The sequence below is a fragment of the Pinus tabuliformis genome, chromosome 8 (genome assembly GCF_031772625.1).
Source record: "Pinus tabuliformis cultivar Carrire ecotype Pingquan chromosome 8, CPIR1, whole genome shotgun sequence".
Taxonomy (NCBI): Eukaryota; Viridiplantae; Streptophyta; class Pinopsida; order Pinales; family Pinaceae; genus Pinus; species Pinus tabuliformis.
This window is the reverse complement of record NC_142294.1, coordinates 1,488,282,957-1,488,427,135: the sequence shown is the minus strand read 5'-3', so window position 1 is coordinate 1,488,427,135 and position 144,179 is coordinate 1,488,282,957. Positions and strand designations below refer to the sequence as shown.

Below are 144,179 nucleotides of genomic sequence, written 5' to 3'. Positions count from 1 at the left end.
TAGGTGGATATTGGTGGCCACCCGCCTCTTCCACTTGGACCCCCAACATTATTTCCTTTCAATTTCCTAATTTCTAACATAGTTACTATTTTTGGCAATTTTTTGGGTCCTGAACTTCTAGAGCCATTTTGAGGCCCTAAACGATGTTTTTTTTTGGAAAACGAGAAAACCCATTACTTATAATAAGGTTTTCAGTCGAAAGTTATTGTCCTCGGATAGATATTTCTAATGAGGTATCGTATGCGCTAAATAGAGATTGTATTCCAAAGTTACGACCTTGACCAGAAGTTGATGTACCAACTAACCCCAATAGGGCCCACAAACTTTTGGTGCTTCATCTCCTAGGGTTAGGTTTTGGATGTTTAGGGTTTTCCATTTTTTCTCAATAATAAAAAGGCCTTTGAGCCTCATTGTAACATAGTTCAATAGGCATGTAGCCTTCACATCTCTTTTCAGAAGTAAGTTACCATCACTCAAGCTAGTTTGTTTCTCTAATGTATATAAACAATTTTCAGTAGTTTTATTTTATTAATTGAAATTGTGTTTCCGTGTATCTCTATGTTTTGGTTTGAATCTGTATTTCATTTTGTTCCTACATAAATTTGAATCAATGGTATCAGAGTGGTTTGCTCTTTTTCAATTTTTTTGTGCATGTCCCCAACGAGGTCAAGGTATAAGGATTTGGTACATGAATTGGTTGAACCCTTGCAAGGCTAGCCTTGTCAACACTGACAAACTCCCATAAGAAAGACAAGGAAGCAGGAGATCCTTTCAAAATATTGCTCGAAGAGACCCTTGAGCAGAAAAGGAACGAGATGATGGACATTTTTTCCCAAATGCTTTGACGGGTATTAGCGGGTGAAGAATCTTCATTAGGAGTCACTTCGGAGGTGACACCCCCTTTAAGGTACAAGTTAAATTTGACATCCATATATTTGAAGGCCAAATAGATGAAGATGCCTTGAATAGATGGTTAAATTTGTTGGAGGGATATTTTTCGGCCCATAATTTTTCCAATAGGGAAAAGATAACTTTTTCCCTCCTCAAAGTCACCCCCCATGTCAAGGACTAATGGGAAAATTAATGTGAGTAGAGGGACGAGGAGAGACCCACATTATTTTTAGCTCCACCCTTTTGGAACTCTTTCCAAGATGCCATCAAGGAACAATATTACCTTGTCGGAAGCTATGATGATAAGTACAAAAAGTGGATCTCACTACAATAGGGAAGGGACGAAGTGATCCAGGTGGATATTGGTGGCCACCTGCCTATTCCACCTGGACCTCTAGTCGGTTTCATCAGTTTCCTTGATTATAGCACAATTTACTATTTTAAGCAATTTTTCGGGTCCTGAACTTCTCGAGTTGTTTTGACCCCATAAACAACATTTTTCAGGTCTGCAACAAGCTCATTATCTTGTAGTACTCGGAGAGACATTTTTTAATGAGGTATCATATGCACCAAACAAAGATCATATGACCAAGTTACGACCCCGAGAAGTTGGTTTCCCAACTAACCCGAATGGGGCCCACAAAATCTTGGTGTTCCATCTCCTAGGGTTAGGGTTTTGGTTGTTTAGGGTTTGCCTTTATTGATCAATAAAAAAAATGCCCTTGAGCCTCATTGAAACATAGTTCAGAGGGATGTAGCTGCCACATCTCTTCTCTAAGATAAGCTACCATCGTCCGAGATAATTTATTTCCATTCTGTATGTAAGCATATTTAAGTTCTTTGATATTAATTAAATGAAGATTTATTTTCATCTATGTGTTTATGTTTATATCTGTATTCTGTTTTATTCCTGCATAAGTTCGAATCAATGGTATCAGAGTAGGTATGCACTTTTTTCTTTGTGTGTCCCCAATGAAGTCGGGGTATAAGGAGTTAAGGCTCGAACTTGTTGAACCTTCGCAAGAATGGCATCACAAACCCCGACAACCTCCCATTGTGAAAGAAATGAAAGACGAGGGAGCAAGAGATCATTTCAAAATATTGCTCGAAGAAGCCCTCAAGTGACAAAGGAACACGATGATAAAAAAAAAAAAATCCCAAATCCTTCGGTGAATGCCCACAGGCAACACATATTCATTCGACAACCACTCTAGAAGCACCACTCTGTTCATGGTACAAGTCAAATTTGACATTCCCATATTTGAAGGCCAGATAGATGTAAATGTCGTAGATAGATGGTTAAATTTGTTGGAGGGATATTTTTCAATTCATGATTTTTCCAATAGGGAAAATATTACTTTTACACTCCTCAAAGTCGCCCCCAATGTCAAGTATTGGTGGGAAACCTACTATGAATAAAGGGACGAGAGGGAATCCTCACTTTTTTAGTCGCAACCACTTGGAATTCTTTCTGATATACCATCAAGGAACAATATTACCCCGTGAGGAGCTATGAGGACAAGTATGTATAATGGAATACGTTGCACAAGCAAAGGGATCAAGATGTGCATGAGTTGACAAATATTTTCCATACTTTGTGAACAAAGTTGGGTATCAAAGATTCTAAGAAGCATCTGGTGCTCAAGTACCACAGTTGTTTGCACAAATACATTCATGAGGAAATGGAGTTCTTGTACATCTCCTCACTTGGTACAACATATTGATATGTTGCCGAGATTGAGCAGAAATTCAAGCAGAAGAAGCGAGACTTTAGATCTGCAAACCCAAAGTAGAGAAAAGGCACCCCCAAGGCATAGAGCAAAGGGCTAAGTCCAACCGCGATCACCCATGACAACTCCTTGAATTTGCAAGCCAATAATAATGGGAAGGGGAAGAAAGACACTGACAAGTGGTGTGAGTTCCATAAAACTCTCACTCACAACACGAACGAGTGTCGCGCGAAGCAGGCACTGATGGTTAAGCTCAAAGACTCAAAGACAAATGCATGCTTTGATTCTGAGCCAGAACCCTACAAGGGAACTGACAAGGGAAATAAGATCATTGACATCGAACCCACTATGATGGTAACCACCACCAAGCTCCAAAAGGCGGAACCTGAGGATCCAAAGTAGGGGGAGTGCCTCTTCCACTCACATATGTGGGTAAAGGGTTCACTGGTGCAGTTCAGCGTTGAAAGCAGGAGCCAAAAGAACTTGATCTCAGCCAAGGTCGTTAAGAGATTGAAGTTGCCAATGACGCCACACCCACAACCATACACCATGGAGTGGATCCACCAAGGGAGAGATCTCAATGTCAGCCAACAACATTTCTTGCCTTATAGCATCAAACCCTTTGCAGATGAGGTATTGTGTGATGTTGCCCCTCTGGAAGTTTGTGATGTTTTATTAGGTCATTGATACCTATGGAAGCGTCATGTTGTATATGAATCTATACCTCGTTTTGTTATTATTACTTTGGATCAAAAATTGTACAGGATACCAAAGGTAGAATTACCTACTGCCTTTTCTTTGATCTCTGCTAAACAATGCAGTAAGATCATTTCCCAGACCAGGAAATTTGTCTTCCTTATGATTCACCCTCAAAGCAAGAGGAATATTGTGTCCACATCCACAACCTCCAGAGAGTGCTCCTTCGCTCGAAAACAATAGATGGACAAGGTCATGGAGGAGTACAGGGACATCTTCACCTCACCCACAGGGGTACCCCTAAATTGTCAGGTCAAGCACTCCATCGATCTGACCCTCGGAGCACCGCTACCCAATCAACCAATCTACTGACACTCTATTATGGAGAAATATGAAATCAAGAGGTAGATTTGGGAGTTGTTGCATAAATGGCACATCAAGCCAGTTCATCACCCTATGGGAGCCCGATCATGTTGGTACAGAAGAAGGACAAAACTTGGAGGCTCTGTATTGACTATCAGGTGTTGAATAAGATCACTGTCCACAATAGGTGTCAATTTCCAAGGATTGGTGACCTTATGAACCAGCTCAAATGGGCCAAATATTTCAGCAAGATTGACTTGAAGTTGGGTTATCACCAGGTATTAATCGAACCCTCTGATGTGTGGAAGATCGGCTTCAAATCTAAGGAGGGTCTTTTCGAATCGTTGGTCATGCCTTTTGGATTGATGAATTCCCTTGGAACCTTCATACGACTGATGGACGAAATCTTGCTGCCCTACACCAACTCATTCATGGTAGTATATCTAGAAGACATCCTGATCTTTAGTTAGAGTTGGGAATAACACATACACCATATTTGACAGGTCCTCCAAGCCCTGTCATAACACAAATTGTGTGCCAATTTGGAGAAATGCACTTTTGGTATGCCCCAGGTTCAATATCTGGGGTACATAATTAATGAGAGGGGTGTGCATGTGGACCCAACCAAGATACAAGTTATTTGGGATTGGTCATCCCAAACCACTCTAACAAAGCTCCACATCTTTCTGGGTCTTGCCAATTTCTATCGCAGGTTCATGTTGGGATTATCTCATATCACTTCACCTTTGAGTCAAGTAACCAAGGGAAGAGTGAAAGAAAAGTTATTTTGTTCCAAATCCCAACATAAGGCGTTTATTGAGTTAAATCATTGCCTCTACTCTGCAACAATGCTCACATTAATAGACATGCAACAACCATTTGAAATTGAGATAGATGCCTCCAACTATGTTATTAGTGCAGTTCTTACCCAACAGGGGAATCTAGTGGCATATCAAAATGAGACACTTTCATATGCAACCTGAAAGTATCCCACTTATGACAAAGAGATGTGTTAGTGTCAGTCTTTGCAGCCTTCCTCCAATGATCAAACATGCTCTTACAAAGTGATTTTAAGGTGTCAAGGTCAAATTTTGTCATTTCAGTGAGTCTTCAAGCAAAATTTGGTCACTAGGTGTTAGGTATAGGATTTAGCGAATTCAGTCTTCAAAGTGTCCAAGAATGCCAACAGGCCAGAGGGAGTTTCTAAACAAGTTTTTATTTCAAAAATTTCATCGTCATAATGATGGACTATGACTTTTCTTCAAAACTTTGTTTTGAAGAAAATTCGACATTTCGTCTTTTGTAATAAATTGCCATGTAAATTTCAAAATTTTCAGTTCTTGGATATTTCAGATGTAGCCCTAGTCATCCTTTGCCGAAACTCAATGCCATCATCCCTGCAAAAAATGACAAAAGTTTCATCATTTCAGCCAAAAATCAAAGAGGAAACAAAAAGAACAGAGTGGTATTAAAATGAAAAAGTGCCAAAGCTAAAACATAAGAAAGTGGGTTTTTGAGAAACAAAAATCAAACCCATCACTGTATAAGATATTTTCATTGTTTGAAACACCGATTGGTATGCCAAGAAGTCGACTTAAGTTTTGGAGGAGCGAAATTTGTGTTGAAAGTTGGGACTATGCGTTGGAATGCTGCGCGGCGCATTGGGAGGCTGTCGCGGCGCACCGGGAAGTCGCAGCGTATAGAGCCGCTATTCGCTGTGTTAATTTGAACAGGCACGGCGCACTGGCGCACAGGGCCGACAAGTGAAATTTCATCACTGCTTCCGAATTTTTCCAAACAACTCAATCTTTTATGATCCAAGTAAGTGCGTGAGCCTTTGCCATTGTTATTAAACGGTGTTTGTTGTGATTTGGAGGGAAGATTTGAAAGTTTAAAGTTTGAAAATATAAACCCTATATTTGTATCAAAATCTGCTCCTTTGGGTTTTGAAATTGGTGTTTTGAAATTGTGATTTTGGTGCCAAGTCTCCTTTCCCACCTGTGATCCTTTCCCTTTCATAATTTTATCATTATAGTCAATCCCTATGCCCTAACCTCCCAAACTACTCATATCCCTGCTTCTCATTTTCCCTCTCCCATATCATTTGTAGCAAATTCCTAAACTCCACATCCCTAAACACAGTCAAGTGACTGTTAGCACATTTCAAATTTCACTTGATAAACTCCACCATCCACTTTTCCCGCTGTCCCTATTTATCACAGTCCCTCATTTCCCTTTGGCACATTTGGCATTAAAAACAAAACACCTATTTCTCATTTTCAAACCAAACCAAACACATGCTTGACATACACCTTTGCAGCGCCATGACAGACACTGATTCATCATATGAACAAGACAGTGATTCTACCACAGAGCTTCATGCATCGAGGAGGCCTCGTAAGGGTGGCAAACATGTTAGAGAAGAGCCCACCTCTTTGACTGAAATACAAGCCTGCCCACTTGCCATGACATGTTTTCAACAACAGTCATGCTTTCAGTATTGTGAAATGATTGCTCAGATTCAGCATCATCAGGAGTTGGCTCGGTTATTTGTTTTGCATTTGCATGATGGTCAAGTAACTCTTGCTGGTGTAAATTTCACCTTGACACCAGAGACCATTTCTCAAGCAATCGGAATACCGAATGTAGGTGAGGAGTGGAACAAAATAATTCAGGTGGAAAAAGTACATTATGAACCATATATCAGGCCTAGCTATGTGAGACAGCTCAGCAGGGTGTTCCCATTCCGGTTTTTGAAAGAATCCTATGCGCCGTTGATGAGACTCATTATCAGATATTTCAGTTGTGAAGGCCGCTTCTCACGCCTCTATGCATATCATATCATATTATTGATGCATTTCATGAGAGTGAAGATGATGAACATTCCATATTTCATGTGCCGAAACATCGAGAGGATGACTACTCTTGTGCAGAAGAAGACTCCTGAACAACAGTACAACAACATTTATCACTATGCGCTCATCAAGATCATTGTTGTGCATTAGCTTGGTTTGCAGGGTATCACATGGGAAGACTTCATTTCCCGTGAGTTCTTCACAGCTTCAACAGCTCATCAGGAGGTTGTCCATCATGCAAGTGAACCTTCACATCAGCATGGAGGTCGGGAGGCAAAGACTACTAGTGTGCCGACATATGTCACCTATCAGAGAGGCATAAGAGGATTGTTTGCAGCAACCCGACGAGTATTATCTCCACCTGGGGTGGAAGGGGTCTCGTTGCCGTCATCAGCAGCACATGTACAGGTATAGGACAGAGGCAAGAAGCCTATGCAGGATGAGGGCCCTTCAGGAGGCCAAGACACTGATTTCATCCTCATTGATGATGATGTGAGCTCTCCTAGCTCAAAGCTGAGGGAGATTATTCAGGAGCAGAAGGCCAAGATAGATGCTTTGACCGACAAGTTGCAGAGAGCTCAATGGGTCATAAACTATTTGGAGCAGCGAAACAAACAGTTGGAGGATCAGCATACAGTCATGGAGTTACAAAACATCCGTGAAGACCGGCAAGCTGCCCAAAGGAGGAGGATAGAGTTCACTCCATTGGAGCAGGAGATTGAGGCTGATCGAGAGACTTGGCTCGAGAGGGTCAACATTCATCTTGAGAAGCTGTTGGCGAAGGCAAACAAGGACAAGGACATGCTCAGGCACATGAAAACTCATTATTGGGCACGAACTCATGTTTGCAATGCAAGGATCAAAATCCTGAAGGCAAGGCTAAGGAGGGCACTAAAACGATGCAAAAGGCACGATAGGCTCCAAATATTAGCCGAAGCTTCTTTGGCTGAGCATGATACTCAACGATAGACATTTAGTACAAATTTCAGCAAATTTGGAGAAAATTTTGTCAATTTTGAATTTTTGGGCTTCAAAACATGTTTTTCCGCCCAACGCGTAGCGCCACTTGGTGCGCGCTTATAATTGGGAGATCTTCTGGAGGAAAACTTTACATTTTTGGATTTTTCATCAAAAGTTATGCATGCTCATGGATTACCTAAGGATTTCATCAAGTTCTGGGTTGCCTAAAGGGTCAAAAACACCCAAAAAATGACCTTTCTGCCACCTTTCGCACCCACAGGAAACAGTGTTGGGAGATTGGATTTTTTTTTTTGGGGGGGGGGGGGGGAAGTGGACACCAAATCTAGAAATTCCACTTGGGTTGGAAAGTAGACAGGTAGGGCTTTCAAACGAGCTATCATGATCTCAATTTGGACTTTGGGAAGGCCCTCAAAATCAGCCTCAAAGTTGTGCTACGCATACAGATTTTGGGCGCGATGCATAGAGAATTTTGGCCTATTTTTCACTCAGCAGCTCAGAATTTCGCCCAGTTTTGACTAGTTTCACTTTTTCATGTAACTCTTGATCTACCTTGATGTAATTTCATAAACATGATGTAATTTTGGAACATATTTACTTGTTTTAGTAGATTCATTCATTAAAAAGTGAAAAACAACTAAATGTATCAGTTTCCTAACATATAGAGGCAAGTTGTTTCATTGCCTATTTTTCAGTTCCTTGTTTAGATATGGTTGAAACAACTCCTAGAATGATGAGCTCTACCCCTAGAGGCATGTGAATGAGTTAATCTTGCCTATATCATGTAATTTCTCAGTCATTTTCAGGGTTGGACACTTGGGATTACTTGGCACTCCATTGTACATCTGATTTCTGCATTTTTGGCAAAGGAAAGACCAGGGTTTTGCAGCACTTGTTGGGATCCTTGTGGCTCTGTGTTTTGATGGTGTTTTTCTTCATGTAATTGTAAGTTCATTGATGTTTTATGTATGTCATTTCCCTTCTCTTTGCTTCTGAAATTAAACAAATTGAGTGACAAAGGTAGAATTCATGAGTTTGTTGTGCTTCGGCTTAAACTTTGTTTAGTTTTACATGTTTTCATCTGTTTTGAGAGGATTCTTGCAGCATCTTGCCCTCTTCAGCTCCTCAACGGTCTTTTCTATCCATTCATTTAATCTAAAGCCTCAAAACTACTTCCTACCTTGCCCCAACCGGAATTCTGCAAAAATTTGGCCTCATCCCCAGACCCAAATTTGCCTTTCCCTTTTTCCAACAAAAAGCCCCGAAAAAATCAAATCAAATCCTTGCACTTCATACCTAGCCTAACATTAGAAGATATTTCAGTCATCTCAAGCCCCATAGATCATCATTTGCTGAGATTGACCCGGAGAGAGCCCTCTCCTGTCCTCGTAGGGCTAGCTACGAGGCTGAGCATGGTTTGATGTTGGTCCTGGATCCTACCTTTTCAGCCTGAGGTAAATCTAGGCACTAACATAGTGGCGACCATACTGGGGAGAAAAGTTTATTTGTTTTTTAGTGTTCTTTGTTTTATAGACTACATACAGAGCCTGAAGTTAGCCAGGTAGCCTTCGAAACGCTTTTGCTTTGCATTAGCGCAAGTAGATAAAAGCCGCTTCAGTCAATCTTCGGTCTAGTCTTATAAACGGAACAGCTAACTTGCAAATTTCCCCAGTAACATGTATCATGTTCAGATTTGATTGTTGATGGTGGACAACGATCAGACACAACAATGCTGAAATCATTCACCTGGCAACTCCAGTGTCGAAGAATCCCAAGGTTCAGAATTTTTATGGCGACTCTACCCTTCAAGAATCAATACCCTGAAAAATTTCTTGGTCAATTCATTGTTATCAAAATGGATTTGCTTGCTCGACGGTATGCTCCCATGAGCCGAGATCACATTCCAGGTTTTCCAAATAAAATTCCGAAGGTAAATTGGCAAAGGAATTTGCCTATGTTTAAAGATGATAATATGAAGGATGATGCTTTACATGTGGTTAGATTTCACATACATATTCACAAGTTGAAGGTTGATCTTCCTGAAGATTGCTTGATGAAGATATTCATGGCCACTCTGGAAGGTGAAGCCCGATATTGGTATGAAAGTTTTCCACCTGCTTGTATTTACTGTTTAAAGGATTTTCATGCCATGTTCTTTGAAAGGTATAAAGAATCTTACCCATCATTAAATCTAGTTTAGAACTGTTGCAAACATGCTTATAGTTTTTTTTTGAAAATATTGAGAAAGTTTATGAAGATGATGACTTCATGGATGATGAGATCATGGAAGCGCTGTATGAAAATCCATTTCAACAACATAAAGAGAGCTTAGAGGATACCATCAAGATGCTCAGGAAAATTTGCAGCAGGATCAAGATCTTAGCATGGTGGAAGATGATGAAAGAGAAGGTTTTATTTTAGATCTATCCATAGAAGAAGACTACATGTAGGAAAGTCAAGTTTCAATTTCAGAATGTGATCAAGTCAAGTCGGCTATTTCAGATCTAGATTTAGATCGCGATGATGAAGACAACCTTGTTTTGAATCCCATGAAGGAGAGCTCTGCTGTTGAGATCATCTGGAATGAAGAAGATAGAGTTATTGAACAAAGCCTTCATGAGGAGGTAATCCAGTCATTTGATGAAAAACAAGATGAAACCTTTGTTCAAGTAAGTGAAAAATCTTCTTTTGATAACTCAGTGGTAAATGCTAATTTGGATAATTTGATTGCCATGTCATATGAAGATGATCAACAATGTTCCCAAATTTTAGAAGATCAGGATTGTCATTCAGGTTTGTCATGTTTTGAAATGTTATTTCAAGAAGATAGTAATCGCTTGAGCAAAACAAAACAAAAAGTATTATCTCCTCTGTCTGAAGATGAGATAGATCAGCTCCTGAAAGGTCATGTTACAGCCCAAGCTAACGCAGATCTGCAGTGTGCACATGGTCAAGAAGGTGATGGTGGAACTTCTTCCTCTTTTGAGAATGATGACAGTCTTGTAATTAGCTTTATTGATCAGCAAACAGATAATATTTTTTTTCATGAAGATGATAAGGTTGTCATGTTTGATAATCTTGAAGATTGTTTTCTGTTTAAGAATGACCTTGACCATGAAATTGAGGAATGTGAGTCTGAGAGACACAGTAAGCCAGAATTCAAGTCAGTTACTATCAATCAGCAACCCACTGTTCTTTCATATTAGAATGAAGGGAGTACTTATATTTTTGTTGCTAGATCTCAAGACAAAATAGTGCTTCAAGATTATCAAGATCCCTTTGGCATTCTTTTGCAAGCGTTAGAGAAGATAAATGTTGCGTGGTTCGTCATCATAAGCCTTGGTTTCAGTGGTTATTGTGAGTTTCCTACATGTACATCGTTCTGTCTACTCGGGGAAAGTGAGAACAGAATTTCATTGAGTAGCCATTTGTTGGATTGGTTACATTGGAAGGCTCATTACACATGATTGTACATATTTCATCAGTAGGCAGGTGGTTGTCATCAGGATTTGAAATTCTCAAATCTCGATGGTCTGCTGCCATTTAAAAGCTTTGTAAGTACTTGTTTCAGTTAAGTCAGTCTTGAGTCATTTTTTGTTTCAGTCAGTTTAAAGATAGTTTCAGCTGAGTGTCCAGTTTTAGCTTTTCAGAGTCTTGTTTCAGTTTTGCATTAGTCAGTTCAACTATGAGACTTGAGTCAAAGTTTCGTAGTAATTGGTTTTTGGGTGTTTTGAAGTTTTTGACTACATTGCCCAATGGATGAAGGCACTGTCTGCTTTCCAAAGATCTGTAGTTCTTGGCACCTCCAAGGAGCTACCATCCCCATTGGAGCCAATGTTAGTGTCAGTCTTTGCAGCCTTCCTCCAGTGATCAAACATGCTCTTACAAAGTGATTTTAAGGTGTCAAGGTCAAACTTTGTCATTTCAGTGAGTCTTCAAGAAAAATTTGGTCACTAGGTGTTAGGTATAGGATTTAGTGAATTCAGTCTTCAAAGTGTCCAATAATGCCAGTAGGCCAGAGGGAGGTTCTAAATAAGTTTTTATTTCAAAAATTTCATCGTCATATTGATGGACTATGACTTTTCTTCAAAACTCTGTTTTGAAGAAAATTCGACATTTCGTATTTTGTAATAAATTGCCATGTAAATTTCAAAATTTTTAGTTCTTGGATATTTCAGATGCAGCCCTGGTCATCCTTTTCCGAAACTCAATGCCATCATCCCTCCAAAAATTGACAAAAGTTTCATCATTTCAGCCAAAAATCAAAGAGGAAACAAAAAGAACAAAGTGGTATTAAAATGAAAAAGTGCCAAAGCTAAAACATAAGATAGTGGGTTTTTGAGAAACAAAAATCAAACCCATCATTGTATAAGATATTTTCATTGTTTGAAACACCCATTGGTATGCCAAGAAGTCGATTGAAGTTGACTTAAGTTTTGGAGGAGCGAAATTTGTGTTGAAAGCTGGGATTGTGCGTTGGAATGCTGCGCGGCGCATTGGGAGGCAGTCGCGGCGCACCAGGAAGTCGCGATGCATAGAGCCACTGTTCACTGTGTTAATTTGAACGGGCGCGGCGCATACAGCCTGCACGGCGCACTGGGTTGTGCGCGCGGCGCACAAGGCCGACAAGTGAAATTTCATCACTGCTTTCGAAATTTTCCAAACAACTCAATCTTTTATGATCCAAGTAAGTGTGTGAGCCTTTGCCATTGTTATTAAACAGTGTTTGTTGTGATTTGGAGGGAAGATTTGAAAGTTTAAAGTTTGAAAATATAAACCCTATATTTGTATCAAAATCTGCTCCTTTGGGTTTTGAAATTGGTGTTTTGAAATTGTGATTTTGGTGCCAAGTCTCCTTTCCCACCTGTGATCCTTTCCCTTTCATAATTTTATCATTATAGTCAATCCCTATGCCCTAACCTCCCAAACTACTCATATCCCTGCTTCTCATTTTCCCTCTCCCATATCATTTGTAGCAAATTCCCAAACTCCACATCCCTAAACACTGTCAAGTGACTGTTAGCACATTTCAAATTTCACTTGATAAACTCCACCATCCACTTTTCCTGCTGTCCCTATTTATCACAGTCCCTCATTTCCCTTTGGCACATTTGGCATTGAAAACAAAACACCTATTTCTCATTTTCAAACCAAACCAAACACATACTTGACATACACCTTTGCAGCACCATGACAGACACTGATTCATCATATGAACAAGACAATGATTCTACCACAGAGCTTCATGCACCGAGGAGGCCTCGTAAGGGTGGCAGACATGTTAGAGAAGAGCCCACCTCTTTGACTGAACTGCAAGCCTGCCCACTTGCCATGACATGTTTTCAACAATAGTCATGCTTTCAGTATTGTGAAATGATTGCTCAGATTCAACATCATCAGGAGTTGGCTCGGTTATTTGTTTTGCATTTGCATGATGGTCAGGTAACTCTTGCTGGTGTAAATTTCACCTTGACACCAGAGACCATTTCTCAAGCAACAGGAATACCGAATGTAGGTGAGGAGTGGAACAAAAGAATGCAGGTGGAAAAAGTACATTATGAACCATATATCAGGCCTAGCTATGTGAGACAGCTCAGCAGGGTGTTCCCATTCCGGTTTTTGAAGGAATCCTATGCGCCGTTGATGAGACTCATTATCAGATATTTTAGTTGTGAAGGCCGCTTCTCACGCCTCTATGCATATCATATCAGATTATTGATGCATTTCACGAGAGTGAAGATGATGAACATTCCATATTTCATGTGCCGAAACATTGAGAGGATGACTACTCTTGTGCAGAAGAAGACTCCTGAACAACAATACAACAACATTTATCACTATGCGCTCATCAAGATCATTGTTGTGCATCAACTTGGTTTGCAGGGTATCACATGGGAAGACTTCATTTCCCGTGAGTTCTTCACAGCTTCAGCAACTCATCAGGAGGTTGTCCATCATGCAGGTGAACCTTCACATCAACATGGAGGTCGGGAGGCAGAGACTACTAGTGTGTCGACATATGTCACCTATCAGAGAGGCATAAGAGGATTGTTTGTAGCAGTCCGACGAGTATTATCTCCACTTGGGGTGGAAGGGGTCTGGTTGCCATCATCAACAGCACATGTACAGGTACAGGATAGAGGCAAGAAGCCTATGCTAGATGAGGGCCCTTTAGCAGGCCAAGACACTGATTTCATCCTCATTGATGATGATGTGAGCTCTCCTAGCTCAAAGCTGAGGGAGATTATTCAGGAGCAGAAGGCCGAGATAGATGCTTTGACCGACAAGTTGCAGAGAGCTCAATGGGTCATAAACTATTTGGAGTAGCGAAACAAACAGTTGGAGGATCAGCATACAGTCATGGAGTTACAAAACATCCATGAAGACCAGCAAGCTGCCCAAAGGAGGAGGATAGAGTTCACTCCATTGGAGCAGGAGATTGAGGTTGATCGAGAGAGTCAACATTTATATTGAGAAGCTGTTGGCGAAGGCAAACAAGGACAAGGACATGCTCAGGCACATGAAAACCCGTTATTGGGCACGAACTCATGTTTGCAACGCAAGGATCAAAATCCTGAAGGCAAGACTAAGGAGGGCACTAAAACGACGCAAAAGGCATGATAGGCTCCAAATCTTGGCCGAAGCTTCTTTGGCTGAGCATGATACTCAATGATAGACCTTCAGTCCAAATTTCAGCAAATTTGGAGAAACTTTTGTCAATTTTGAATTTTTGGGCTTCAAAACAGGTTTTTCCGCCCAACCCGTAGCTTCACTTGGCGCGCGCTTATAATTGGGAGATATTTTGGAAAAAAACTTTACGTTTTTGGATTTTTCATCAAAAGTTATGCATGCTCATGGATTACCTAAGGATTTCATCAAGTTCTGGGTTGCCTAAAGGGTCAAAAACAACCAAAAAATGACCTTTCTTCCACCTTTCGCACCCACAGGAAGCAGTGTTGGGAGATTGGATTTTTGGAGGGGTAAATGGACACCAAATCCAGAAATTCTACTTGGGTTGGAAAGTAAACAAGCAGGGATTTCCAACGAGCTATCATGAGCTCAATTTGGACTTTGGGAAGGCCCTCAAAATCATCCTCAAAGTTGTGTTACGCATACAGATTTTGGGCACGACGCATAGAGAATTTTGGCCTATTTTTCACTCAGCAGCTCAGAATTTCGCCCAGTTTTGACTAGTTTCACTTTTTCATGTAACTCTTGATCTACCTTGATGTAATTTCATAAACATGATGTAATTTTGGCACATATTTACTTGTTTTAGTAGATTCATTCATTAAAAAGTGAAAAACAACTGAATGAATCAGTTTCCTAACATATAGAGGCAAGTTGTTTCATTGCCTATTTTTCAGTTCCTTGTTTAGATATGGTTGAAACAGCTCCTAGAATGATGAGCTCGACCCCTAGAGGCATGGGAATGAGTTAAGCTTGCCTATATCATGTAATTTCTCAGTCATTTTCAGGGTTGGACACTTGGGATTGCTTGGCACTCCATTGTACATCTGATTTCTGCATTTTTGGCAAAGGAAAGACCAGGGTTTTGCAGCACTTGTTGGAATCCTTGTGGCTTTGTGTTTCGATGGTGTTTTTCTTCATGTAATTGTAAGTTCATTGATGTTTTATGTATGCCATTTCCCTTCTCTTTGCTTCTGAAATTAAACAAATTGAGTGACAAAAGTAGAATTCATGAGTTTGTTGTGCTCCGCCTTAAACTTTGTTTAGTTTTACATGTTTTCATCTGTTTGGAGAGGATTCTTGCAGCCTCTTGCCCTCTTCAGCTCCTTAGTGGTATTTTCTATCCATTCATTTAATCTAAAGCCTCAAAACTACTGCCTACCTTGCCCCAACCAGAATTCTGCAAAAATTTGGCCTCATCCCCGGACCCAAATTTGCCTTTCCCTTTTTCCAACAAAAACCCCCAAAAAAATCAAATCAAATCCTTGCACTTCATACCTAGCCTAACATTAGAAGATATTTCAGTCATCTCAAGCCCCATAGATCATCATTTGCTGAGATTGACCCGGAGAGAGCCCTCTCCTGTCCTCGTATGGCTAGCTACGAGGCTAAGCGTGGTTTGATGTTGGTCTTGGATCCTACCTTTTCAGCCTGAGGTAAATCTAGGCACTAACAAGATGTACTCCATTGTGTAGTCCTGCCAAGTCTTGACAATGGCAACATTACATCCCAGGGAAGGAAACGGTCATCCACACAAACCACCAACCCCTTATATTCATACAGACACAAGGAAAGTTACAGAATGATCACCATCGGTAATGGTCCACATATCTACAACAATCCCATTTGAACATTAAGTACAATAAGGGAAACAACAATAATGTTGCAGACTGCCTCAGCCGACCACCGGTTATGGTGGTTACCACTGTGCTAGACTCTCGTGGACACGAAACTTCGGGATAACCGCATCTTTACAAAAGTGATCCAAAATTTGACACCACATACCATAGGTAAGAAAGTTCCATACTTTCACCCCTAGGACGCACTGTTATGTCTCCTAGGAAACCTTTGTGTTCCTTCAAGCAAGCGTGCCAAGATGATTTGGGAGGCACTGTACAGTTGGGTTGCTGGACACTTTGGGGTAGAAAATATAGTGGCAGTGTTTCAAAAGTATTTTATTGGCCAAGCCTTCGACAGGATGTTGGGAAGTACATCAGATCTTGTGCCATTTCCAAACCTACAATCAAGAAGAAAGGTTTTTATACTCCTTGGACCTTCCTTCTACCAAGCATGGCAACGACTGTGTTTTCATGGTTGTTGATAGTTTCTCTGAGATGGTCATTCTGGCAGCCTGCAAGAAGAGCATCACAATAGAATCCATTGTCAAACTCTTCTTTGAACGAATGTGGGTACACTTTGGGATCCCACATTCCATTATCTCAGATAAGGACAGTAGGTTCTTAAGTACATTTTGGTAAAGCATCTGGTTGTTGTTGAATACCAAGCTCACCAAGTCCATGGCCTTCCACCCCCAAACTGTTGGCCAGACAGAGGTCCTCAATAGGATGATCGTTCACATCCTATGCATGTATAACTTGAAGCATCCATGCACGTGGGATGAAATCCTCCCCTATGTCTAGCAAAACTACAATAGAGCTCTCCATAGCTCAACTGGCCATAACCCCTTTCAGGTGGGATTGGGATTCCAACCATTATATTCCAATGATGTTGCCACACCACTTGCAACTCCTCAAACAGATTCATCTCATGTCTAGTGCGAAGCTGACATAGCTAACCAATTCATTGAGAAAATTCATCACATCAGCCAGCAAGTCCATGACATATTAGGCAGAGCAAATTCTAAGTACAAACAATGTCATGACTAGCACCGTGTGCCACACAAGTTTCAGGTGGGTGACAAAGTTTGGTTACATTGGAGGAAGAAGTGCCTCGTTGGGGCCCACCACAAGCTTCCCCTACTCTGATATGGGCCTTACACCATCACTAAGGTTGTAGGGTAAAATGTTGTCAAGCTCAACATTCCATCGTTCCTAGGCCTACACCCAATATTCAATGTGGACTGGTTGCAACCATAATTTTCCCCATTGTTGGACACATCTGATGTTGCTGACCAGCTAATACCTATAGAGCTCAAACCAAGTTGTATCAAACATGCCACAACTGATAGGATCATGGAAACCTATATCAAGAACACTCTCCAGTAGAGGATTCATCTATATCGACTTGTCAAAGCTGGCAAACTCAGTTACCAGGGAAAGTGGTTCACTAGGGAGCAGGTTCAACAAGAATTTCCTCACTTCATGGAGAATCTACATGCAATGCGGACCATTGCTTCCTAAGGGGAGAGGAATGATCTAGGTGGATATTGGTCGACACCCACCTATTCCACCTGGACCTCGAGTGGGTTTCATTAGTTTTCTTGATTATAACATAATTTAATACTTTTAGTAGTTTTTCAGGTCTTGAACCTCTGGAGCTGTTTTGACCCCCTAAACGACATTTTTTTGAGGTCTGCAACAGGATTGTAGCCATAAGCACAAGCTTATAACAAACATTGTAGTACTCAAAGAGACCTTTCTAACGAGGTATCATACATGCCAAACAAATATCATATGACCAAGTTACGACCTCAGGAAGTTGGCTGCCCAACTAACCCCAATAGGCCCACAAACTCTTGGCGTTCCTCTCCTAGGGTTAGGATTTTGGTTATTTAGGGTTTACCTTTGTTTTTCAATAATAAAAATTCCCTTAAGCCTCATTGTAACACAATTCAGAGGCATGTAGTTTCCACATCTCTTCTCAAAGATAAGCTACCATCGCCCGAACTAGTTTATTTCCATTTTGTATATAAGCATATTTCAGTTATTTGATATTAATGAAATGAAGATTTATTTCTATTGCATCTCTATGTTTTTGTTTATATATGTATTATGTTTTGTTCTTGCATAAGTTTGGCTCACCAAGATGTGTCAGAGCTCAGAACATTTTCCATACCCTACACACGAAGTTGGGTATTAAGGATTCTAAGCAATGTCTGATACTTAAGTGTCATGGATATCTGCACAAATACATCGAAGAAGAAATGGAGTCCCTGGACATATCCTCGCTTGGAGAAATGTACTGATGTGCTGTGAGGATCAAGCAAAATTTTAAACAGAAGAAGTGGGACTTTGAATCTATGAGTCCAAAGTAGGGAAAAGGCACCTCCAAACTGCAGAATAAAGGACAAAGCCAAGGTGGAGCAGCTCAGGACAACCCATCGAAGCCACAAGAAAATAATAGCACCATGAAGGCAAAGAAGGACATCGAAAAGTGGTGTGAGTTCCATAGGAGCCCCACCCACAACATAAATGAGTGTCGTGCCAAGAAGACAATGATGGATGAGCGAAGAGCTACAGAGTTAGATGCATGTTCCGACTTTGAGCTAGAAACTGACAAGGGGAAGCATATTATTGATGTAGAAACTAGTGTCTCCATTGCCACCACCAAGGTCAAGAAAATTGAGCCTGAATATCCAGAGGAGAGTGATCGTCTCTTCCCACTACAAGAAAAAAGGGCATTGGTGAGGGGCGAAAAATGTCACCATAAGCTCATTGGTGACTGTCAAAAGAGCATTCGTCGCCAAAAATTGAACGTCACCAAAAGTATAGGTGTTGTAGTGACATACAAAGTTTGTCACCAATAATGATTTATAATGACGGATAACAACCGTCACCATTTCATATGAGCAATGGTGATGGACCATAGCCTCTGTCACCAAAAACTGAACGTCACCAAAGGTGGCGTCGCAAAAAGTATAGGTGTTGTAGTGACATTCAAATTTAGTCACCAATAATGATTTATAATGATAGATAACAACCGTCACCATTGCATATGAGAAATGGTGATGGACCATAGCCTCGGTCACCAAAAATTGAACGTCACCAAAGGTGGCGTTGCCAAAAGTATAGGTGTTATGGTGACATTCAAGGTCCATCACGAATATTGATTATAATGACGGATAGTGACTGTCACCATTTCATATGAACAATAATGATTTATTGTGATGGATCTTTAATGGCCGTCACTATTGGTGCATATATATGGTGACGTTCATTGACCGTCACCAAAAGCCGCATTGCTAGAAGTATAGGTGTTGTGGTGACATTCAATGTCCATCACAAATAATGACTATAATGACAGACAACGATCGTCACCATTTCATATCAACAACAACGATTTATGGTTACGGACCTTTGAGGGTCGTCACTATTGATGCATATATATGGTGGCGTTCATTGACCGTCACCATTTCATATTTTTGGTGAGGGTCGAAAAATGTCACCAAAGCTCATTGGTGATGGTCAAAAGAGCCTCCGTCACCAAAAATTGATCGTCGCCATTCCATATGGATGTCAGGGCACGATGGAATCGAACCACCAACCTCCTGCTTGTAAAGCAGGTGCTCTTCCATTGAGCTAGCACCCTTTAAAGAATTATATTTTTTAAAATTAGACCTTGAAAATTCATAAATTGTAAATTCTACAACTTTCAATAAATTAAAGTCTCAACAATATTCTACTAAACAAGCAAAGCAACATTGAAGATGTAGGTCCCTACCTAATGGTTATTGAAGTTATAAAAATTGGGTGGAGGGAAAAATAGTTATGTATAAGAGAATCAATATGTTCAGTTGCATACTCAATTAGAAGTGAAACTCTAAAGACATTTATAACCTATAAATGACCTATAACTATCAAATGCACCAAATATTGCAAAGGAATGTCATAAGTGGATATCATATGGAAGAAGAGGAGGTAGGGACTTGGAACCCTTGTACATCTTGGCATGCCTTAGCACTTGGCACATATTAGCTTGTTTGACATGTCTTCGTACTGTCTATCACATCTTAGCATGCCCTAGCATTCCCTAACACACCTTGGCAGTCATGACCTCACAACTAGCATTGCATTTTTCCATGACTTGGCAACCTTACATTCACTAGAACACCTTGGCACTCCCTAGTTGTCATGCCTCTGTTATCCTCCATAATGTCCCAGGATGATGAAGAGATCGACGGAGGTAACCACAGACCAAGCTTTTAGTTTGGTAGCTAGCCCTACCAAACCAGGGAGGACTCTCTCTATGAAATCAAAGCCAAGAGATGACTGGAAAGTAAAGGATTTTAGACTAGATAGCTAGGGTCAGGTGGGTTTTTGGAAAATTTAGGGACTTGGAACTCTATCCACTGGTGTCTTGTCTAGCGGTGACTTTGTCAAGGAGGCAAGGACTTGGAACTCTGTCTAGGATAAAGCACCTAACATGCATGATAGAAGCTCCCTAGAATAGAGTACCTCCTACCTAGAAGAGTGTCCCCTGCTCAAAATATAGAACCCTTCTCTACTGTGCACTTTTCTTAAAGATAAATCTGTGCATAAAATAGTACTAAGAAAAACACCTAAATTAAGAAAAGTGAGCATCTAAGTCAAACTATAAAAGTATAATAAATATGGCTCTATATAAGTTTGGGAAACACTAGACAAGCATGCTTTCATACAACAATAATAAGATGCCTAAAATCGATGTGATTCTTTCATCATTGCTATACACTCACAACAAAACTAGAATCTATATCATGTACCCCAAGTCTATATGCATTTGCTGAAGGTGTAGATTGAAAGGATCTGCTGAGATGAAGTACTATTGAAGGAGAAAAACCTTCAAAACAATAGATAAATTCTATTGTGAATTCAACCCATTTGCACACAGACCAAGGATGCTACTGGGTACACTTCTTCGCTGAATGGAAACTACAATGTATTGTAGTGCTGCTGAAGGAAAAACACCTTTAGTGCAACATGGATAAAACTCTAACAGATATTGTCACTGTGGCCTCGGTTGTCGATGATCTCATCAATATAGGTAACAACTTCGATAATTGAAAAACCAAAAGGTGAGATGCATATATCATTTGAAATGACAGATTTGGGCATACTTTATTATTTTTTAGGAGTTTTAGTATAGAAAATGCAAGGTAGTCCGTTACATCTTTATGTCACAGACCAAGGATGTGAATAAATATATAAAAGATTAAATAGCATGGTACGAGTCGATTGCAGGTTCTTTCAAAACAAGAATGGAGTTCTCCTTGTGCAAATTCTAATCTATTGGGTATAGATTTAAATAAGAAATTTATAGTTATGGGGTTGGAATTGTCTCACGATTCATGGCAAGTCCCAAAGTTGTTCACTAGAAAGAAGTAGAACGAGTCATTAGGTTTATGAATGGGAACACCCTATTCACAGGTAGATAACTTCAAATTAGTCAGGCATATTATTTATCCTCTTCTTGTACGTGTGTGCTTTGAAAAGCTAACCACCTCTGAAGACTCAATAACAACTCTAGTAAAGTTTATAGGTGTGCAACACTTCTGAGAAAACCCATCACTTAATGACAATTGAGCGAGGAATATGTCAAAGGATTCAATCTTGCACTTAGTCATAAAAAGGAATTTGGGGTATCCAACATCTTTCCAACAAACCGACTCCAACCATAATGTGAAATCCAGGTTAACTGTGAAACCTCTTTCCCACTTTGTAGTATTGTTGCCTCTTGAATTCCAACAGGTATCTTGCTGCTTAGCTCCAAAAAACTTGTCCCAAGTAAACTTTGCATGATACAATTGTGATGTGCAAGCTTGACACGCACTCTATTTTCCCTCTAAAAAGAGGGTAAGTCAAAATATTATGACAGGCTTAACTGTAATTTGATCATACACTATTGAGGTATTGTATGGAATAAATAATATACTATCAATGCACTAATGAAGAACTCAAAATAAACGAATTTCTTGTTGCTACAATAGTGCCACTCTTGGGATTCTCCAAGGAGCCACTAATTTATACACATTTGGAATCTTTACTTGGTCTGCAGAAAGATTAAGCAATGGTAGTGATCACTATTTTCCCTCCCATGGAAGGTCTATATAGAGTCAACAATAAATTGATTTAAAAGTGAGGTATATGCCTGGAAAATAGGATTCCGACTCTTCAACTCTAATTTAGTGGCAAGGAAATATTCAACTGTAAATGCTTGATCCTCTACAGTGTAAATTTCTAGATAAATAGTTAGCGTAAATCTGTCCATTGTCCACATATCCCAAAAAACCATGTATGTCTGGACTCTGGTTGTGTGTAAGAGAGGGGAGATCACATAAATAATCCATTATCAAATGAAAAAGTTAAAGCACAAAATTCTATGGAGCATTTTTAAAAAAAATTATTACATACCTTAGAAAGTTTGAAAGGACATAACTGAAGCTTCCCTCTCCTTCCACATTTCATTAAATATGCCCCTTTTCCAATGCAGATGTGGCCTGCAAAATCACAATCAGCAAATAGAATATGAAAAGTAAGTTTAATGAATTAAAGTAGCTTTTTTATACCTCAAGCAAATGGACTATGATAAATTGGATTCATTCTCTACAAAAGATGATATAGCAAGATCTAATTACATTTTTAACTGAAACAAAGGTAAATTGAATTCATGCTCTGCAATAGACGATATAATGAGATCTAATGACATTTTCAACTCAAACAAAGGTAAGTTGAGTAAGCTCAAGCTCCAAAATGATGGCATCCAACTTCTGAGTGGCAGTTACTGTATATATCTAGCTAGAGGTTATAACATAAAGATATTTGTTATATGTGAAGATAAAAAAATGAAAGGAATGTGAAATTTTGACCATCAACTTTAAGTTCCTTTCAAGGACTAGATCAAACCATAACATTGTTATCAAGATAATAAACTCACCCATTCTAGTACGCTTCTAGTAGTTTCATGATAAAACTCAAACTCAATGAACTTCAAACAACATAAATTAACCAACAATATGTTTGAGGTTGGTTACCTAAGGATCATATCATACTAAATTACCTTTTGCATCTAACATTGAAAATGATTGTGAAAGAAATGAAGACAAATCAGTGATTATGATGGATGCATGTGATGAAAAAAAAAAAAAAAGACCTTTCTTCTTCCTATTGATGAGCCTTCTAGGGCATTCTTGGATGAAGTTGATCCTGATCTACTTTCTGAAATCAAAGAGACACTTTCTAGCTACTCTGATTTGACGGACAACAACCCTAATACATATAAAAATTAATATGGAAAGCAATAAGCATCGATGAACCTGGTCTTGAAGAAGGTGTCTCAAAGTCTAATATGGATAGTATTTTAAATTTCTACAACTAGCAGAGGGTTTTCCCAGTTGGGTTCCCTAGAAAATTTTGTTTTTTTTGCTATAGTGTGACTGTGTTTTATTTTTGTTCTATTCCACTACAAATTGGTAGAGATATTTTTTGTCTTCATGCAACAATTAGTTTCAGATTTATTCATTCAAGCAGAATTTCAAGGAAATTCTACACAAGGGACAATTAATCTATATTTTCACTTATATCTTTTGCAAGTAAAATTCACAACTAAATTTTCATCCAAAGTGTTTAGGTTACTAGCAAGTGGTATCACAACATATCTCAACATTGCAAGGCATAAATCATACTATTCAATAAGGTTGAGACTTGAGATACAAAAATCTTCCTAAGTTATGCAAGTAAGAAAACTGCTGATTTTTAGTTCTAAACCTATCTAACCAGAACAAAATTATGGCATTTTCAACGCCCTCTAGTCAAAGTTATTCCTGGCCTCATTCAACTCAATTAAGAATATGTCAATCTCGTTGACATTAATTCTTCATTTCATGCTTCTAAGTTATATATTTATGCAACCTAATATATCATTTATGTTAAGTGATTATTCATTAAAAATTATTTAGTCCGTCCAGCGCATCTACCTAATTTTCTGATCAGTTTCTGGGAAGACTCTATCAAACATTTCCAACAGAAAATAGAAGACTGTTTTAGTACCTATTGTTATAAAACTCTAATCTGGAAAAAAGTATTTTGGGTTGTTTCCCTAAAAATATTTACAAAATTTTCAATCCCAAAGCCATCTAAGGGAGAAATTTAGTATTATTTTTCGAAAATTTGAATGGAACTAAAGGAAATTCTTCCTGTTTGCTCAAAAGATTCTAGCACCAAATATGAGTGAATTCACAAAACTTAAGATTTGGAAATAATTAAATTTCACTTCGCTTTTCCAGGACCATATATGAGTGAATTCACAAAACCTGAGATTTGGATTCTGGAAACACTTAAATTTCACCTCATTTATTAGGATTGGAAGTTCCTTGAGATACAAACATTTAGCATTAAGGATCTACTTTGCTTGTTTAAGGACAATGTTCAATTTATAAATAGTGATACAAAAATCCTTGTATGCATGCCTGACACATTTCTTTGGTCACAACTAATGAAACTGAACTCCATCAATACATAATAGACAAGGTAGAATGTAAGAGAGCATCTACTTTTCAACATATACTCTGACAAAAATAAACATCTATACAATCATATAAAGTTGTCACCACACCAAAGAAGGAATTAAAAACCAAAATAAAAATAGGAACATGCTTGGATTGTTATGGTTACTCTAACAAAATGTTAAATAGGATCAATATGTTAATATGGAAAATAGTGTAGTTGATTATGATTTATTGAGCCCAAGGGGTTAGCCCAACCGAATGTCATTAATGTTACTAGGTATTTGGCTAGTTCTGTGCTGGCAGGTGCCCTGTTTGAAATCCCTTGGGTGAGGTGCACTAGTCAATGCCAATGGGTTTACCAGGGATGCCATCCATGAATGTGGGGAAACATCCATTGGGATTCCCCAGAGAGTTTTTCTTGGAAAGAATAAAAATAGGATTTCCTAAAGAGAAATTTTGAGATGCATACAGTGTACACCCAGTAAAATCAACTCTATAGAGACAAACCATAAAAGAAGGAAAAATACATATGCTTTTACCTATGCTCCCTTGTTTTCTCTCCCGCCCTATGAAAAGTGAAAATATGTTACTCTTAAACTTAAAAGAAAGGATGAAAAAAATAGTGAATTTTGAACCAGTCCTCCTTGTGTGGAAGAAGACTAAAAGTGGGGTGGAAATGCAGCGAGGTTAGAAATGAAACATACCTAGGCGCCATTAATGGATTGAAGAGGTAAAACCTTAACTCACAACACCCTTCAATATCGTTTTCCCTCCCGCCCTGTGAAAAGTGAAAATATGCTACTCGTAAACTTAAAAGCAAGGATGAAAAAAATAATGAATTTTGAACCAGAGATCTAAGGTGTGTGTACTCCTCCCTGTGTGGAAGAAGACTAAAAGTGGGGTGTAAATGCAGCGAGGTTAGAAATGAAACATACCTAGGTGCCATTAATGAATTGAAGATCCAATAGTGGGGGATCTGAGCTCTGTGTACTCCTCCCTATGTGGAATAAGACTAAAAGTGGGGTGGAAATGCAACGAGGTTAGAAATGAAACATACTTGGGCGCCATTAATGGATTGAAGATCCAATGGTGGGGTTCGATATCAGTCTTCTACTGGTAAAACCTTAATTCAAAACACTCTTCAATCTCGTTTTCCCTTCCACCTTGTGAAAAGTGAAAATATGCTACTCTTAAACTTAAAATAAAGGATGAAAAAAATAGTGAATTTTGAACTAATCCTCCTTGTGTGGAAGAAGACTAAAAGTGGGGTGGAAATGTAGCTAGGTTAGAAATGAAACATACCTGGGCGCCATTAATGGATTGAAGATCCAATGGTGGGGTTCGATATTAATCTGCTATTGGTAAAACCTTAATTCACAACTCTCTTCAATCTTGTTTTCCCTCCAGCCTTGTGAAAAGTGAAAATATGCTACTCGTAAACTTAAAAGCAAGGACGAAAAAAATTGTGAATTTTGAACCAGAGATCTGAGGTGTGTGTACTCCTCCCTGTGTGGAAGAAGACTAAAAGTGGGGTGTAAATGCAGCGAGGTTAGAAATGAAACATACCTGGGCGCCATTAATGGATTGAAGATCTAATGGTGGGGTTTGATATCAATCTGCTACTGGTAAAACCTTAATTCACAACTCTCTTCAATCTCGTTTTCCCTCCCGCCCTATGAAAAGTGAAAATATGCTACTATTTTTCCCTCCCTCTGCCTTATGAAAAGTGAAAATTTAATTCACAACTCTCTTCAATCTCGTTTTCCCTCTGCCCCGTGAAAAGTGAAAATATCTACTATTTTTCCCTCCGCCCTATGAAAAGTGAAAATATACTACTTGTTTTAGAAAGTAAATGAAGATTGGAATTAGGAGGGCTTTGTTACATCAAAATTAAGGCTGAATTTTTTCAAAAATGTTAAAATTTCCCTCCCTAAAAAACAATAAATGAAATATTTATAGAGTATAGAGTATATGTGTAGGTGTAATGTAAGTATGTAAACAATTCTAAATATGGGCTTAGTTAAAGAATAATAGTAATAATAATAATAATAAAAGTGAAAAGTATGGGGATGAGTGCAAAAATCTAGATGTTGGCTCAATTAATAATAAAAATAATAAAATTCAATTTGTTATATTTTGATTTTGTTATTAACTTGTGAATAGGTTTTGTTACAATACCATGAGCCAATACCATGGCTTATCAATACCTCAAGCCCAAAAACCATAACTTATTTCAGAACCAAAATATTTTATAGCAATATGACAAGATTCTTAACCATGGAGATTCACCCCCCACTTTACAAGGGATATTATTAACTTGTAAAAAATTGGTTTTGTTATAATACCATGGGCCAATACTATGGCTTATCAATACCACATGCTCTAAAAACATAACTTATTTTACAATCAAAATATTTTATAACAATATGAAAATATTCTTAACCATGGATATTCATTCTCAGTTGACCATGGATATTATTAACTTGGAAATAGACTTTGTTACAATACCATGGGCCAATACCATGGCTTATCAATATCACATGCCCAAAAAAACATAACTTATTTCAAAATCAAAATGTTTTATAAGAATATGATAGGATTCTTAATCATGGATATTCACCCCCACTTTGTCATTGATATTATGAACTTGTGAATAGGCTTTGTTACAATAGCATGAGCTAATACCATGGCTTATCAATACCACATGCCAAAAAATCATATCTTATTTCACAATCTAAATATTTTATAACAATATGACAAGATTCTTAACCATCGATATTCACCCCCACTTTACCATGGACATTATTAACTTGTAAATAGGCTTTGTTACTATACCATGGGCCAATATCATGCCTTATCAATACCACATGCCCAAAAACCATAACTTATTTCACAATAAAAATATTTTAATTTAATTTAATTTTATAACATTTTTTGTTTGAAGCTAATAGGAAAAGGGTTGTAATTAGTTTTGAGATATATATAAACCCTCTATCCTCACGACTATTAAAATTATTCCCATGTAAATTAAATTAAGGTTTTAATAAAATTAAAAATGAGAATACTTTTGTATTTAAAGATGTGAAATTTATATAATAAAAATATTAGTAAGAACCAACATAGATCTATCTTAACTAAGGATCCAAGTGATGATAGAAAGCAAAGTGAAGGGAAGAGAGGGGGAGGGAGATGGTGACAAAGATGGAGGGTGGAGAGAGAGAGAGAGAGAGAGTGAGAGAGTGATGGGGGGAGACAGAGAAAACGTAGGAAGAGAGAGGGGAGAGAGAGAGGGAGGAAAGAACTAAGGCATAGGGAGATAGAGGTGGAGAGAGAGAGGGAGTGACAAGGGATAGATGGATAGAGAGAGAGGGAGAGAAGAGAGGAGGGGAGAGAGAGAATAGGTGGGGATAAATATAGGAAGAGAAGGGAAAGAGAGAGAGAGGGAGGAACAAAGATGGAGCGTGAGAGAGAGAGAGAGTGATGGGGGGACAGAGGGAGGTGAGAGAGAAAGGGAGAGAGAGGACTAAGAGAGAGGAGAGAGATATGAAGTTAGAGGGGGAGAGAGAGGGAAGGAAGAAGAAAGACATAGAGGGAGAAAGGTAGAGAGAGAGAGGGAGTGACAAGGGAGTGGTGGAGAGAGGAGAGATAGAGGGAAGAGAGAGAGGTGGGGAGGAAGAGGGAGGGAGAGAGAGATAGATATGGAGAGAGAGTGTGTATGTTTGTGGAGTGAGATAGAGAGAGGGAATAAGAAAGAGACACATACATACAAATATAGATATTATATAGTATTATATAACCAGCCTAGATCCATATTAACCTGGATCTACCAAGTGCCAAAAAAGAGGTTTGCACATAGAGAGATTAGATCCCTCTCGGCGCTTGATAGATCCGGGTTAATATGGATCTAGGTTGGCTTAATAAGTTTGTAGTTGTATTTGATAAACTAACACTTTTTTTATGGTTGTGTTTGAAAACAATTTTTCCGTATTTGGTGTATTTATCATAATAATAATAGTCTAATTTTAATTTAATTTTAAGCTTACCTTTTTATGCAATGATTTTGTTGTTATTTTATAGAGATAGACATGTTATACTTTTGGAATTTGAAAAGGAAACACGTGCTCTTAACTTGGTTGTATTGAAAACATTAAGTGTAAGAAAGAAACATGCCCTCTTAACTTGGTTGTATTAAAAACATAAGTGTTCTTGTATACTAGGTGGGTGAAAACAAGAGAGAGTATATGGTAAGTGGATTAAATAGTTAAAAACAAATGTTAGTTAAGGAGAAAGTTACAAAAATCTAAAAAATAGGCTAGGGTTGGGATATTATTGTTTTGGGACATCTAAAGTTGAAGGTACATTTTATGGAGGTGTAGTCTAAGCCCTTGGGTGCAGAGCACGTATTATGGGTATCTTGGACTTTTGCTGTGTGTTAGTGGTGTCAACTAGTGGTGGAGTGTCCAACCAATGAGTAGGCAAAGTTTTTCATTTACAAGGTTGGCATCAATCAAGTATTCTCCCTCTCTACCCAACTCTAAGATGGGGAGTGTGCATAATGGACTTATTATTGTAACAAATTGAAAATATTTGATTATCTTTAAGTTCAAGGGCCTGAAGTGGCCCTTGAAATGGCTGCCTCAACCTACAAATCTTTAAAGGAACTATGTGTTTTTCAATTAAACCCTTGTGGTCAAGGAGCTACAAAAGAGGAAGGCCTTATGGCTATTTTTAAGGGGTTGTAATGACCCTTGTCTGATCTTAGTACATTCATGTATATAATGCAAATATTTTCCTATCACCTTGCATTGTGTAAATATGATAAATATTTTGTGGTTACCCTGATGTACATGTTGACGTTCCACTTGCATGATTATGGGAAACACTTCTCAGTTATCCTTGTGTACATGGGGAAGATCATAATTACTCTATGTAATAAAAACACCTAGTAATATTTTCACACTGAACACTATGCAATAAACTTAACCTTAATATCTTAGTGAAGAAAAGTAACTAGCTAGACTCTGGAAGGGTTTTTGGATTGACTGTTAGTGAAACTCATTGTAGTTAGGTGTGCCAATGTGTGGTGAGTGTTAGTGAGTGCTAGGGAAACACAAGGGAGCACTAGGTCAAAATGCATGGAAATGAATGAATAAGAGTGTGTGACAGGGAGTGTCAATGAGTTCCAGGTTTGGTAAGAGGGGAATGACATGGTATGCTAAGCAGCGCTATGTCATTCTAGCGTGCCAAAGCAACATGCAACCAATATGTTCTAGGTGCCAAGGTGTGCCAAACAGTGCTAGGAAGTGTTAGGGAGTGTTAGGGAAACACAAGGGAGCACTAGGTGAAAATAATGCATGCAAATGAATGATTAAGAGTTTGTGACAACAAGTGTTAGTGATTTCAGGGTGTGCTAAGGAGGGAGTGACAAGGTATGCTAGGCAGTGCTAAGCCATTATAGAGGCCAGGGAAACATGACAAGATGTGCTAGGTGCTAAGGTGTGCCAATGCATGCCAAGGAGAGTTATGGAGTGTCAGGGAAAAACAAGGGAGAACTAGTTTCAAATGCATGGAAATGAATGAATAAGAGTGCGTGACAGGGATTGTCAGCGAATTCTAGGTGTGCTAAGGAGGGAGTGACAAGGTATGCTAGGTAGTTCCAAGGAATTCTAGAGTGCCAGGGCGACATGCCAAGATGTGCCAAGTCCTAGGGTGTGCCAATGTGTGTCAAGGAGTGCCATGAGAACACAAGGGAGAACTAGTTCAAATTGCATGGAAATGAATAGATAAGAGTGTGTGATAGGGAGTGTCAGCAAGTTCCAATTGTGTTAAGGAGGGAGTGACAAGGGTATATACTAGGCAGTGCCAAGGCATGGTAGAGTGTCAAGGCATGTTAGGGAGTGGTAGGGTCTATTAGGGAGTGGAAAATCATGCCAAGGAATGCAGGGGATGATAATGTGTGCCATGTAGTGCCAATGGATTGTTATACGCGTCAGATGTTATGGCATGTGAAGATGTAAACTATGTTGCTTAGTTGTTTTATGGGAACTATTGGATGTGAGCCTTGACTTGGTAACTTGTTAAATGGGATGAGTTAATATTGGACATGAGAAGCCTAAGATGATTTATAGTCCATTAGGGAAACAAGGCATAGTCTAGTCGTAGTAAATGTAACTTGGTAAAGTTGTTGTAGTCGAGGCAAGACTTGGTTGGGTTCCTAAGTCTAAAAGAAAATAAGGGTAGTTATGAGGGACTGATAATTAAGGAGTGCCATGGCATGCCAAGGAATGAAAAGGCGTTCTGACATATGCCGATAGTGTCAATTCATGTCAAGGAGTGTTTGGGAGTGTCAGGGAATCATAAGGGAGAACTAGGTCAAAGTGCATGGAAATGAATGAATAAGAGATTATGCCAGGGAGTGTTAGTGAATTCTAGGTGTCCCATGGACGAAGTGTGTTAGGAGAATTTCATATTAGGACTTGTAGGAGGTGTTGTGACCAGCAACAACCCCCCTTTTTCATTTAAGTGTTGTCCAAAATACTAAATGAATGGGGACCCTTAGTTAAAATTTAGGAAAAGCAAGAGTTTCCTTTCTTCAAAATAAGGTTACCATCGTAAGCTTAGGAAGATCTTTTGAATACTTTAAAACCTAAGTTTATGATGAGAAAAAAAAAAAAAAATCTTTAAAAAGCTGCATCATAAAATAATAGATAAGCACCTCCATTTGGGTATAATCCCGGTATGTGCAAGATTCTCGTACTAAGCAATATATCGCATCGCAATAAGGTAATGCTAATGAGAAAGACTTCAAGATTTTCCGATTTGCGATAACCCCGATCGCAAGATCGCATATCGCAGGGAATGGGCTAACAAAATATGGCAAGCATAAAACTTCTGCGATCTGCGATGTTGCGATATCGCGATAAAGCGATGGTTGCGATATTAAGCCAAATCAACTCTGCGATGTTATATTTGTGAGTCGGTGCGAGAGCGCGATAGTGCAATAATGCGATGTCGCGATCTGCGACGATTGCGAACCAAATCGCAAAATCACTCCATCACGAATCTTTCGGGCACGCTATTCAAGAAAAGCCACTTACCATAATCTGACTCAAGATCATGCGCTTTTAATGATAATAAAGGAATTAGTTGTCATCTATTAAATGTAGACGCGTGCTTTTGCAAAGAATTACTTCACGTAAGGTGGCATATTTGATATATCTGCTACATTTAAGACTCTCCCATCACCTTTCTTGATCAGTCATTTCCATTTCGCTTGTGAGCTGCAGGAACGAAGAACGAAGGACGATACCAAGCCATACGCAGGAAGAAATGGGAAAGAAAAATAAGGCTCAGGGCTCTGAGGTGAAGGAAATGGCACCTTTATATACAGACACAACTTGTAGCAGAGACGCAGGGATATCGACGTGGGAAAGCATGTACAGACTGCTTGAAGAAGAAAACCCCAGAATAATGAAGGTTACTGCTGTCGCAGACTCACAGGGCTCTTCCGAAGCATCCTTAGAAGAACTAGCGTGCTCATTCCTTCATCGGATAGCAGCAAGGCCCAAAATTCTCCCATATACGGATATGATCAAGTGGATACTTGACAATGCAGAAATGAACGACAGACAGTTCAAGATTCAAGGACATGGGCTCATCGGGTCATTCGCTGCAAAAGACTTAAAGCTCATGTATCATCTTCCTGAACCGCATGCGACTTACAATGCACAATTCATTAAAAAAATTGTGGCGGAGAACCCAAACCTATCAGAGACCACCAAAGATTGGTCCAGAAAAGACACCGCTCAGTCAATGGAATTTACACGACAGCAGGTTATCGCCTCCCCGCCAAGAGATGTCCCCCCTCTCGTCATTGAAGCACCACCCGTCACAACAGAATTAGATAAGGAATGGGAAACCTTCAACGAACTGATCAATCTTGAAGGACAAGCCCCAAAAACACCTGTGAGCAATACACAGGTAGCACAAGAAGTGGGCTCAGCGTTGCTCTTCAACGAGTGGGACGATCAAATCAGGGAGGCAGAACAAGCAGAATGGAAGCAGAAGGCGCAAGAAAAGGGAAAAGCGGTCCAAGCACTAAACAGGTTAAATTGGGAGTGTTACTGGGCATACTTGGTGAAGCCGCATAGTCAGTGGATGACTGTGAAATGTATCATAAATGCGGCCGAAAAAGTGGTGCCAGCTCTCATAGATTCCGTTTTCTCAGCCCAGCTCAAAGCAGAAGTCAGCCAGCCGACTCTCCTTAAACCAATGATGAATGCATGCAGCTTTAAAGATCAGATTCAGAAGTAGCTTAATTTAGAATGTTGTTTTTACTTAAAAAATTAGATTAGAAAAAGGACGGTCATTTGAAAACCGCATCCTAAATTTTGTAAATAAACTATTATTAGAATTAGGAAGTAGTATTTAAACCCTTCTCATGCATTTAGAGAAGGGTCCAGAAATTTGTCAAAAACTTGTCCTCAGAACATGCACTTCTGCACCCTCAGAGGAGGTTTTGATGAATGAATGGATCAAGGTTTATTAATGTTTGCATTTGATATCTGCTACTGATGTTGCACTTCTGTACTCTTGGTAGATATTAGAACAAGTAGAGATAAATCATTGTTGCTTGAAGCTTATGAGTAGGACCAGTCATAAATGGTACTTTTATCTCTTGGCCATTTCTGCTTATAAAGTGATATACAGTTTTTAGTTGTTTATATGTTATTGCATGAATGTTTGAGTTACCATTTGGCACTTTTGTATGGTGGAGCCATTTATTTATGTTTGATATATGAATAACTTATTATGCGATATGCTGTTCACAACTGTTTTGCCTAACTTTTTATGCAAAGTGGTTCATCTTAATTGATTTCCATTCTTATGATAGTTGAATGATCTTTATTACGAGTTATTATTTGAAATCTCTTTAGATCGCATAATAGAAGAAATACATCCCGGGTTAGCATAGATTAGATGTGTTGTTTTCATTAGATTACAATAGCATAGAATTAGATTAAAGTAGCTTAGATTAGAACTCTTAGATCAGCATCATCCAACTCTGCACACACACACACCTTTAGATTGGGAAACTGGTCCCATTATCCCCAGTCGGACCCGCTACACCAAACGGATAAGGAGCTGCCAACCAAGGTCCGGACCGGGTGGTTATCCCCCTTGTTGTCGACCCGATTTTCGGGGCTTCAACAGGAGGAAAGCCTACGATTGTGATAAGAGGATGGAAAAAGCAGTTTGAGACAAAGGGAGACTTTGGTCTAGGCACAACACTATTTTTTCAATGACTTGGTTGGGTTCCCAAGTCACAAAAAAAGTAAGGTTATCTATGAGGGCATGAAAACTAGGGAGTGCCAAGGTGTGCAGGGAATTTCAGGAAGTGCTAACACATGTTATAAAGTTCCAAGGAATGTTAGGCATGTCAAGACATGCCAAGTGCTAAGGCATGCCAATGTGTGCTAGGTTCTAGGATGTGGCACCAACACATGCTAGGGATTGCCAAGGAAACACAAGGGAGGACTCGTTTCAATTACATGTAAATGAATGAATGTGTGTGTGTGTGATAGGGAGTGTTAACAAGTTATAGGTGTGCTAAGGAGGGAGTGACAATGTATGATAAGCAGTTCCAATAGACGATAGAGTGCTAGGAAATCCTACTAAGATGTGACAAGTGCCATGGTGTGTCAATGTGTGCCAAGGAGTGTTAGGGAGTGTTAGGGAAACACAAGGGAGAACTAGGTCATAATGCATGGAAATGAAGGAATAAGAGTGTGTGGCATGGAGTGTTAGTGAGTTCCAAGTGTGTTAAGGAGGAGTTACAAGGCATGCTTGGCAATTCTAAGGAATGCTAGAGTTTTAGGGCGACATGCAGCCAAGATGTTCCAACACGTGTAATGAAGTGTTAGCTGGGAGTGCCAGGGAAACACAAGGGAGAACTATGTCAAAATGAATGGAAATGAACAAATAAGAGTTTGTGATTAGAAGTTTCAGTGAGTTCTAGGTGTGCTAAGGACAAATTGACAAGGTATGCTAGGCAGTGTTAAGGCATGCTAGAGGCTAGGGCGACATGCCAAGATGTCATAGGTGCTAGGGTGTAACAAGACATGTCAAGGAGTGATAAGGAGTGTTAGGGAAACACAAGGAAGAACTAGGTAAAAATGCATGGAAATGAATGAATAAGAGTTTGTGACCAAGAGTGTCAACGATGTCTAGGTGTGCTAAGGAGAGAGTGACAAGGTATACTATGTAGTGCCAAGGAATGCTAGAGTGTTAAGGTGGTAGGCTAAGATGTGTCAGGTGCTAGGGTGAGATAGGGGGTGTTAGGGGGTGTTAAGGAAACATAAGGAAGCACTAGTTCAAAATGCATGGAAATTAACGAATAAGAGTGTGTGAGAGGGAGTTTCAATGAGTTCTAGTTGTGTTAAGAAGGGAGTGACAAGGTTATAGGCTAGGCAATGCCAAGGTATGATAAAATACCAAGGCATGTCAGGAAGTGCCACGGTGTGCTAGGGAGTGTCAAAGCATGCCAAGGAATGTAGGGGATGTTAACGCATGCCACATAGTGCCAAGGCATTCTAAGACATGTCAGGTGCTATGGCATGTCAAGATGTAAATTGTGTTGCTTAATTGTTTTAGACCAAGGTTGGATGTGATGAGCCTTGTCTTGGTAACTTGTTAAGTGGGATGAGTGAGATTGTACATGAGTACCCTAAGATGAGTTACAAGTAGTTCTTAGGTGAACAAGGCATATGTTGAATTTCCATGACACATGAGAATCCGAGTTTGGCCTTAGAATTTTTTATGCGAACACACTCAAGTGCCACAACACATCTACTATGCAGAACAAAATCTGCCATGAAAGAAAAAGTAATGGATTGAATGCACATAGTTTAGGTTCTGAACAACTTCATATGTTAATGCTTATTATTGTGATATACAATAGTCATTTATATGTCTAGTGTAAGACTCCTTTGGAGATTTCTATCCAAAAACAACATCCATGTGGTAAAAGGTGTACTGTGAGAGGTTGCTCCATCAAAAATAGCAACCAAAAGGGACGTTATTGTGCACACGGATGAAGAATTAAGAATATTGTTATCTATGAGTGCTGATGTGGAGGTATGGGACAAAATTACACAGGCAACGAACCTTTTTGTTCAACCAATCAAGATCTAAAAAGGAAAATGTGTGATTATATATACATGTGTGATAGTATTTGGAGAAATGCCAACCTAACCCACAAATTTGTTGACATTTTGTTGGAGCTGACCTATAATTGTTCCTAAATTTAATAAACATGTAAAATAGGACTGACTTTTCAATACAAAATATAAATTGATAGGAACATGGCCAAATTGTGAAAGTGTAAAAATTGGTATGGTTTAAAGGGACCGATCCCTTTGAAAAGTCTTAAATGTGGTAATGAAGGTTGAGCCTCGTTCTAGAACCCCTTTGGGCATCCATCTTAGGAATTGGTGTAGGATGCAACACTTCAAAATAATTTTTGTAGTAGTGATGTCAACACTTGTATAGTGACATGGGGTTGGAGTTGGCCTGTCAAAGCTCATTGGTCTACTTTGGAACTTCTCTAGGGTGATGCCTTATATGATTTGGAGTATGAGGGCATGATTTGATATTTAGTTTGCATTGAAGAAGCTTTGGAGGCTAGATATTGCAGAAAAACTCCTTGTTCTAAACAGGGAAGCACATGCCACTAAAGAAAGTAACAGCAAGTACACAGATTTGAAACTCAAATCACATCACTATTTATTACTCTTTGAAACAAGAAATAACTAAAAATTTCAAACACTACTATTCACTTTTCCTTTAGCCTAGAAGGTACAATGAATCTGGAAACATGTACAACAATGTCTCAACTTTCTTAACTCCTAATCCTAATGCACCTTCCTTGCATGGATAGATAATACAATTAAAGTTTGTCGCTAGTGAATATGATATGAGATATGCAAACATGCTTCCTTAGCTAAGGCTAAGAATTAATAACTAGGGAAGTTCTCCTTTTAATTGTGCATGCAAAAACTAAATAAAGCAAAGAGTTTCACTACTCTAGGTGCCAGAAACGAATCCACTGCCTAAGGTAAGTGCTTTGCCCAGAACAAGATATTAAGGACTCAAAAACTTTGTTGCTTCCTTCAAGAGAGGTGTATGCCAAACAGAACTAAGCTATCATGCACTATCCTCCAAATTCATTCACCTTTAACAGAAATCTTGTGCCCAGAAAAAGACAAGAGACTAATATCCAACAGAATTCGTTGACCAGCCAGAGACCCTTATGCTCAACAACGAGATAATAAGGGAATGTCAACTAGGGTGGAATATTTCACCACCGAAATTGACAAGAGATAGAAGGGGTCAAAAACTATCAGACCTAATGCTCAAGCACAAATGAATTAATCCGCACTTGGTGATCCAAAATGAAAGCAATCCTTCTTTATTTATAGATTTTCTAGAGGGGTTTCATATTCTTAAGTGATTGAGTAAAACTTACTCCAAACCCCAAATTTTGGTTTTTTAAGCCTAGTTTCCCCAAAACTTGCCCAACAATGGGTATTTTGGGGGTTTTTCCCCTTTATGGAGGACTATAGTCTACGGGGATGGATAGGATATTACATCCCATTCGTCCTCAATTTGTAGAGGACATTACATGGCACCTGATAAACAATGCTTTAGTTTAGGAGGTAATAACTAAATGCTTATTTCTTTCCACATAGGACATACATCTTGCAAAAATGATCATGGGGTGCAAATACTACAAAAGGCCTAAATCTTACTAGCATTGTCATAGTCCAAGAATAAAAACCCTTTCAGATGAAACAAGGCCAGTACCACATATTACAAGCACAAATGATAAATTCAAAAACAATATACTTATTCAATGAAAGAATGACGAATCATATTAGCGCACTTTAAATTTAATAGCTATTGAGTTGCAGTGTCATTCAAAATTTCTCAGGTTGGATCATAATTAAGTACTCAATATTGTTTTGGGTCCAATTTGGGGAAAAGGAGGAGCTCTTGGTGACAATGGGATGATCAGGCTTTTCAGAAGAGATCTCTGCTATACTTTTCAACATACAAGCCATTCATTCTAGTGTAGGAGATATAGAGAAGCCTTTAATAAGGACCTTTCCAAGATCAATTTGGAGGAAAATCCATTTTCAAAGCTTAAACATAGTTCTAGATTCAAACAAGAGTAGTCATTTTTCAAAACAATTATTAATTCCAAAGAAATTTGAGCCAAGCTGACATGTTGACCATTTATTCTTCTATTGGAAAAGGAAGCATTTATGAAAATTCCTTGGCCCTTTGATCCAGTATTTGAAGTAAATATCTTGATTAGAAATGTAATAAGAGATGCAGTTTATATTAAGGAAAAGGGAAAAGTAGAGGGCTAGTTAATAATTATCTCTAAAAAACTCTTAATAGAATCCTAACATATTTGAAAGGGAAAAGGATAACTCCATGGTTACTTTTTGCTTTAAAAACTTTGCCAATTTCCATGATTGAAGCATGTATTCATGCCTTGAAAGAAGCTCACAAATGCTTTTGATATTGGTTGAAGCAAAGAAAATGTGCAAAGTTACACTCACATAGAGGTATGGAAAAAAAATATGTGGAGCTTGTTGTCCCAGACTCCAAACAAAGAATGGACAAAAGGTGAAAAAACCAAGTCAAAAGGTATGTGTAGATTTTGTCATGCAGAGGTAGGTGTTAACTCCACACTCTACAATGAAGGCTTTGCGGTGCAAGTGACACAAAGGTTTGCATGCAGAACTTTGGATTAAAAGGAGTGGAGCTTGATGCTACATGTCCACTATTACCCCACTTTCTGTATGAGTTACAGGAGATAAAAATAATTAGATACGAGAGATACAAGTAGATACTATTGTTATTCAAATTTAATAAAAAATATTACTATGTCTTCCTCGACATAAAAGAAACATCTTCCATAAAATATTTTCTCCATGAACCTAATTTAAAATGAATCTCTTCCGTTGACACGCCTAGCTGCAAATAGAAACGATGTTGATGGGCCAATTTCAGTTTAGAAAATTCACAATTAGTTTCAATTGTAAGATCTCCTATTTTCAGTTCAGATTTCAGTTATAGGCAATGAAATAGGACTCGCTGATTAATCGCAATTAATCACAAGTCGGAATCTGCTCGCTCTCCAAACGATTTGATCTAAATATTTCTGAGTCAAACTCACGTTGACCAAATTTAACTCATGGTCAATGCAAGTTTGACTTGAGACTTGCTAATTAAAGCAAATTCCTGCGATTGATTCCAATTTATTCGATTTTCAGCCTTGACTCGATGAGCACGAGTTTTTCAAGTTTAGGTATGCCACATTGCTAAAAACTAAACGTCAGTCATTCCAAAATTTATTTCTCATTTCTCAGGCCCAAAACTCATACGTCGAGACCTTCAGTAATCAATCACTACTCACTATTACACAATCCAGATTCAATATTGGGGAACCGCCAATGTGAACCTAAGTTCGGACTCCATATTGGGCAGTCGCCAATGTGTTCTCTATCCATACTCCATATCAACCCTTGGGCAGTTGCGCGTCACCTTCAGCGTGTGTTACCTTTAGGCTTAGCCGCTTCACTATTCAACAATCGAGGTACATTGGCACTTGGCTTAAATAATAGGTATATTACTATATTGAAGTTTCAATGTCGTTTTCAATGGCAAGTTTCAAGTTTCACTGTTCAGCAATCGAATGTTCGGCATATTCCTTTGGTTATGACTTTTCAACCCTATAAATGGGGCTTAAATAGATTTTAAAAATGCACTAAGAAATGGTTTCATACCAACCATCGACCAAGTCATCAAGCATTCCTTCCTTGGTCGATGTCTTGCTGACTTCAAAGGCTTTAACCATGCATTCACAACTTTGGGTATTTTTGTTCTTCCAGAATCTGTTATTGATGTATTGGTTTAGTTGTCTAGCATGAACTTGCAAATTCAAGATTACAATGAAATATATGTTGATAATATTTACTTTAGGTAGCATTTCCTCATATATACCTAATTGTGTTTCAAGGTCATAATGATATATTAGGTCGAAATGTGCTTGTGTTGCTGGACAAAGTCCTCTTTGATGCTTAACAAAACCTCATATCCTTTAAAACCAACCCTCTTTTTTGCGAAGTTATATATGGCATTTCTAATTTTATTTTTTTATTGTATTTTACAGGAGCCAAATTAAATAGAAGGCATAACTCCAAATCTAAACAGAAGCCACAATTTAAACACAAGTCCAAAACAACAACATTGCCAAGGGAGAAGGACTTTGCTTAGACTTATTGTGACAAGATTCTTGGAGACCCTAAGTTCCTTTGTAAATTTTGCAAAGCGAAATGTAGTGGAGGAATCTATAGATTCAAGTACCACCTTGCACAAATACCCGGCCATGATATAGGTCTTTGCAAAAACGTTGACGAAAATGTCAAACACCAAGAAACCTTGGCCATTGATATGTTGAATCAGCACAATGCAAAGAAAGAAAAGCAAAAAAAAGAAATAGGAACTCCTAGAGTTGACAATTTTTCTTCCACTACCCCATTGTCATCTCCCTCTAGTGAATCCTCAATAGAGTTCCCATGTTTCCCGCACATGCCTCCAAGTCCAAGTCAAACTCAAGGCCAAATGAATCCTCCTGCATTCAACATTGGAGGTGGAAACATAAACACCTTTTTTTCTTCCCACACAAAACCCGATTCCCAACCTACCTTGGATACCACTGGTTGGAAAAAAAATATCCATAGGCAGGCAAGGAAGGTCATTGCTAACTTTTGGTACTATTCTGACATACCTTTCCACTATGCCATAAGTCTTTATTGGTAAGCTATGATTGATGCAGGTCCAAGGTTCAAAGCTCCTTCATTAGAGAGAATTAGGACAAATTTGCTATTAGAAAGTGTTGAAGATGTCATGATTGTGTTATCTGAGTTTTGTTCATCATGGGTAGAAACAGGGTGCACGATCATGAGTGATGGATGGACAGATCAGAGGAATAGAACTTTAATAAATCTCCTTGTATCTTGTCCAATAGGTGCAATGTTTCTCAAATCAATGGATGCCTCAGACAAGGTTAAGACTGCACAACTTATTTGTGAAATGATGGAGGAAGTCGTCCAAGAAGTGGGAGAAGAACATGTTGTACAAATTGTCACCGACAATGCAACTAATTATATGTCCGCTAGTAGACTTTTTGAGATTAGGAACCCCACTACTTTTTGGACCTATTGTGTTGCCCATTGTATAGATTTAATGCTTGAGGACATTGGTAAGCTTCATTGAATACATGAGGTTGTGAAGAAGGAAAAATCCATAATCAAATACCTATACAACCACATTATTGTCTTAAAGACCATGAGAAAATACACTGAAGGTAAAGAAATTGTTCGACCTGTAGTGACTAGATTTGCAACAAATTTCATATCTTTGCAATTTGTGGTTGAGCAAAAGATAAACCTGAAGAGGATGTCCTTGGGACCTGAGTGGATGGAATCTAAACGTTACAAGACCCTTGAAGGCATTGAAGTTGTTGCACTTGTGTTTAATGACGGTTTCTTAAAAGATGTCAAAGAGATTATTGTTGTGATGGAGTCCCTTGTTAGAGTTCTCAAGTACTTCAAGTCTTTTAACTTTTTCATGTTTTAAATTTCATTTCAAGCTTCTTTTTATTTTCAATGTTTCATATTAATTTAAAATTGAAAGATTGAACTTTCAGGATGGTTGATGGTGAGAAACCCGCTATGGGTTACATTTATGAGGCGATGGATCTCGCAAAGGAGGCCATCAAAAGAAGATATGGGGATGAGGAGGCAAAGTATATGCCTCTTTGGGACATTATTGATGCACATTGGGATAGGAAATTGCATTCCCCCTTACATGCTGCTAGGTACTTCTTAAACCCATAGTATTTTTATGATAAGAGCAAATTTAATGAGGATGGGGAGGTTCATAGAGGACTTATGACATGCATGGAAAGGTGCTTCCCTAATCCAAAATTTCAAAGTCGTGTCTTTTCCCAACTATAGGATTATAAAGCACCACCTAAATTATTTTCCTATACCAGTGTTATACGAGAAAGGTCTAAGGTGTTGCCAGGTACCCTTTGAGGCTTGAAGGCTTTATTAGTTCATTAAATTTGTTTAAACTTTATTTTGTATGTTAAATGTTTTATTAAATTTTGTTTTCTTTTTAAGTTTTTACTATTTAGTATTTAGTACGTCTACTCACGAACCCTTGCTACTTGCTAGGTATTTGGTGGCAAAACTTTTGTAGTGATACGCTAGGTTTGAAGAGATTTTTCATTCGAACCTTAAACCAAGCATGCAGTGCTTCAGGTTGTGAGTGCAATTGGAGCATGTTTGAGAAAATACATTCTAAGAAGAGCAATCGATTGACACAAAAGTGCTTAAATGACCTTGTATTTTTCCATTACAATCAACAACTTCACAACAAGAAAATACTAGGTGAGAGCTTGAATTTGAAGGTTTCTTAATCTGATTTGGAATTTAAAGTTTAAACTTTAAATTCCAAATCAAACTTAAATTCACATTTCAATATTTCATGATAATGATAGTGTTAGGCCCCTATACTACCAGTGTAACCCCTTATTGTTATTAGTACAACCCCCTTATTATATTGATTTACCCATGTAGTGCCCATATTGTCACTATTGTGCCCCATAGAAGCCCACTATTGTTATTATTGTGCCCTTACATTATTATTGTTATGTCGGCTCTAATTATATTATGACCCCTTAGACTCCTATATATAGAAAGGAGGTCTTTTCATTTGTATCATCCAAGAATTGTTCATTTGTGTAATGTAAAGGAGGTTACCCCTCGAAGAGGCTGAATTCTAAGGCGTTCAACTATCTTTTCTATCTTTTAGTGAGCTGGTTTCATAACATTTGGTATCAGAGCTGTGGATTCTAGGGTTTCGCTGCTCCAAATAGGTCATCGTGGAATTTTTGTTATAACTTTTTTTTCTGCGATGTTTTAGAAGCGAAAAAAAAAACCCATTTGAGATGAAATCACGCTGAACCTCAAGTCCTAATTTCAAAGCTTTTTGCGTAATGTTTGTGGAGATATGATTTGAGGAAGTTGGTCTTTTTGCAGACTCCTGAATTACATTCCAAACAGGTGACCTGGGGAAACTCATCATAACTTTCTCTCTGAGCATCAGATTGAAATTTCGTCAGAAGTTATAGAAAGAGGACAGAATTTAGTTTCTTGTGTACATTTTTCAGATCCAAAGGTCGAAACAGTGACACGTGGCACGTCGTACAAGTTTGCTCTACTGAACTAGTCTATAATCAGGTCACCGTGGGAGATTTGGCATAACTCTTCCTTGGAGAATCCAATTTGGATCAGACTGGTGGCATTGGAAAGAGGACACAGAGGGCTACTGTAGGTCGTGATTTCAGAACTGGAAGATCCGAAATTACAAAGTTACAATTGTTTCAAGATTGAGCTCCTAAAATCAAGAAAAAGCGAGATGAGGAAGTTTGATGGCAAGGATCCGATAAATTGGATACTACAGATGGAGAAATATTTTGATCTACATGGTGTACCACTGTTACAAAAGGTATGTATTGCATCTAATTATTTAGAACCGAATCAATTTTTATGGTATAAAGGGCTTTGTTCTTGTAAACCACTTGTCACGTGGTCAATTTTCACGGAGGAAATGATAGCACATTATGAGGATACAAAGAGAAACTCCTTCTTCAGACAATTGATAAATCTCAAACAAAAGGGTTCAATGGAAGAGCACATTGAGGACTTTCAAAAATTGAATAGAAGGGTAAATTATATTCCAAAGAAGCAAAGGATTGATGTCTTCACAGGGACTTTAAAGGATAATGTTCAACATGAGGTTCGTTTTTGGGAACCTGATTCATTGGAGGAGGCATTCGAGTTGGCAAGAAAAATTGAAAGCGAAATTATGGAAACAAGGAATCCCACCACTCATGACTATAATTATGGAAGTGTTTCTTCTCCTAGCCTTCCACAACCTACAAGGCTTACACCACAACAATTGGAAGAAAAAAGAGAAAAAGGGCTTTGTTACAATTGTGATAGAAAATGTACTAAAGGTCATAAGTGTGCTGAGAAGAAATTATTTTACATAGAGTATGAAGAGGAGGAAGAAAAGGATCAAGAAACATCAAAAGAAGAGGATATACGCCAGGACCCAACCCCAGAGAAAGAAGAAATGAATCTGACCATATCTTGTAAAGCATTGGCAAGAATTACCACTCAAACTCTCAAGATAGAAGGACATATCAAGAAGAAAAAGGTTCAAGAAGTGAAAGATCACATCGAGAAAGAAGAAATGAATCCAACCATATCTTGTAAACATATTCTGTAGTCTAACTAGCGTTTTTCCCTGAAAATCATGAAAGTTCGAGTAATATTTTGATAAATTCGGGAGGGATTTTTGTAAATCCACGTTAAAGTTGTTAAATTTCAAGATTTTGGATGCCCTGGAGGTTTTTGATGGTGCTGAATCCATTGTCACCTTCAAAAACATGATTTAAACACTGCTTCTGCAAGATTTGTTGATTTTTTTTTACTCGGATTCCGATCAAAAGTGGCCAGCCGAGCAATTCCTTTGCCTCTGTAAACTTGTCCCAAACATATACACAACAATATAATCTAGAAATGTGACATTGTTGCCCTCGATTGGAGCCAACCTAGATCCATCTAACTCTAGATCTATCATGCACCGAGAGTGATCAAATCCCTCGAGGTGCAAACCTTTCCTCAAATTTTACACTCCAAAAAGAAGGTTTGCACCTAGACAGATTTGATCTTCTAGGTGCATGATAGATGTGGAGTTACATGGATGTTCATTAATAATGAATCATTGTTAGAGTTATAATTTCTACTAACTTTCTAAGTAAAGGAGCTTGTTGCTAGTTTGTATGAGGGTTGTTAAATGTACTTAGATTAAGATATATTCTCCAATTAACTATTTTCCTAAAAATTGGTGTATTGTTGAGAAATGTAGTGGATAAAGGAGCTTGTTGCTAATTTGTATGAGGGTTGTTAAATGTACTTAGATTAAGATATATTTTCCAATTAACTATTTTCCTAAATTGGTGTATTATTGAGAAATGTGTTCCACTAGTTGCGATTAAGATAATTTCTCCATCTTAAAAAATATTCATATTAAAACATTATTCAATTAATATAGGTGTACCTATACAATTTTAAATTAGTATAAAAACACGCCTAAAATTGACTCCCTCCGGCTCAAGGACATCAGGAGAGTAGATATTTGTTGTAGAGTAAGTTTTTTGTCCATCATTTAAGCATTGACCACATTTGTTGCTAATGCACTGATGTTGTTACTAGATTCTAACAACGATCTACCAGCAAAAGGAAATTGATCTGTGTGAAAGATTTGAGTGTTAGTAATTCTCTAAATAGCCATTGTCACCATTTGAGTTTAACATGAGTAGTAGTCTTCGCAAAGGTGTTGCAAAGAGTTAGACGCGATTGGAGAGGAGGTTGTCATTCTAGTTAGTCAAGTTGACGAGCTACATTGTAAGACGCCGAGGAGCCACTTTCGATGTGCTTCAATGTTACCATTGTTATCTTCGATTTCCCCCGTGTAACAGAGAGCGTGATACTCTTGAAGAAGGAGCTTGCATGCAATGAAGAGAATTGTATCTGCGTGCTTGTGTTAAATTCTGAATTTGAATTAAAAGGCCATAGTCTATCGGTTATACATTTGGAAGATTTTTGCCTGAATTTTATATATATTTTGAAGGTTTTACTGGTGTTGGAATTATAATGTTTGAACTTTTTATAATCAAAATGTTCCCAAAAAAAAAAATGTCCAATACTAAATCTTTATATACATTTATAAACACATTTTAAACAACAAAATATTAATTTTAAACGACAAAATTTACCATATTCCAACCAATTACTCCATAACATATAGTTAGACAACCCCAGAAGGCCAAATAAAAGTGTTTCAGCATTAAGACGCACATGAGAAAGACAATTGTTTTCTAGCAACGTGGAGATAAGAGCAGTCATTGTATAAGAGAGCTACCTTGTTGCATGAAAGTTTCATCTAAGAATTCAAGGGTTGAGATCTCTTATCCTCTACCTATTGTTGATCGAAGAAAATAAAACGCCACAAAGGAACCTACTTGCACCCAGTGTGGAAAAGTAAAACGCCACAAAGCAACCTACTTGCAACCAGTGTGGAAAAGAAAAAATGTTGATAGTAAAAGTAGAAGTTGTTTGTAAAATTCGTCTTGTGTAATCTCGAGAAGGAGCTTGGTAGGTCTGTGAAGGAATCAACAACCCACAAAGTAATAGGAGAAACCTACATGGTGCCGGTAGACAAAATTGTGAAGGACCGTACCTAGAGGAGTTGGTGTGGGGTAGCCAATAAAGTAGTGATGGCACTGGTATTTTTTTTTTTTTTAATCGGTGCAATTAGATTTTCGTGTGTAAAAAAAAGTGTACTGTGTAATCACATATTCCGTGTTTGCAAAAAAATAATGACATCTCCTCAATGCTACAACATATATCAATAATAAAGAGTCTACTAACAACAAGCACAAGCATAAAAGTTAAGTGACGTGAGTTATGCCCTCCATAACCAAGAGACAAAGTTATATCTAATAAAAGCCAAACATTCGCTAAAGTCAAAAAATACGACGAGAGATGTAGTCAAGAGCCATAAACAAAGTCAAAAAATACGACGAACAATGTAAACTTTGAAACAGGAACTGATACTGTTACCCATTTCGTAGAGATAGCAAAAAAATGACCTGATTTTGAAAAGGGGTGATGCAGAACACACATGTTTTTTTTAGAGCATAGTTTTTGGAACTTTATTTTTTTTCATGTGCATTACATTTTAGAATGGTAGTGATTTTCATGCTGATTTAAAAAAGTGAGTATTCTGCATCACACCCTTTTTTTAAAAGACTTATTTTTTGACTTTAAATTTTCTAGTGTATGAACTGTAAATAATTATTTTCTAAATTTGATAGTTTTTGAAGTGGTTGTTTTCTTCATATTTTCTTGTTTTCTATTTTAATTTTAATTTTTTTTGTAGTGGGGTTTTTATTGTTTTGTATTTTTAAATTAAAAAGTCGATAGTTTGAATTTTACATAATCTACAAATTTATACATTCTTAATTAATTTTTCAATCCACGTGAAATAATTGTTTCTAAAAAACAATATTTTTTAACAATGGACATAAAAATAACAAAAAAACTACATGTTTTGATAATTTTTTGCTAGAAGTAACATGTCAAAATCACAATTTTTATACAAAAATTTTAACTAAAAATGGTCAAATAATAGTTTTTTTAATGAATTTCATGTCAAAAAAATAACAATAATCACTTTTTTTCAAAAAATAATAATTAACTTAAAAATCAATGCGAAAATCACAAATTACAAATATTGAACACATAACAACTTTAATTGATTGATTATTCTTTTCATAAAATGTCAGAGTCAAAACATCGCAAAACTTGATTTCCAAGAATAACTTAAATTTAATCAACAATGTCACGTAATCCAAACTCTTCGTCCTGTAGAGTTTCATCATTGTCTTCTTCCATAATATTTTCTGCTTCATTTTGCGCATTTTCCTCTTCTAATGGGTCTTTGATGTCTGCGAATCTCCCAATATATGTCTTTCCAAACATACCATGTAATGGTGGTTGGGGTTCCTTTGCCTTTTTTGCCACACGTGATTCACTAAAGTCCCCTTTCTTCAACCCAATTTCTTGCATTGCATCTGGAAGAAATTGAAGAGCATTAATTCTTTGCTGAATGAAATTGCATTGTAATGGATCTTTCTCAATTGCAATGCAATTTCTTCCTTTTTGAAGGCAGCATGCTAGTGTTGTACCTAATTATCAAGCACAAAAAAAATAATGAAGTAAATTAGTACAGTGACATATTAATTAAAAAAAGAACATATTGAAATTCAATTCCATATAGCAAAACCTACCTGAGCCAGAAAATAAATCCAGAACCCAATCTCCTTCATTTGAACATATGTCTATAAGATAGTTAATCAATAATTGTAGTTTTTGATAAATGTTAACTATTTCTCCTTTCGTTTCTTTGTCTTCATATGTTAGTTTTCTCACAATAGCATCATAAGTCAGTATTTGGCTATGACTCTTTCCGTCCACCCGATTAAAAATCATAGACATATGGCTATCATCTTTTGCCCAACTATCAATATGAATGAACTCACAGTCATTTATAAATTGTTGATCTCCATTGTTAAGAAGATTTGACTTTTGCCTGTAACATGAAATAGTAAAAGTTCAGTTAACTTGTACATAAATGAATTTTTCAACATTAATCAAATATATCTATTAAACGTCTTACCATGTAAGCTGCATCCTTGAATTTGTTTTCCCCTTGAAGCTTGACAATATCATTGCCAATTGTGTGTCTGAATGAAATGTCACAAATCTCCATAATGGTGATGACGTCACTTCTACAAATCCCGCAACCACTTTATTAAAAGCTTGATAAGTATAAGGGTCACTATCATAGTAAATGTTTGGAATATTGAAACCATGGGGAATATCTGCAATAACTAGGGCATAATCCCTTTTTGGTATGAGTTTAGCAATATCTTCACAGTCGCCTTGTATTACTTGATATTGAATAGTGTCTATCCCATTCCAAATGAAATGATTAAGGGTTGGATCAAGTTCAACATTTTTAATACGTTGCTTCCTCAGTCTTTCAATCTTTATTTTTTCAATAAAAGTCTTGAAACTGTCTGGCGCTCCATTATCTTCCTTCCTCATCTTTTATCAAATAAACAAATATGTGTAAGTTTAAATTAAAAATAGTACACAGATGAATAAAACTGAATGTATAAATCAAGATACCTTTTTAAATGCAAGATAAAAATCTTTTAATGTTGATGTAGAACTTGAATCTGGATAGTTGCGTACAACATCATCCCAACTATCTTCATTCAACAATCTAACCATTTGTTCCTGAATTTTCATGTAAACTTTGTGACTGCATAGATAAAGTAACAAAAAGTTAATATAATGATATGTATAACAAATAGTACCAAGAACAACATGTTTTATTTAAAAGATAACTATAATCCTAGAAATAAATAAAAATAATTAAGCAAACTTACTTTTGAAATTCTTCAGACATTTCTTCCAATGATAATTCCCCTGACCTCACACGAGATAATATTGTTTTGACAATTTTTTCATCTTTCACTCCTTGCATCGCCCTCCAAGGCGTGATGGTCATATCGTCTGGAAGTTGCTTCAGTTCAGGAGCTGATTTACTGTTGCTACATATCAATGGCTTAGATTTTTTGACCCTCTGGTTTTTAATGCCAATGTCTTCCCACATGGTAAAAATCTCATCAATCAACTTCCAAACATCTCCGGTTCTAAATGCCAATTGGAAAATGTTATCAACACCTCTGAATAAATCACTATGTCTGTTGTCTTTTCCACCTTTTGAATTGGTTTTCTCTTCAATTTGATAGCCTATTTCCATACAACATTCCTTTCGGAAATCTGCAGTAACATGTATCCTATCCCCACCACATTTTTCTTGAAATTCACTATGAATAAATCTAACCCTTTGGATGAAAGTCATAGACATCCTATATTCATTATCTGAATTATGGTCCCATGCTACTAACTTTGCTTCTGTTTCATTTAAACCAGCATAAATGATACATTTCATTGCTTCAAAACGTGGGTTATTAGGATATTCCTCCATCAATTGTCTTTGAGCTTCTACAAAACGGTTCCCCCCAAGCACATAATAATTATATTCAAAACATTTTGACTTATCAAATGCTTCTTTGTTGGGAACTTGAAGTGGATCAACAAGAAGCACATAACTAACCACATGAGCATATGGATTGTACCTCATCAATGTCTTCAAGTTGTGAACATGCAGATGATGTGGCTTTCTGACTTGATATTGGCATTGTCCTTCACTTGCCTTATAGGTTTGTCTGACATTTAGCTAAAATGTACGACCACCATCAATTAAGTTTCTTTTTGTCAAGTTCCGTCGAATGGCATTTTGTTTTGTTTTGATAATGCCATCATCTAAATCAGCTCCTGGTGTAATGATTTCTCTACTTTCTTTTGAAGTTTCACTAGGTTCTTGACTGCTAGTAATGACTACTTCAAGATCTTCAACTCTACTTTTCTTCGTCATAACATTCTCAACAAATTTATTCTTGGGCATTGTTACTTTTGGTCTTTTACGACTTTTCTCAGTTCCAATGTCATCTTCAGTAATGGCAACATATGCTTCACTGTCAATTTCAACTTCATCGTCCTCAAAAGTAACTTGTTTACCCTTGCTAGATTTGTCCACCAGAGACCTTGTTTTCTGATTCTTTGGATGTAGTTTTGTAGCATCATCAATTACTACATTTTCCATGTTTTCCATATCTTCTTCTGACACTGAGTAAAAATGGCTGACAACTTTCATGATATCATGCTCTATGAAATGAATGCCTCCCAACCTAATTGAACAACTTTCAACAAAATTCTGCCAAACAAAATATCATATGTCAATAAAAACAAAATTAAAAAAATATAGCGAGACACTTTCAAGAACGCAAAATAACAATACTTACGATGTTTTGTGTCATCTCGTTTACGATTTGTTTACACAACTTTGTAGATACCTCTCTCGTGTCATATAATGAATATGATAGTCGGTATTTAATCCTTTCATGTGACTTGGGAGCTTTTGCAAGTACGTAAACAACTTCAGTGTTCGGTACCGAACACATATCTATGACTCTTCCCATCACCTCCAAATTTTCATTATTATGGGGTGTATCAATATATAGATATATATTCACATTTGTGCTCTCTCTTTCTTTCACATACTAGGCCCTTGATGAAAATTTAAGCTCTTTTGAAGTTTTCCAGTCTGAAATTATCGTCTTATCACTTAAGGCACTTGAATGATTTGTAGCCATGAGCTCAGGTGGAGTTCGTTCACCAATGTTTTTGAAGATGCACCTCTAAGAGTCTTTGGTCCAGAAAGATTCACATAAATTTTCCTTGATGCCATTTTCCTAAAAAATAAAAACACATAAATTAGTAAATAAAAAAAAGCATATCAACTTAAATTAACAACGAAAATATACCATAAATTTGTTATTTGTATAATCAAAATGGCCCAGCCACCTCTAACGGTTGGGCGGGCGGGTCGATGGGCGGGCAGGAGCTCGGGTCAGGGACGACGAAGCTAAGTGGACTGCTGAGCAAGTGAGGGCGAGCCGCCTACCCCCTACCCATGCGCCCCCCACAACCCCCCTAACTCCCCGCCTCCCCCGACCCCCCCACCTAACTCCCCCCCCCTCCCCCCCTAACTCCCCCCCCCTCCCCCCCTAACTCCCCTACCCCCCCTTAACTCCCCTACACACCCCCCGGCCCCCCCTTAACCCCCCCTCCCACCCACCCCTCTAACCCCTACCCCGTGCCCCCCCTTAACCCACCCCCGCACCCCCCCACCGCTACCCCGTGCCCCCCCAGCCTAACTCCCCTACCGCCCCCCGACTCACCCACCCACCCACCGCTACCCCGTGCCCCCCCCAGCCTAACTCCCCTACCCCCACCCACCCACCCCCCTAACCCCTACCCCGTGCAAGCCGCCTACCCCCTACCCATGCGCCCCCCACAACCCCCCTAACTCCCCGCCTCCCCCGACCCCCCCACCCAACTCCTCTACACACCCCCCAACTCCCCCCCCCTCCCCCCCTGGCGCCCCCCCTAACTCCCCTACACACCCCCCGGCCCCCCCTTAACCCCCCCTCCTACCCACCCCTCTAACCCCTACCCCGTGCCCCCCCTTAACCCACCCCCCCACCGCTACCCCGTGCCCCCCCCAGCCTAACTCCCCTACCCCTCGCCCCACCCACCCCCCTAACCCCTACCTCGTGCCCCCCCTTAAACCCCCCCCCAACCCCCCAACCCCTACCCCCTTAACCCCCCAAACCCCCTACCCCGTGCAACCCCTACCCCCCCCCCCCCCGGTGCCCTCCCCCCACCCCCCTAACCCCTACCCGTGCCCCCCCTACCCCCCCATCCACCCCCTAACCCCTACCTGTGCCCCCGCCCCTACCCCTCCCCTCCCCCCCGACCCACGGCCCCCCCTCCCCACTCCCCGGCCCCCCCGCCCTCTCCCCGCCGCTCCCCATCTCCCTCGGCGCGACCCTCCGCCCCGCCCGACCGGCGGCCGGAATCGACCGCCCGCCGGTCGGGCGGGGCGGAGGGCCGCGCCAAGGGAGATGGGGAGCGGCGGGGAGAAGGCGGGGGGGCCGGGGAGTGGGGGGGGGGGGCGTGGGCCGGGGGGGGGGGGAAGGGGAGGGGAGGAGGGGGGCATGGGTAGGGGTTAGGGGGTGAGGGGGGATAGGGGTTAGGGGGGGCACGGGTAGGGGTTAGGGGGTGGGGGGGATAGGGGTTAGCGGGGGGGGGGTTAAGGGGGGGCACGGGGTAAGGGAGTTAGGTTAGGGGGGTTTAGGGGGTGGCGGGGTGCAGGCCCGGGGTAGGGGTTAGGGGGTAAGGTGAGGGGGGCGGGAGGACCCACGGGGGGGGAGGTTAGGGGGGAGGGGGAGGGGCGTTGGGGGGGTAGGCGGATGGAACCACGAGGCGGGGGGATGGGGTGTTAGGGGGGCGTGGGCCGGGGATTGGGTTGGGCGGGGCGCGTGGGAGTTAGGGGGTGGGGGAGGTGAGGGAGGAGAGTTGAGGAGGGGGGGCGCATGGGTTGGGTAAGAAGGTGAAGAGGGCATGGGTGAGGGGGAGAGGTCGGTAATGGGTTGGGGGGAGGCTGAGAGGTGGGGGGGACGGAGCATGGGTTGAGGGAGGGTGGCGTGGGACATGGGGGGCACGATGACGGCCTACCCACGGTTATTGGACGATTGAGTTTGATCGGGTCCACCATGCTCAAAAAAATTATTAATTAAAAAAAAAAAAAAAAAAAAAAAAAAAAAAAAAAAAAAATCTTCTTCATTAAATTAATTTAATATGAAAATTTTGAAGGAAAAAAATTGAACTTACCTTTCAATTGCGAGAATTATTTGTTCAATATGTTGTTGATAACAATGCAGCTGCTCCACAGATTCACGGGTCTTTCAACGAACCTCAGAAAACCTGGATGTGACGTGAGTAATAGTGATAATGAAATTTAATATATAAGTGAAATTACAAAGATGTTTTTCCGTACGAATAATGTGGGATAATTTGTTTTAAAATATTATAAAACGAATATTGTAGAATTGTTTTACAGCGGATTGAATGTGGGATTAATTTGTTTTAGAATATATTATAAAAATTAAAAAAAATTCAGTTGTTAGTAAATATTATATACTTTAACTATTACAATAATTAATGTACAGGTTATAGTTTACAATTTTAATTTTAGTGATTTATTTCATAAAAAAAATTAGTTTGCATTTTTCAATAAATTGTAGAATAAATTAATGAAGGTAAATAAATCTAACAAATTTTTGCAGGGAAATTATTTCGCGAAATTTTTTGGAGGGAAATATTTTCGCGAAACTTTTTGGAGGGAATATTTCATTCTTTAAGCTATATAATATCCTTAGGAGACTCCATTTGTATCATTCAACATCTCCTATTTCAAAGGGATGGATTGTTCTGATAGTGAAGTTTCGATTTATACACCATCAACATCTTCATCGCGTAACAATTCTATTCATATTGATGAGTATAGCGGGAATTCTTCCACTATGAATAGAAAGTCAATTCTTCCACTTAGTCCCCATTCTAAAGACTATGAGAGCAGCACTGATGAAAGAAGGGATGGAGAATTTCAAATTAATAAAGAGTCGCAGATTCCACTTAGTCCTAATTCTAAGGACTATGAAAGCAACGGTGATGAAGAGCATGATGGTGAAGTTTAAATGAATGGAGTGTCACGATGTCCACTTAGTCCTAATTTTGAGGATTATGAGAGTAGCAGTTTTGAAAAGCATGATGATGAAGTTCAAAAGGATGGAGTGTCACGGTGTCCACTTAGTCCTAATTCTGAGGACTATGAGAGCAACAGTTTTGAAGTGCATGATGGCGAATTTCAAAAGAATGGAGTGTCACGGTGTCCACTTAGTCCTAATTCTGAGGACTATGAGAGTAGCAGTGATGAAGAGCGTGGTGATGAATTTCAAAAGAATGGAGTGTCAAAGTGTCCACTTAGTCCTAATTCTGAGGACTATGAGAGCAGCAGTGATGAAGAGCGTGGTGATGAATTTCAAAAGAATGGAGTGTCAAAGCGTCCACTTAGTCCTAATTCTGAGGACTATGAGAGTAGCAGTGATGAAGAGCGTGGTGATGAATTTCAAAAGAATGGAGTGTCAAAGTGTCCACTTAGTCCTAATTCTAAGGACTATGAGAGCAGCAGTGATGAAGAGCGTGGTGATGAATTTCAAAAGAATGGAGTGTCAAAGTGTCCACTTAGTCCTAACTCTAAGGACTATGAGAGCAGCAGTGATGAAGAGCGTGGTGATGAATTTCAAAAGTATGGAGTGTCAAAGTGTCCACTTAGTCCTAATTCGAAGGACTATGAGAGCAGCAGTGATGAAGCGCGGGATGATGAATTTCAAAAGATTGGAGTGTCACAGTGTCCTCTTAGTCCTAATTCTAAGGACTATGAGAGCAGCAATGATGAAGGACAGGATCATGCAGTTAGTCCTAATTCTAATGATTATAAAGGTAGCAGTGACAAAGGACAGGATGTAGCATCTTCAATAAGTAAACAGTCTCATTTTCAACGTAGTCCTAATTCTATGGACTATGAGAGTAGCACGACAATGCACATGAGGAAGAATATCCATTAAACATTGAGTCAAATTTTCCATTCAGTCCGAATTCTAAAGACTATGACAGTGGCACTAAAGAAGGGGAAGATGAAGAGTATCCTCTAAGTCAATATCTGAAAAGCAGAGCTGATGATAGTGTGGATAACATTCCTCTTAATGATGATGAAAATCCTTATAAAAATGATGATCCAATGATGGAGATGTTGCCCAGAAATATTGTATTGAGGAGTAGGAGCAGACCTTTTCTTATAAATGCAAGCTGTTCTAGTTATACAAGGGGTAGAGTAGAATATCTGACGAGAAGAAGTTCTATCAGTGCTCTCATTTCAAGTGAATGTTGCCAAAAAAATTGCTTGAAACATATGGATTTCACATTTGCATTAGAAAGCAGGAAGAGCTATTTGTCAATGAATAAAAGCATGCAAAATTCATATTTAGTTGGATGCATGCAATCTACATTGTCAGGTTATGATTATCATATTAGGAATTTATTATTGTGTAGAAAAGCTTTCAAAATGTTTCATTCGATTGGGAATTTTCGTCTCTTGAGAATTCAAGAAAATTTGGAAAAGGATCCCACATTTTATTCAGAAGTACGTCATAAAAGACAGTTTGGGCCATTATCAAACACTGCAATGTCATGGATGAAAGATTTCTTTTCAAAGCATGGAGAGTGTATGCCAAATAGAGAGATAATACATATTCCAGATAATTTTTCAAGACGAGAAATCTACAACTTATACAAAGAATATGCAGAAGGTGCTGAGGGACATGGCCAATTTATTACATATCAATATTTTGTGAAGATATGGAAGAAAGAATTCAATAATGTCCGTATTCCTAAGAAGACAAGGATGGGGATTTGCAGTACATGTGCTTCTCTTAAATAAAAAAGGGACAAATGTGAAGGCTCAGAAAGAGGTAAGCGTTCATAACTTTAACTTTTAAAATTGTATAGTCATCAACTATGAAAACATATTTCTTAATGAATTTCTTTTATGTTGTGTAGATTTAATTGTCAAAGAACTTCAGGAGCATCGCGAACAACAAACAAATGAAAGGAAGAAGTTGTACAAGCATCGAAAGAAGTGTTATGATAATCCGAATAAATATTTGGGTTTGATAATTGATGGTATGGACCAGAAGAAAACACTTTTACCACATTTTGTTCGCACACCCAAAAATTTACAAGAGGAAAATTTTATTCAGTTTCACTTGGTCGGTTGTATGGTCTTCAATGGGAAAATGTTGCCAAGGGTGTACTTCACAGCTCCAAATATTCATAATGATGCAAATCTGACCATAACCATAATTCATGATGTGATTTCTCATTGGTCTGGTAATCTTCCTGAAGTTTTGTATCTACAATTGGACAACACTTGCCATGAAAACAAAAATCAGGTTGTTTTTGGATATCTAAACATGCTTGTTGAATTGAGAATTTTTCAAAAGGTAAAGGTTGGTTTCCTTCTTGTTGGGCACACTCATGACCATATTGATCAGATGTTCAGTCGTTTTTCAGTCACATTGAGGAGGAAGGAAGTTGGGAGCTTGCCATCACTAATTGAATGTATTAAGAAATCATACATGCCAGAGCCTACGTTTGATGTGTTGGAAGAAACTGTTGACATGCGAAGGTTTATTCTGGGATCATATGGTGAGGGGAAATGCATTGAACAACTTAATGACATTAGCTTCCAACATCAATTTCGTATCAAAAAAATTGATGGGAAAATACTAATATGGGGCAAGAAGTTTTCAACTACTACAGAATGGGCACTGTCATCAGGTTTGCAATTTTTGAAGTTCATTCCAGATCGTCCAATATTTGCATCAAAAATATTGTTATTACAATCAGTTGGTGAAGTTCAGAATGCACGCAGACAGAATAGACATATAAATTATTCTGATTGCCTGGAAGAAATTAAAAAATGTATTAGATATACATATGAGTACTTTGACATTGTTGATTCAGTTTGGTGGGAATCATTTTTCAATAATCAAAGTGATATCATTTCAACAACAACAAATGAAGATATACCTTTGAAAAATCCATTTAGTTGGCCACCAAATGTGTCGAATGAACATGAGGAAGTAAACATTGTTGAACAACAACAAAGTCAAGGTATTATTAATTCTTCACAGGCAATGGAAAGAGAGATGTATATTGGTTCTAGAAGATCTCGTGCACAACGTGAAGCCACGGATGACCTTTACAGGGGTTCAATACAGGATATTAAGGAGGGTTGCATGATTGCAGTGCTAACAGATGGAGATCCCAATGGCTATCCATTTTAGGTTGCTAAAGTTATAAAGGTCTTTACAGAAAATGAGGATGTTACAGGTGTTGAAGTACATTGGTATGCCACAAATACACACCCATTCAATGGTGTGTATAAGCCAGAGATGGTAGCTGACAAAAAAAATGGTGGAAAAAGAAAAAGAAAGGGTACAAATATAAATCGTCGCCGCACAGACATATTACAATTGGAGGATGTTGACATACTTGTTTATGACTTCAATTTAACAAAGAGAGGAACTCTTCGCTTCAAGACGATAGAGATTCTGAAAAGGTTGTTACCAAAAGGAACAGTGTTGACACGGGAGTCTGCTGAAACCAGCCGTAGATCTAGAAGAAATTTGAAACCTGGAATGTTCGGCATGCATGTGGACTCAGATGGGGCACTAGTTGATGAAAGAGAAGAATATGGAACATCTTCGTCAGCATCCAATCACTCATCTGAAGATGTGAATTCTGATGGTGTGCAAGAAAATATGAGTGATTTTGAATAATTGTTTAAGACAGTTTATATAACTGATGTATGCATCGTATCTTCAAATAAAATTAATGTTTTCCATATGGTGTTAAATGAGAAGTTATGAATCATTTTTATGTTGTTGGATTATATGTCTTAAGTATGATAAATTTTATTGTTTAAATATCTACAATGCAATATCAAATTAGAGATATAATGTATGTTTTATTTAGTATACAAATAAAGACTTTTGAATTCATTTAGTGATGTAATTTTTTCATAATGTCATGGTTTCTTAATTTTATAGTTGAAAAATTTTCAATTTCTTTTGTATCTAGCATGTTATGGTTGAAAACATGTTAAATTTATACTTAGGAAAGAAAAATGATATTCTACCAAAAACATTAATGTGTTTTTTCCTCATAAATAAATTTGTTTGAGACATAAAAATTTGGTTTTATTAGCATTTTTTAAAAATTTCGAAAATTGACCCTAAAAAAAAAAATCATTGTTCCAGTATCATTACTTTCATTTTGAAGCTATTATTTGCACATAAATTTCATAGTAAATTTCGTATTCACTGCCATTTTTAAAACATGTTCAAAATTTACGCCTAAAAAATAAAAACATCGTTCCAGTATACACACTTTTCGTTTTTAGCACTATTTTTGATGTTTTTTTGGGGTTTTTGGGCCAGAGTTCCCGTTTTGAGTTTATAGTTCCCGTTTCAAAGTTTACATTGTTGACGAGAGATGTAGTCAATAGGCATAATTTTTGCAATGCCAAAACCATCTCGAGGACCATGTTGCCACACTTGAAAACACCAGCAAGAGAAGTTGCCATGAACCAACTAGTTAGTCACTACTTCGATCATTCCAAACAAAAGAGAGAGCGATTTCATGTAGCAAATAGTCGTGAACCAACAAACCAAAGAGAGAATTGTAAGTGTATTCTATGATTTTAAGCTTTGTCAACCTGAAAAAGATGGTATAGATAACTACATTGAACCCAAAAACATTAACCAATATACAAGAAGGTGCACCACAACACCCAATTGCAGAGACCAATCGACACGAAGAGCAAACCAAGGCCCCAAAAATATCACCACCAACCTATGAATTCCATATATCTAAGTAGGGTCCCGTTGGAAATTAAATTAGAAGTCACTAAAGTAAAATAACTTTGAAAATACGACGTAGGAATTTTGGGAATTTGGGTACAAGAGTGTCGGAAACGGCTAGAGGTTTCCCCTAAAATTTACCGGAAAGGATTAATCGAGAGCGGTAATATCATATAATAAAAATATAAAATAAATTTTAAATTATATAATTTCTATAATAATAAAAATTAAGATCAAATCAAAATATTAAAATCAATTTAAATATATAAATAATAAATATATAATTTGTCTTATATATAAATATATTCTCTGGGTGTCTCTCTGTAAGTCTCTCCTTTTTATATATATAAAATGTTAAGTTCATTATCAGTTCTCTACACATGATCAATGTTTGAAACAAGTTGGCTCAAAAATACAAAGGAACAATTTTACATATGTTTCTCTAGTTATTCTTAAGAGAAAAAGCAAAGCAACTCTAATGTTTAAGCATTGATTGCCACATACAATATGCACACAAAATCCTCTTTGATATATAAACATAAACAACAAAAGAAATACTCATCAGCATGACATCACAGATATCGCCCTTACATCGAGGTGCCACGCACTTCTTTAACCCATCAAGGGATTGCTCCAATTCCTCAATTAAGGATATTGATGTTAAGGATGCCTTTGGCCTTTCTTCCTGTGAAGGTTTCAACATATGCTCATGTTTTGTGGGCAGTTCAACATATTCTCTATAGCCTTTGTATTGCCCAACCCCAAGAAACGTCGAACTCCAAAAAAAGCAGTTTTCAAAGCTCCCGGAACTTTCTAGAGCTCACGTTGCAGCTCCTACTGAAAATGTAACGTTCCCATACAGTTCCAAAGCTCCCGGGAGCGCAGAAACCATTGGAACGGGTTTCCCACCTCTCGGGAGCGGTTCCAGTGTAACAGAAATTATTTTCCATTGTGATTCTAGTATTTATAGAGTATCACTTCATGCTTCAACATTGAAAAATGTGAAATGTTTGGGATGTAAACTAGGCTAAATCGATGGTGCATTGTGATATTACTTGTCACTATGTTTCTTGATGAGCAGGGTCGCTTTGGAAATTAGATTAGAAGTCGTTGAAGCAAAAGAACCCTGAAAACATGGATTATTTTCCATTGTGATTCTAGTATTTATAGAATATTACTTCATATTTCAACATTGAAACATGTGAAATGTTTGGGATGTAAAGTAGGTTAAATCAGAGGTGCATTGTGATATTACTTGTCCATGATTACCTTATTGGCCGATGTATCAGAAAGATGATTTGCCATACGAAAGGCTTCAAAACTAGCCGATACATGTACTTAAAAGGACCTCTGCATGGCATTGTTGCAAGAGAAATAAATGGATTAGCCTTTGGGTTGTGTGGTGATCATAGTTGAAGTGAGGCATGTAATAAAGAAATGCTTCGAGACATGTGGTTGTGACCATGGAAGTACTCAACTTGTTATATACCTAGGGGGGATAATATGGGGTACCAAGGGAGGTACCCAAGGTAATGATGTAATAATGGGATGGGCCATAGTAATAAATAAGGTGGTTAACCCATGTCATGTAAGGGACCACAAGTAGTTAATAATAATGTAATGGGCCCATGGTATTAGTTTGATGGTATGAGAGAACCATGGTAATGATCCATGATATTGTATGTATGAGGCCTATATAGAGGCTAGAGACTCCACATGGGAGAGAGTCAAGGATTATTGTATCAACAAGCATATGGCTTGTGGAGTGTTCTCCTTCCTTAAGGAGTGAATGTATGGTGTTGCCCTACCTTAAGGGTTTGATCAATAAAGAGAATCATTTCTATCTATTTCAATCATATTAATTTTAGGTTTATTTTCATTGTCTTATATTTTTATATCAAATCTAAAATATTTATGGGTTAGATCTACAACAAGTGGTATCAGAGCACTTTCTTGGGCACAAAAGTGGAGAAATTTTTATTTATTTATTTATTTATTTTACAGGATTTCGGGGGCGGCGAGTTTGCAGATCAGATCTGTATGTTTTGGTGCAAGATCTGCAAAATCTAATTGCATATCTGTATTCTTTGTGAAAAAATAGCCGATTTCAAAAAAAAAATCGGTTGAATCGGAGTCCGGATGAAGGAGATATCGCTGATCTAAAAATCAGTGGGGTTGTAGACAATTTTTCAGGGCAGCGAGTTTGCGGCGCAGATCTGGACATCCTAGTGAAAGATCTGAAAAATCTAATTGCAGATCTAGATTCTTTGTGAAAAAATACCCAATTTCATAAAAAAAAATCAATCGAATTGGAGTCCAGATGAGGGAGATATCGTTGCTTTAAAATCGGCTCTTTTTCCAGAAATTTTGGGTGACGGCGGGAGAGTAGTAGCGCAGATCTGAAATTCCAGTGTCTGAATCAGGATTTCTATCACATGGGCAGATGCAGAATGGTTGTTCCATTTCCAAAAACAGGTTATAATAGGGATTCTGAGCAATATTGACGGAATTGTGACCATTTCAAATTTTCGCTAAATTTTTTGTGATGGCGGGCCCAAATCAGAATTTGAGGAACTTGTATAAATTTGATGGCTCTCATCCAGCTAGATGGCTAGCACAAATGGAGCAGTATTTCAATCTGAATAACATCTTAGATAATGAGACTCAGCTTATGGTGGCAAGCACGTACTTGGACAATGAAAGACGACAATGGTGGCAAGAGCATCAATGTTCCAATAGAAGGTTTTGGACTTGGGACATATTCACAAAAGCTATTATGGACCACTTTGGCCGAAAAACTATTCTTGTTGATAAGCTCACACAGACAGACACATTACCTAGCAAAGATTTTATTTTTACAGAAAAGAAGGAAACCATGGAACCTAAAGGGTTATTTTCTACTGATGTTTTCTTATTGCAGGTTCATGGATTGATTAAGAAAGAGAAGATCATTGTTTCTATAAATCCTAGTTGCAAGCATAATTTCATCAATGCTAATTTGGCAAAAACATTGCAAGTTCCTGCAAAACACATTGAAAACGCACAGGTGGATGATGAGGATGTTCAAGTGTATAAGGATTTGAAGATTTCTATGGATAAGTATGTGTTGCATGGTGATTTTTATACTTCAGAGATGGATAATATGGATGTTGTTTTGGGATATCCTTGGATGGAATCTGCGGGTACTATCAATATTAATGTGCAGAAGAAATTCCTGAAGCTCTGGTATAAAAAGAAGAAAATTACATTACATGATATTTCCATCAATAAACAGGTAGAGTACATGGAGGCGGAAGCAGAAGATGTTCCAGGGAATGACATATCAGATGATGAGCCTTTGATGATCGACAATCAAACACAAACAGAGGCTGAAGCAGAAAAGGTTACAGGTACATCAGATGAGAGCTCAGTGGTTGAAGTCATATTGGAAAAGAAGACACCACAACAGGCACCACAGCAGGGTGAATTAAAGAAAAAGTCATCGTGGGTTAAAACTTCAACATATCATCACCCACATCACCCCGCAAGACAACCATCAAGATGGCAACCAATTAGCCACATGGACAACAACCCCCGCAGGACAGATAGAGAGGAGCGAAGATCCACCTACTACACATCAACACTGCAGAGCTACCACAGTCAACTTCCATCTCAAGCGAGTGAGGCACCAGCGAGACCAAGGATTCACCTTTCTCTTGGATGGCTAGATGCACGTGCATGGTACCAGTGGACTACTCTTTTGAGTAGATCTTATTATTTGTGTTATTCCCATGTTTCGGGGACGAAACATGCAAAGGGGGGTGGAATGTTATATACCTAGGGGGGATAATATGGAGTACCAAGGGAGGTACCCAAGGTAATAATGTAATAATGAGATGGGCCATAGTAATAAATAAGGTGGTTAACCCATGTTATGTAAGGGACCACAAGTAGTTAATAATAATGTAATGGGCCCATGGTATTAGTTTGATGGTATGAGGGAACCATGGTAATGATCCATGGTATTGTATGTATGAGGCCTATATAGAGGCTAGAGACTCCACATGGGAGAGAGTCAAGGATTATTGTATGAACAAACATATGGCTTGTGGAGTGTTCTCCTTCCTTAAGGAGTGAATGTATGGTGTTGCCCTACCTTAAGGGTTTGATCAATAAATAGAATCATTTCTATCTATTTCAATCATATTAATTCTAGGTTTATTTCCATTGTCTTGTATTTTTATATCAGATCTATAATATTTATGGGTTAGATCTACAACACAACTTGTATGGATAAATATCAAAATGGGTAACTTTTTTAGATCATTTGATTATGCATGCTTTTTTGTTTAGTATATTTTAGGGTGAAAACGTTTGGGAGTTAATGAAGATATTGAGGCTAGTGACCTCAATATCAATATCAAGATAAAGTTGTTTTGGTAGAATTAGTTACTCTAACAAATGATAGGAAAAGTAAGGAGGTCCAAGACAATCATTGAATCGAGATATTAATGGTGAAGACAAAGATACCTATGACGTGAACAACTGCAGAGGAGGATGACAATCATATATCTCTTACTGATATGTTTATTTTTAAGTGTTGCAATTATTTTGTTATGTGAACGCCATTCTTGAGTTTGCAAAGCAAGAAGTGTTGTAGTCATAAATGAGTTATGGCTATGTATTTAGCTTTGTAATGGTTTGTCGAGTGGTACATCGTAATGCCAGAATGGAAAATGCAAAGAATGTAAGACTAAGATGGATATATTTTGTATCCATACCACTTACCTAGATAACTGGCGAATACAGTGGATGACACCCATGTATCTTGGTAGATGGAAGTAGGTCCATAGGCTGGTCAATTAATTGGTCTTCATGGTCAGATTGATCTTAGGCCCTACAATGTAACAACTTCTTAGTTAATTTGAGTGATCAGTGGTATGTTTGATTTCCAACTAGTATATGATGACAATTCTTCATGTGAAGGGAGGAGCATGGACACCTTTTGTGGTGTAAGAAAGTTGCATTATTCCTACTTGAGAAACCAAGATTGGTTGCAGGTTGAATTTTTGTAGTAGAATGATGAGTTTGTAACATGAAGGATAGAGAGGTCTTGCTAACAATGGAGAGTTCATTGGAGATTTGTCCAAGAAAATCAAGAGATAGTACTTGTAGCAAAGATAGTGCATTTGGAAACACTATGACAATAAAGAATAATGGTTGTGGTAGTAGCAAAGATTAATCGATGATGGACAATATTATGGGGTGTGTTCAATAATAACAGGCTCATGCCCATGTTGTTATGCGAGTCATACATTGTAATTGTAGCAAGTCCATGATGCCATGCTTTAATCATGTAATGGTCCTTAAAATGTTTGATGTACTTGTATCTCTATGAGTGGAGTTTGCCATTGAATGTACTCAAGGAAATTGTGATGTAATCCTGATGAGGCATGTGTACCCCTGTGTAATTTGTGGTAATATGAAAATCATTTTGTAAGTGTAGGTTTGTGGTTATTCGAAGACACTTGATGTGTTGTTTGTGGTAAGTAGAAATCAAATGAGGATGTGATGAAGTTTGTGAGAGAGATGGGGATTCCTATAGAATATTGTTGTTCCTTAGGAGTGTGACGCAAGGACATCGAGAGTATGATTGAGGGTAAGATGACAAAATCCAAAGCATGGTTGAGGGTAAGTTGACATAACCTAGAGCATGATTATGTTTGAGTCGAGAAAACTCAATATGATGATGATGGTGACGTAGGGGGAGTTAAATGTACAACTATGTAACCACACTTACACCCCCTGATCTCATCTCGGGTAGTGGAAGGTGTTACCTACTTTCTTTAACCTGACCCCCAAGGTCTCTCATGAAGATGGGGTTACAAAATGCTTCTTCTTTGGATTTTGCAGAATTAGATTTTGACCTCACCATCATACTCATCTCGTTAGGAGCTTTCTGATGATATAAATTTTATCACAATTTGACTTTGAAATTGTAAGTTATGGCCTTTAGAAGTCTAGCCATTCAAACTCTGCCATGTCTCCATACATTACCACGTGGCAACCACGTGTGCCATGATTTTGCCCTCATGGCACAACCATGCTGGCATTCCACCATGACACCAATGTATTTGGCCCTAACCAAATCCAAGCTTGCACCAATGCGTAATCTTTTGTCACCCCCCAGATTCCCAAACCTCCCAATACTGGAATCAACTAATATAACACAACAATGCAATGTGGATCCTATCATAACTTTATGTGTTGTGCCCCCCATCTGACAAATGAAAGACATACATATTTGGACCTTTGGACATCTGGGCTCTTGTGAGATGGACATCCTTTGCCACCCTCGAATGTCTCGATCCTTGAATATATAGTGAAATCTGGTTAAGGGAAAATTTGGCCCGTGCAAGGGTGTCGTCCTTGCCAAATTCCCTAGAATTATGGATCTCTTGATACTTATGCAACAAAAAGGGAAATATGTCCGTGAAGAGATTTGTGTTGTCTCCCAAAGTGATCACTCCTACCAACCCTATATTTTCTAATTCTTAGATTCTTTCAACACACAAAGAAGCAAGGAAAAAGGGAAAATTTTATGAGGTAAGGGGCGATAACCCATAAGCAAAAGTTCCTGAAAGGCGTAGCTTGAGGCTCAACCTTAACCTCCGACATATCTCACAAATCTACAACCCACTCTTAAGCAGTTTATCATTTATTTCTTAACATTATGAATGTCTGAGTGATTAAATGGAATTTCAATCCAAACAAAAGCATCACAAAATGTCTGTAGAACTCACATCTTACAACAACATTCTTAAGGTAAGCACCTGGCAACATAATCATGTATACACTTAAGTCAAAGCATATAAATAGTCTATAAATCATGAATATAGTAGCAACTCCATGGTGTTACAAGTCATTGAAACCATAATATCCCAAGTAGCTAGCAATAAGTGTAATAAAAATATCCAAGCATTCACACATGAACATACAAGATCAAATTCACAATCATCTTGTGATCCAAATATACACAACTTTATACTTATTTAAATATATTGAAATGATTGGCAACTGAAAGATAGATTTCAACTCTCCACTAAACCATAGGTTAGTTACATTGCAACCTTTCTTGCAGTTGACTACCCACAAGCCAGATCCATAGTTTGAATGAATGCTTGTTGAAGGGACTTCACACCAATGATTTAAATAGGCACCCGAAGATAGAGTTTACTAACTAAGTGGTTTGTCCATTGTCCTCTAATAGTAAGCACCACAATAACTCACTTACTCTCCCGAGTCCATTCATAGGGCTTCACCGAGGGTTGAGATGGGGTATTGTTCAGTCCAGGAGATTGAATCCACTGTATAGGTGGTTTATCAACTGTCTCAAGTATCTAGGTGATTAATAAATCTCTAGCAAGCACAACATGTCTAGGTGGTTTATCAACTATACAACGAGCACCACAGATTTGGTTATCCACTAGGCCTCCCATTGACCTCACAAGCATAGACACACAATCTAGTGGCCTCAAACATAAACACAGGGATTAACACCCAAGGTTCATAGAGCACAGGGCTCAACAATTATCTCCAAATGTGCCTTGGATTTCTCTTATCATGCTCCATAACTCCCACCTTATTTTCACCAATCTTGGACACTTCTCAGAACAATAACCAATCAAATAAGAAGGGGAATTCAATGTCCTAAAAGAATCTCACATACTTCTTTGCTATGTGTAATATATTTTCCTTTGCGTCCCTTCATTTTTAGAAAAGGCGTAGTCTCCCTCCGCTTCTTAGTCCGCTCCATGCTCTCAATGCAAACCTTGCTCTCCTTTTCCACGTTTGTGCACCATCTTCGACGATTCTCTCTTTTTCTTAAAGAGTCATCCTATGCCCTGCCATTCCTCGATCTTCGAGGGGAGATGAGCACCATCCTATGCCCTTCACTGCCCCTGTCTAGTCTCATAACTTTTGTCAGGCAATGATAGCCCTATTAGGTAAGAATCGACTATCGTCATAACTCCAAAGTAGTTTCATGGCTATTCAAACAAGCGAGTTCCCTCTTCCCTTAAAACTCATGGATTTGTGTCATCCTCTCCTCAGGCAACCATTTAAGGTTACATTTAATTCTTCAATTTATAGTTCAACTAGCTCAACCAACCATGGCTCTTACATTGACAACATACAACTGTGTATACAAAATGCAGGGGTAATGAAAAAGGTTTGTTACAAGATACATATATGAATATATGATGGTTGAATGAACCATGTAAACAAAGAACATCCTAATAGATTGGTAATTGCAGTTGCTAGTGACCCATGCGTTCTAGTGGATAATTGTTTCTTTATATGGACATCAATATTTTGGGAATGTTTGTAAACCCTAGATTGGACCATAGATAAACATTGTTGATCAAGATTAAGACAAATAATCGTTAAGGATGAGTGTTAGAGTTATAACTCTTACTTGTCTTGGGTGTGATGCTTTCTAAGTAAATGAGTTTGTTCCTAGCTTGTAGGAGGTTATTCAATCTAATTAGGTTGAGATATATTCTCCAATTAACTAGCTTTACTAGATTGTCATGTTGTTCAGATATTTGTTCAACTAATTGATTGTGTGATCATGATAGTTTCTCTATCTTAAAAAAACATTCATTTATTTACATTGTAACATTATTTGATAAATAAACACTAATACCATTTTAAATTTCATAACATAGATTTAAATCTTACCCAAGTTTTAATGGGAAATAACAATTGCAAAAGGGCATATGGGTTTCAGACCTAAGCACTTTATCATTGATCACTGTGTCACTCTTAGACATTTGATAGATAAAATTTAGGACAAACAAGGTGAAACAACCTATTGTTGTTTTGTGGACTTTGAAAAAGCCTTTAACACAGTACCCAAAGACAAACTATGGAACCGAATGGGATAGTTGGGTATCCCAGAAGGATATAGAGCGGCAATTCATCGATTTGATGAGAAGGTTAAAGCTAAAATCAGAACAAGTGAAGGAATGCCTGGATGTTTTGGTAGTGATATTGGTGTTAAACAAGGATGTCCTCTATCCACCACTTTGTTTGGTTTATACATTGATAGGCTGGAAGCTTCGTTAAGCAAAACAAATGGAGAGGGTGTCCGTTCAACAAGCTATGTGGTGAAACTACTTTTATATGTGGATGATCTTATTCTAATTTAAAAAACAGAGCATGGATTAAGAGAGCACTTGAAAGCCTTAAAGCACTTTTGTCAAGAGGTCAGGATGCAAGTGAACCCTGCCAAGACTAAACTCATGATCTTCTCTTTAAATAGAAAAGATAAACCAATCACCTTTCTTTTCGAAGGTAACCCATTGGAGATAGTAAAAGAATACAAATATCTTGGGATTGACTTCCAATACAAGCTTAGTTGGGAAACTTGTAGGGCACAAAGGATACATGGAGGACAAAAAGCCTCATACTTACTTCAAAACAAGTGCAAACAAGTTGAACTTTGGGGTTGGAAAACCCAAAAAACTCTTTTTGGTTTGCTGGTTACTTTGATTGTTCTCTATGGTTGTGAAGCATGGGGAAGCAACATGTCAACTTGCCGCTGGAGACAACTAGAAATAATCCAAAAGCAACTAATTACAAGCATTCTCAAAGTTAAAGCCACAATATTCTTTTAGCTAAAGCATGTACTTTTCCATTGGCATGGAGGTGGCAATGATAATAAGGTTGGTAAGCTATTTAAAGAAGGTTGAAAACATGGATAACCAATGCTGGCCCAAGATAGCGGTGGAGGAGGAATTATATGGTACGAAGAAAACATGGATGAAGTAAAACAAAAAGTGGTTGAGTAAGTGGAGTATCTAACTACATGAATGTCCTGACACCAAGGAAGAAATAACAAATTTTGTGTTTGAAATTTTTTGGACTGCCATGAGGACCAATCACACTGGGAGTAAAAAAGCATATTACATCAAAGAGTTTAGCCCAACTTGAAGAAATAACAAATTTTGTGTTTGAAAATTTTTGGACAGCCATGAGGACCAATCATACTAGGAGTAAAAAAGCATATTACATCAAAGAGTTTAGCCCAACTTGTGACCATGGTCAGAAAACATATTTAGGGGCAAATATTAAAAGAAAAACAAGGTTGTTAGTTGCACAACGGGGACATGACCACACCACCTTAGATGTGAGACAGGTAGGTGGAGGGTACTCAAGAAAGTTTGGGAAGAGAGAACTTGCATATTTTGCAATAAGGGTGTGGTGGAGATGGAATGACATTTTGTCATCGAATGTGCAACCTATGAGGATATCCACATTCAATATGAAAACAATTTAAAGATCAACAACATGTACCATCTGTTTGATGAATATAAGATCAATCAGATTACTAGCTTTCTAGTCAAGATCCAGAAAAGATCAATAAGATTACTAACTTTATAATCAAGCTATTATTCTCTCGATCCCTTACACTATTCAGCCTAAATGTCATTAAAATCAATCAATCAACCCATGGCAAATTTGAATGTTGCCCAACCAACTAGTACCCTTCACGATTTGAATGTGGCCCGACCAACTAGCATCCTTTATCTCTAATGGCCTATAAGGAGGAACTTGCGAGGAAGAATACTAAGGGTCAAGATGCTAATGCCGAATCTCCAGCCAAGATGGTGATTGCTCGGTTTTCATTGTACCCAACGCTATACCATCAAACATAACTTGCGCCGACCGACCAATAATATGTGTTCTCGAAAAACACAATGTCGGCGGGAACTTCGCACGACCAGTCATCTGTGTCCTGGAAAAGCACATAATATAGGCGGGAAAGTGGCGATTCACCTCCCAGCTTTCCTCCACGCAGCTCCTACTTCTGCGTGGGGTTCTGGAGTCAAGTCATGGTCTACCATAGGGTATTTCTCTCGGTAAGAGTCTGAGATAAATAACATTTAAATTGTCTTGTTTGATTAAATTTAGTTTTAAATCTGATTGGGCTTTGTATGAAAGAATCAAAAGTATGTTTTGTTTGAGTAAATTTGATTTTAAAGAGTTTCGAATATAAAACTTTATTTAGAGGTTTTTTACCAAGACAACCGAGAAAAACCTTGACTGACCCAAAACCACAAAACTCCCCCATGTGAGAATATGCTGAAGTGCTGGATGTTAAACGCGGTAATAGGGAGGCGATGATATCATGGTAATGACATGTGATTAGGGTAATATATTACAAGACTCTTTGTAAAACAATGACTTGTTGATTAAGGTATCTCTTTGAAATCTGCTTATAGCTCAGAAGTCTTCACCATCTGTACGAGTTGGGGGCAATGGATGAAAAAAATGTGAATGAAACAATCGTGCCCAAGCTCAACATGGTGATACCACAAATGGGTCCAGATCGTATGTTTGATGGAGCTTTTGATGAAGCTACTACTTGTAATTACAATGGCTTGGGTAAGTCTGATTTTGTAGTTGGATCGGAGGAAAATATTTTTAACTGGAAGAGAATTCTGCTCCGGAGAGCGGTGTCCGTGTTGTGGATGCAAGTATTGGGGGCTGATGGTAAAACAGTAATGGCAATGGTCCTCTGCAACGATCAAGAAATTGAAGGTATTTGGCGTTTTCATTTATTTAAATCATCCTGAATGTCCTGAAAATGCATTTGTTTTACTTGCGGTTGCCATTTATTCAAACCCATTTTTATTTCCTAATTGTTTTTCTCTTTATGAATTTGTCTATGTTAAGTTTATGGAATTTTCATCATAAGCAATTGTGCTTATGTATGTTAGGTGGTGCTTTTCTGCCTGTTGCGCTTATCTGGGCTACATTCGTTACCTATCATTCTTTTTGTAACATTTACAAGCGATTCAACAGTAGCGACGAAGAAGATGAGGCGGGCAGCGATATTTTCAGTGTTCCGACCAAGAAAACCCCATTGGACAGTCTCAGGAAAACGGAGGGTAAGTATTGTATATCCTTCAATTCGTTTCATGGGGTCTACATGAGCATTTTTGCCAAATTTACCATAATTACTGCTATCTGTCACTTAGTTTCACATTAGTTTTACTTGAAGAAGGGGTGTAGTCATGTTAAATCTGGGCTACAAGATCCATACACGATGCGTATTTGAAATTAAAGTGGTTTTTGATTAACATTTCTCCAGGCTTAGCAGGTTTGCACTAACATTATAAGAAGTTAGATCTACCATTCCTGATAAGAGAAAAGTTGCATCCTCCCTTCTAAATTACAATTTCCAGTTATGGGGAGTTATGATGGGCCCTTTGGTTAGAAGTAAGAAGCCATTTGGACGTGCAACCAACCACATTGAGTTGTAATAGCTACTGCTATCTGTAACTTCGTTTCACATTAGTTTTACTTGAAGAAAGGGTGTAACCATGTTAAATCTGGGAATAGCTTGTTACAAGATCCAGATCCATACACGATGCGTATTTCAAATTAAAATGGTTTTTGATTCCTTGAATCTCGAGGCTTAATAGTTCTCCCGGCCTAGCAGGTTTGTAGTAACATTATAAGAAGTCAGATCTACTATCTCTTATAAGAGAAAAGTTGCATCTTCCCTTCTAAATTACAATTTTCAGTTATGGGGAATTATGGTGAGCCCTTTGGTTAGAAGTAAGAAGCCATTTGGAGATGCAACCAACCACATTGAGTTGCCATAACTACTGCTATCAGTAACTTCGTTTCACATTTGTTTTACTTGAAGAAAGGGTGTAGCCATGTTAGATCTGGGCGTAGCTTATTACAAGATCCAGATCCACACACGATGAGTATTTGAAATTAAAATGGTTTTTGATTCCTTGAAGCTCAAGGCTTAACAGCTCCAGGCTTAGCTGGTTTGCACTAGCATGATAAGAAGTTAGATCCACCGTATCTGATAAGAGAAAAGTTGCATCATCCCTTCTAAATTTACAATTTTCAGTTATGTGGTGTTATGATGAGCCCTTTGGTTAGAAGTAAGAAGCCATTTAGAGGTTTAACCAACCACATTGAGTTGCTATAACTACTGCTGTCTGTAACTTCCTTTCACATTAGTTTTACTCGAAGACAGGGTGTAACCATGTTAAATCTGGTCATAGCTTATTGCAAGATCCAGATCCATACACAATGCATATTTGAAATTAAAATGGTTTTTGATTCCTTGAAGCTCAAGGCTTAATAGTTCTTCAGGCTTAGCAGGTTTGCACTAACATTATAAGGAGTTAGATCTACCATCTCTGTTAAGAGAAAAGTTGCATCTTCCCTTCTAAACTACAATTTTCAGTTATGGGGAGTTATGATGAGATCTTTGGTTAGAACTTAGAACTAAGCAGCCATTTGGAGGTGCAACCAACCAAATTGAGTTGCCATAACTATTGCCATCTGTAACTTCGTTTCACATTAGTTTTACTTGAAGAAAAGGTGTAACCATGTTAAATCTGGGCATAGCTTATTACAAGATCCAGATCCATACACGATGTGTGTTTGAAATTAAAACGGTTTTTGATTCCTTGAAGCTCAAGAAATAACAGTTCCTCAGGCTTAGCAGGTTTGCACTTACGTTATAAGAAGTCACATTTACCATCTCTGATAAGATAAAAGTTGCATCATCCCTTCTAAATTACAATTTTCTGTTATGGGGAATTATGATGAACCCTTTGGTTAGAAGTAAGAAGCCATTTGGAGGTGGAACCAACCACATTGAGTTGCCATAATTACTGCTATGATGCTATCTGTAACTTCGTTTCACATTAGTTTAACTTTAGAAAAGGTTGTAACCATGTTAAATCTGGGCATAGCTTATTACCAGATCTAGATCCAAATACGATGAGTATTTGAAATTAAAATGGTTTTTGATTCCTTGAAGCTCGAGGCTTAACAGTTCTTCTGGCTTAGCAGGTTTGCACTAACATTATAAGAAGTTAGATCTACCATCTCTGATAAGAGAAAAGTTGGATAATCCATTTGGAATTACAATTTTCAGTTATGGGGAGTTATGATGAGCCCTTTAGTTAGAAGTAAGAAGCCATTTGGAGGTGCAACCAACCACATTGACTTGCCATAACTACTGCTGTCTGTAACTTCGTTTCACATTAGTTTTACTTGAGAAAGGGTGTAGACATATTAAATCTGGGCATAGCGTTTTACAAGATCAAGATCCATGCACGATGCGTATATGAAATTAAAATGGTTTTTGATTCCTTGAAGCTCAAGGTTAAACAGTTCTCCAGGCTTAACAGGTTTGCAATAACATTATAAGAAGTTAGATCTACTATCTCTGACAAGATAAAAGTTGTATCTTCCCTTCTAAATTACATCTTTCAGTTATGGGGAGATATGATGAGCCCTTTGGTTAGAAGTAAGGAGCCATTTGGAGGTGCAACCAACCACATCGAGTCTCCATAGAACTGTTGCCAATGGTGTGCAAGTTTGACAAGGCATGTATCTTTTCCTTGAGTGTGAAGTTTTGCTCTCGAGCTTCTTATACCTTGGTGGTTCAGCCTAGCGTTTCACTTTCACATGCATAAGACTACCATCAACGAAATTCTAAAATATGGTAAAAAACCGTCAACGAAATTCTAAAATGTGGTCAAAAGTTGAGTTAAAATTTGTAAATTAGTTAATTCAAACCCGAGGTCAAATAACTATCGGTTATTTCACTCAAAATAATTTGGTGACACATGTTTCTCCTTTTTATTTTTATTTTTGATATATTTAGTAAGCTTAATGGATGTTGTAATTTTTATTCATGACTTGGAAAAAAGTAAGTAATATTTGTTGTAATAGGACAGAGACAGGGCCCTTATTTGTTGTAATAGGATAGAGACAGGGCTCTTAGACTTATGAGGTTGTTTTGCATATAATCAGACGAATTCATCAATTTTTTTGCCTTCTAGTCTATTTCGAGATCAGTTACGGGTTCAATAAATAACTTAATCAATTTAGTGTTTCAATACATAGATTCCTCAATTTTCTTTTTCCTCTGTTTTCTTTTCAGCTTGATCCTCTTTTGCCTCTGGTTTTTTCAGCTTGATCACAGGCTTAATGATGTGGATCTTTTTAATTTTGCCTTTTCATTTTCCAACTATAAAACTATACAGATCGTTTTCTTTTTAGCTTGATCACAGGCTTAATGATGTGGATTTTTTAGCTTTGCCTTTTCGTTTTTCACCCATATAGATCGTTTTCTTTTCAACTTGATCACAGGCTTAATTCTGTAGATCTTTTTAATTTTGCCTTTACATTTTTCAACTATATAGATCGTGGGACTTTGTTGTGCGGTTCTTATTGATATCGGTTATGGGGAAGGTACTTTGAAGAAAGAATTGGCCAGGAAAATTTGTTGGTTTGAAGTTTTGTGGGATATTTTTATTTATTTATTTTTAAATTAAAAATTAAAAATATATATCTTGGATTGATTTTTTTTGAATTTTTTCTTAAATAAAAAATTTTAAATGGTTGTTTAGTGTTTCAATCTGAAAGTCCATGAAAACAAAATTCTCTATACAAACACAAAACTCTATATAAACAAATTAGTTTACATAGGTAAGTTTGTCTCAATTTGTTATAACAAAGCTATTATTAAAGGATTAGCATTTCCTCGTCTATTCACACCATATCAAATTAAATGGAATTTCTTTTTTCAGAGAAAAAAGCAACATATGATTATATTAAGATGATATAATGATCAATATACATGGAGGTTACAGGAACCTCAGTCAAGATAAAAAGTTCAGATAGATAGGAAAAAAACACATAGTTCCTCAAATAAGCAGAATGAGATCAGATGTAACTGAAGATGATCTATAACATAAGACTGAGAATATCACAAGAGATGGACCAAGGAGGGCCGCAAAACATGCAATGGATCTTCATGATCAGATTGGTCTTATCAGTGAGACAAAGCTGCCAGATAAGAATCGAGCTAGTCGAAGGAAGGCATGGACCCCGAAATAGTGATCAAAATGGAATCAAGGGGCTGACAGATATTCTGGAAGATACGTCCATTCCTCCATTTCCAGATGTACCAGCAAGTGAGGATGAAAAGAGCGCGCCAGGAGGGGCGCTGGGCACTCCACCAGAAGAAACCATCCTGTACAGAAGGAAAAAACCGGTGAGAAAAACCATAAGTCAGAGAAAGCTCGTACCAGATTGAAGAGGAAGCAGCACACTCGAAGAACATATGAGTGTTTGATTCAGCTTCAGCTAAACACAGTTGACACCTGCCAGGGCCCTGCCATCCTTTTTTTTGGAGAACCTCCCAGGTGAGGTTCTTGTTAGAGAATAGTAGCCATGAGAAGAGGATGGATTTAAGAGGGCAGGGAGATTTCCAGAGCTTGGTGGGAAAGGTAGGGGAGGATAGCGGAAGGTCGGTTGAGAGGAGAGAGTAGAGGTTTCTGACGGTAACAGGTAGGGAGGGTTTCTCAAAAGACCAAATTAGTTCGTCCTTTGTACCAGATTGAACGATTCCTTTGTTTGAGAAACCATTTGTAGCAGAAAGCCATAGGGGGCAGAGGGGAGGAGGTAAAGCTAATTGCATTTCATTCTTCCAGATTGGCTGTTGTGAGGACCATGAATCTATAAGTTTATTCCAGGTGAAAAGGCCCTTTGAGTGGAAGAAGGTAAGTAAAGCTGGGGGAATCAAGGATTCTAGCTTGTGCTGTGTGGGGTCGATACCAATGAGAACACCCTCACCAGAAAAGATAGACCATCTTAAGTTCTCCATGAAAAAAGACTGTAACTTCCTGAAATTCAGCCAAATTGTGGAGCCTGTTCTGATGCCTAAAGTAGACCTCCTGTACCAGTATGATAAATTCCGACCTTTGAGATATTTCTGTTTGATGAAGGTGCTCCATGGATTGTTGCCAAATATGCCTCTGTGGAGAGATTTGCAAAGGAGCGCTTTACCGAAAAACTTCATGTGCAGAAGGCCCCAACCGCCAGTCTTCCTCGGTCTAGTGATGGAGTCCATCTTCACAAGGTGGATCTTGGATTGGTATGTGCGACCGCCCCACATGAAGTTTGCAGCCAAGGACTTCATTTTTTTGGAGACGGTTGCCGGCAGGAGAAAGAGGTGACTCCAATAAACCACGAGCTGGGAAAGCACTGCCTGAACCAATATAAATCTACCTGCCAGAGAAAGAAAACGCATTTCCCAGCATGAAATTTTGTTGTAGAAGCGGTCGATGAGCCAGTTCCAGTCTCGAATGCAGTACCCTTTTGCTTTTAAGCGGAACCCCAAATAAGTGAAGCCATCCTTTAACAGCGCGAGATTTATACCAAAACGATCAGCTATCCATTGTGCTATTGCAAGATTAGTTCCATTATGAAATAGCACAGATTTCGTTTTATTAATGGTCAAGCCCGTGGCCGATTGAAATTTCTGAAAAATCACATATAAACAGGCCCATGTAGATTTGCACAGCATTGCAAAAATTAAAATGTCATCTACAAAAAGATTATGTGATAGAGTAATGTCCTTGCACATCTTAATCGGTCTACACCTTCCTTCAGAGACAGCTAAATTAATCTGGGCACTGAGGGAATTCATCACCAGAATGAAAAGAAGAGGGGAAAGGGGGCATCCCTGGCGGAGCCCCCTCTCCGCTTTGAAGAAAGTTGATGGGGCGCCATTTATGATGACTGAGAAATTAACACTTTCAACGCACGCCATAATCCAACTTATACCTTGTGTCTTTAAACCTATTCTTGCAAGAAGGATTCTGAGAAAGCCCCAATCCACACAGTCGAAAGCCTTTTTTAGATCAATCTTGAGAGCAGCAGCATCAGTATTTTTGGAGCAGATTGAGAAGAGACATTCCTGAGCCATAGCTACTGCATCCAGGATTAGTCTGTCCTTTAGGAAAGCATGCTGTTCCTTGGTAATGAAAGAATTTAGAACTTTCTTCATTCTTTCCGCGATTATCTTAGAAATAATCTTGTAGAGAGTATTGCATAAGGCAATTGGCCTGAAATCCCCAAAAGATGTTGATTTGGCTTTTTTGGGAATAAGGGCAATGAAGGTGGCGGATAAAGCTCCATTTATGTTGCCCGAGATGCGGGAGGCATCTACCATGCCCAGCAAGCCATCTTTGAAGAGATCATAGAAATGAGAGAAGAATTCTATCGGCCAACCATCTGGCCCTGGGCTTTTATCTTTTTTAAAGCTCTTGATAGTGTCAGAAAGCTCCTCCTCCGTAATAGGCCTGAAAAACTCCTCATTTTTATTATCATCAAACATGACCGGTAATAGGTTAACAGCCCACAGCATGTCAGAAACTTCACTTCTTTGTCTTTTATATTGTTCTTTGAAGAACCTTGTGGCTTCAGCTGATATTTCCTGTTGGGAGTAGAGAAAACCTCCATTGCCGTCCTCTATCTTCCATATTGAGTTCTTTGCTCTGCGTGCGTTGGCGAAGTTGTGAAAAAACCTCGTATTTCGGTCACCCTCCTTCAGCCAAGTAGCTCTGCTTTTTAACCTCCAAGATGCTTCCTCCTTTTGCAGCAGATCTTGCTTTTTTCTTTCCAGGGATCTGATAAGAGATTTTTTGTCAAAAGATAGGCCGCTATATTGGACAGAGGAGGAAAGCATGCATATTTCCTTGTTTATATCATGAAGTTCCTGTTTATCTTTCTTCTTCTTTTTTATCTGCCAGTCTTTTGTAGCATCTCTCAGCATTTGTATTTTTTCCCGAAAAGTGAACCAGATTGCCTCATCGGATTGATGTAAATCTGTCCAGATTTTTTTTATGAACTCGTTGAAGGAATCATCCTGCAGATAGATTCTGTTGAACTTAAAAGCATAGCCCATCCTTCGCTCCATATGCCTCCATTCCAAAAGGATGGGCTTATGATCCGATGTAAGATCACTTCCAGTCTTTGCTATCGGCATTCCCCACTTTTCGATGATGCTGGAATTTAAGATGAATCTATCGATTCTTTTTGCAATGAAAGCAGAGCCAAGCCTACCATTTTCCCAGGTTGGAGTCATTTTCTCTGGAATGATGTCGACCAGGTCCCTTTTTAGAAGTTCCTGTCTCATTTTGTCAGCCATGCAGTCCTTTTTCCTACACTGTCCCCAGCATTCATCTGAGTTGAGAGTCAGATTTAGATCACCTGCAATTAATAGGGATTCAATATCTAGAATTTCAGAATCAAACAAAGTATTCCAAAAAGGAGCTCTGTTCCTGTAGGGCGCATAAATGTTTAAGATATTAAGAATCTGTGGTCTTCCTCTTATGGAGGCCGAGATGAGGATTCCAGCACAGCACTTGAAGGCCTTTGCTTTGACCCTGTGCGGATCCCACAGAGCCACCAGGCCACCAGACAAACCCTCAGCATCTGTGGCAGCCATATGCCATGTTGGAAACATTTTTCTGAAAAAAGCCAGGGACACAGAGCTGGAATGCATTGTTTCCTGTATAAAAATAATATGGGAATGAGCAGAAACGAGGGTCTCCTTCAGCGCCAGGAATTTAGGGGCGGCACCAAGACCCCTAATGTTGTAAGAGATTAAGAAGGTCATTTTGAGGGTTGACCAGCCGTGCATGCTCTAAGAGGCTGTGGAATGGGAGATTCAAGAATCGGGACATCAACCAGAGGCAGGTTTGTGATCTCCAAATCAGAGGCAATCGTTCGACCTCTGAAGTGGCGGCTCCCCCCTTTGTGCTTTTTTCTTACTGTGATATTTTTGGCAGAGTTGGGGCTGATAATGGGGAAGGAAGGCTTATGGATCGTCAGGGGTTCAAGAATCGATGGGTGCCGCTGTAGAAGATGGTCGATGTCGCTGTCATGTCTATTCACCGGCGAGCTTGTTGGAGAATTGAAAGGGGTCGGTGATATCAAAGGCTCTTTTCCTTTGGGATTGACAGAGGGCGACTTAGTGGGGGAGGGGGAGGATGATGTGATTTGAATTGGGTGCGTTCCCACAACGAAATCAGCTTTATTCATAGCCGGCGGGGAGGGTACTGCCGCCTCGTCATGCTGCTCCAGGATGGGAGGACTAATGAAGTCTGACATATTCATGAGCGGTGGGGAGAGGGCTGTAGATACGTTATACAGCTTCGGTGAGGGTGGACTCTTAAGATCCGCCATGTTTGGTGATCCTGGACGATTTTGAGTATTTACCTGTGAGCATCGGACATCAGAAGATTTGAAAGAGAAATGAGTCCTCGAGAGACTGACATCTGCAGATTGAGAATCAGAGTCCGATTGCCGCTCCTTTCGTGGAGGGAAATTGTGTGGCCTGTGGCGACGAAATCTGCGATTGTTGATGAGGTGACCCGTCCGATGACAAGAGGAGCATCGAAACGGGATTCCCCAAAAATCAAGGCGCTGGCAAATTTTTGACCCTTCCCAGGAGATTTCAATCTGATCAGGATAGCCACCCTTATATGGTTTATCAATAAGAATCCACGCGATTCTTTTATCCTTCTCGCCTCTGACCCATGGATCAACATAAATGAACTTTCCAATTGCGTTTCCAATCAAGGCGAGGATCTCTGTCGTCCAAAGCTCCAATGGCAAATTGGGGAGCTTGACCCAAATCATACTATGGGATGGAGTGTTTTTGAGAGGGTCAAAGCCCAGATACCATCTCGACAGGGAAAGGAAACTTCTGCCAGAGACCCAAGGTCTATTCAGAGCCAACTCCAGATCCGACTCCTTCTGAAAGTGGAAAGAGAACCAGTCTTTCATAAGACGGGAAATGATTGGAGTGTATCCAATGAGAGGGGACCAGGAGGATGATATCCATTTTCTCATATTCTCCTCATTCATTTCGGGGAAATACCATTTTCCCACCAGTGCATGCTTTTGAAGGCTTTCGATACGATCTGTCAAAGAAGAGCCAGAGACCGAAACGGCTTTTGGAGGAGGAACCGTTTTAACAGGAGCCTTTTGCTTGTAACGGTGCCGCCCATGGGCAAAGTGTTCCTTTGGAGGATGCGGGCCCTTCTTTTGAGAATGTGAGACAAGACTCCCCTGAAGAGGGGGATCTCTTAAATCAGATGGGAGCATGTCGGACACCGTGGCATGCCAGCCAGGATTCCGGGAGGCGAAATCACGTGATGATTCAGCCTTGATGGCAGCAGCAAATAAGGCCCGCGTGGCAGGAGAGTCACTGTCATCTGCCATCCTTGCCAGAAGGAGAAATCCCGAAAGATGGATCCACCCGTACCACAAGTACTTTGTGGGAATCCCAAAGGAGAAGACCGACGGAGAGAAATACCTGGAGAATAAAGACTTCTGCGGAAGTAGAGCTAGAAAAGGTACAGGGTTAGATCATTCTCAGAAGATCTTGTCAGGAGAAAGGACACACTCTGGAAATGGAATTAAAGAGAGACCAATTGAGGGGATGGGATCCCAAGAAAAAAGGGGGGGGGAATACTCTAGAATAGTACTTGGATGGATCAGATGACGAGAGCCTGCCGCCAAAAGAGCAGATGCCGAGAGGTCTAAGGTTCAGTGAATTTATGGAGGCATAAGACGATGGCAGGTAAACACTCAGAACGTTCAAATGGATCATTAAAGGCTCACAGGAGCACCGGAAAAAGAGATTGAAATCTATTTCCGGGGTGCATTGACCGGAAAAACAGAGAGCCTTAGTAGGATTCGAAGCCGAGTCTCTCCTGTAACCTTCTAAAGACCTACAATTGCTGTGTTGACAGATTGTTACAGTCGAAACAGCAGCAGTAGATCTGTAGGATACACCACCATTTCCCGACACGGAAGCGAATGTCTTGGCATGGACTATATACGTAAAAGGATGCTTTTATCCTATTTATGAAAGCTTTTAACATTTTTACCAGGCTGAGAGAAAATTCAATACCCCCCAATCCGGGAAAAACTGATAATGTTACAGACCACCCACAACTAGAAAAAATTCTTATCATGGCAGACCATCTACATATAATTATCAGCTTAAAGAAGACATGAAACTAAAACAGATAATTCGTTCCTGTGGATGGCGTAAACCTAATAGATTCACATTCCCAATTAAATGGAATTTCACCATATCAAACTAAATGGAATTTAAGTAACATATGTTTTGATATTTTTCCTCTCAATTTTGTTTGAAATTAGGCAGATATTTTTAAAGTTGGAAGTTTGAGTAATTTAGAATTTTAATACCTTGGTTTTTTAAGTGCCAAACAAATTTATATATTCAAAAACACATTTTAAACAATAAAAAATTATAATTTCATTTTTAGAATACTAAATTCATTTATATATGTAGAAACACATTTTAAATGACAATAAATTACAACCTTCAAAGTACTAAATCCATTTATATATCAAAAACATATTTTAAATAACAAAAAATCCATTTATATATTCAAAAATACATTTTAAACAATAATAAATTATAATTTCACCCCAACTTATTTGCACAAATTTAAAAAAAATTTACCATAACCAAAAAAAATCCAAAATTCAGACAGGTTATTTCTTAAACTAAAAAATTCCCTAACCAAAAAAGTTATTTCTTAAACAATACGCCAATATGCCATCTGTCTTGGTTCGCAACACATAAAAAAATATGCCATCTGTGCTTGTTTTTGCAGTGATTCTTATTACCAGCAGAGCACATTCATTAATTCATTTTCATATTTTATATATATATATATATTTTATTTATTTATATTTGGGCAATACCTGGAATTTATGTCTCAAGAGAATTGGCGAGAGGCGGGGTAACCATCGTGAACATTCTCCGTGCCCGACATAAATACCGCATCTGTTACGATACCTATTAACGTTGACCACGTGTCATTGCTAGCCTCATCTGAATTTTTACCTAAACCACCCAACAGGCGAGATGCCTGGGACTGAGGCGTCGGCCTATAGGCGGCTCTGCGCTTGCGAAATAAAATGGAATGCATTCACCAGTAGGATCTGCCGCGTAGGGGAATCCACATTAGGTTCCTCCCCCGGCCAAATCTCAGACGGCGAAGGCGAGACCTCTCTGACGTCGAAGAATCTAGAAAGCATGGACTCATTTAAAGGATATCCAGGCGTGTTCAGAAACACCATCCTGGATCAGCGCCGAGTAAAGGACTCGAATCTCGGCTGCTTACAATCTCCGGCGTGCAGCTTGGATGTTTGCAGCAAATGAGTCATTTGTATGTTTAATCAACCTGTACGGCATAATCCGTCTGGTCAGCCTAATGTTTATATTGTGAATAAGAATTTCATGAGATTTAACTATCGTGTACGTAAGATAAAGACTACAGAGTCACAATGGTCATGTTAAGATTCAGAAAGATCAAAAAAATTTAAAATAATGTTGAAGATCGGCGGTGTTCTTCCAGGTTCTCAAACCGCCTCTGTTTCAGGCCATGCCACTTTCAGTGAGCGATCTCTTCCTCTATTTCTTTACCTCAGTATTGGCCTTAAGATCGCTCACGATTACTTGATATGGTATTTCCGTGCATAGTTTTGCCTCAAGTTTTACAAAAAATATTTTCTTAACTGTCTGGGAAAGCCTTGGTAATTTTGTGGCGGCCTGTGAAAAGGTTGAAAAGTCTTAGTATATCTTGTAGCATATGAAAAGGCTTAGTATATCTTGGGTGCTAAATATCCTGCATTTCGTTTTCAATACATGACATATACGCCAGGATGCCATAATGACTTTATTCAGTAAGTGAGGCGCGATCTATATGCGGTTTGTTGTGTTACTATGGCTTGTCACTGCATGGTGAGATTGTATTTATTTACACAAAAAATATTGTTAGTGCACGGTTGATTAAGAAAAACATTCAATATAACATCAAGATTCCAATAACATGAGTGTAAATAGGTCAGCTATGATCAAAATCAATTTTGCATTTGCTATTTCGTTTAAGAATCTGGTATAAAATAGATTTGACTATAATTTTATGATACACATTATTCTCATACAAATTATTGTTATTAGGAAAGAATAAGATTGGTTTGTCCTAATTCACAACCGAGATTTTGGGACGGGGATGCACAAAAAGGGGATGTATATAAACAATTTCAAAATTTAAAGAAATTTCGGGGAAACAAAAGATATTAGAGTCATAAAAATTTTAAAAGTATAAATTAGTAAAAATTTAATATATAAAAATAAAAAATAAAATACCAATAATAGGTTAATAATTAAATAGAAAACCTTAATAATTATAGAATGTACATATAAAGATTGAATATAATTATCATTTTATATTAGACTATTATCATTTATGAATTATTATTTGATATTTCTGCAATGTAAATTTAAAAATAAATTACTAAATTGAATCCATCATTTGACATGATGCAAGGTACATCTAAATTAACTTCATCATTTGACAATTGAAATAATGTTCCATCAAGACTTCAGGATGGGGAGACACGGGGGAGAAGCACAAGGGGGACGTGTGGGAGTACCTTCAAATTTTAAGGAAATTTAGGGGGGATGTTGGGGTATATATATATATATATATATATATTTTTTTAATATATATATATATATATATATATATATATATATATCAAATTCATATTCAATAATGAAAACATAAATACAATGATACATACATAATTGAATTAAATAATGAAATGCATTGATCCATACTCATCACCCTTACTAATACATACATAATTCATCCATAGACCACGAGATTCAATGATGAAATACTCTGATCCATATTCATCATTCATTATTCACCATTTTAGAATCTACATTGATTTAAAACTTAAATTCATCATTCATCATTCTAGATTCTAAATTGATTTAAAATTAAAATTCATCTTTCATCATTCTAGAATCTAATTAGTACTAGGCAAAATAGACTATAATAGATACTGAAATCTGAACACTGGAATAGTAAATTGATATAACTAAAACTCAAAAGCAGTGGAGTGATGAGTCTAAAATTCACTCTAAAATACATAGAGGGCTTGGTGCTCTTGATTAAATACTAATTCCATACCCCCTTGTACATGACAAAATGCAGTGGAAACATTGCAATCCATCACATCTTGAATTCCTGAAAAATTGTTAAGTTTGTTGTATTTTAAGTGAGATCTAAAGAATTCTCCATATGAGATCCAATGAGGTCGGAACCACTCTTAAACTTCTTGAGTCATTTCATGGTAATGTTAAAAATTTAAGTAAAAGGATGAAAATGAAAGATAAAGGAGAATGTCACTTTTAGTTTAAGAATTTAACATTACCATGAATTGCATAGCATTAGTATGGCAATATGGTCAAATACTAGGTTTCTCCTGTCATAAATCATTGTTTACAAGCAAATTTAAGAGGGGACGCATAGCCCATTTCGCAGGGGTACGCCCAAGCGTCCCCCTTTTGGGGAGTCGCATCTCCACACTAGGGAAATGCCCCCCTGCGTCTCCCCACATCTCCCCAAAAGGAGGACGTGGGGAAACGTTTCCCCAGACGCCCCCCTTATCTCGAGTGCGTGGGGTGCGAGGAGTGCGTGCACCCAACCTTGGGGGATGCATCCCCGTGGAACACTGAATTGAAATTATACAATGCACATCGAAAATGATAAAATGTAAATTCATCATATGACAATGACAATAACATTATGTCGAAGTCTAAAATAGCCATAGAATACTAAACTAAAAGTAAACATAAAAAACAATGAAATACTAATTAATTTCTCAAAAAATACTAAATAATATTTATAAATACTAAAAGAGTCAAGGACTCAATCATCAATATCTAGAATCAAAAGTTCACAACTAAAACAATGAGCAACAAAAAGAAATGAACATCATGATCAAATAACTAATAATAACTAATAAGCATGTGCTGATGCTCAAATGACTAATAGTGATCATGGGTAGTAAGTAATGATCATGGATAATAATGAATTTTGATCATTGTACCTCATTTGCTTTATATAAATAGGGGTAGTGATCAAGTCAACCATTTTATCGATCTCTTACATCAAATCCGAAAGTATTAAGATTCAGAGGATGGAGCCTCGTTTGCTTTATATATGTATTAGTTTATGGTCAAATCTCCTTGATCATCTTTTTCATTGTTAGATGCTTCTCCTTTTCCATCAGAGGATTCATCCTCAATTCCTTGCTCACCACTTAGATTTGAAAGATTAGCCTTTCAATTGTTGTAATCGCATCAAAGGTACTTAAATTGATATACATCGAGCAGGGCTAAAAGAGAGTTACAAGATAGATGAGGTTGGCATTTCCAAGTCCATGTAGCGAGGGAGATCTTGTTTATCTTTTTTTCTTAAATTACAAGAAGTTTATATAAATATTTATGTCAAAATAGTCTCAAGAGTTAGCTCAAGTGGTTTAGAGTCAGATGTGAAGTTCTTTGATATTATTGCTAGTTGTTGCTAATCATGGGTGCGACTCTCTTCAATTTTCTTGGAGAGAGACCCTGTAATTAGGGTTGACAATTTACTTAGTTTACCATCGATAAAATATCGCTAAATACTCTGGGTTTCCATGCTTTCATTCTAAATAATAAAAAAAATGATGTCAAAATTATTAATTTTTCTCACGAGAGATTCTTGCAAGGCGTATTGGTTAACTTGTTTTAATTGTTGTGTGTTTTTGATTACTTATGGTATATTACTTTTCCCAATCTGACAACTTTGTATATCCTTTCTAATGGTTTCCCATTTCATATCACGGAGAAAGTTTTATATGTTTTTTGAAAGATGTCTATCATATATATATTTTAATCAATTTATAAGCTAGATTGAACTAGCCAATGGTTTGGAGGAGATTTATAATTTTTTTTTGGTCAAACCTAACAAACACACACAACTTAATATAATATTTCATTAGTGTAGCTTAGGGGTAGTGGTATTGCAAGTGTAATGCAAATAGCACTAATTGCTAGGGAAACTCTTAGAAATACAATTTGACTGTGATAAATAAAGTATATTTTCAAGTCATTTATGCATTTGTCATAAATTAATTTTGGATGCATGCACTTCAATGGTGCTTGCATCACTAACACTCCATAACCACCATTACTCACTCTTCCATTGTCCCTTCCACCATCACCAATACTCGATATGCATATTAGCGTAAATATCCAATTAATATTTTGGTATACATCACAAGGATATATAAATATGCGTAAATATCCTATTAATATTTTGGTAGACATCAGAGGGATATATATATATATATATATATATATATGACGACCCATGTGGAGTTTGGCCCTAGTTGCCAATTTTAACACTTTTCCATCTCCATTATTGTATGGTTATATTATTTGAACATCATTCTTTTGCCAATTGTTGGGTGTGCAAATCCAATTCAAATAATATAACCATAAAATGATGATCATGACAAAAGAATGATGTTCAAATAATATAACCATACAATGATGGAGATGGAAAAGTGTTGAAATTGGCAACTAGGGCCAAACTCCACATGGGTCGTCTTATTTACGACAACTGATATTTTTCTTGGATTCCTCTCTCCGAGAGGTGTAGGATTGATTTAAAGATCATCCGATTCTGACATGTAAAAATGAAGTTATGAATTTATTTTGATTATGGTGAAATTGTCAAGGTCGGCCAACAAACTTATGTAGGCTCAGAAGCCCAACAGTCATGTCTATTCATCATCAATGTTGCATATAAATGGAAGGTGACTTAGCCTCATTTGGACACACGCATCTTCACACTTCTCTCTCTCTTTCTCTTCATTGATTGGGTACGGATTTCTGGGCCTCTCCCTTGCCACATGTCTGAAAGTTCAGGAGAGCGAAATTTTAGGAGGCCGAAATTTCAAGAGAGCGCAATTTCAGGAGGCCAAAATTTTAGGAGAGCAAAATTTCAGGAGGCCGAAATTTCAGGAGAGCAAAATTTTAGGAATCGAATTTTTGGATAGTTTGACCAAGCGTTGACCAGCATGCGTTGACCTCCTTTGACTGTGTTTTTGTGAGGGCTATCTGTGTTTGGGCTGACTGCAGGTGGGCTGTTTGACCAAACTTTGATTGGGTTGAATTTGATTGTTTTGAGGGCTATTTTATCTTGGTATTTGGAGGCCAAAGTTGACCGATTTGTCGAGGGTCAAATCTGTCTGTTGACCAGTGTTGACTTTTTTGGTTAGGGCTCTTTTGTTGCTGTTATAAATTATCAGATTTGTAAATTGTACTATCTCTCTCTGTTGAACTATTGAAGACTAAAAGAATATTTGATCAAGGGTTTCCCCACATTGGGGTTTGTCCTTCGCTGGTGCCACATCTTGTGTCCTCTTGTCTTGGCTTGTCTTCTACTGTTTATGTTTATGTTTATGTTCTATCTGCATTTTACTATCATGTTGATGTGATTGCTAATCTGAATATTGATTCTGGGCTACTAAAGAAATTGAAGTAAAATTGCTCTAAAGCATAGAGCATACCATTTTTGCTTAAAATTGACATGGTATTAGAGCTAAGGTGAAGAGAAAGCCCAAGCAAGAGTGAAAGAGCAATCACCAAAGACAATTGGACAAGGACAAAAGGTTCAATGGGTTCCTCATCCTACTTCCCGGCTGAAGACAAGCTCCATGATAAATCCGACTATCATGGATGGAAGATGTCTCTTGATTTGACCTTGGAAGAAAAAGAAGTGATGGACTATGTGCAAGGTAAAATCCTTGAACCTCCTTCAAATGAGTCGGCTGTTGTGAAGACCAAGTACAATAGGTCTGAAGTCGAAGCAAAGAAGATTATTAGGGATTCCATTGACAAGTATCTGGTGGCCTACATCTCCGAATTGAAGACCTCCAAGGAGATCTACGATAGTTTGGTCAACATGTTCGAGGTTAGTAATACTAATCAAATTCTATTTCTCAAGAATAAGTTGAAGGATATTAAGAAGGGAAAGGATGAGGATATTCAATCCTATTTCTTGAGGATTACTGAGATCAAGAATGATCTACTCTCGATTGGAGAAGTCATTCCTGACAGGGAACTTACTCTCACCACCCTTGGAGGACTCCCACCTGAGTGGTATGTATTTAGAACCATCGTCCTCAACAATGATAGAATTCCAGGGTTTGAAGAATTGATGTCGAGATGCATTCAAGAAGAAACAAGAATGGTGGAGCAAGAAATGCCTTCTAATAGAAGCAACCCCACTGCATTCTCCGCTTGTGCCAAAAGGAGAAATAATGGAGGGTCTAAAGGTCATTTCCATGGAAAGCCTGGATCTAAGGGAGGAAGGAAGGCTAGGTGCTTTGTTTGCAATAAGTTTGGCCACTATGTAAGGGAGTGTCCAAATAGAAGGGACACATCGCATGATGATGATCACAATCGTTCTAGGGGCAGCTTCAACAACAACGATCAAAGGAAGGTGTAGATTACGATGATATATTTGCACCTGTTGCGTGATACACCACCATTCACTCGATCATAGCCCTTGTTGTCTCGCAAGGATGGAACCTACATCAGATGAATGTCAATACTGCTTTCTTGCATGGTTCAATCAAAGAGGAAGTCTGTGGAACAACCTGAGGGGTTTGAGGTTCATGTTCGGTAATCTCATGTATGTAGGTTGAAGAAATCTCTCTATGGATTGAAGCAAGCACCTCGGGCTTGGTATGAGAGGATCGATAGCTATTTGTTGACGTTGGGATTCACTAGAAGTGAAGCTGATCCGAACCTTTACTTTAAGGTTGAAAATGATAAGCCTCTCATTTTGGTACATTATGTGGACGACTTCTTTCTGCTAGGTGCAGATCCCCTCTCATTCACAAATGTAAGAGGGAGTTGGCTTCTGAATTTGAGATAAGGACCTAGGACCAATGCACTATTTCCTAGGGTTGGAGGTCTGGCAAAATCCAGGTGAAATTTTCCTCTCTCAAGGAAAATATGTTGTGAAGGTATTGGAAAGATTTGGGATGGTGGATTGCAAGCTTGTGACTACTCCGATGGAACTTAACTTTAAGAAGCTATGTGGTAGTGTTGCTGGACCTGAATTGGAAAATGCTTCTAAATATCATCAACTCATAAGAGCACTGATGTTCTTGGTGAACTCATGTCTGGACATGTGTTTTGCAGTTAACACATTGAGCCAATATATGGTTGAGCCTCATCATATACATTGGATTGGTGCCAAGAATCTTCTGAGATATCTTTGGGGCACAATCACTCATGGACTGAGGTACACTGTCGGAGATGTGAGGCTGCATGGTTATTCTGATGTTGATTGGGTTGGTAGTGTGGTGGATCGCAAGAGCACTTTTGGATGCTGTTTTTCTTTGGGTTTTGATTCGATATCTTGGATGAGTAGGAAGCAGAAATCAGTTGCCTTGAGCATCGCGGAGGTCAAATAGATAACTGCTAGTATGGCCTCTTGTGAAGCTGTCTGGTTGAGGAAGCTCTTCAGTGAGTTGTTTGGACATGTGTTGGATACCATCGTGATCCTTTGCGACAATGAGAGTGGGATCCGATTATCAGAGAATCTCATGTTTCATGATCGCTCCAAGCATATAGATATCACGTACCACTTTATCTGGGATATGGTACAACGAGGAGCAATAAGGCTCAATCACATTGGGATTGATGAGCAAGTCGCTGATATTTTGACAAAGCCCTAGGGAAGGTCTAGTTCTTGACCTTTCGAGAATGACTTGAAGTCGTGGAGAGACCCTCTTATGAGGGTCTTGTATGAGATGCACATTGAGCTCTAGGAGCTCTGGGGGACTTGGGGTACTTCTTGGAGCGATGGGCAACCATAGGGTGAGTGGTTTAGCCTTCCCCTAGTGGTTTGCTGTGTACAGGGTGAGTGGTTCAACCTTCCCCTAGTGGTTTGTTGTGTACAGGGTGAGTGGTTCAACCTTCCCCTAGTGGTTTGCTATGTACAGGGTGAGTGGTTCAGCCTTCCCCTGTGATACCCCTTGGCGACATGTAGGCAGGATGAGTGGTTCTTTTTTATCTTGCCCCTTGCAATCTGGGACTCATGGGAAGTACCTCTCGTTTGGCCAATGAGTAGGGAAATGAGGATAGGGACCATAGTATTACTGATGGACGCATTGTGTACTACTGTACTCACTATGCTAGGATGATTGATATTGATTTGGGATCAATTAGAACTGACTTTGAGTCAGTGAGAGTGGTATGATACACTCTCTTTTGATTGGAACTGACTTTAGGTCAGTAAGAGTGGTATGAAAAATTCTCCTTTGATTAGGACTGACTTTCGGTCAGTAGAGAATGGTATGATACATTCTTGATCACTTCTTCTTCTTCATAGTTCAGCAGAGGAGAGCAGTGCAAAGCAGTGCATTGATGCATAGATAGTACAAATTGGCAAATGGATTAGTAGATGGAGTTCTCCCTAATTGAGAGGGAGTGTTAAAATTGACCACTAGGGCCAAACTCCACATGGGTCATCTTATTTATGACAATTGATATTTTTCTTGGATTCCTCTCTCCGAGAGGTGTAGGATTGATCTAAAGATCATCCAATTCTGACATGTACAAATGAAGTTATGAATTTATTTTGATTATGGTCAAATTGTCAAGGTCGGCCAACAAACTTATGTAGGCTCAAAAGCTCAACAGTCACATCTATTCATTTTCAACGTTGCATATAAATAGAAGGTGACTTAGCCTCATTTGGACACACTCATCTTTACACTACTCTCTCTCTCTCTCTCCTCATTGATTGGGTACGAATTTCTGGGCCTCTCTCTCTCCACACGTTCGAAATTTCAGGAGGGCAAAATTTTAGGAGAACAAAATTTTAGGAGGTCGAAATTTCAAGAGAGCGAATTTTTGGACAGTTTGACCAAGCGTTGACCAACATGTGTTGATCTCCTTTGGCTGCATTTTTGTGAGGGCTATCTTTGTTTGGGTTGACTGTAGGTGGGTTGTTTGACCAGACTTTGACCGGGCTAAATTTGACAGTTTTGAGGGCTGTTTTATCTTGCTGTTTGGATGTCGAAGTTGAATGAAGTTGACCGATTTGCTAAGGGTTAAATCTGCTTTGCTGACCAACATTGACTTTTCTGGTTAGGGCTCTTTTGCTGCTATTATAAATTATCAGATTTGTAAATTGTACTATCTCTCTCTGCTGAACTATTGAAGACTAAAAGGATTTGATCAAGGGTTTCCCCACATTGGGGTTTGTCCTTGGCTGGTGCCACGTCTTGTGTCCTCTTGTCTTGGTGTGTCTTATATTGTTTATGTTTATGTTCTATCTGCATTTTACTATCACGTTGATGTGATTGCTAATTTGAATATTGATTTTGGGCTAGTAAAGAAATCGAAGTAAAATTGCTCTAAAGCATAGAACATACCATTGCTGCCTAAAATTAACAAAAAGGAATGTGTAGGTATGGCATGAATTCAACATGGTGTTTATTGTGTATGCATATTTCATTATCAATGTATTCTACCTAATAATGGAAATTTTTTCTCTCAAGGGGAAAAAGGAGAGTATGCATGGTGCTTAGTGCTTGTCATGCATTGCACTTATGAAAGGCATCACATGGGAGATTTAGGTTTCATGTCTTTGAAAGAATATTAATCTACTAAAGATCTTTTTAATATCTCATCTACCTACCATCTATTATTGTGATGTTAAAGTTGAAGCACCCTGTTGGCAATCTTGTTTTTGGCTTTGCTCCTCTTTGGATACATTAAGCCTTATCACATAAACATTGTTAACACCTAGACACCTTGAATTATTAGCAATCGCTTTGAGATGCTCTTCCCTCCTGGAAATGAATATCATGTTCATTCAACATACTAATAGAACCTTTCCAACAACCAACCATTGGCACAATGCCATCACTAAAAGATCGTTCCAACCATTGACAACCAAAATACCATTAGTTCTACAACAAAGTGTAGACTTTCCATGAAATTCTTATATGCTAGATGAACAATCTAAAAATAACATAGAAATTTCTCTACAAAATAACAACGGAATAGAACAAAAATAAAATGCACAATTTCACACAAAAACAACACAATTTTTCTAGGGAACCCAATAGGGAAAACCCTTGCTTACTTTAGAATTTTATTGAGGAAAAACTGAGCAATAGATCTTTTAGAAATAACCCTGCTTCAATAGAGAATACAACCTGATCTCTCAGCCTTAGTTTAGGCTTGAAACAATATGCAAGATGCTGATCTTCCTCCTCTTGCTATGCACACTAGATGCTCCTATTTCCTAGCGCAAATCCTTAGGAAATAGGCCCCTATTTCCTAGCGTTGGTTGAGCTCCTATTAAATAGGGATTTCCACTATTTCTATCCGCACTTTCAAGAAGAAATGCTATCCACAATAACTCGCACAAGAAACTCTTGGCTTGTTCCTCCACAAGTTCTCTTGCTCACAAAAGTAGTGCTCAAGAATGATGATAATGAGCGTGCCTTCGATCTCCTTATAAGCAATTCGATTTGGCTATTGTTAGTGAGTTTACTAAATTAGGAGTTAAACTGGAGCTTTTCTAGTTAACAAAAGTCAGCACACTTAGTTAACTGGATACTCTTAAAATTTAAGAGTCTAACTCCACTTGTTCTTTTAATTCCCAATTTAACTCACACTAGAGGAAAGATAACTCGGTCCTCCACAAATTCACACTAGTCAAACTACTTCTTAAACTTGTCCACATCACTAGAACTCATGAATGATTAAGAAGATCACTAAATCGATTCCTTGAATTAAGGCACAAATCAAGGCATCCATTTCTTTGCCACTTTTCAACACTCCCTCTTAGTGGAAGGGATTTTGTACAACTCCCAACTTATCTTTGTGATAAACAAAACTGCTTCTTGCCAATGCCTAACTCAAGATGTCTGTTGTCTGCTCCTTTGTTGGAATGTACTGTAGCTTCACCGACCCCTTTTGCACACAATCTCTAAGATGGTGATATTGCATGTCGATGCCTTTAAGCACTCATGAAACACTAGGTTCTTAGAGAGCTTAATGCAACTCTGATTATCACAATGTATCATGGTAGGTTCCATCTTCTATTTGAAAAGTCCCACAAGTAACTTCCTCATCCAAATAGCCTCGCAAGCTTCCTGACTAGCAACCATGTACTCAACCTCTCTTGAACTGAGTGCAATTGATCTATGCTTCCTACTTTATCAAGAAACTATTGCTAACTTAATGTTGAAGATGCCACCTAAAGTACTCTTCTTGTTTGTGGAGCTCCCTACCCAATTTGCGTTTGTGAAGCCCTCAAGCCTCATTGCAACTTGTCTGTACCATAATCCATAGTCCGTTGTGCCTCTAAGGTATCTCAACACATGCTTTGCAACAACCGAATGCACTTTGGTCGGTTCCACCATGAACTGACTTACTTGGTTGACTACAAAACAAATATCAGGTCGTGTGTTGACCAAGTACATCAACGACCCAATGAGCTACTTGTATACTATAGGATCCACTCGCTCTCCTTTTCCAACATCCACCTTCTTCTAGTTTGTGACTAGAGGTGTGGCCATTGGCTTGTAATCTTGTATATGAAATCTTTGGAGAATCTTTGTTGTGTAGTTGCCCTGTCCCATGAAGATCTCACCATCACCTTGCCAAACCTCTAAGCCAAGGAAATAGTGTATAATCCCCATATCCTTCATCTCAAACTCCCTTGCAAGGTCCTCCTTACAATCTTGGATCAAGCTCTCATCTCTAGTCAATATAAGATCGTCAACATAGAGAACTAGAAAGAGCAGAAGCCCTCAAACCATGATGTAGTACAGGTTGACATTCACCTCACTCTTAGTGAAGCTTAATCCTTGAAGGTAGCTGTCAATTCCAGTGTACCATGATCTTGGAGCCATCTTGAGCCCATAAAGAGCTCTCTTCGACCTGCACTCATGTGTGTCTCTATTGAATTGCTCAAATCCCTCTAGCTGTTCCATATAGATCTCCTCAACAACTCCATTGAGGAAGCCTGTCTTCATATCGATTTGGTGGATCTTCCACCCCAACTGTGTTGCAAGTTCCAGAATAGTCTTGATGGATGAATACTGTGTTAATGGGGCAAAATTCTCCTCATCGCCTATGCCCTCAATAGGTGAGAAGCCCTTGGCCACAAACTTGGCCTTGAACTTCTCCACACTCCCATATGCTCCATGCTTCAACTTGTACACCTACCTAGATCCAACTACTGATTTCCCCTTAGGTCATGGAACAACCTCCCAGACATCATTCTTCATGATAGAGGAATACTCCTCCACCATGGCATCCTGCCAAACCTGTTGAGAAGTTGCCTCCTCATAAGAAGAAGGCTCAGTGTCCACCAACTTTGTCATCAGTGCCATATAACTTGTGTACCTTTGTGGCTGTTTACTTTGCCTAAACATGGTGCTAGGAGCCTTGACCTGCTCTTGAGCCTCCTGGATCAACCTCTTGGCCCACTTGGCCTTCTTCCTCCCTATGGTGGGTGGCTCTGGCTAATCTATTTGCTCTCAGCCTGGCTTGTCCTCCTCATCTTGCTGCAAATCCTGTTGCCCTACCCTCTTGCCACTAGATTGTGGTTGTGCCTGAATTTGAGGTGTTGGCTGTGGCTCTTGTTTGGGAGCAAGTAGCTCCTCCTAAGGTACTGCAATCTTCTCACGGTCTAAAGGATTTCGTAGAGCCTGGTCCTTTTGGAATCTCACATCTCTCTTGAGAACTGTTTTCATGGATCTTAGAAGATACACCCTGTATGCTTGAGATGTTTCATTATACCCCACAAAGATACCCTTCTTTGTTGTGGCATCCAACTTCTTCCTGTTATCTTTGGACACATGATAGTATTCCTTTGTGCCAAAGATCCGGAAGTGTGAAACATCAGGCTTCTTCCCTGTGAAAGCCTCCTTTGGTGTGACTTGTCCAAGCACCATGCGTGGACTCCTGTTCTGTGGAAATATTGCAGTGTTGCATGCTTTTGCCCACACGAACCTAGGCAGATTTTGATCATGCAACATAGCTCAAGCTACTCCAACGATACTCCTGTTCTTCTTCCCCTTGAGGGTTATGAAGTGCTATCAACTCTCTCCTAATACCTTCCTTTGCACAAAACTCCTTGAAGGCATTGGAGATATATTCTCCACCATTGTCACTTCTCATTGCTTTGATTTTCTTCCCGGTTTGCTTCTCTACAAGGGCCTTAAACTCCATGAACCTGTCTAAGACCTCATCTTTGTTTTTCATAAAATAAATCCAAGTTTTTTGAGAAAAATCATCAATGAAAGTAACATAATACTTGTGCCTCATCAATGATGTAGAAGAGAAGGGCCCACACACATCTAAATGCACCAACTCCAAAATACCTTGGCTTTGCTGTACTAACCATGGAAGGAAGACTTGGCATACTTGCCAAGCGTGCATCCCTTGCACACTACACTCTTGTCAAGGCCTCTTGCTGGTAATCTTATGCAATCCACTAAAGAATCTTCAACGCCCCATGATGCAAGTGTCCTATGTGTTTGTGCCAAAGTTCATCTCCATCTGCACATCTTGCCTTGCTGCTCAAGGTTGCACTAGTCTCTACATGCAACTTGTAGACATTTTCACCCTCACACCTATTTGCTTCTTACATCCAGAAGCCAAGTGCTGGAAGTGTTGACCATTGAAGTTGCATCTGAAATGTTTTTTTGAAGACTCCATGCCCGAGGATATGTGAGAGGCTTCATGTACCATCAAAGTTCATATATCATCAGAGTTTTTTAAGTCTATTTTTTTCTTCTCATCTTCTTCTCATGTTGTACTCATATTCCACAAGCCTTGAAGGGATGATGTAAAGTGCAACTAGTGTGATGAGTTGGGTCATGTAATAGGCCTAGGTAACTTGAGACTTTGTCATCAAGTGAGTTTACTTTGGGAGGTTTTTTTTTTTTACTTGGTTAATTATTAGGTGCTTTTGAGGACTTAATAATTAATTTATTTTTTTCCTCAAAGCATAGCCCCAAAGCCAAAGTGTGCCTTGATGACGAGGCCTTGGGTGAGTCATAGTGTCTAGAGTCATTGTATATTACCATACTAGATCACTTGTAAAATTTAAATAGGTCTAGGGATCAGTTTTTTAATTTTTAAATTTCCCGCAGGGAGGAAATTTGAATAAAATCTAAATGTAAAATGTAATGAGTGATGTCTAGAGAAGTTGTATGGGGTATCTGTGCTCAAAATTACACTTTTTATCTTCAATTTTCTACTGTGACACACTTTGAGGGGTAAAAAATAAGTTCTAGACCCTCAAAACCCACTTTTCCTAAGTTTAGTGGAAAATGTGGGAATAAATTAGCCCAACAATTAAATAAATTGGAGAAAATAAATATCCACACATGCTAAATGATGTGGAAATGAGGTGGAAAATCATCAAGGAGTTAAAGAGTGATGTGGACTCCACCATGGACCAAGAATCAAGGAGAAACATGTGACAAAAAGGGAAATCAAATTTCTTGGAGAAAGACAATGAGTTTCAAGTGACAAGATCCACGATTTGAGGAGGTTAACTCGAGCTTCAAGGAGATATCATGAGTTGGCTTGAGATTGGGTTGGAGTTCACTTGAGTGAGGTGGAGAGTGGTCTCCTACCACTCCACTTCACTCTCCCACATGTCCCCTCATCTCAATGAAGTCTCCCTCATCAAGGATTGCATGGGCCTCTAAGGAAGAAATCGAGTTGCCACTTGGGAAATTCGAATTTGCATGGAGAAGCATTGGGATTGTCACCCATTTGCTTTGGGATTGTCACCATTTGCCTTGGGATTGGCTCCCAAGCTTCTATTTAAGTGAGCAATGGGCTCTCACTATGTATTCATGTTATGAGCTATTGGGCTTGAGGAAACTCTGCCATTTTGTACTTGCAATTTGCTAATATAATAAAAGACTTTGGGGCAATTTTGGTGGTGTTCTCTTGGCATTTTGAGGTGATATCCTTCCATAATCTTGTTATTATGCTTCAATTTTCTTGCATATTTAAATGTTGTTAGTTTATATTTGCCATACATTTTGGATCGATATATGCAAGCTATCTTGCACATATCTTTGTTCTAGAGTAACATTTTAGGAGCGAGCTTGCCAATTTATTTTTGGAGGAATATTTGGTCTATCTCATCCATTGTGTTGCTCTAATCCATTTGCAAGCTAATATTTGTTTCAAGTGTGTAGGGAGAAATCTATTTGAATTTGTGTGTAAGAATTCATTTGGGCGTGGGAGAAGTCTCACATAGATCAACTCACTCTCAGATTCAAAGTGGTTCAAGACTCATCAATTTTCACTCCAAGTCTTTCATCCAAAGAGGAGCAAGAGGGGAGTTTCCCTTTCTCATTATCTACTTGAATCATTCATTTATTTAAATTACATGTTTCTTTGATCTAGAGCTTTCAAGATTACATAAGCTACTTGAGCAATTCTCTTAAGCTAAACAAGTATGGGGGTTCACTCCCATGGTTTCTTGTATGTTAGTATGTACTATATTTTGTTTTTTTTTTTGCATTCTCTCTACAATGATACTCTCTTTTGTTTTGCAGCCCATAGTTGGAGCTTTTGGCAACTAGAGTCTTGAGGAAAAATCTTGGAAACCTCTAACTATTTTTTGGCAGGACCTCCCACACATTTGAAGACCAATTTCAAGGAGGTCGTGAGCATTAGAGGACAACTGCAAATTAGCTAGGCCATGGCCTTTTGGGGCTGATTTTAGTCCTTGTAATTTTCAGATTTTGAGAGGATTCCATTGGCCATTGTGGTTGCCAATTTTTGGAAGGAGACTCTAGTCCTTATAGTTCCTATTTTGTAAAAGTTCTCCTTCATCTTTTGGGCAGCCCTCTAAAAGGCCTTCTACTCATTGTAACAATTAATAAAAGATCAAAATTTGCTTGTGGGAGCTTGGGATTTTACCCATGGCATCCCTCTTCATTTAGAGGGAGGACTTTGTGGGTGGATTGACTTTGCATTTCATTTTCCTAGCGTTCATACTTAATTTCATTCGCATGCTTAATTGGGAATTAACACAACTTCACTTCACATTTCATTTGCTGATTTTGATATCTAATTGCTCGCATGCCTAAGTTTCAACAGTGACAACTTGCTTCCTGAGCAATTTCATTTATGTGCAAGCACTTCCATTTGCACTCAACTTGTTTAATTGTTTCAATAATATTTGGATATATGCTTATGCTACACATTTTGATAATTATTGGAGCATTACATTTCACTTGCAATAATTTTATGTTGAACACTATCTCATTGTTCTTATTTTGAAGCATTGCAATCAACATTTTTTTTGGGAAAAAACTTACATGCATCTCATTTAGGCAGATTAGCATGATTTGCATTTCTTAAGATTCATCTCCAAGCACAAGCTTGGTTGAATGGAAACCTTAGGACTAAGATTTTCTTGGAAATTTATTCCAATTGGTACAGAGTAAGGTAAAGTGTGACCCTGCAGTTATGAAGGCGACATTGTTCCCTTGTAGGAACGAAGACACACATGGCTTGTAAGGATTAGGGGAAGGGTATCGTTAATGATGACAAGTGCGTCCTCATCCCCTCTTCCTTGCAGTGACCACAATCTTTACCCTTTGGTAAGAGGTTGAAAAGATAATCTCTCACTTAGAATAGGCATTTAGTTTAAAACTTACCAAGATAATTGCATTTCACTTTAGTTAAGTGCATCTCATCCTAACTCATTTTATTTCTAAAGCTTTTTTAGTTGTAAGTTTATCTCATGTATTTGTTATGGTGACCATCTATTGATGTTATCATTTTCATTGTTGAAGTATTTTCTTTGAGCAAGTACCTAAGTTGCACGAAGCGCTGAAACGTTTCAGAGTTTCTGAAATGGGTACGTTTATTGAAAAGAGAATCTCTCACTTAGAATAGGCATTTAGTTTAAAACTTACCAAGATAATTGCATTTCACTTTAGTTAAGTGCATCTCATCCTAACTCATTTTATTTCTAAAGCTTTCTTACTTGCAAGTTTATCTCATGTATATGTTATGGTGAACATTTATTGAAGTTATCATTTTCATTGTTGAAGTATTTTCTTTGAGCAAGTACTTAAGTTGCACGAAGCGCTGAAATGTTTCAGAGTTTTTGAAACAAGTACGTTTAGAAACGTCACCTTTCAAAAATGGAAACGTTAGCCAAAATGTCGGCTGAAACGTCACACACACACATATTTATATAGTGAATAACACGTTATCTTGCAAGAAAAAAAGGAATAAGAGCCATAGATGACAATTTATAAGGAAAACCAAGTCTATATTAACTCTCATAGATGATTACATGATGGTCGAGTTTCGGTCGATTTTCGGGTACGGGTATGTCCTGAAACACCAGGTTCCTAGAAGTTTGTGCAACATAGGCAAGTACAATATCTTTTTTTTTTTGCAAGAAAAACTTTGGTTTATTTCATTTCAATTTGCAAGTCATTTAAATTGCTATTTTTACATGTTTTTAAATCATGAATGATACTGTCTTTGCTTAAAGCATTCTTTAAAGAGCATTTATATATCTTGCAAATTGATATCATTTTTATCTAACATTGATTTGTTTTGCAGGATTACTTGTTTTATTTCATTTGAGCAAGTGTTTATTATTTTGAAGCAATTATTAAGGCATTGGTTTTACATGTTTATCTTTTGAATGTGTTGATGATCATTGAGAATATCTTTCATTCCATATCTTGTATTGCTCATCATACTTGTTGAACTTGCTCATAATCTTGAAGTAGTCCAATTGACTTTAGGATCTCCTAGAAACTCATATCATTTTCATCTAACTTTTCATTAGGGACCACCCCCCTTAGCTTACCTAGGAGAGAGCTTTAACAAAGAGAGTTGGGAATAGGTGACAACCCCATCTCTTAATTTTGCCACCAAGCCACACTTTGTGAGGTTAAGGGCTTTTTTTCACTAACTTAGATGTGTGTGCTAGGTGGCAAATGCTTAACACTCCTAAGTTAGTGAGAAAAAGCCCTTAACCCCAAAAGGTGTGGCTTAGTGGCAAAAGGAGGTATGCCTTACCTCTGCTGAGGGTGAGATCATATCCTTTATCCTCAAGGATAACTACTGAAACCAAGTTCTTCTTCAATCCTAGAACATAGAGAACATCTTTGAGATGTAGAGTATTACTTGATTCCCTCTCAAAGCTGACAGTACCAACTCCCTCACCATCGCTACATATTTTTCCATTGATGGTGGGCTTGGCTTGTATCGTATCCTTGACTCTGTGTTTTTGATGTTCTCTATATGGCTCTCCTTGCCATGGCCTTAGTCAACTTTGATGGGTTCTAGGTGCTTTTGTAGATGGACAATATTGTGTTATCGTGGTCATTGCTTGTTATTTTTGCCTACCATGGCAGTTGTCGATGAGGGTTCACCTGCACCATTTCCCTTGGGGGCCTCTGCTATAGCTCCCGCTAGTAGTGACTCCTCTCCTCTTATCATGACCTTCACTCAGATCGAGGGGCCGAACTTTCACTATTGCTACTATATTACCCTCGGTGAAAATTGCATCCTCTAGATCCAACATGCAAGATCTGAATTCATACTAGCTTTGTGGGAGAACAACGTTCATCTTTAGATTGTTGCATTTGTGGCATTTCTTTTCTTGTAGATTGTGCCCCCCTCCTCTTGTGGTTGGGCACCTCTCTTGTGGGCTTTGTACCTTCAACACTTTGTTTTTGGTTTCTGGCTAGGCTTGTTATGCTCTCTTTCCCTTGCAGTGGTTACTTCAAGCACCACCTAGAAGTGTTGTTGTGTCTTAGAGCTCACTCGTGCTCAGATCCAAGCTTTGCTTGGATTACTCATGAATGTTTCCAGCGATAGCATGCTGATATTCTAGAATGGAGTGACAACTCAACTTTGCTTAGCCTTTTATGGTTGTTTGGAGTTCTCATTTGGATCTTTGATGGCACTACTAGCTGGGGGTTACTTTTGGCCCTCTTTACAGTTTTGGTCATACTTCTTGTTTGGAGTTTTCAGTTTTGCAGGCCTCACTGGTCTTTAGATGGTTGATGCAGTTTTCAGTTTGCAGGCCTCATTGGTCTTTAGATGGTTGATGGTATTTGCTTCTATTTTAAACCTTTTTTTTGATTCCTAGCCAACATGCAAATTTTTATTGAAGCATTAATGTGGTAGTTTTCAGTGTGTTCCATTCTTGTGCGTTTAGCACGAATCCTGTTTTGCTTAATAATTCAACCATGTTCTTTGAGATCACTTGGTTCTCTTTTTCAGAGTTTTGGTCATACTTCTTGATTGGAGCCTTCAACCTTTGTAGACCTCATGCTCTCGCCTTTCAATACATCTTTGTGGGATCTTCTTTAGTTTCATCTCCAAGTTGTTTTAGCACTGGTTTTACTCTCTTCTAAGAGCTTTGTTATGGTCCTCTGCCTTCATTCATCCTTAGAAGATTTTTTACATGGGTACTTATCATGGTCTTGTCATTAAAACCCATTTTTGAGATTTAACGTCTTTTACATACTTCCCTAAGTTGCACTTATGGTTGGTGTTGGTGCACACCATGTAGTTAGGTTCACTTAGGACCCATTTTTGAGATTTAACGTCTTTTGCGTACTTCCCTAAGTTGCACTTATGGTCCGTGTTGGTGCACACCATGTAGTTAGGTTCACTTAGGCTAGTGATCTAATCATTGTGCATACTTGACTTATTATTTTTGTAAAATAAAACAAGAGACAACAATATAATATTATCTTAACCTTCACACGGACAACCAATTTTAGAAAACATAATAGGGACTCAAAATGAAGGGAAGAAACAAGAAAATCACTGAATCCATTAAATCTGCTCTGTCTGGAATACCAGGAGAGGTCCTCTATTTATAGCAAATTGGAGTAGTCCAATGTTTAAGAAGGTGGTTCGCAAATATACCAACTTGGCATTTAATATCTCACCTAAGTGGACTTAAATTGAGTATGTACTCTAATGGCCTCCCTAAGTTTCTTACGGAAGTATAAAAAAGATGTTAAATCTCAAAAATGGGTCCTGGCTACAAGGCCATGATATGATAGATACCCATGTGCAAATTGTTTAAAACAAAATAGGAAGGACTGAGAATATCCCCTGCCATCAGGGACAACTTTCTTTACCCCAGGCAAGGTACAAAGTTGAATATACGGAGTCTCTGTGAAGGGTTTAGGAAGATGTTAGCAATTTGCAACTCATTGCGACAATACTAATAATCAATAATCCTATCATGAATCAACTGTCAGATGAAATGCATGTAGACTTCTAAATGTTTGGTGCATTGATGCTCTCCTGGTTGCCTGGAAATATCGATAGCACTATGATTATTGCACTAGACTACAGTAGGCTACTCTTGCTGAAAAATAAACTCACAGAAAATTTGTTGGATCCAAATAGACTCAGTGGCAGCACTAGCAACACCTCGGTACTCTTCCTCTGTAGAAGAAAGGACAATGGCGGCTTGCTTTTTACTAGACCAAACGGTAGGATCAGAGCTAAGATGAAAGACACAGCCAGAGGTGGACTTTGTGGTCATCGAGATCACCTGCCCAGTTGGAGTTAGTGCAACCCACTAAGTTTGTATTACCATCGGGAAAATACTGAATGCCACGTGTATGTTCCTTTAATGTAGCAAAGAAATCTCTTTGAAGCTTTTCAATGAAGCTCATGTGGTTCCTTCATGAGCCAAGAAGCCAACCCAACTGCATGGGAGATATCTGGACCACTATGAGTCAAGTGCAAAACGCTGCCAGCAAGTTGTTGATACAATGTAAGCTCAACCAAAGGAGTGGAACACTTGGTTGACAACTCGACACTTGACAAAAATGGCGTGGGTGTAGATTTGCAATCCAACATGTGAAATTTACTCAAGAGATCCAAGCATACTTGGGTTGTGAGACACCTATCCCGGATGTAGATAGAGTGATTTGTAATCCATGAAAATAGTGAGGAGCCCAAGTTTGCCATGTCGAATTGTTGATGAAGAGCGAACTTCACATGATCTATCAAGGTGAGAATATCATCTGCATAGAGAACAAGGAGAAGCAATTTATCATCTTGCTCTAAAATATAAACATTTGGGTCAGAGTAGCAATTAGAAAACCCCAGAGAGAAGAAAATGATCCATCATCTCATACCTAGCGCTAGGAGAGACCATACAAGGATTTTTCAAGTTTGGAGACAAGCAAAGAGTCTCCGATAAAACCAAGTCGCTGCAACTAGATATTGGTTAATTCATTTTCCAATATCCAGCCCAAGAGAGCCTCATTGAAAATTTTCCTTGGGCAGTTCAACAATCGTGATGACAAAGGTGGAATGCAGAACAATGTTTTCAATACCCATCCCCACTGCAGATTTTCTCTGAGGAGATTCAAAACAGATCTAGTAAGAATAAGCGCTCAGGTTTAATCTGTTGTGCTTTGTCTTTGTTTGCTAGATGTTTTGTGGATTATTCTTCATGTAAGATTTATGTGATTCAATGTAACATCCCCATCTTGACCCTCTGGTTAATTTGTAGTTAATTGTGATTAATTATATTAGTGACATTGTATACCTGTCTCGGCATGGATGTGTTGCTATTGCGACAAAGATGAATTGGATAAATCCAGGAGGATTGCATATGTAATCTCAATTAATCAACATATGTACATTAAAATGGGCTTACAGTACTATGAGTGGGTAATGGTGAGGGGATTGTGAAAATTGTCTTGCCAAAGCCTTTCCATAAAATTCGAATTCAAATGTAAACTTTTTCCTTCTTGCCCAAGAACTCAGATTGTGAAATGACCAGGTAGCTAATACAGTCACTCATAATTGTGGAAGTTGGAGTGGCAGCTGAAATGTTGCTTCAGAATTCAATGGAAGGAATGGCTGGGAACATACTTTAGATATTTGACGATGACTCGTGGATTTTTTTTTGAACTCCAAGGTAAATGCGGGGCTATACAACAACAGACATAATTGAAGGTGGAAAATTTTGGAAGGGGCAGAAACCCACGAATGGAAAAGGGTGTGAACCAATCATTAGCAGAGAAATTCAATTGTACAAAGAGAGACTAGAGGCGTGCTACTGCCTGGAGTAGCAGATTCACAAGTAGAATGTGGAAAGCTTACTGGCGTATTTTGAGTGAATACACCGTGTTTTGGGCTATCTAAAAATGAATTCTGCATCCCAAAGGCTAGCAAGGGAGCTCTGGAACTTAGTTGAGTTGAGGAGTTCACAAATTGATGCGTGCTGGGCATGTATGATATGCGATGTGTAAGGAAATTGTCGAGGGATTGTAAAGCAGTGAAGTGATTTTCATATTGTTATACTAGCCAACTGAGAGGCATTTGGAATGTGTGGAGATCCCAGGCTCAACAGGCAAAGGAGTTCTTTGATGTTTTCATGGTGGTGAAGGAGAGTCGCCTTCACCCAGCCCGTTTACCAATGAGTAGTTAGGATCTAGCATCTGATAAGAACCTGTAAGTTACAATTTTGGTTAGGGGCATTAATGTGAAAACTTTGGTTGGAAGTAAGAAGCCATTTGGAGCTGCAACCAACCACATTGACTTTCCAGAGAATTTTTGCCATTGGTTTGCAAGTTTGACAAGATATTTATCCCCTTCTTGAGTGAGAATTTTGTCCTCGAGCTTTTTATGCCCTGGTGGTTCAGGAAAGCATTTCACTTTCTCATGTCTGAAATTTCCATTAACATTTTTTTTTCAAATATTTCCTGTTATAGGTAGGTTAGTTTGTTTGCAAAATTGGCAGGATTAATCTGTGATTTGAGAAACTGCGATTCAAGGGCATCCAAGTTGTCAAAATCACCAGAAGATTGCGTCCGGCTTAAGCCACACCAACCCACGGGCCACAGCGTTTCGAACTAGTGACCATTTCACCATGAGTTACCTGAACAAAACACCCTGTCACCAACTGTTCTATGTCCCATGGCCTCATCAACAAAATTTTAAAATGAAATTAACATTTATGTAAAAGTTAATTCAAGACCAAGGTCAAATAATCAACAATCATTGTTATATAACTCAACTTAATTTGGTGCCCTATGCTTTGCTGTTATATGTTTTATTTTTTCTTGTGGATACTTTTGATATTTGGGTATGAGCTTTTCTGTCTACACTGGCTATACCTTTCAGTGTTTAACATTAACTTCTTTTGCCAATTTTGTTTATATTTTGCGGTTATCAGTGAAAGTCCTTTTGATGTTGCCAATCTTATCCATTACATGAAAGAAGGACTTGATGTTGCCAATCTTATCCATTACATGAAAGAAGGATTAGCTGCAAAAACAGAAACATGGTTTTAGATAAGTAATGGGCTTATAATGTTGTTTTGCATGTAATGAGATGGATTTATTAATTTATTTTTGCCTCTTTATTTTCTTTTCAGTTTGATTACTGGTTCAATAAGTTATTAAATAGTTTCATCAATTAGGTTGGTCGCAGATTTAATAATTGAATTTTCATCTTTCAACCATACAGGTGGTTGGTGTTTTCTTTACAGATTGGTCATGGGCTCAATAAATGGTTTATCAGTTAGTTTTGTCACAAGCTTAATAATGTAGATCCTTTTAGTTTTGCCTTTTTCATGTTTGAACCATAGAGATTGTGGGAGTTTGTTATGTGGTTCTTTTATGATATCTGTTGTAAGGAAGGGACTTAGAAGACGGAGAATTGCTCAAATAAGCTTGTTTGAAGCTTCATCTAAATATTTTTATTTAGATGTAGGTTAAAATTTATATGCTGATTTGTTTTATTTCTTTGAAATTTTCATGTCTAGTTAAACATTTCACTCGTTATTATTACCAATATTCCCTGCTAAACGATTTTCAGGTTAAAAATTCATTATGTATTTTGTGATTGCTAATGTTCGTTATTAATGGCTTTTACACAGCGATGACAAAAGCAAAAATCCTCAATAATGATGTTCAGTTGGTGAAAAAGCATGAGAAAACAAGCTGTTTTAATATTTGCCAGAATCTCAGATATGCTTTTGAAATCCACCAGCTGGAGAAGGAGATCCAGGACTTCGTTCAGTACCAGATGTCTTCTCATTTATCTCTTAAGTTGAAAAGTTTCACTGCAGAGTTCGAGAGCCTTGGCCATCTGTACGAATTGGGGGCAATGGATGATAGAAAGGTGAATGAAACAATCGTGCCCGAGATCAATAATAATGTTCAGTCGGTAAAGTGTGAGAAAGCAAGCTGTTTTAATATTTTCCAGAACCTCAGATATGATTTTGATATCCACCAGCTGGAGAAGGATATCCAGGACTTCGTCGAGTACCAGATGTTTTCCCAATTATCTCTTAAGTTGAAGAATCTCATGTCAGAGTTAAAGAGTCTTCGCCATCTGTATGAACTAGGGGCAATGAATGAGAGGAAGGTGAATGAAACAATCGTGTCCCAGCTCAATAATAATGTTCTGTTGGTGAAAATGTGTGCGAAAACAAGCTGTTTTAATATTTTCCAGAACCACAGGTATGCTTTTGAAAGCCACCAGCTGGAGAAGGAGATCCTGGACTTTGTTCAGTACCAAATGCCTTCCGGACTATCTCTTAAGTTGAAGAAACTCATATCAGAGTTCAAGAGTCTTCTCCATTTGTATGAATTGGGGACATTGGATGAGAGGGAGGGGAATGAATCAATCGTGCTCAAGGTCAATGATAATGTTCAGCTGGTGAAAAAGTGTGAGAAAACAATCTGTTTTAATATTTTCCAGAACCTCAGATATGCTGTTGAAATCCACCAGCCTGAGAAGGAGATCCGGGACTTCATTCAGTACAAGATGCCTTCCCAATTACCTCTTAAGTTGAAGAATCTCATATCAGACGTAAAGAGTCTTCTCCATCTGTACAAATTGGGGGTTATGGATGACAGGAAGGTGAATGAGACAGTTGTGCCCAAGCTCAACAATAGCGTTCAGTTGGTGAAAAAGTGTGAAAAAACAAGCGATTTAAGTATTTTTCTGAACCTCAGATATGCTTTTGAAATCCAGCAGCTGGAGAAGGATATTCAGGACTTAGTTGAGTACCAGAGCCCTTCCCAATTATCTCTCAAGTTGAAAAATCTCATATCAGAGTTCAAAAGTCTTTGCCATCTGTATGAACTGGGGGCAATGGATGAGAGGAAGGTGAATGAATTAATTGCTAATGTTAAGTTGGTGAAAAAGTGTGAGAAAAGCTGTTTTAATATTTGCCGAAATCTCAGATATGCTTTTGAAATCCACCAGCTGGAGAAGGATATCCAGGACTTCGTTGACTACCAGATGCCTTCCCAATTATATCTTAAGTTGAAGAATCTCATATCCGAGTTCAAGAGTTTTGGCGATCTGTACAAATTGGGGGCAATGGATGAGAGGAAGGTGAATGAAACAATTGTGCCCAAGCTCAATAATAATTTTCAGCTGGTGAAAAAGTTTGTGAAAACAAGCCATTTTAATATTTTCCAGAACCTCAGATATGCTTTTGAAATCCAACAGCTGGAGAAGGAGATCCAGGACTTCTTTGAGTACCAGCCACCTTCCCAATTATCTCTTGAGTTGAAGAATCTCATATCACAGTTCAAGAGTCTTCTCCATCTGTATGAATTGGGGGCAATGGATGAGAGGAACGTGAATGAAACAATCGTGCCCAAGCTCAATAATAATAATGTTCAGTTGGTGAAAAAGTGTGAGAAAAACTATTTTAATGTTTTCCAGAACCTCAGGTATGCTTTTGAAATCCAGCAGCTGGGGAAGGAGATTCAGGACTTAGTTGAGTACCAGATGCCTTCCCAATTATCTCTTAAGTTGAAGAATCTCATATCAGAGTTCAAGATTCTTGTCCGTCTGTACGAATTGGGGGTAATGGATGAGGGGAAGGTGAATGAAACAATCGTGCCCAAGCTCAATAATAATGTTCAGTTGGTGAAAAAATGTGTGAAAACAAGCCATTTTAATATTTTCCAGAACCTCAGATATGCATTTGAAATCCAGCAACTGGAGAATGAGATCCAGGACTTGGTTGAGCACCAGATGCCTTCTCAATTATCTCTTAAGTTGAAGAATCTCATATCAGAGTTCAAGAGTTTTCGCCACCTGTACGGGTTGGGGGCAATGGAAGAGAGGAAGGTGAGCGAAATAATCTCGCCCAAGCTCAATAATGATGTTCAGTTGGTGAAAAAGCCTGAGAAAACATACCGTTTTTATATTTTCCAAAAGCTCAGATATGCTTTTGAAATCCACCCGCTGGAGAAGGAAATCCAGGGCCTCTTTCTGCACCAGACGCCTTCCCAATTATCTCTTAAGTTGAAGAATCTCATATCAGAGTTCAAGAGTTTTTGCCATCTGTACGAATTGGGGGCGATGGATGAGAGGAAGGTGAATGAAACAATCGTGCCCAAGCTCAATAATAATGTTCAGTTGGTGAAAAAGTGTGAGAAAACAAGCTGTTTTAATTTTTTCCAGAACCTCAGATATGCTTTTGAGATCCACCAGCTGGAGAAGGATATCCAGGACTTCGTTGAGTATCATATGCCTTCCCAATTATGTCCTAATTTGAAGAATCTCAAATCAAAGTTCAAGCGTCTTCGCCATCTGTACCTGTACGAATTGGGGGCAATGGATGAGAGGAAGCTGAATGAAACAATCGTGCCCAAGCTCAAGAATAATGTTCAGTTGGTTAAAAAGTGTGATAACAGCTATTTTAATATTTTCCAGAACCTCAAATATGCTTTTGAAATCCACAAGCTGGAGAATGAGATCATCGACTTGGTTCAGTACCAGATTCAGCAACAGCTATTCAACAACAGCGATGGAGAATTCGAAAAGCAAAAGGATATCCAGCCCAAGAAAGTTTCACCAGAAATCTTTTCTGATCGGTTCAACAATAGAGATGACGAAGGTGAAATGCAGAACGATGTTTTCAATATCCAGTCCCACTGCAGATTTTCTCCGAGCAGATCGACAACGGATCTAGTAAGAAGAAGCGGTCAGCTTCGGTCTATCGCGCTTCTTTTTGCTAGAACCGTTGTGGATTCTTCTCTTAATATTTACTAGTGATTCAACAACAGCGATGCCGGAGATGAGATGCGCAACTATGTTTTCAATATGCCGACCAAGAAAACCCCATCTGAGAGCCTCGGAAAAATGGAGGGTAAGTACTGTATACCTTTTATTTGGTTGGATGAGGTCCACATGAGTATTTTGCGGATTTTGCCATAACTACTGCTATCTGTAGCTTAGGTTTTTTTAGTCTTACTAGAAGAAAGGGTGTAGCCATGTTAAATCTGGGCATAGTTTATCACAAGTTCCAGATCCACACACGCTGTATATTTGAGCTTAAAACAGTTTATGATTTTGAGCTCGTAACTCACTGTGGCTTAGCATGTTTGCACTAACCTTATAAGAAGTTAGGATCTACCATCTGATGAAAAAAGACTCAAGAGTTCAACTTACCCTGTAACAATTTTCTGTTATGATTATGATAAGCCCTTTGGTCAGTAATAAGCCATTTGGAGCTGCAACTAATCACACGAATTTCGATAGAATCTTTGCCAATGGTGTGCAGGTTTGACAAAACATTTATCCTTTTCTTGTGAATTTTGTTCTTGAGCTTCTTATGCCCTGGTGGCCCAACATAGAAATTCACTTTCGTATGCGTGAAGCTTTTATCAACGAAATTTTAAAATGGGATTGAAAATGGAGTTAAAATCTATAGAGCAGCTTATTCAAATCCAAGGTGAAAAACCCATCAATCACTGTTATCTTGCTCAACTTAATTTGGTGACTGTGCTTTGTTGTTATAAGGTTTGTATTTTCTGGTATTTGGATACGAGATTTTCAGTCTACATTGGCTATACCGTTCGTTATTTAATATTACCTTCTTTGCCATTGTTCCTTCATATTTGAAGTGATCAGTGAAGGTTTATTGATGCTAGTAAATCTTATTCATTACCTGAAAAAAAACATTAATATTTGCTAATGGACTTATAATGTTGTTTTGCATGTAATGAGATGGATTTATCAATTTATGTTTGCCTTTTTGTTTTCATTTTTCAAATCGTTTACGGTCTTTGATGAAATAGAAGGAAAAATACGAAAGAAGTACACACATTCAGTTATATATTGATCAAGAAAACACCATAACTAACTGGAAACTAAACACACACATAGACACAGGATTTACGTGGTAAAGCCTTGACAATGTGTCAAGGAAACATCCACCGGGCAAGGGATTGGAATATATTATTCAACAATGATTCTCCACACATATACATTCCATGGGCATTCACCAGTTTTATATCATCGACCTCCGTTACATAACTGACAATTCAGTATAAAACTGACTAATTACATTTTACCCAAAATTACTAATTCGTTGTCAAACTAATATTAATAAATAGATTCATCAATTAGCTTGGTCACAGGCCTAATGATGTGGATCTTTTTAGTTTTTGCCTGTTCATCTTTCAACCACATAGACCGTGGGTGTTTTCTGTTCAGATTGATCACGGGCATGATAAATAGATTCATCCTTTAGCGTGGGTACATGCTTAATAATGTGTATTTTTTCAGTTTTTACTTTTCATCTTTCGGCCATAAATATTGTGGGAGATAATTTTGTGGTTAAGGTGTATTTTTTCGGTTTTGACTTTCCATCTTTCAGCCATAAAGATTGTGGGAGATTGTTTTGTGGTTCTTACGCGATTTTTCTTTGTAGGGAAGGGAATTAGAAGAAAGCGAATAATGTGGATCTTTTTAGTTTTACCGGTTATCTTTCAACCATATAGATCGTTGGTGTTTTCTTATCAGATTGGTCTTGGATTTAATAAATAGATTCAGCAGTTAGCTTGGATACAAGTCTAACGATGTGGACTTCTTTAGTTTTGCCTTTTCACCTTTCAACCATAAAGATTGTGGGAGTTTGTTTTGCGGTTCTTATATAATATTTATCGTAGGGAATGGATTTAGAAGAAAGCAACTTAGCAAAAATTTGTTTAAAGTTTTGTTGGATTATATAATATTTTTTTCATGAAATTTATATTCTGGGGAAATTTGCTGGGCGTTCTTCTCATTTCAAGGATGATAATCAGGGTAACCCAGTTGTTGTGAAAGCTCAAGACTTTTGTCAATATAGAGTTCAAAACTATTGTAACAATATACCAATATAGAGTTCAAAACTATTGTAACAATATACTTATACTCATTACGATGCAGAAATTAAATCTGGGCTAGGAAGATAACAAATATTCTTCCAAATTACCCAATTTAAACCCACATGACTTGTAAAAATATATTTGTTTATTATTTACATGTAGATTAAAGTTTACCCAAACTAGATCCAGTTGACTTGTAAGAATATTTTAGTTTATTATTTACATGCAGGTTAAAGTTTACGTGTTAATTTATTTTATTTCTTTTGAATTTTTCCATGTAAATGATTTCACTATGGGAATGATTCCCAGGTAAATGATCTTTGCGTTAAAATTTTATTCTGTATTATGGAATTGCTAATTTTACTTTTTTAACTACGAGTTTTTCACAGCTATGACAAAAGCAAAAATTAGTGTGGGAAACAAGCCGTTCTAATATGTTCCGGAATCTCAGATACGCTTTTGAATCCACCAGCTGGAGAAGGAGATGCAGGGCTTCCTTCGGTACCATATGCCTTCCCAATTCTTTCTCAAGGTGAAGAATCTCATATCGGAGTTCCAAGTGTCTTCGCCATATGTACGAGTTGGGGGCAGTGGATAAGAGAAAGGTGAAAGAAACAATCGTGCTCAAGCTCACCAATGATCCCCATGAGAATGCCATGATGCTACCACAAATAGGTCCAGATCGTATGCTTGATGGAGCTTTTGATGAAGCTCCTACTTGTAATTTTATTGGCTTAGGTAAGTCTGATTTTGCAGTAAGGATAACTTTTTATAAATGTGGAACTTGCCTGGTTCATGTTTCTTATTATATATGTGTAGCTGTTAGATATTTATTTGCTTGTTACTTTCCAAGTAATGAAGAAACATTGATTATGTTAGAGCTCAATGTTGAGCCATGATTTTGTATGATCAATTCTAAAACATATTGAATATAGGAAGGGCCACCTGGAAGTCATTGCCCTTGATGCTTGGGATGTTATACAACGTCTACCAAATTGCCAGTCAATAGTTCAAGATGTAGCTGATTTAGATCTGCGTGACTGCGAGGCAACTATTTTGGCTGTTTTTTATAATTTTCTTTATATGTCGAGTGTATGGAGTACTGATGCAAAGCTTCTCAACCTTTTATTTCATCTCTGAACTTGGTTCTTCTCATTGTGAGCCCATCGTTGGTTACAAACTACAGTTGGTGTTCCAAAGCAGCTACCTATAACTGGGGACCCTGCTTCAATTTCTAGTGGTGTTCCTAAAGCAGGGCTAAGGCTACCACTAGGTAAGTTGTTTACTTATATGGAGAAATAGCCAACGATTTTGAAATTCATGGTAGTATACTCTCTTAGCACTGTAAGGCTTGTGTAAATTATAGGATTGGTGACATACATTTTTATATTGCTATATTGTTTGAAGTTGCGAAGCGATGGTGTATTGAGGCCACATACCTTGTCATTAACATACGATCAGTTCAGCCTATCAGAACTTGCAGTGCGAAATCCAATAGCAACTAGTTTTTTCGATCAAGCAATCTACCTTGGTTGTAGGTGATGTGTTTTTCAGGGCTTACAATGTTGGACGGTTCTCGTTACCTGATGTGGATGAAAGTAAATGCTTGGGCAATGGGGTGATTCTTTTCTGATTATTGCAAGGATGAATGCATTTAAAAGAGGGGAGTATCAGAGAAAACAGAAAGTGTCGTTTAGAGGGTTTTACAATCTTGGAGTAGCCAAAACCACCATCCTACCATGGTGAATCGCATTAAAACCATGCACAGTCTCTAACTAATAATATGGATACCCAATTTGCTTTTATGCTTGCCCACTATCAAATCCTGTATTGACAGCTCCTCTTCCATTGAGGAAGGAACAACCACTTAAGACAACTCGAAAACCGCATAATGCTTCGAGTGGAGATCAGATATGCAGATACACAACTACAAAAAACCAAGCAGTTACAGGTTCCAGTGCTTGCTTTTGCCCCTGGAGGTGGTTTTGGTCCCTCACATCTTGGTATTTCATGAGGACAATGAAAAACCAAAATTTGTATTCCACTAGTCATCACATGATCTCGTTCAAGTCTCATGTTCTATTCCTTCTGTGCCTGTCTTTTTGACTTAATTATTATTTCATTGAAAATTGCTTTCACCAATTTTGGCTTAGGTTTAGGATCCCTTCCATTATGCTACTTAGGAGTTTGAGCTGGGCTAGTGTGGAGCTGCCTGGTTTTTTCATGGGTCAAGCTATTGGTTGCATTTGCATTCTTGCGTCATAAGAAACACAGGAGAAGAATTAAGAGAAATCCTTTGAGTGGACCTTTCTTGGTATAGAAATTTATCCTTTTCTGGTTTGATGATCAGTTGGATTAATTCTTCCAATTGCCTTTTCTGGAGTGTTTTACATGTAGTTAAAGTAGGCTTCCCATCAGTATTATCCAAAGATCAATTGAGTTTTAAGAAAATATGTTAAAATAGAGAACATGAATGTCATTCCCCTGAGTCAGTTTCTAGATGATGGTATACAACTTTATGATGTATACCATTGAGCAGACCAATCATTTTTCTAGCCATTTTCTTCAAAGTGACATGAACGTTAGCTGTATTTGACCAAGACAACATGTGCTAGCCTTATTTTTTAAGTTTTGTCATCTATTTTAATATCTTTTGACCTTTTGAAATTTACCTTGTGTGCATTTTAAGAACTGGAATCTTGTTACTCTACACTCTTTTAGATCCAATCTATGCTTTCCAATGCCCAACTGTTTTATGTTTGGCATTTGCAATTTTAGTTGTGTGTATGAATTGATAAAGCGATGTTGTAGTGTCTTTTGTTTTGTCGTTGACCAAGTGCATTAGTTTAAGCTACCGTTTAGACTTCAAGCGACTAGAGTCCTCAAAATTGGATCTCAGTCACAAGTCCCTTAAATTTTTTTGTTAATGATACTCTATGGTCTGTCAATGCTTTTGTTAGATGTACGGAAAGACCGACGTTTTTTTTTTTTTTTTTTCTTTAATGAAGGTACCTGATTGTAAAACTTGAGTTGTAAATTTTAATCTTCCTTGAATGTAGTAAAGAAGGCTATTCTGGATACCAAAATGGAGGAACCTGTGTAGGGGAGAATTTTGCAGAGAATCCATGGTTTATAATGCAGAACTTTGCCGGCATTGGTAGAAAGCACAGTAGCTAGTAGCAACATTCATATATCAATTGGAATTGGAACATGAAAATAATACATGTAACCAAAAATCCAGTGGCTCTAATACAAAAGTATACATTTCATAGATAAGAAAGTTTTGCATTTTATTCCAAATCTAAGAGGAATCAGAAAAAATAATTTCCTTAAAATTTTTGCCATGAATTTATAATTATACATGTAGTCAATATATTTTTAAATATTCTTGAGGTTTTTGGTTGTTTATTTTTGGGTTTACGAGTCCATCTGGATCATGATTATGTTATCAGATGCAATCAGTCAAAAGTAAGTTGCTTATATGGTATTCGTGATGTATGGAAAGATTCGTTTAATTTTGTACTAGTGCTGAATTTCTGTAGAGAAAAGGTCAATATGGCCGAATCTTTCTACTATGGTATAAAGGTGTATGGCATGAAGGTAAAGAAAGAGGTATTTGAGTGTATACATTTAACATGGAGTGGTGAGAATGAGCATTGGTATTGTGGTGTACTACAGACCCTTGGTGCACATGATTAACCATGGGTGTGAGCCATATGAAATTCTTGCCTGTGGTGGATGCATGGAAATGTTCAATCAAGATAGATACTAGCAAAATGCATGTTCGGTAATGTATGTGTGGGGTCAAATTTGTCTTCAAATGTGATCTTTTTTAAAATGCTTTGCATGTATTTGCTTGCTAATGACATTTTGTGATTAATGTTTGATGATTAAATTCCTTTTTTTTATTTTATAAAAGAGGTTTCTTAACAATTTAGTAATACACATGAATTTTTCTATGGTTCTTGTTGTATTCAGGAAGCAAAGTATTTGAAGTGCTTCTACTTGATGAAAGGATTAACAAAGTTATTGCAGCTGCCAAAGAAAGCAGCCATTGCAACCAGAGTTGCAACAATGAAGTTATTCAAAAAAATAATGCATAGATGTCCTCTCGTGGATGTATGAATGTTTTTTTTTTGTGAGCAGTGCATCTGGGTTGAATTTTTTAACATAGTAAAGGAGCCAAGCTTTTGGGTTGTTAACTTTGATGCAGCTCTATTCTTATAAACGATAAGAATCATCTGCTGACTGCTGGGGTTTCCATAAGACTGGGGAACCAATACATCTTTATCAAATGGTAGAGTCGTTTCGAAGCCTCATTCTACACAAAAAACATCTTTATCGAAGCAAAGACTTGCTTTGACATCTTTATAAAAGCAACGACTTCAAGTGAATACTTGGGTCTTATTTTTGAGTTTTGTGGATGAAACATACATGCACCTTTCGTTCCTAGTGAATATTGTTGGGAATCCAGATTTCTCCTAACTGGTGTATTTGCACACTTCTCCGGTATGGTAAAGTGGGGCTTAATCGGTGGCTAGGCAAAAGCTTGCCACAGCTTGCCACCTGCCAAACCAGAGACCTTGTTCAATGCACAGGCTATTTCAATGATTTATGTATAAACAAATAATTACTAGATATGTTTCAGTATATGTATAGCATTAGCTCAAAGTATCTTATTATGTTTGTGATCTGTTTAATATAAATATTCTCACATTGTAAATCCCATTGATGATATGCTTATTGGTGAATATGCTTCTGCACATTGTAAACGCACTACCAAAGGAAATGTGTTTTTGTTAATTAGCTAAATAACATGTTAGAGTGTTAGCTGATGTGATTGATTTGTGTGTAACAAGATACTGTATATGTACTTATAGTATCTATTATAAAAGAAGTGTACATCAACCACTTTGGTTGCATTGATTAGTTGTACTTTTAACAATGAATTAACGATTTGCCAATATCATTGTTAAGCTGAATAGGGAGAAGAATTACGGTAGTAACAATTACAATTTGTCGATGTCATCCAATTAAGTAGTACAAAGATGGTTATGTTTAATTTACATTGGTGTGTTTGTGCATTTCATTAAGAATATTTCAAGATAACAATTACAAAAATGATGTCATTAAACTAGGTGGGAAAATATGTTATTTCAAAATATTGTGTACTTGAAAATGGAGAAATCTCTAGTGATAAGTGTAATGTAGCATGTCTGGTGAGAAGTAACATTTATGTATGCTTGCCAAACATTTTAATTGGAAACATGAGTGTAATGTAGCATGTTTGGTGAGAAGTAACATTTATTTATGCTTGCCAAACATTTTAATTGGAAACATGAGTGTAATGTAGCATGTCTTGTGAGAAGTAACATTTATTTATGTTTGCCAAACATTTTAATTGGAAACATGAGCTTCTTCAAAATGCTGCTTGTTCGAAAAATGGTGAAATTTCTATCATGTCATGTGAGAAGCGTGTTTCATTAATTGAGTGCGTATTTTAATCATGATGTAAAGTTTAACGAAGGGGGTGGAGGCCTAGGTGCTTTGAATGTATACTTTGATAGATGTCATCCTTAACTGCTTTGTTGATCTATCTTTTAGTGTGGAAGGAGATAACCACGAGTATCCAAAGAGTAACTCAGTGAGGGAGATGCTCTATAGAAATGTCAATGAACTAGACAAACAGATTTTGTGAAAAAAAAAATATTTGAATATTTTTTCTAGCCTTGAGGTTGGCCCCAAATCCAAGTTCGACAATGTCTCAACAACCACCTTTTTTTAGCTAGATCATATATTGGATTGTGATGGACATTGCCTTGTCAACATGTGCCCAATCTACAAAGGGCAAGGTGGTTCCCAAACCTTGGCTCTATAAGGAAATGTGGGGTTAATGATGGTGTCAAAAGGTACATCTTCATAGGGATGCCTTGAAAATACAAGTGGCAACACTGGCACTTGAGCGAGGGAAAGGAAACATACCTATTGTAGCATTGAGGTTGGAAAGGGAGCCTTTGGGTGCAATGAGGGCATGTGAATGTTGCCCTTCTGGAAGTTAATTTTTTTTAGAAGTTTTTGAAAGTGTTGAAAATCATAATTGTAGTTTTATTGAGGTTGACCATCATTGGCTTAGGAAATTGGAAAAAGTATCCAACTACCTTTGAAGGCCCTCCAAGGAAAGAAGACAAAAGGACAAAGTTGTTAAACAAAAAGGACAAAGTTGTTGAATTGAGGCTTCTGTGATCCATATTAACTTTATGAAAGATTTTTCGGCGTAAATCACAAGATATTTCATTTGTCGATGCGTTTTGAACCAACTAGTGTGGTTCATTGTTAGGACAAGTTGAATGAGCAGATTAGGCTTTGCATGTTAAATAGATAGAGCAGAAACTCCAACGGCTATATTGACAACAACTTGATGTGACTGGATTAGTTAGGACCGGATTAGGGTTATAACCATTATTTAATTAAAAAGTAACCTTGGTTCGTTAGATTCTTATTAGAACAAAGGTAAATGGTCCATTTATAATTATAAATATATATTAGAAAATAAATTATAACCAAAACTAATATACATTAATAGTCAGTCAGTTAAAAAATTATTAAATATATAAATATACCTAAATATCTAGATTCAAACATAAGTCAAAAGGGCTGTTCCATATATTAATAAATAAATAAATATTAAATCAATTAAGAACTAAATTAATATTAAATAATAGTTATTTATAGAAGTTCAACAAATATATATAAATAATAGGGTAATTTATGGTTATGATAATAGAGTAATCTAATGATATTATAAATATATATATATATAAAATAAACTAATCTAAATTAATAGTAAGTAATCCAAGTTATTAAATCCAAATATTAGAGTAGTTAAATATTAGGGAATCTAAATTAATAGTAAGTAATCCAAGTTATTAAATCCAAATATTAGAGTAGTTAAATATTAGGGAAATATATAAATAGTGGGTTATATAATTTTAGAGTAGTTAAATATTAGGGAAATATATAAATAGTGGGTTATATAATTTTATTAAAAAGTAAAGGGACAGCGTATACTCTTAAGATTTAAAAATATATTAAGATAAAATAGTTAAAAGTAAATTAATTTTAATTCAATAGTTATCTATGAAAGTTAGTTAAATATATAAATATTAGAATAATTTAAGGTTTAAAAAGAAAATGCTAATATTTAAAATTAAAGGTTTATCTAAGGGTTAAAATAATCAAAGATTAATTTCAAGCTTATTTTCTTTAAGTTATTAGCATGAATAAGAGCTACTACAAGAACTCCAAGGAACAAAGGCCCCAAGGAACAGGAAACTAGGGGAAAAAATCTTAAAAGACAATAGGAAAAAACAAAACAAAGGGAAGGGAAGGCAAGAAGATCATGACTAGGAGGAGAGGGTTGGGACCCAGCGACTACTAATCCTCCAGCCATCCTCTCTATTGAGATTGTTCGGACTTTTTCAATCTCAAGCGCTTCCCTAAATTTTCGGGGATGGAAATGGGACACTAGCAATCACATTAGCCTCCTCGATGCAGACATGATGATTGGTTTTCTCAATATGCTCTGCTAAAGCAGAAGACTTGGCTCTCCTATGCTTAAGGTTAGCGGCGTGCTCACTAATCCTTTGATTAATGGAGTGACCAGTGTCACCAATATAGGGGGTCCCACATGAACAAGGAATGATATAAACCCCCTTCATGTCCTTGGGGTTGATGGGATCCTTCACAGATCTGAGAGACTTACGAATGGAGAGCCAAGTCTTTTGCTTTAGCAGAGCATGTTGAGAAAACCAATCATCATGTTTGCATCGAGGAGGCTAGTGTGATTGCTAGAGTGTCCCATTTCCATCACCGAAAATTTAGGGAAGCGCTTGAGATTGAAAAAAGGCCGAATAATCTCAATAGAGAGGATGGCTGGAGGATCAGTAGTTGCTGGGTCCCAGCCCTCTCCTCCTAGTCATGGTCTTCTTGCCTTCCCTTCCCTTTGTTTTGTTTTTTCCTGTTGTCTTTTAAGATTTTTTCCCCTAGTTTCCTGTTCCTTGGGGCCTTTGTTCCTTGGAGTTCTTGTAGTAGCTCTTATTCATGCTAATAACTTAAAGAAAATAAGCTTGAAATTAATCTTTGATTATTTTAACCCTTAAATAAACCTTTAATTTTAAATATTAGCATTTTCTTTTTAACCTTTAAATTATTCTAATATTTATATATTTAACTAACTTTCATAGATAACTATTGAATTAAAATTAATTTATTTTTAACTATTTTATCTTAATATATTTTTAGAATCTTAAGAGTATAAGCTGTCCCTTTACCTTTTTAATAAAATTATATAACCCACTATTTATATATTTCCCTAATATTTAACTACTCTAATATTTGGATTTAATAAATTGGATTACTTACTATTAATTTAGATTAATTTATTTTATATATACATATTTATAATATTATTAGATTACTCTATTATCATAACCTTAAATTACCCTATTATTTATATATATTTGTTGAACTTCTATAAATAACTATTATTTAATATTAATTTAGTTCTTAATTGATTTAAAATTTATTTATTTATTAATATATGGAACAACCCTTTTGACTTATGTTTGAATCTAGATATTTAGGTATATTTATATATTTAATAATTTTTTAACTAACTGACTATTAATGTATATTAGTTTTGGTTATAATTTATTTTCTAATGTATATTTATAATTATAAATGGACCATTTATCTTTGTTCTAATAAAAATCCAACGAACTAAGGTTACTTTTTAATTAAATAATGGTCATAACCCTAATCCGGTCCTAACTAATCCAGTCATATCGAGCCGTTGTTAATATAGTTGTTGGAGTTTCTGCTCTATCTATTTAACATGCAAACCCTGATCTGCTCATTCAACTTGTCCTGACGATGAACCACACTAGTTGGTTCGAAACGCGTCGACAAATGAAATATCTTATGATTTACGTCGAAAAATCTCTCATAAAGGACAAAGTTGCTTGCAGGCACAAGTATGACTATCAAGATGTGATGTATGATGCAATTGTCCTTTGCATGAGTGTTTTCCATAAGAAACTTCTCTAGGTTACCAATGTAGATCCCAAATGATGTGGGAGAGGTGGCAATCTTGTCTGATCCCAATGGTCTTGCCAATGAATTAGAGTCTTGTTGTATGTGGAGTTGTCTATTAGAGCCTCAAGATCATTGGATTTGGGGAGTTGGGGAGATCAATGTCTTGAATAGGTACGTCTTTTTAAAGTTTGTGAAATAGTGGAATATATCAAAACACTATTTCCTAGTGTCCAAAGTAATATCTTGAACGCATGTTGAGTGTGAAAATGTGGTCCGTCATTTAGTCATTGTTCCAAAAACTCGCTTGCCCTACAACCTTGAGTTTGTTTCCCATGAAATAATCTAGGGCTTACATATTTAGAATTGTGGCATAGTTGGAAAAATGTGTCCAATCATGATGGCTTTATAGTTGTGACTTTGATGTGGGGATCTTGAACAAACCCCCTCGTTGTAGAGATCAACAATCTACGATGTAGGAGAATCCAAACTATGTTTGATAGAGTGGGGCATGACTTTGAATGCTATGTGGGCATGCAAGGGGTAATCTTGGCAGGGGAAAATATGAACAATACAAACTAACACAAAATCCAATCAAATGAGAACTGTATTGAGTTTTTACTTTTCAGACGTAGTAAAGAATCATCCAATTTTAGTAAGCGTTGATTTAGAATACATTTTTTTTGGAGCATATTTTTGACATTTTAAATTTTTGTATGCATCAAGTATGGACATTTTTTAAAAATGTTAGTGATTTCACGCTGATTTTGAATAGTGTTGATGTAGCATCAACCCCTTTTTAAGGGGGCTTTAAACACTTCAATTTTTCTAATGTATTAAGTGTGGTTAATTATTTTTTAAATATAATCATTTTTGATGTAGTCGCCTTCTTTTTCCCTCATATATTTATTTTTAAGTGTTTTTCAGGTTTGTGTTTTTTTTTATAATGGATTTTTTTTTGCATAGTTAAAAAAAAAACAATATTTTAAAGTTATGATTTTCTATATATTTATGTATGGTTGATTAATATTTCAATGTACATCAAATAATTGTCACTAAAAAACAATAATTTTAAATATTCGACCAAAAGATACTATTTTGAATATAATAAAAAAATACACATTTTGAGACTTGTCAAATAAATGATTTTTATGGGAAAATTTTAACTAACAAAATATAAAAAAAAGCTATTTTTTTGTTTTGTTTTGAATTTAATTAAAAAAAATAATAATATTCACAATTTTTTTTTCAAAAAATAATGATTTATATAAAAATGAAAATTAGATAATACAAATACTAAATATATAATAACAAAAAAACCCAATATTTATTTTATTTTATTTTTATTTTTAAATAAAAATATATATTTAAAAATAGTAAATTTGTTTTTAAAAACATAAAAGATATATATAAATTGAATAAATAATTAAAAGGAAATGCAAAAAAAAAATCAAATGCCCCCATTAAAAAATAAAACATTTAAAAAATAACTTTTTTAATGTTCCCTTTAAAAAAAGCACTAAAAAGTAAAATAAAATAAGTAAAAAAGCATTTTAAAAAAATAAATAAAATTAAATTTCCATAGCCCTGGGCTTGCCACCCGCCCAATGTCGAAGGGGTGGTTGCTCTCGCCTTGGGCCGCCACTTGCACAACGCCCAAGGGATGGCCGCTCTCGCCCATGGCTCAGGGTCCTTGGGCAGTGTGGGGGTGGCGAGCCAAGGGCAACAAGCATTTTTTTTTTTAAATTTTTTTAAAATGTTTTATCTATTTATTTATTTAATTTTATACTTTTTAATGTAATTTTTTATTTTTTAAGTGGGACACATTGTATTTTTTATTTTTTTATTTTTTGCATATATATATATATATATATTTAAAATGGGGCACATTTTTTTTTTGCCTATATATATATATATTTTAATTTTTTTTAACATCTTTTTTAAAAATGGAGGCATTTTTTTTTTTAATTTATCATTTTTTTGTTTTTGTTTTTGTTTTTTTTAATATATATTTTTGTTTATTTATTTAATTGCCTTTTTTATATATATATATATATATATATATATATATATATATATATATATATATTTATTTATTTATTTTTTATGTTTAAATTTTCTCCGTTTGTGTTATTTTTATAAAATTTAGGTTTATTTTTTTTTAATACAAATTTTTATATTTGATTTTTTTGGGTCAATTATATATATATATATATATATATATATATATATATATATATATTTTAAATTTATTTATTGCTGTAGGTGTGGTCTTGATGTACGACTAGCAATACGATTCTAATATGTATCTATTTGATAGTTGATTTTTTAGTTTTTGTTACAATAAATCAAATTCGCCTTGTTAATTTGATAGTTGATTTTTAAGTTTTCATTACAATGGATAAATCATCACCCCCTATGTGTCAATTTTATAGTTGATTTTTAAGTTTTCGTTGCAATGTGCCAAATTGTTTTCGGCTAAGATTTTAAAAGAATTATATTTTTAGCATTTGGTATAATGCTTTTTTATTTACATATTTATTTTTAAGAATTAATTTAGTCATGATATTTGATCTCGAAATATGTTGAAAATCTAAAGTTTGTTATAATTATGATATTTGTGTTTGATTCCATGGCTGAAAAATGTTGAAATTTTAAGATTTTTTTGGAGTCATGATATTTTATCTTTAATGCTATGGTTGAAAAATGTCAATATTTTAATTTTTTTTAATCATGATATTTATTTTAACCCCATGGTCGAAAATTTGTTGGAATTTTTGGGCTTTTTTGAAGTTGTGATATTTTATCTCCAACTTTTTTTTCTTCTTCTTCTTTCTTTCTTTCTTCTCCTCTTTTTTTTTTTTTTTGAAATATCAGAAACGATTATGGGATTTCATTAAGTATTTGGCAAAATGCCATAATTTCGGTTACAAAAGGTGAAACTTGTTTCTTGGCATCTCTCCAACCAGCGGGACATGGCGCATATGCTTATGAATTGCCTCTTTTTACAATTTATCACATGAACTCTTGCTGCTAATTTCCAGAGCTTATGAATGCATACAAACTGATTTAACAAAAGACAGAAAAACATAGAAAAATTAGGGAATTGGTTCCCAAGAGATTTCATTATCTCTGAGAATAGTTCCAGCACCTAGCTGGGCTGCCTTATTTGCCTCTATGTCTGTTTCTTTGTTGTTTTTTCTCAGGATATGGGAGAATTTCAATTTTAGGAGCTTTTTCATGCCTTTTATTCTTGTAATTGTCCTTGCAAGTTGAAGATCTGCTAGATTTGCGTTGGTCACCATTGCATTGATGATGACTTGGGAATCCCCTAAAACAACTACTTCTATGTGCCCCAGTTCTTTAAGCATTTTGATCCCTTGAAACAAAGCCATGACTTCAGCTTGTATGCTTGAGGAGTGGCCCAGTCCCCATGCAAACCTGTGTATAGATGCTTCTTCTGGATTTATAATGAGTCCTCCTGCTCCAACCATTCCTGGATTTCCCTTGGCTGCCCCGTCAAAGAAAAGAGAGGGGAGTGTTTGCTTGGACAGCCAAGATTGAAATTCTTCTTCGGTTTTCCTTATTTGCCAATCTTTGAGACATATAGGTGGGATTTTCGATTTTTGGAAATTGAGGTTAAGGGCTGCTCCAAACTCAATATCCTGTTGGCTTAGATTTGTGTCATCGCTTTTGTCTCTTAGCCACTCATTTAACTGACCTTTCACTGTATTTGCTACTAGTTTGAAGTTATGTTCCTTATCTCTGAAAATCCTTCTGTTCCTCTCCAACCAGATTTGCTAGCTGATGAATTTGGGCAGAGCATTCCATGCTGCTTTGACAATCTTGTTTTTTGGGCTTGGGCCTGGATACCTGGCCAGCCACCCAACAAACAAATCTGGGACAGAGTGGGGAAAGACGAGCATAAATTTCGATGATCCAAGGAGCTAGTGCCAGATTAGATCTGTGTAATTGCACGCCAGCGAGACGTGAAGAGCAGATTCCAGACTTTCCTTGCATAGTGTGCATCTTGATGGCCCTAGAAAGCCCCTTTTCTGAAGTCTATCATCTATTAGGATTTTTTGATGGCATAACAGCCAGCAGAAATGGTCAATTTTTGGAATGGTAGGGAAATTCCAAATACCAATCCAGGGCGCTAGATTAGGAGGCACGTGAGGTCTCTCCATGAATTTGGCGTAGCCCTGAGCCACCGTGTAACCAATCTGCTTCGGTCCCCAGCCTCTCGTGTCTTTTCTTCTTGCGTGCAACGGAGCCACCCCATGTAGCATCTTCAACAACGTGTCATATTCTGACTGCAACGTAGATGGAATGTTGATCTGTTTCCAGCCAGACTAGCTGTCTCCACACCAATTCGATATGTCCCAGAGCGTTTTTATATTGGCTTCATCCATCCATACCTTCAACTCGTTCCTAAGATTCGAATTCACCAGCGGAGGCATGTTCATTAAGCTATCATCCCATAACCTGATGTGTTTTCCATTTCCTGGTATCCAGTAGGCATTGTCTCTTATTAGCGGGCCAATTTTAATAATTAGAGTGCTGAGTGAGGTTATTTATGGTCTTTGGGCTGCTCCAGGCACTGAAGTCTTTGTCCTTTGAAATATATCCTCCACAGCACTAGTTGAACCCATCCTGGCTTTGGAGCTATGATCTTCCAAATCAGTTTGGCTCCCATTGCTAGATTCTGCGTACTTAGATTTTTATAGTTTAATCCTCCCTCCTGCAGCGGTCTGGAGACTATTTCCCAATTAACCAGAGAAATTCTCTTCTCAATTTGTTTGCCCCCTTTCTAGAGAAAATTCCTGATTAGCTCCTCCATCCTCTTAATGATTCCCAATGGCGCCAAAAGAACATAGAATTGAAATAGCGGCATGCTGCTAAGCACGAATTTGATGAGTACTGATTTTCCGGCAATGTTGAGCCAAGAGGATCCCCAGGCTTGCATTTTTGCTTTGAATTTTTCTATCTGGGGATGCCAATCCTTGCTCATAGCCCTCTTATGAAAGATGGGCAGCCCAAGGTATTTAAAGGAGGTCCAGGATGCTGAAGCTGCAAAGCCTAGACATCTGGCTATGGAACTTGCAGCAGCAGCTGAGATATTCCAGCAGTAAACATGACACTTACCCCTGTTTAGTTCACTGCCCGATGCTTGACAGTAGTCTTCCAACACTTCTTTGAATTTGATTGCAGAGAGTTGAGTTGCAGCCCCTAATAACAAGGTATCATCTGCGAAGAGGGCGTGGTTGATGCTCTTAACCCCTCTTGCTATGCACGAGCCAACTATATCTTGATCTTGTTGCTTCTTGTTTAAGTAGAAACTGAGGACAGAGGCCTGCAGCACAAAGAGGAGGGGTGAGAGGGGGCACCCTTGCCTCAGCCCTCTAGAAGCTTTGAAGAAGTTAGCAGCTCTGCCATTCACTAAAGGTGCAATCCAGGGTTCCGAAATACAAGCTCTGATCCACTTGATAAAAGTTTGTCCAAAGCCAAGTTTGTGCAAAACAGAAAACAAAAATCTATGTCTTACACGATCAAATGCATTAGCTAGGTCGAGTTTAATGACCATACCTTTTTCTTTTCGACGAAGACTGGAATGAATCGCCTCTTGGACCAGGATGAAATTATCTACTAGTTGCCTGCCATGTATAAATCCACCTTGATTCTCCGGGATAATTTTAGGGAGGATTTTCTTCAATCTGTTTGCTATTACCTTGGTAATCACTTTATATCCAATGTTGCATAAGGATATAGGACGGAATCTATTAAATGAGTTTGCCCCTTTTTCTTTAGGTATGAGGGCGAGGAATGCTGAATTTGTGCAGCCTCCAATTTTTTGACACTCTTGGGACTTCTGGATCATTTTGAAAAGCTCCTTCTCAACTATCTGCCAACATGTCTGAAGAAATCTGGGCATGAAACCATCCGGACCCGGGGCTTTGTCGGGTTCCATTGCAAAGAGGGCTTCCCTAACTTCGTTTTTGGTGATTTTACCTTAAAGAGCCTGGTTCATTTTAGATGTGATGAGGTTGGGAATAGCATCTAGCAGTTTTTTGTTTTGGCTAGTCTCCATGCCTTCACTATACATCTTCTCAAAGTGATCTGAAGCTGCCCTCTTAATGCTGGCAAAGTCTTTTAAAGTGCAGTTGTCTTTTTTGATTTCAGATATAGAATTGCGACATTTCCTGGCTTGAGCCTGCTTGTGGAAAAAAGAAGAATTTCGGTCCCCAGCTTTGAGCCATAGACTCCTTGACTTGAGCCTCCAGAATTCTTCTTCTGCCAGACAAGCCTTATGGAACTTTTGTTGTAGCTGAGATTCCTTGTCCAACTCTTCTTTGGTGATTTCGGCAGCTTCTAGGTGGAGGTGCTGTTTTTCCAGTTCACTTTGATTTTTTTTCCTGTCCACAGCGGGATTGGGCAAGGTCTTAACCCAGCCTTTCAGCATCGCTTTAACTCTTCGAAGTTTTTCCTCCCAAACAAAGAAAGGAGAACCCTTGACTGGCTCTTTCTAGCAATCTCTGACCTTTTGCATGAAGTCTGTCTCTTTAGTCCATAGAGAGCTAAATCTGAAAGGGATAGGCCCCAGATCCTTAGAAGTCAACAACTCTAGATTGATGGGCTTGTGATATGAAACACTACTATGGAGAATACGCATTCTAGTCTCTAACCCAAGAAGCAGGAAAGAACTTTGAACAAAAAATCTATCAAGTCTTGCCGCTATGTGACCCGGTCCAACTCTCTTATTTGACCATGTGAACGTGCCTGTGACCGGCTTTATATCTAGCAGATCCCAGTCTTGCATGAGGTCTTCCGCCCATTCTCTTGCCAGATCTCTGACTATGCTCCCTCCTCTTTTTTCTGTTGAGAGGAGGGTGAGATTTAGATCTCTGGCTATGATTATGTTTTCCAGATTTTCTAGATCTGCCAGACTTTTGATGGAGTCCCAGCAGTTTTTTTTCTCCCCTGCATTGTTAGGAGCATACACATTGAATAGACAAATAATCTCCTTTGATTCTAAATGTTGCATTTAAAAAAAAATCCAATGGGTATTCAGGGACTCAGAGATTAATGAGAACTTATTTGTGTTCCAGAGCGACCCAAGTCCTCCCGATGCTCCACGGGCAGAGATTGCATGCGCTCCACTTTTGTTCCAAAATTTTTTGCTTGCTTGGAGGAAAGCTGTGTCCTCCAATTTGGTCTCCTGGATGAGGAGGATATCCGGGGCTTCCAATCTTATTAAACTATTCATTGCTTCTTCCTTAGCTGTGGTGCCCATTCCCCTACAATTCCAGGAGACTATCTTCATCATTTATTTTTGCCTTGGTGAGCTCCCTTGGAGCCCTGGGATTGGATCCTCGTCATCTTCGGGGTTTTTGCTAGAAGCTTCTCTAACGTTGGCTAGCTGCCCTGGAGCTTGTCCTTATAGGTTTCTTGTTCTCTTTTTTCCTTTGCAGACTTGCGTCCTCTTGTAGATCTTCTAGGAGAGGACTGAGATTCACCTATTTCCCCTTCTTCCTCCGATTCCTCAAACTCTTGGGTTTCCTCCTCCTCTTCTGATATCCTCCCTTTGGATTTCTTTGGAACACTTTTGGTGGAGGGGGAGGCTTTAGAGGGAGAGGCCTCCTTTGGGATTTCTGTCTCCTGGGTGTTCATGATTTCAGATCCAAGGATCTCGAATTTATTCCCTTGGCTTTCCATGGATGGTTTCTGAGGAAGGCCTGCTTGAGGAGCTTTGGCATTTCCATTTGCATTCTTCTTGTGAAAGGTTTTGGAGCGCTTTGCCTAATTCCATCCTTCTTCCTTCTCTTTTTCTTCCACCCCTTTGGCCGGGCAGTCTCTGGCAAAGTGTCCGTAGACGTGGTATTTCCGGCATTTGAATAGCAGCTGCTCATAATCCAGTTTCTGTACATGAGTCTAAAGACCTACAACTATTTTGATGGCTTCCGGTAGTCCGACCTCCAGATCTACCTCCACATAGATTCTAGCACAATCATACTGGTCCTCGCTGTTGGCCTTGTCTACAAATTTTCCAAGGGTATTTCCTATGTGCTTCAAAGAATCCCAGTTCCAGCAGTGAACTGGGAGATTGGGGAGTCTCACCCACACCGGTACTACTGTAGGCACATCCACTGCCAGATCGAAGTCTGGCGTCCATTTGTTTAAATACAGCCCTTGGGGGCCCGATATTTTATCTCCAACTTATTATTGAAAACTATTCGATTTTTAATCATTTTTGGAATCATGATATTTGATTTTTAACACTATCACTTGAAAATGTTGGAATTTTATCCAGCATCAACATTTTTTGATTTCATGTTGTTTTTTCAAGTTTAATGCACAAAAATTTTAGTTTTTAATGCTAGTGTTAAAAAACAATTTAACAAAAAAAGTGTTGATGCAACAAGTTGCATGTGTTTTTTTCATGTTTTTTTCACAACAAAAATGGTTTTTGTTGTCATTTTAAAATGTTGAAAATTTACCTTGAAAACCAATTGTTGACGCAACATCAAGTTGCATGTGTTTCTTTATATTTTTTGTGCAAAAGAATTTCGGTTCCATTTTTAAAAAATATTGAAAACTTACCTCCTTTTTCTATGCAACATCAAGTTGCATGTGCTTTTTCATGTTTTTTTGTGCAAAAGATTTTGGTTTTTACTATTATTTTTAAAAAAATGTTGAAAAATTTCAAGTGTTTATGCAACATCAACACTTTTCTTGTTTTCAGACTGTTTTTTCATGTTTTTGGGCTAGGGTTCTTGTTTTGAGAGAATAGTTCTTGTTTGATTGGATGCGATGTTAAGCATGTTAAGAAAATAAAAGCTTGAAAATGATAATAAATGACAAGAACATTACATAAGGTGAAGCACCGAACCCTCTATTTCTTCAAAAGATAGAAGTATAAATCTAGGATGCCTATAATATTATTATTAAAAAAAGCATCCATAATTGTATAAGGAAAATATTAGATGGAGGTTGAAAAACTATTTTGTAAAAATTATAGATAATCATTTACTGAAAGTGTGAATTTAATCATTGTTTGGCTATATGGTATTAAAGTTTGTCTTAAGCTCCTCTTAATGCTAGACAATATCTTGAATTTTGGAAAATTGACTTCAAGGTGATTCATATTCCAAAAGCTCTAAGGCATAAAAGAGGAGTTAGAAATTAATTAGTTAGACATTGTTTGTATTCTTGTTATTAATGTTGTGAAATTGATTGAGCAAGAATGTCTTGTACATCTTAACCCAACCTAACTAAGTAACCTAAATGAAGTACTTATTCTTTTGGCCTTGTTTGATTCAAGATTAGTTTAAAATATCATAGAAACTTATTTATTTTTCTAATGGCAGCGAATACCAATTAGTTGGAAAGTTGGTTCTTTTAAAGCTGGATTAACATGCATGTAGGGGAGGAAAGAATCATATATTATTAATTAGAAGTCCAATCAAGAAAACAATAAGAGGAACCTTCACATGTCATCATTGACAATAACACCCCATTCTTGTCATAATAAGACACTATTTAAGCTAGACTTGCAAAATCCAAAGAAAACAAGATGACAAAAAAAATAGAAAAACAACTAAAATTGTTTTTATTTCCTTCAATCTTGCACTAAGTCTTTATTGATATCTATTTTTACTATGTGTTTGTAAACTAAATGTGTCATACATTATAAGATTGCAAATTACCAAAAGTAGAGACAATATAAGTTAGCATGTAAGATTGTTAAAATATCCATTAAACCTTCTTGTATAGTTTTATCCAAATTGCAATGGAAGTTGCAAAGATTGATTACCATAAATTTGATATATGTTGGTCACCAAGAAAGGAGAAAATATAAGATCTTACTGAAAACCTAATCATAAACTATTTAAGGCTTGAGTTGATTAATTGGTTGATGTTGTGGCAATCATGTTACTACCTTGAGTTTCTCTTGGATTTGAGAATGCTTCATTCTTTATGAATGAGGCTGACCATAATGTGGAAGCTCATATGTTTTCCCTCTCCATCACTCTCATTTTCCGATACTTAATTGGTTGCACTAAGAGACGCTCTCCATCCTAGTATGGTAGAGATGTTGTAATGTAATGTAATGTCCTGTGAAAATTTTGACTCGGTCAAAATATGTTAAATAAAAATGACTTCAAGCTAAAATAATAAAAATAAAAATTGTATGTTATTATTATTATTTTAATTAAATTTTGTTGGGTCATTAAGGTAAACTTTATTTGGTCAAGTTAACAATGGTTTTTGAGCTCTAGGTTTATGAGAACCCATGGTATTCATGTGGAATATAGTCTTTTTAAAGGGGAAAATTAAACCAACCTAGATCCATCTTAACTCTGGATTTACCAAGCATCGAGAGGGATCGAATCTTTTTTTCTTAGATTTGAGAATGCTTTATTATCTATGAACGAAGTTGACCATGAGGTGGAAGATCATATGCTTGCCCTCTTCATCACTCTCATTTTCCCAGACTCAAATTAGTAAACAATCCACACACACATCAAGTGACAAAGAGGAAAAAGAAAAACAAAAAAACATCATATACAATAGTGTTAAAGATAACATAAAAAACATGAAGCATATGCCAAAATGTGTCAATCATGTGTTTGTCAACTATGTTATTTCCTTTTTTTTTTTTTTGTTAAATTTACTTGGAGGTACACAATTTTGATGTTGGTATCTCCTTTTGATTTTTCCTAAGCCCTCTCTTGGTAAATACAACATGGACAACTTAAAAGGAGGAGAGGACATTGTTATGGATCTTCTTCCTTGGAGATTATTTAGCTTTACTTGGCAAGCATGATAGTTGTTATGAGTCCCTTTATGAGGTACTTTGGTAGTATTGGAACGAGAACGATTATGTTTTTGTGCACAAGTATGAGTCATCTAATCTGCTGGAGGGCACAAATCTGAGATTTTCAAAGATTGGAATTTGGTTATTGCAGACAGAGGTATCATATTATGAGGCTTGTTGATGTGGGCAAGCATTTGGGTTTTTAGGATTGAGTACTTATCTTCCCATGTAGTTGGGTACTGAACATCGGTCCAATCAAAGGCCAGGGGTTGGATTTGTTGGGATTTATCTTTTTCTACCATGCTATGTAGGCGCAAGGTACTTTGGACAAATTTTCGTAGAGGGGGAAGAGTATTGTTTCTGAACAAAATAATAACCATTGGTTTGTTGATTTTTCTAATGCAATAAAGATTAGCACAATATTTTTGAAATACTGATAATTACTTTTGATGTTGATCTTCTTTTAAATTATTCTAATATATCATTCAACATTTATACTTCAGAAATTCAACCATACAAGAATAATAGAACAGTTGAGATCACAATGCACAAAGAGAAGACAAGATTTACCCTAGGAAAATCTAACGACCTTTTCAATAGAGAAATTATTTTTTTCAACAAAAGACACACCTAAACCTATGGTCAAACTTGGTAAATCCCTCCAAGTCAATTTTCCCAGTCTAATCTAGCACTCCGCTCTGCCTGATCTGACCTAGAATTTCGACCCCCCTGCAACAGCCAGTAATGCTAGAATTTTGACCCTTGCAATTGATATGCCCAGAAAAATTGCAAATCGGAAAAGAGAGAAATTGTTCACACGTGCGAGCTTTTGAGAGAGAGAGAGAGAGAGAGAGAGAGAGAGATAATTCACCTTATTTTTCATCCTCCTTGTCCTTCTTAATCTTCACTAAGATGCCCATAAACAGTCTTCTTGAGGAAATGTGAATTGGAGGTGAGAGAATGAGGTTGAGATACCTTTATATAGTGATCTACTAGGTCAAATGGGTGTGTCCTTTTCCATGGGCCGACTTGACAAGTTGGAGTCAAAAATTTCAATTTTTCTTCTTTTAAAAGTCACAATGGGACTTTGACTCAAAATATATTTTCTTTTGACTCTAGAATTTAAGTATGCTTTACAATAGTCAATATAAATACATCAAGTGGCCAAATATACATTATGAAGACCGAAGATAGTTACAAAATTCAACATGATCTTACCTTGATGATGTGGGGATTTATAGACGTGTCAAATCCAACACATAGAATAAAATATTTTAGTTAACCATAGATATGTGGGTCATTTAAGGCTATTGAGAATTTAGGAAAGATAGTCGCAAAGGTTGGCTTGTCATTGAGAGGTGCAGAGAATCCTCTTATTAAGATCTTCCTTGATTGGTCAAAGAAGAATATATGTCATGTATTATGATCCTATTTGGACTAATTGTAACAAAGAAAAATATTTATTTTGAGTCAAGAAAAGCCATTTATTCCTCCAAGGCAAAGTCGGCCCAGTAAAGGTGAAGTTCAACCTAAGAGGGTTATTCGACCCCTCAAGAAGGCTATAAATAAAAGGAGCTCGACTTATTGTTAGCACCATCCAATCACAAGTTCGATATGAAATAACAAAGGAGAAGAAAGAGCTGGAAGGATAATGAAAAGAAGAATAAGTCGAAGTCTCTTGGGTTTATCTCTTTCTATCCACATGTGTGAAGCTACTAGGGTTTTTTTGTGTAGCTTCCCGTTGTAGAAGGTCGAAATTGCAGGGCAGAAATTCTAGTGCGAAGTTAGAAGGTCGAAGTTTTTAAGCTTCCTTGAAGGGATCTTACTGGGGGGATGACTTGGTGCTTGGGAGGATTCTGGGCTTTGGTCTTTGGGTCTTGGAAGTCTCATTTTGAACAAATTCTATAAGACAAGAAGTATTCTTTTTGGGTTTTCCCCTTGGAGGGGTTTTTCCCCAGATTGGAGCCGATATATTGTGTACTTTGTCTCTTTGTGATCTTCATTGTTTTGATAATTTCTTGGTGACCAAGACTTAAAGAAGTAATACAAGGCAAACTAACATCACAAGTAATTATCAAGTAAGGAAGTCAAACATAACATACAAGATTCTTGATTTTCCATCATGGTATCATAGCTAAGGTGTAAGGAGGAGACTAAAGGTCACATCTTAGTTGGAAATATGAGGAAGGGTTTCAAGTTTCTTGGGAACCTCACTATGACTATCAAAGAAAGGATTCTGAAGATTATCTCCAAACTAGCAAAAGGAGTAATAGATGGAAGTTTCTTCTCTACTCTCTATGGAACTTTAAAGGATGATAATGTATGGGCTATAGATAGTGGAGCCTCCATACATATGACAGGTGAATGCGGTCAACTTCAGACTTTGAAGTTGATCGCATTCACCTGCAGAAAAAGGCAGAAGATGCAACCCTCACCCCAAGGTATATGGCTACATGGTTTATAAATGATTTCATAGGACTTGCAGCAGATTGGTGGCATTGGTTGCCACAAAGGACAAAAGATGAGTTGATGAATGAACCCAAGGCGAATGAAGTAATAAAACAACCCTCGAGTGCATAGTTTCATGGCCTTGAGACTGATATAGATCATGGGAATCTTCCATCCTTATTTATGAATCAAAGGCCTTGTAATCTTACCTACCATGATCAATATTTTTGTTATATGCAGAAGTTGATAATATAATCAGGAAAAATGAATGATCCTGCATATATAAAATACTATATCAAAAGTTTTCTAGGGGCACTTTAGGATGCAATAGAGCAATATTTTGAAGACAAAGTCATTACCCTAGAAGGCATGTCCATTGCAATAGAAACTCGACACATCAAGATAGTAATCCAGGAGCATTGTCTGGCTTAAAGAGAACAAAGATTCTGAAAGGCTTGATAACATGTTTACTTCTTCTCTATGGAAAAACATGGGAAACATGCCTGAATGGGGATGTGGTGCTTATAATAGTGGCCACCAAACTACAAAAAATGTTTTCTAGTGCAACAAAAGAGATAAATACTACACTTTTAGATCTAGGTTTCTCCCTGATAGATATGAAAGAAGGCATAGGAAAAATACAATGTATCCCAACTAGATTCCATATTTGAAGAAAAGATAAACTCTCCAGAAGAAGTATGTTGCTATAACTGCAAAAAAATAGGCCACTGGGATCATCAATGCCCGTAGAAGAAATCTAAGCCAAAATTGGCTGCATTATTTGCTAAGTAGATTGAGCTAGAATGAATTATTGTTCCCCCATAGATCAACCGAAAGTAAATATTATTTTTCTTGACCCCGCTGATTTTTTAGAAGAAATTGACCAAATTTTTGATTCTTCTATAGATGAATTTCGTGACCCAAAGCCACTAAATTGGTAGGGCGATAGCGAGTATGATTATTTACCAAAGCAAGAATTTGAATTTTTCATGTTCATTATGCAACAACAAAAAGACTATGAACCTAGGATCAATCATATTGACCGAAATATAAAATAAATATTTGCATGGAAATATTTAGAAAGAGAAAATCTACGAAAATAAAAAGATGAATTATTGTGACAGTTGGCATCTCCATATCCTTCTCAAAATTCCAGAAAAAACGTCGCATAAAGCAACTAGTAGCAAATATAATCCTATATATTTGTATGTGAAACATGATACAAACCATAAATATAAACAAAGCTTCAAAAAATATAGAGAAAGATTCCTGAAGCTGCAAATTAAAGAACAACAAAACATTTTGAAGAAATCAACCAAAGCTCTCAAAGAATTGAAGTAAGAGCTCGAAGAAATAGGAGTAGAAAGAAATTATTCTTCAGAGCATGAATTATTAAGAATATTTGAATAATCCTTGCACATATCATATGGCTACATAAAGAAGCCTTCGAGGTAGCAAAAGATGAAGGCATTTGAAGAATCTACAAAAATATGAAGAACACAATGATTCAGATTCAGATGAGCTAGAAGAAAAACACCAACTAGAGCCTGCTCTGTTTATTAGAAATTGTAACTAGGTTTGGTATTCATAATGACCTTTGTAATCATGAAATTGTATATTTTGTATATAAAGAAAGAAAAATAAATTTATTTTATTTAAAAGCATGGGTTTCATGCTCTAGTTTAGGTTAAAAGCATGTTCTTCATTCTTCTAGGTCTTTCTTGGTCAAAGAAGAATATATGTCATGTACTATAATCCTATTTGGACTAATTGTAACAAAGAAAAATATTTATTTTGAGTCAAGAAAATCCATTTATTCCTCCAAGACTAAGTCGGCCCAGTAAAGGTGAAGTTCAACCTAAGAGCGTTATTCAACCCCTCAAGAAGGCTATAAATAAAAGGAGCTCCACTTATTGTTAGCACCATCCAATCACAAGTTCGATATGAAATAATAAAGGAGAAGAAAGAGCTGGAAGGATAATGAAAAGAAGAATAAGTCGAAGTCTCTTGGGTTTATCTCTTTCTATCCACATGTGTGAAGCTACTAGGGTTTTCTGTGTAGCTGCCCGTTGCAGAATGCCGAAATTGTAGGGAGGAAATTCTAGTGTGAAGTTGTAGAACGTCAAAGTTTTTAAGCTTCCTTGAAGGGATCTTACTGGGGGGATGACTTGGTGCTTGGGAGGATTCTGGGCTTTGGTCTTTGGGTCTTGGAAGTCTCATTTTGAACAAATTCGATAAGACAAGAAGTATTCTTTTTGGGTTTTCCCCTTGGAGGGGTTTTGCCCTAGATTGGAGCTGATATATTGTGTACTTTGTCTCTTTGTGATCTTCATTGTTTTGATAATTTCTCGGTGACCAAGACTTAAAGAAGTAATACAAGGCAAACTAACATCGCAAGTAATTATCAAGTAAGGAAGTCAAACATAACATACAAGATTCTTGATTTTCCATCATGGTATCATAGCTAAGGTGTAAGGAGGAGACTAAAGGTCACATCTTAGTTGGAAATACGAGGAAGGGTTTCAAGTTTCTTGGGAACCTCACTATGACTATCAAAGAAAGGATTCTGAAGATTATCTCCAAACTAGCAAAAGGAGTAATAGATGGAAGTTTCTTCTCTACTCTCTATGGAACTTTAAATGATGATAATGTATGGGCTATAGATAGTGGAGCCTCCATACATATGACAGGTGAATGCGGTCAACTTCAGACTTTGTCAAAAGGAACTTCTTCTCATTCAGTCAAACTTTGAGACAAGAAAAGTTATCCAATGAAGGGAATTGGATCTCCCTTGTTGGAGATGCAAACCGGTGGGAGCATTTATCTCAATAATATTATATATGTCCCAAGTTTGAAGAAAAATGTACTCTATTTATTTTCTAGAAGATAAACATGATAGAATTTCTTTTGTTGATGGCAAAGTTTTGGTTTGGGAAAGGGATTCTAGTATTGATCATGCAAGGATAATTGGGATTCATGAGGGAACTCTATATAGGTTACTGTTGTGCTCTACAACAACCCCCCATTTCATACAAATTTTATTCTCAAAACTATAATATGAAATGGGTCCCTTTTTATTTAAATTGGTATCAACTTATTATTATTCAAAAAGGTCCGAAACAAAATAAAAACATTATAAAACCTTTTTGATAAACCAATTAATCGGTCTTATAACATATAAATGAGTAATCTTTTATCATTGCGATAAAGTGATCGCAAGATCGCATATCGCAATGACAAGGGAGGCATGACTTAAAAGACCCATTGATTTTCTCCGACGCGACAATGCACAAAAGGCTATCGGATATCGGCAATGACAAGCTATCATAACAAAAGCCCCTTTTCGCTCCGATGCGATGCGATATCGCTATCGGTGATCGGAGATGTACCATGCATGCTTTTCAAAGCCCTCAGTTAAAACTCCCGATGCGAATTGGCGATATCGCTATCGGCAATCGGGGATTCCGAAAGGAACCAATATAACAACTTAAGCTTTCCCCCGATGGCCGATTGCGATAAAGCTAAAAGCGCGGATTTCAAAAAGGATTGATAAAGCCGGGATATTACGGTTAATTAGTATTAAAGGCCTTATCTTCCCGATAGCAATTCACTTACGCTCAACCGCCAAAACATCAAAGCCACGCTTGAATGAATCATTCGGCCAATAAACAATATGATGAGCATTTAAAGGATTGACAAGTTTAAATGGCCATTTAATGAGATAGTCAGTCTAAAATCTCTTCACAGATTGTATCCGCGGCCACCTTAAGTTAATCCTCCATTATGCATTGATTAATATATCTCGTTCATATTTGGTTTGCGCCACCAATTCTCCGCATTACGTTCATTTTCACTCCTGTGCAGAGCTCTTCCGAAGCAGTAAATTCAAGCAGAATGGGGAAGAAGTCTAAGAAGACCGCAACAGCTTCCGCTTCGCCAGCCACAGGACAACCCACCACCGATCCAGGAACAAACAAAAAAGGACTGATATCCGACACTACATGTCTAGGACTCGGAAAAACTACTTGGCTAAGCACCTATAATTTAATTGAGGCTGAAGGACCCAAGGTAACAGCAGTGCAAGCCACAACAGACACGACTCGGAAATCTGATGCTACTCTAAAGGATTTAGCCGACTCTTTCCTTCATCGGATAGCATCCCGGGAACAAATTCTCCCATATACAGATGTAGTGAGGTGGGCAATTGAAGAAATCCCAATCACGAACAGAACATTTTGCACCATGGATGGGAGAATCTTCGGTTCATTTCAACCTGATGATTTGAGGCAAATGTACCATTTGCCTGTATCGGAGAAGAAGTACAACAAGGCATTCTTGGAGAAATTCAGAAATGAGAACGAAATTGAATCTGAACCCATTCGGGATTGGAGGCAAAACCCAGCAAAACACAAGCATGAGTCTTCGGGTAAGTACTCTGTCGATTCTTTGTGTTCTCCTTATTGTTATGCCGGGATAATGATGTGTAGATTGTGGGGGTTGCATGATTCCACAAACTTCACTATAGAAATGGTTCCTTTGATGGAGGCAGCATGTAATAGTGAAATAATGGATTGGGCAACTATACTGTCTGATAAGCTAGCAACCGCAGTCCTTGAGTTTAGAAGCAAATCCCGCATTACTGAAAGGTTTATTCCCCCATTCTACTATAGTGCCTATATCTTGGACACCCTATGTTTTAATTCTGAATTTCCTGTGCTTGGATGGAGATGGACTCCACAAGACCCCATGCCCATTCATATATACCATCATAAGTTATGGAAAGCTCACTATAAGCACCATTTATATCAAGTTTGCAACGGTTTTATGTTACCCATTCACTATTCTATTTTTGATAAACCTACTCCTAAGATTTCCTACCAAGCAGGGGTTGACTTGACATCCATAGGAAGATGGTTCGGAGAAGAAAAATTCACCTATGTAAGAGTTTTCGGCAGCCAAGCCAAACCTCATGTCCTCCCTTTGTACATACCTGATAAACTGTTAGCCAGGGAGGTAGCCTATCAGATTACATCCGAAGGAGTTACACAGACTCTGAAGAGTAAAAAGAAGCAGGTTTGGCCTCCTTTTCCTCTAAGATGCGGTGTCTACGCTCTGCATGACTTTAAACATGCAGAGAAAGAAGCTGATAAAATTAAGGCACTAAGTCTAGCAACTCTTCCTAATAGGCGATTTGATCCAAACAAAGTCGCCTACAATGCACTTGAACAGGCAAAATTAACTAAATTTGATCATAAAGAAGATATGTTTGATGACCTGTTCTCCTCAGCCGAGTCAATATCCCAAGTTAAATCGCTGGCCAGAATGGAATATCAGGATGACGGGTTAGTTGAATTTAACAGACTTAGAGAACAAAGGTTGCAAACTCTGCCTCTAGATCTGTTAGCAACGACCCCAACGACAGAATCAAGCGAGCCTGAGCAGCGACTCACTAAGGAACCTCCTGCTACATCAAAAGAGTAGGAGGAAGTGCATGCAAAAGAGCAAGAGGAAACCCAGACAAAAGAGCAAGAGGAAACCCAGAGAAAAGAGCAGGAATAGAGCAGCACAGAGGTGAATGTAGATGCCCAGATTGACCCGAAATTGCTCCAGGAATGGCAGCAATTCGACTCAATCATCAGCAATCTTGAGAGCTCGAAGGAAGCTGAAACATCAAAAGCGGCTGACACACAGGAGACAACATCTAAACAGGTTCCAAGTGGAACCAGCGGCCTACCCAGTTCTACAGGAATAGAGATAATTCCTAAGGATCCCTCCGATCAGATTGTTTTGCAAGTAGAAGAAATTCCTCCCTTAGATGTCTTTTACAGCCCAAAGCACAAGGCTACAGTAAAACGACAGTGGAAAAGGAGAAAGACAGATCAACCTTCCCTATTCCCTGAAAAAACAGTGACGGGCAACGTGGTTTGGAAGGAGGAGTTTGATCCCTCTGATGACCTAACAAAACTGTCCCAATATGCTAGAGCCTATTCGGCAGCCACCATAGACAAGGCATCAGAGGTGAGTAATCTATTAAAAGGAAAAGACCAGGAAATCATTTTGCTACAAGCACAACTATCAGAGGCACAACAGAAGGCAGAACAAGCAGAACGACAATTGTTTACACAACAACAAATAAATAATCAATTGAATAAACAATTGCAGGAAGAGAAACATAGAATTGATTCCAGTGCAGTTCAAAAGCAGAAAGAGCTGTCAGAAGCTTTGACAAAACTAAAAGAAATGAATGAACAAATGCTGAAGTCGAAAGATGAGCAAATTGCTCAACTATCAGCCCAAATAGAGAAAACCAAGAATCTTCCACAGCCAGCTGAATTCAGAGCAGAGGAATTACAGATAAACAAGGCATTAGTGACATAGATAAGGTTGTTATGTCAACAAATCGCCCAAGTAGAACCTTTATGTGACTTAACAACATCAATAGGTGATAAATCAGCTGATGCTAGAACAGACTTGGAGCAGGCCGATGAGACCTTGACTAATTTTCTTGAGTGGCAAGACACTGTTGAGGGACAGGCAGCTAATTTGCCAAAAATCCTAGAATCGCATAAAGAGATATTATTTATGGAATGGCAGTCCCAGTTAATGAAAGCAGAGAGAGCAGTTTCAAGATGCAAATTAACCACAAGTAATTTGGTTGAATTGATTAATGATACTCTCTACTTATCTAACATGATTTCTCAATGTACCCCAGGTAAATTGATATCGGCTAAAACATTGGAGCAGTCATGTTATCAAGAGCTGGAGAAAAATGGGAGATTAATCGCAGGAATTAACAGTTTGACATGGGACACCTATTGGTTGTTCTTAGTCAAACCATATAGCCAGAGAGCCGCCCTCAAGTGCCTCACAGATGCAATCGGGTGTATCATTCCCGATATACAAGATGCCACCTATGCTGCCCAACTCAATTCTCGTCTCAACCGACCACCAGAAGTGGAACCAATGCTTGCAATATGCCAGCTAAGGTCTAAAGGCAAACAGCCTAAGTGATGAATCATGCTGTCGACTGCCAGATTGCCGTGAGGAAGATATTCAGAATCAAGTTGTACCAATTAAATAGGATTTTAGTTTCATAGTTAGTTAGTTTTAATCAAGTATTTATAGACCCTTTCATGTATTTAGAAAGGGTCGTAAGTTTTTGTATATGACTTAAACCTGAAGTTGCACTACTGTACTTCAGGCATATTCTTTTATAAAGACTGGGCCAATTATTCCAATTTTGATAACGAAGCTTTTATGTGAATGTGCACTACTGCCTTTGTTTAAAAGTGTTTCTGCGTCGAAAGAAGGAATCCAAATAGCGATTGATATTGGGAGTGATTTGCAGCTCATATGGTACTATTATCTATGTCTGAGTTCATTCCTTTTATGTGAATTGTTGTTTGATCGCTCTTGTTATTATTAGATATATTGTTGTAACAACATTCTTTATACTTTCCACTACTGGATGTTTACAACATGCTTTCCTTTTAACCATACATGTATCGGTAATATAAAAAGATAGGTGTAACAATGTGTTAATCACTTTGTTCAACTATTTGAACAAAGTAATCATTAAGTAAAGGAATATCTATGTTTATTGCTTAGAGTCATCTATATGCCTATCAATGAACAGAGATTATCAAACGTTTCACTTCAAAGAATAGAAGCCTCCCGGGATAGAATAGTTATTTATATTTTCGCTGATAGATTAGGTCATCCATTCATTATCATTTATTAGAAATCAATCACTCATCCATCCCCTTTTATTCATTATTGGGAAACTGGTCCCATTATATCTAGTCAGAGCCACCATTCCAAACGAAAAAGGAGCTACATTAAGGTCCGGACCGGGTGCTTATCCCCCAATGTTGATACAACGATTTTCGGGGCATCAACAGTTACTTACTCATCTTCCTCAATCCCTAGTTCGCTTGGATGTGAGCCCCTCTGAACTATTGTCTAGAAGGTACAAACACCTTCATTATAAATTTTTTCCATCTCTAAATTAAATGGTCAATGACATCCATGAATTGAAGGAATAACACAAAGGAATTTGTAAGGGATGTGCTCTAGGCAAGAACATAAAGAAATCTTTTGTGAGAAGTGATACCAGATCAAAGGAAATATTAGAATTCATACACTTTGATGTGCGTAGTAAATTCTCTTAGAGGTCATAAATTTTATGTGACATTCATCGATGATTTCTCAAGAAAGACCTGGTTATACCTCCTCAAGAACAATGATAAGGTATTAGACAAGTTTCAAGATTTCAAGAATGATGTAGAAAATTTGACTGAAAGAAATATCAAAACCATAAGGTCTGATAATGGTTGAGAATATACCTCCAAAGAAATCATAGCTTTTTTCAAGGAAGCAGGGATTAAGAGGGAACTTGTTGTTCCTTATAATCTTGAACAAAATGGTGTGGCCGAAATGAAGAATAGAAAAAATGAAGAATGTGTTAGGGCCATGCTACATTATCAATACCTCCCTCAATTCTTATGGGGAGAAACATGTGTAACAACTGTTTACTTGTAGAATTAAATTCCTCAAAATATTCTCAACAACATGACTCCAGAAGAAGCATTTACATGGAAGAAGCCTAGTGTGGATCATCTTCGAATATTTGGATGTCTTGTTTATATACACATTCCATGGACAAGAAGAAGAAGTTGGATTCTACTAGTATGAAAGGAATCTTTGTTGGGTATAATGCTTCATCAAAGGCATATAGAACTTACATTAAAGAATATTTTCATGTTGAACTAAGAAGGGACATAATATTTGATGAAAATGTAGCTTACAAGAGATCCAAGGATATTCCAGTTGATTCTGATGAAGAAGATATACCCATATTTGAGGATATCTTGAAGGACAATGATCGTCAAGATCCTACCCCAACACAAGAGGATGTTGAAGGTCCTAGTTAGCATATGCAACAAATAACTGTTCCTGAAAATCGAAAGAGTCCTGCTTGGTTGAGAACTACTCTACAAGAAGCAGAAGGACACACATGTTAGGATATTCTGACACATAGGAAATAGTTAAGTATAACTTGGTCTAGTGTAGAGTTAGGTAAAGTGTGTTTCTTTACTATATACTTTTGTAACTTACAATCCGACAATCACGATATGTTCTAGACATGAAGTGATCCGACAGTTCATTCTCTCCTTGGTATTATCAAAACTTGATCCATGGCTTAACACTCGATTGGTACATGATCTCTATTTAAAGAGAATGGAGGGTCATTTGTAAGGTGATCGTTCATGAGAGAATCTTATGTAATTTTTCTTTCTTTTATTAATAATTTGCCTGAAGTGGTCGTGTTGGCTCAGGCCGTGGACTGTTTCCCTCTTTGAGGGTTTTAACCACGTCAAGAATACTGGTGTATTGATTTGTGATCTGTTTGTGAGTGGTGTCCTTTGGTGTTCTATCTGAGGAACTTACCCTGTAAATTCCTACATGGTATCATAGCTATTTGAGGGCCACATCTGCTGGTGATCCAAATCCGAAGCCAGTACAACTTCATCCGACTTTCGTTTCCTAGATCTACTGTTTCTGACTGCTTTTGGGCAGAGAGGACTGCTCTATTGTATTAGGACCATCTGTTCTAGTGTGGAACACCTTTCGTTTCATGCGAAAAAGGTTTTCGGTAGCCCTAGCTACGTCATTTTTAGGACCTGGAGGTATACAATCTTTATTTGCAGCTTTAATTATTCATTTCTCTGTTTATTTTGGTTTATTTAGCTCTCTGTTTTTTATTACCGGATATATACCTTTCATTTTTGCGTATGCTCTTTGTCCCGCAACTCTGTGCGATCTGGGCAAATTAGAAACACAAATGAAGGATTTTCCTCATGCATATGCTATTTTCCGCTGCGCCTTAGTGTGATCTCGGAAAATCAGAAACATTGAGTAAAACATTTAATTTCTAGCGAAAGCTAACTTCAAGCCATAAGGTTTGGTTTTTTTTGCATGTTCGTGTTGGGTTGTGTGTGTTTTTTTGTTTTGTAGGCAAAAAAGGGCTTTTTCAAGTAAGCACGCACCCCAAAGCTTCAGTGACTAACAAAAAAAAAATTAAACTAGCTCATTTGGTCCAAAGTTACTTTATGAGAATAGAGGTCTTGGGTTCAAGTCTTTCTTTTTGTTGAGTTACTTTTTCAAAAAACACATGTGACTTAAATTTTAAAGTTACTTTATGTAAAAGTGTTCTCACCTATTATAAAAAGTGAGTCACTTATAATTCTAAAGTCTCTTTATCTTTTATTTAAGTTACAATTTAGTGGGTAGCTCATAAAGTACCATTGTAAAAGTGACTTTCACTTATTTATAAAATTGGGTCACATATTGTTTTTTTTTTAAAGTCAGCTAATTGGATTAAGTTTGGAAAGGGGGGGTATTTTTTTTTAAATATAACATTATCATTCACTTTTGCACATTCACGTATTTCGCCGACATCTTCAACCCTTTTCTTCAAAAGGTCGTAACTTCTTCATTCAAAAGCCATTTTTTTTGAATCAACCTAATTTTTCGAGATCTTTCCATTGGAACACTTAGTTTCAACATCTACATCTTCATTTTTTGTTAAAATGGAAAGTCCATGTGAAATTATTATTGATAGCACCAAATAATTCCAATGGGTGTCGTACATGGAGGATTTGCTTAGGAGTAAAGGTATTTATAGAATAGCCTCAGGCTAAGAGTCAAAACCTAAAGATGAAGATACGCAAGCCAAATGGGAAAATAGGCAAGATCAAGCACGTGGGTTGATAGGGATGTCTATTTCTCCAGACTTTATTCCATATCGTAGAAATTGATACCCCTGATGAAGCAATGAAACAACTCAATAAAGTTTTTGGAATTAAAAATGAAATTAGAGCCCATCAACTTGAAAATGAGTTGCTTACGTTGGACCCAAATAATTTTTCTTCCATTGAATATTTTTTGTCCAAGTTCAAGACCCTTATACTTCTCTTGGAAGGTGTTAAGGTTAAGAAAGAAGATTGTAGCCTTATCTTATTCCATTATTACTAAGTTGGGACTAGCCTACTCTGTGTTTGTTTCCACCTTCCATTCTACTAGAGAAGCCTTTATTTCTCAAGGACATGACTAAAAGTCCCCCTCTTTTGATTCATTTTGTGATTCTTTAATAAGAGAACAAGAAAAACTCTTACATATTGGTCTTCTTAATCTTGGAAACTCTTCTAAGAAAGCCTTAGCCGCCCAACAACAACCAAATTCAAAGAATCCTAAGAAGAAACATCCAAAAAAGAATGTTCCCAAACCAACCAAGGGTCCTAAGCACTTTCAGTTTCAAATTGAAAAATCATTTCAACAAAATGATAAGGCAAATAAAAACAAAGGGAAGAAGACTAATAGACATTGCAACTTTTGTAATCAAGATGGCCACTTAGAATCCAAATGCTTTAAGAAGATGGAAGCCTTGGAAGCAGCAATGAAGAAGCATAACATCCGTTTGGAACACTCTTCAACTTCAACTTCATCTTCAGGAATAGCACTTTCTACTTGTGGTTGTCAAGCATCTCGGTCTGGTTATGCACTAAATGTATCTTCTTCTTCTCATTCTCATGAGTGACTCATTGATTCAGGAGATTCTTATCACATGGCCAAAAACAAAGCCATGTTTTCTTCTTTAAATGAT

At 37.7% G+C, this 144,179-nt stretch overlaps 1 protein-coding gene and 1 non-coding gene across 4 annotated transcripts; one reads left to right on the top strand and one right to left on the bottom strand.

Annotated features, from left to right (window-relative positions):
• Positions 1-19,399: 19,399 nt before the first annotated feature.
• Positions 19,400-19,471, bottom strand: TRNAV-UAC (transfer RNA valine (anticodon UAC)). The gene has a single exon. It is a non-coding gene; the product is annotated as a tRNA-Val (tRNA).
• Positions 19,472-68,842: 49,371 nt separating this feature from the next.
• On the top strand, positions 68,843-114,839 carry LOC149241455 (uncharacterized). Of its 3 annotated transcripts, XM_089373965.1 has the most exons (7): positions 68,843-69,071; positions 69,435-69,753; positions 69,933-70,103; positions 104,919-108,158; positions 110,550-110,898; positions 111,096-111,433; positions 114,139-114,839. In XM_089373965.1, the coding sequence occupies exons 1-4, from the start codon at positions 69,045-69,047 to the stop codon at positions 108,059-108,061; spliced, it is 3,660 nt and encodes a 1,219-aa protein (XP_089230091.1). In that variant the 5' UTR covers positions 68,843-69,044; the 3' UTR covers positions 108,062-108,158; positions 110,550-110,898; positions 111,096-111,433; positions 114,139-114,839. The 3 variants fall into 3 exon arrangements, with proteins under 3 accessions (XP_089230091.1, XP_089230089.1, XP_089230088.1); XM_089373963.1 differs by lacking the exon at positions 111,096-111,433 and having other exon boundaries at positions 110,612-110,898; XM_089373962.1 differs by lacking the exon at positions 111,096-111,433.
• The last annotated feature ends 29,340 nt before the right edge of the window (positions 114,840-144,179 follow it).

Excerpts from the sequence above, each read along its gene's own strand:
- LOC149241455 (XM_089373963.1), top strand. The coding sequence starts at position 69,045 with ATGGTCTACCATAGGGTATTTCTCTCG. Across the intron at positions 69,754-69,932 it reads CAACGATCAAGAAATTGAAG|GTGGTGCTTTTCTGCCTGTT; the intron begins GTATTTGGCGTT and ends TATGTATGTTAG. Across the intron at positions 70,104-104,918 it reads CAGTCTCAGGAAAACGGAGG|CGATGACAAAAGCAAAAATC; the intron begins GTAAGTATTGTA and ends GCTTTTACACAG.